The sequence below is a fragment of the Cyrtonyx montezumae genome, unplaced genomic scaffold (genome assembly GCF_038088225.1).
Source record: "Cyrtonyx montezumae isolate F1298 unplaced genomic scaffold, pur_monq_1.0 scaffold_0, whole genome shotgun sequence".
Lineage (NCBI taxonomy): Eukaryota > Metazoa > Chordata > Aves > Galliformes > Odontophoridae > Cyrtonyx > Cyrtonyx montezumae.
The window spans coordinates 19,691,473-19,815,597 of record NW_027071824.1 but is presented as its reverse complement, the minus strand read 5'-3'; the positions used below and the strand labels follow the sequence as shown (position 1 = coordinate 19,815,597).

At 40.4% G+C, this 124,125-nt stretch overlaps 4 protein-coding genes across 5 annotated transcripts; 3 read left to right on the top strand and 1 right to left on the bottom strand.

The window, feature by feature from the left end:
- Window positions 1-4,769: 4,769 nt before the first annotated feature.
- Window positions 4,770-44,873, top strand: PRKD3 (protein kinase D3). Of its 2 annotated transcripts, none has more exons than XM_065729415.1 (18): window positions 4,770-5,564; window positions 15,361-15,499; window positions 17,156-17,287; window positions 18,066-18,127; window positions 19,387-19,576; window positions 22,299-22,376; window positions 23,507-23,690; window positions 25,404-25,527; window positions 28,430-28,507; window positions 30,096-30,372; window positions 34,261-34,313; window positions 34,692-34,764; window positions 38,666-38,772; window positions 39,356-39,517; window positions 39,944-40,042; window positions 40,218-40,485; window positions 41,419-41,504; window positions 41,747-44,873. In XM_065729415.1, the coding sequence occupies exons 1-18, from the start codon at window positions 5,274-5,276 to the stop codon at window positions 41,918-41,920; spliced, it is 2,577 nt and encodes an 858-aa protein (XP_065585487.1). In that variant the 5' UTR covers window positions 4,770-5,273; the 3' UTR covers window positions 41,921-44,873. The 2 variants fall into 2 exon arrangements, with proteins under 2 accessions (XP_065585487.1, XP_065585478.1); XM_065729406.1 differs by having other exon boundaries at window positions 17,970-18,127.
- A 314-nt stretch (window positions 44,874-45,187) lies between these two features.
- NDUFAF7 (NADH:ubiquinone oxidoreductase complex assembly factor 7) lies at window positions 45,188-50,578 on the bottom strand. Its single transcript, XM_065729392.1, has 9 exons — window positions 50,327-50,578; window positions 50,181-50,255; window positions 49,633-49,743; window positions 48,571-48,781; window positions 48,021-48,079; window positions 47,187-47,300; window positions 46,259-46,402; window positions 45,816-45,989; window positions 45,188-45,431 (listed from the first exon to the last, which is right to left on the bottom strand). The coding sequence occupies exons 1-9, from the start codon at window positions 50,576-50,578 to the stop codon at window positions 45,219-45,221; spliced, it is 1,353 nt and encodes a 450-aa protein (XP_065585464.1). The 3' UTR covers window positions 45,188-45,218.
- A 64-nt stretch (window positions 50,579-50,642) lies between these two features.
- CEBPZ (CCAAT enhancer binding protein zeta) lies at window positions 50,643-66,895 on the top strand. The gene is made up of 16 exons (XM_065729441.1): window positions 50,643-50,808; window positions 50,914-52,466; window positions 53,432-53,663; window positions 54,569-54,743; window positions 55,905-55,993; window positions 56,489-56,542; window positions 57,235-57,337; window positions 58,393-58,461; window positions 60,644-60,710; window positions 61,318-61,418; window positions 62,639-62,699; window positions 63,762-63,970; window positions 64,973-65,056; window positions 65,583-65,644; window positions 65,733-65,814; window positions 66,573-66,895. Exons 1-16 carry the CDS (start codon window positions 50,665-50,667, stop codon window positions 66,710-66,712), a joined length of 3,225 nt encoding a protein of 1,074 aa, XP_065585513.1. The 5' UTR covers window positions 50,643-50,664; the 3' UTR covers window positions 66,713-66,895.
- Window positions 66,896-69,191: 2,296 nt separating this feature from the next.
- SULT6B1 (sulfotransferase family 6B member 1) lies at window positions 69,192-74,826 on the top strand. Its single transcript, XM_065729428.1, is given in 6 exon segments — window positions 69,192-69,490; window positions 72,087-72,199; window positions 72,436-72,525; window positions 73,510-73,636; window positions 74,275-74,369; window positions 74,742-74,826. Coding segments are annotated over 6 exon segments (729 nt in total). The 5' UTR covers window positions 69,192-69,264; the 3' UTR covers window positions 74,820-74,826.
- The last annotated feature ends 49,299 nt before the right edge of the window (window positions 74,827-124,125 follow it).

Genomic DNA, 124,125 nt, shown 5'->3' with positions numbered 1-124,125 from the left:
ATTTGCTATGCAAGCTCGGTGTCAAAAGTAGTGAAAAAATAATCATGGCAGTATAGGCTTGTGGAATTTCTCAGACAAATGCACCAGTCAGCTCTCCTAGGACATTGCCTTCTTTGTAACCAAGGTAGATGATGTTCCACGCATCAGATTGGTGCATAGAAATGAATACATTAAGTTTTCATTTGCTGACACAATGCTATAGAAGTAAAAAAAAAAAAAAAAAAAGGATGTGTTTGTAGAGTTAAAAAGCCATTGTTCTGAATGCAGCTTTTCTATGTTACAGTGACCTGTGTAGAATGAGAAAGTGGGGTTTGAAAAAGTAAATAAATACAGCGTTAAGTTGCCCGTATTTCCTGTCATCTTGCAGCTATAGGAGATAGCAATTAGTGAAGTGCAGCTGCGTTCAGTAGGGAAAGCTCTCCGCAGTGAAAACAAGCTCTGAGACTGATGTGGGCTCTGAAAAAGATGAAGGGCTTCAATGAATTGCAAAGGAAATCACTAATTATGAGAGTTGCAAGCATTTCAGAACAGAACAGTTGTGTCAGTTGGCACAGTCGGGGCTGGTGCTGCTGTAATGCTGTGCTACATGAGCACACAGGCTCCGCTGGGCATAGACACAGCTGTATGTGCTTCTCTATATATAGCTGCTGACATGCAAAGCTGCTTTCAGATGTGTTTTGCTCAGAGATCTTTGCAAATAGAGCATTTTTGGATGCTGCAGGAGTGTTTGTTTAGTAGAAAGTACCGTTGTGTGAAAACTTAAAACTGCTTGCTCTGTTTTGATGGATGCTTTCCTGTGTTTTATAATAAATTGATTTTAACTAATCCATCTTCTGTTCTCATTTATGAAAAAGCAGATATTATGGCTTAGAGCAGCAGATTAAATGTCTCCAACTGTGGATGGGGACCATATCATCACTGCGGATGATACAAAGCTGAGCTTCTCTGCAAAGAAGTATAATCGCTGCGCAGTGGCTGTGGTAATTCCCGATGTCCATCTGGTAGTGTCCACAAATGGCTGCTGTGGGGCTGTTACTCAGATTGCGAGAGGCTTTAAATGCTCTGCAGTGTGACTCCTTGCTGTGCTACACATCGGAACTCACGCTGGTGGAGGCGTGTGGGAGTCCCACTTCAGGAGGAAGAGGGAAATGAAGATTGCTCAGTTATCTGGTGCCGAACTTTGGCCAGAACATCCTTTATTCGTGGAATAGCCTCCATTAAAAAGTCCCAGGGTGTTTTTCAGCATTTTAAACCGGTTAAAAGCAGAATCAGCGCTTCGCTGCTCCAGTTCTGATTAAAAGTAGTTCCAGAGATGCAGAAGCACTGCTGCTAACGGGGAGCGGGAGCAGCGGGTGTGTGCGAAGCAGAGGAGGCGGCAGCTCCCCGCCGGGGCACGGAGCGCAGCGCGGGGCCTGAGCCGCGCCGAGCCGTTCGGAGCCGCCAGCTCAGCGCGGCGGCGGCGCGATCCGGTGACACACTAGGTCAAGCATTTCCTGTGCGGAGCCGAAGGGCCGAGGCCGCGGGGCTGAGCCGCGCCAACAGCCGCCCGGAAAGGTGAAGAGAAAGCGGGCGCGGATGGAGGGGCGGGAACGGCGCGGAGCCGTAGTGCGGCACGGCGGGAGCCGAGGGGACCGCGGGCGCCGAGCCGTCCCGTTAGCGGCTCCGGGCTGCCGCCGCCGCCACAGCCGAGGAAAGTAACGGAAACTCTGACGACGGAGCGCGCATGCGCTCCGCTAGCGGGGCGGGGGGGGGGGGGGGAGCGCCGGGGGCTGTAGTTCTCCTCCTCGCGGCGCCCCGGGCTGCGGTGGGCTCGCGGGACTACAGCTCCCGGCAGCCCCCGCGCCGCAGCCCGGCCCGGGCGGCTCCGGTGCGTGCGGGGAGAGCCGCGGGGCTGCGCGGCGGGGGAGATGCGTGCGGGGCGGCTGCGGCCCTCGGGCAGGCGGCGTGCGGCGGCGCGGCAGGTGAGGGCGCGGGGAGCGGCGGGACGGAGCGGCGGGGGTCGGGAGCGGGGCCGCCGTGCCGGGGAAGGGCGGAGGCGGACTCGGAAAGTTCCTGTCGGGAACCGCGCTTGTGGTCAATGCAGTTATAGCGGTCTAGCGAGGAAGGCGTCCCTGTGCTTTCGCTGCGTGTTTGGGCTGCTTTGCGTTTGGTTAATTTTAGCAGAGCACAGCCGTTAGTTGTCTCGCATCTTGCAGCTTTCCCGGGCCGTGTGGTGTCGGTTAGGTGTTGCTCGTTTTCGGCTCGGCCCCTAAGGCTTGGGGGTTTTTTGTCTTTGGTGTCTGTGAGCGCAAAAGTAAGTCATCTTCAAGCAAGACTGAAGGCTCTGTGAAGTTGCTTGGTTGAGGAAAGTACCTCAGCGCTACAGCTGCTGCCCTTATTCTCTTCCTGTTTATGTCCTTTATGGGTACCCCGGTTAACATGCTCTTCAGGGCATAAGTGTCCTTTTCAGGTGTCTTTGCCAGCAGCCCAGCAGCTCCTGGGCGTTTGCAGACGTTGCTTTGTAGATGCCTGTGCAGAAAGTCCAGGTGTCAGTTTGTTCTCTCTTCTGGAGCTTCATTAGGAATTTTGGTCACCATTTCCTTCCAGTGCTGCAGTTCACGTAGCCCAGCTTCTTTATGCACCTTTCTGAAGGCAGTGGCAGTGATTGTTGAGCTGTTACGTTGGTGAATATGTGGAGTGCGTAACCTGTTAAATGGAGTCCCTTACCAGTTATGAGCCATAGCTCTAATGAGAAGAGAGCTATGGAATCAAAGAACAGTTTTGGTTGGAAGGAACCTCAAAGCCCACCCAGCCCCAGCCCCGTGCCATGGGCAGGGCTACCACCACCAGCTCAGGCTGCCCAAGGTCCCATCCAGCCTGGCCTTGAGTGCCTCCAGGGATTGGGCACCCACAGCTTCTCTGAGCAGCTTTGCCATCACCTCTCCACCCTCTGAATAAACAGTTTCCCTTTGACAGATAACCTAAATCTCTCCTCTTCTAGTTTAAAACCATTTCCCCTTGTCCTGTCACTATCACCCTGTATAAAAAGTTGTTTTCCCTCCTGCGATGGACTATATTGCACGTGATAAACCAACACTCCTATTCCAAAATTTCATTTCATTTGATTGTAATAATTATTTATCTTATTTATTTAATTTTGTTAATTTTTTTTTGTATGTCAGGGAATGGAAAATATCCAGGCTTAGTGATTTTGAAGTCCCATATGGTCCCATACTTCTTGAAAAACAGTGTGCTACGCAGTATCTCAGTATGCGGACCATATACAGATAATCTTTTTTTCTGTGTGAAGAAGTTGCATGGGCAATCTGAAACTGTTTAGTTTTGAGCATCTCTGTCACATTTGGCAAGTTAATAAGCATGATTCGCAGTCCTAGTTAATTAACCTGTTTTGACTCAACTAAGCAAAAATAGATGAGTAGTTGGAAACATATGATGTGACCTAGCACTACAGGGTAAATATGACGGGGTTCTTTGGTGCATTTAAACTGCTGATCCCGTAGCTAAAAATCAATGCACTGCCAAATGTATTGAAGTGCAAATGTGACTCACTTCATTCTGTAATGCAGGAGATCTGCTTGGGTCCAGATGCAGTTGACTGCAGATATGTTTGAGCATTTGACTTGCCAGTGCTTGAAGTGCTGGATCAGATGGCACGGCATCTTGTAGCAAGTGGTTGGTGTCTGTGGCCATGAAACGCATGAAGTGTTATTTTCCAAATGAACTGATGTTCTATTGCATGCTATGCGAATTCTCCTGTAGTTAGTGTTTGTGCAGGATGTTTTCAAGTTGTTTTGAATACAAGTTTTAGAGTACGTTCTGCGTACAGGTTTTCTGAGCCTTGGCATTATGGTTTTTGGATGTTTCCGTGCATTTAACAAATTTGGTTCCCTACTAGCAGCTCTGCATATGCCTACAGAGCACAGCTGTGGTTTACCCCACTTTTTTTTTTTATTTTATTCTTTTCTGCTCTGCTAAATTCCAGTACCTGAAGGGGGACTACAGGAAAGCTGGAGAGGGACGTTTTATATGCAGGTAGTGATAAGGTGAGGGGAAATGGTTTCAAACTGTAAGAGGGTAGATTTAGACTAAATACTAGGAAGAAATTCTTTACTAGATGGTGAGACATTGGAACAGAATGCCCAGTGAGACTGGGGATGTCCCCTCCCTGGAAGCATTCAAGGCCAGGCTGGATGGAGCTGTCAGCAACCTGGTCTAGAGGGAGGTGTCCCTGCCTATAGCAGGGGGTTGGAACTAGATGATCTTAAGGGTCCCTTCTAAACCAAACCACATCACTCTATGATTCTAAATTGCTTCTAATTAAAAGATGTGATAATGTATTGGGCAGCATGAAGTCTGGTTTGTTTTGCGTATCGCACAGCGTAAGAAGACCTGATTTCAGATTTTAAGTAGAAAACGTTACACTGACATACCCTGGATTTGAGCAAATGGAGTTGGTGATTCTTCTGCTTCAAAACAGAGCTAATGGCAATGCAACTTCTTGCATCTCATGTGAAATAACTTTATCTTTTTTTCCCTACAGGCAGAGTACAACATTTCAAAATGCTGGAGGTTATTTGGGTGAATTTAGAGATTACATTTAATGCGCTTGTGTCTTCAGAAATTCTTCTGCATTTCATGAGCTAAAATATTTCATGAAGTTGGATACCTTCATTGATCTCCAAGTTAACCATGTTCTATGAGTTCATACATCTTCTGTAGAAGGAGGAGATTTCATCGGACATGTGGACTTCCATTATTGCCTAAGGATACCTTTCTTCTTTTTTTTTTTCATTCTGAAAGACTATCTGCATGAAGATGGATTTGCATTTAGCATGCAGTCTGTGGAGTTAAATGAGAGAGGACGCTGTTAACAAATGACCAACATTTGTTTCCATCTGCATTTCCAGGTGTTTTTTTATTTTTAATTTTTAACACAAAAATGAAGGGCAAGTATAAAACAACAGAGCTGGTGGATTTCTCTGAGGCCTTTATGTAAGTCTCTGTTGTCTGGACCTGGTGCTAAAGGAAAGCAATCTGCTTCTGATCAGCTGATTGTGGCTGTGGAAAGAGAACCTTGAAACTGAAGCAACTTCCATCTTCTGGCTTGTGCATAATGAAAGGGAAATGAACATATTTTATTGGCCAGGGGGATTTTACTGAACTGAAGAAAGGGAAAGTTAGATTATCCTTGTTTTAATTTCAACCCAAGAACCGACCACATTGTTCTTAGAATTTGACTACTAGGGAGATCTCGACAGTCTAAATCAAGTCAGATGTCAGCAAACGACTCTTCTCCCCCATCCTTACAGAAGTTTTCCCCGCCCACGTGTCATGCTGCTGCACCACAAACCCCAAGTTTGTCTTCGAGTCCCCTGTCGGGGCTCTCCAGCCGCCTCTCCAATGGCAGTTTCAGCACACAGAGCCTCACCAACTCCCGAAGCTCTATGCATGGGGTCTCATTCCTTCTGCAGATTGGTCTCACGCGAGAGACTGTCACCATTGAAGCTCAGGACTTGTCCCTCTCTGCTGTTAAAGACCTCGTGTGCTCTATAGTTTACCAGAAGGTATGATATGACGGCACCATGTTCTGCTGATGGCAACGGTTCTTTTGTAGCAAACTGCTAGGAATATCAGTGTGAAATGCAAAGATCCCTGGTAGATGTTTGCGGTTGCACACAAAGAGATTTAGCTAACTCCCAAGATACAAGTTTTTCAATTTAAACAGAGTAAACCTTCCCGTTACATTCCTGCTTCTGAAATCCAATAAAAGAAGCACAGTAGTAAACTCCTTTCAAGGATTAGTTTTCACACTATGGTGAATATGTTTTTTGCTTTCAGTGATTGTCATCAATCTTGGGTTTTTACTTAAATTTGGCTTTCCTCCTGCTGTTATGAGGCATTCTTTGTACAGCATAGCCAGCTGTAATCAAAGGAGCCCTTGTGGCTGCAGAAGTGCACTGTGAGCCTGTAGACTTGCATGATGCTAGCTTTTGTTGTTGTTGTTTATAGTTAATAATTTAAAAAACAAAACAAAGCAACAACAATTAGAAAGGTCACTGAACAGCTAACGCTGGCCTGGCATTGTTCTTCCTTATACCAGATACATGTTCTGCTCTCTTATGAGAAGACTATTAACATAGTCTCTATTAAGAGATGGTTGCCAAAAAACAAACAAACAAGAAATCTTTCCATGCTTTTGAAATGTTGATTGGGCTGTTACAAAATTGTGGCTCTCTGAGAATGAAATAATATTGATCTCATTTTGTGTCCAAGTTTTATGCTTATTTACATTAGGTAGGTTACATACTACTGACCAATCTGAGAAGCTGTTAACGTTGTTTCATGCGATTAATTATGAAGTAATTGCTTTTGTCCCTAAAGGAAGTTGAGAGTAGATTGTTTGGTTGGGAATTGCTTTCTCCATGTCTTTCACTGTAGTGTCTGGCATCTTTTGTTGATTAGTCTTATGAGATGGTTGTTTTTCCATTAATAGTTTGAGAGAAACTAAATGCAAATATTATATGAACTCTTGTTTGCATATACTTGCGTATCTTTTTTCCCATCTCACAACTTACTGCATCTTCCAAATGTTTACAAATTACTTGGCAAGCAGGCTGATTTCATAGTAATTTTATGGCTTACCACAATGTACTTCGGCATGTTAGTGCCTTTCTAATCAGACAAGTTATGTGGGTCAACCTTTTCTTCTTTCCCCCCCCCCCCCCCGTGCTGTGTGCATTAGGTGTTATCTTTGCAGCCATTTTAAGGGCTGCTTTTTCTTTCTGTGTAACTCCTTCTTTTTGTGTGTGCGTATATCCTGTCTTCTGTCTCGAAGAAAGGTGAAAACAAATATATTTGTGCTCACTTTTCCTTTCTGTTCTCTAGCTCAATTTCTTGTAATGGCTTCAGGAGATTATTATACGCTGAGCCTAATCTACTACAAAACTGGTCAAGATTTCAGGATCAGAGTTTGCCTTTTTCCGTCTGGCTCTGTTTCAGTGCATGCTCTGCAGCTGATGCTACCAGTACTCAATGAGTGCATGCTTGCAAGCAGCAAACTCATCAGGAAATGTGTGGTGGATTCATCTTTCATGAGTTCTGCACCCGGTGCTCAAGTGGCAATATCCTCCCTCCACCCTCTATCTGACAGTAACATGTCCTGCTTGGGTTTTATACGTAGATCTGGTGGCTGTCACGAGCATATTGAATGTGTTAGTGCTAATATTATAAGTCTGTGAGTTGTGTAAAAAGTTGTAAACAGTGTTTTTCTGCTGTGCATATGGCTGTCTGTTCTTTCCAGTTGCAGATTTGAAGCTATTGGGCACGCCTTTGAAATTCAGTGGTGTTAAAGCTTCCCTTTGCTCGGGCGTTCTGCAGCTAGCTCAAACTGACTTTTCTTGACTGGTTTGTGGTTATCAGCTTTAGGGTACTGTAGTTAGTTCTTGTGATAGTTCTGCAGTTAGCCTTCTATTTAGTGCTGCACTTCTTTAATGAAAAAGGAGAAATGTCTTTTATATTTGGAACTGTTCATAGCTTGTCTTCTTGTTTGAATGGTATCCTACTCTACTACAATTACATAGAAGTTCCCTCACTTATTTAAATCTTACCTCAGACTTGTGTTTCTCTGCCTGTCTTGAACAAAACTTATTTGAGGGAGCAGTTTTGTTAGGAACTAAGCACTATTTACCTAATGCATTTTCACAGTGATTTCTGTCTTGCCCATCTTTCTGTGTTGGCAATGATCACTTGTGCTTCCTGTTTCAGACGCTGCCATTCTGTGCAGCTTGTTCAGTATTTGCAGAAGGGTGCTTAAAAGTAGCACCAGCAGAACTGAAACTGAAGAAGCAGCGGGCATGTATTTGCAGAAGAGAGAGATGAGCAGTGCAAAGGTTTGATGAGTCTCACAGCTCTGTTAAAAATGTCCTAACCATCAGGAGAGAACCACAACTGCACTTTCAAGTTGAATTCAAGGATTGCTGTGTTAATGGTGTTGCATTTTGGAGTGCTTAAAAGAAGTCCTCAGAAAATCCTGTCTTTAAACATGATAGGGACGCTTCAGGTTTATTGATCCTAGTCTTAATCCATCTTTTCTGTTCATTCCTTATGTAGATTGTTGTATATTGATGTACCAGATGTACAGTTGTCAGGGAGAGTCTGAAGAAGAACCAAAGCAAGAACAGATGGGAATAGAGAATGTGTTTAAAAGCAGACAGACATCCGTAGCATAAGTTTTAAGTGGACAGAATGTGTCCTTGCATCGTGATAAAGTATTACAGATACAAGTTCTTAATCTTGTGTTTAAACACTGTTTGTTCCAGATATGAAGAAGTAGAGCATGCTGCTTGCTAGTCTAAAACTAGAAGCTTGCATGTGGTGATGCACCACTGTCTGCAAACTGAGAATTGTGTAAAACAGCATATGGTGTTGTAAGTGCTTTATTCCAGTTTACTGATTTCTCCTAGTTAAAGTAAAAGCTGTAAATGAAAAAAACATTTTGTTGTTGTTATTACTTGAATAGCACGAGTATTTGGAAGGCAAGTTTTTCTTACACTTGTGTATCTTTACTTTTGTGACTCTGAAACTTCTCTTATCTACCCTTTTCGTTGATTAACCTATACTCGATACTTCTCATTTTCAGTAATGTGCAGTATCCTCCTTTTTTACATCCCTTTCTCCCAATGCCCCTGCTGTATTTTGCCCTGAAGTGGGCCATTTGCTCTTCTGTCTTAGGGTGTTTGAGCAAAAATGACATCGCTCTTTCCTACCGTTGCCTTCTCTTTGACTTGAGTGCTGATATGCTGCCAACCTCTACAATCTGTTTCTAATCTTCCTATCTAGTTTTTCTTTTTTCCACTTCACTGCACCCACTTAGAGTCAAGGGGGGCACTTATTCTGTCCTACTGATTAATAAACCTCCCTCTGTATTTTCATAACATCTTGTGGCTGTGCTTCCTAATTCAAAAGAAAAAAATAAAACCAAAGCCAACCCAAATTTACTTTGTCACTGTTTTCCTTATCTTTCTCTGCCTTTATATTTCTAGTTTTCCATTCATGCTTTCTACCCTTGTTTCTTGTCTTTTATCTTTTCCTACTGAATTTGATCCAGCCTTGTATTTTTTTTTTTCTGTGTTGGATCTTATCTTTCTGAATTCACCTCCGAATGTAATTTTTTCTTCTGTGGCCTCTCTTGTTTCAGATCTGTTCTTAAATCATCTCCACTAACGATGTTTGCAATTCTGCTGTCCCTGAACCAGCTCTCCTCTATGCTCTCTTTTCATTTCTGTGGTCTCAAAATTCTCTCATTTGTTCATGTGTAAGTTTGAAATGTGTATTTAGCACCTGTTGCTTTCATCCCAATTCCTCTTACTCCTGTTTTTCATGTCTTTGAATTTCTGGGAATAACATTTTTACTGTCCTTAATTTTGGTTATCCCAACTTGGTCATTCTTTTGACTACATAAGTAATTGTTTCCTACCGTCGATTTTGTTTGTGCATTCTTATGACTAGATTCCTATCTTTCTTTATGCTTCTTTGTACTTTAATCTTTTTCACTATTCTTTTCATGATTTTTTTTTGTTGTTCATCTTTCTCTCTACATACAGAGTCTTAAGGCGTCATTGTTCACTTCAATTTTTTTCTTATGGACAGTTTCTTACTAATGTTAATTCCCTGATTGTTTTGTGCTAAGTATGTCATTTCCCCTTGCCTTCATTCAGGCTTTGATTTGTTAATAGCTACTTACACAGTGCTTAACGTGTATGCACTCATTTATTTATTCAGTGTTCTGAACTGCATAAGGTGCTGAGAATACTGCCTGACAAGTATAGTTGCATTCAAAAGGAGTTTAATTCTACATGTTACACCAGCTTGTGAATCTTTCTGCTTCTGTTGTTTCATACTTCAGTTGCCCTTGTAAGTGTCTTGGTCCTGGTACATAGTATTCCTCGGTTGAAAATGTAAAATAACAGAATTGCATGTGATCCTGTCAGTGAGGATGTGCTTTCTTGGTTGTTCTGCCTATTGTTTTACTTAGTCTGGCTGAGATTTCATTCTTGATAACACAGATACGACTGAAGTCCTTGGATTATTTGGAAAACTAGCCAGTTCTCTTTGAAGGTGAACTACACTTGGGGGAAGGGGACAAAAGCTGAGGAGATTTGTCCAAACATTTTGCTTTGAAAATAGGAGAAAAAACACCTGACATGTAAAACATATGAATAACGTCTTTTCTAAGTGACAATTACCTGTATGCTTGTTTTATTTGTATACCGAAGAATGAGTCTTAATGGAACTGAACTACAGTGATTTAGACTGATAGTTCTTCTTTAATGGCTGCTGAAGAGGGTAAGAAATGTTGTGAAGAGACCAAAGCATGTGGAATGACTATGAGCTGTCTTCTGAAGGTTTGGACACTGTCGTAATAGCGGGGAACTATCTAAGCTGTCTGTGGCAGAGGTGTTGACTTGAAGCGTAAAATGATTTCTAAACTGTTAACAGATGTTTTACTAATAAAATACTGAGAAGTTAAAGAATCCCATTGCAAGGATTGTATTACAATTGATCTACGTTACTCTGAGAGTTACAGAGATGCATTTTTAGTAATTTGGTGTACTGAAAAGGTAGCGATAGTGTAACCACTTTTCTTTTTCCCCTCCAAATTGATGTTGTAATGGTTCATGGTGCTTATTTTTGAATGGCTCTAAAATTAATCCAAACCATGCTTTGTACTCATCAGCTGTACTTGAATGTTTTTTCCCTGTTGGTCTGCCTTCTTGACTTGCCATCTGCTTTCCTTGTAGGAGCTAAATAAGGCAGCAGAGTAAAGAGAGCTGGAGCACGGGAAGCGAAGAGGCCTCCAATAAAATGGGGGCTAGGGGGCACGGAGATGAAATACATACAGGCAGTAGAGCATCTGCAGCACGTTAATAGGTTCCTGTGCTGGAAAACCTAGCCAAGCAGTAGTCCAAGTATGTCTGTACTGAGGCATCCGGAGAGGGAAGTATCTCATACGCCATGCTTGAAGCCTAGTTCTCTGTGTGATAATGTGATTTGGCACACGATTTTAAAGAGTGGGAGTGGATAGCTGCATAAGCATGCAGGAGAATGGATGGGAGTGATTTCAGTGGACGAAGAGACTTTCCAAGGTAATGGGTGTTTTGCACCATTAGACTTGGGGATTAACTTCCAGTGATTTGAAGCATTTGTTTTGAGTTATGATGGGTCATGAGATATTGGATCTTGAAACAATATCCGCCTACGCTTTTCCCCAGTGTGAATTTTTGGCAACTGGTCCAGAACTTTGTAAAGTAAGTCCTGGAACTTGAACTAGGAGGATTTTTCAGTTACTGCCAAGATAGAAAGAAACCCAGTTGTGTTTTGCTCCAGCAACACTGGCCGTTGTATATTGCATTTGTCTGGGGAAAAAGAACAGTGTAATGCACTATCAATTAAAAGTAGACATGCTGTAATACTTAGTTTAAGCATTCCAGATATGCCAATCGTTTTTCTCAGCGTAACCCTAATAATGCAGTAGTGATAACTGTGCTAGTACCATCCCAGTACAAAGGGCCTCGTATATTCTTTGTGTATGTTAATACTGGTGTACCAGAGATGAACTTGGCACAGTCTGTTGCATACGTAGACTTCCCGAAAGTGATTTCCTGCAGTTAGATGCTCTTTTGGAACTGTTAGCACTGGGAACATTCTCCCTTTTGCTTTTAGGAAACGTAGTGATACTGGGATTAGCAGTTTGTGTTCTGAGTGGCTGTGCAGATGGTTTGGGCTTTTAGGCAGGAAAGTAATAGCTACAAAATCCTGTAAAATAAAACAGGCTTTAAAAAAATTCTGCTTTGAGTTTTGTCTTCAAGTTTACATTATGAGCTCTTAGCACATCAAAGGAGCTCGATCGTGTTCCTCCTTAACAGCTTCATGTAATTGAACATAAGAACAGCTATAAAAGTTGTGCTGCAAGAGAGGGAAATTTGGTAGTGTACAACTTGAGCATAGTTTAAGTTTGTGTAAAAATTCTGTTAAGAGATACTACTTGAGGGGGCGAAAAAAGCACCTCAACAGAAAAAACAACCTTGTGTTAATCGATGAGGTTGTTCTTGGCCAGCAGTCCACGCGCATCCTGGCTGAGGTGCCAGCAGGAATGCTGTATTCCTGATGGCGCTGGGGGGCGGAGGAGCGCAGGGCGCTGCAGGCCCGCCAGGAGCCTCAAAGCCGAGCCAAGCACGTTAGGTGTGGGCTCTGCTGGGCCACCTGTGCTGCTCGGGGCCGGCGGTGTGTAGGGCAGCCAGCCCGGGCCTGTGTGCGGTCTGAGTTCAGGCGAATGGGAAGGAATGCTCAGGGGCTCTGTGCAACGGGGCCTGTTCTTTTCTAACAGGGGAACGCGAGGGCTTGTTTATCAGATGTGAAAGTTGCGGTTAGGGAGGGCTGAATCCTGCAGCCTGGAGACAGCTGCACGCTCAGGCAGCAATGAGGCTGTGTGCTCCTGGTGGGCACAGGCACAGAGGTGCCATACACACAGCTGTGTTCCTGTGCTGAGCACACACTCACATGTGCACCAGCACTACCAGCAGCCTTGTCCTGCTCCCTTTGGTGGTTCAGGGCGGAGCTCTGGTAGCGGCAGCATATACATATATATGATCTAGGCTCAGGTGCGCTGCCCAGCAGTGGCTGCTGGATCCCAGTTTCCCTAGTTGCTGACACCTGAATACACAAGCTACTTGAGGCTGCAGCCCTGCTCCAGTTGCTGGTGCTTGATTTCACTCGCTCTGGTTCTTCTATTTGCTGGCAGCGTGGATGCATAGGTGTTCCAGCAGTTTGGCTGTACGAAATGTATAGAAGTATGTTCTGGATGAACTCTGTCATGTATCTGCAGAGGCTGCATACAGGCTTCTTCCAATACCTGTTAGCGCAGAATGCTGTTAGTCTTGTTAGGCCTGGGGTTGTAATTCTGCTGTTTATCAGGATGATGTTTGTAAATAGAGATAATATCTTTTATGGGATTCGGTATTATGGTTGTGAAAGCAGACAAGTAATTTCATCCACATGTAGCTGTACTTTTTTGAGAGATGAGGGCAGTAAAACGTGTAACTACAGTATCATAAGCACACCCGAAAAACAACTTAAAAGGTCATTTTAATTAATGTAGAGCTGTTTGAGGATGTTGTTGCCAACAGTTCTAGCTGGATGGATGATTTTTATTTTTCTTTTACAATACTTTTGTTCCATAGAAATAAATTGAGTCTCTAAGTGTGCACTTTACATGAAACCCAGATCTTGAGAATGGGTAAATGATGTAATGTGCAGAGTATATATGATTACAGCTCTTACAAGAAATGCTTTTTTTGTATGTGATTGTGATCTCTAGTTACTGGGGTGGGATACCCTACACTCAGCATGTAGCGATATTCTGGCAGCTGCATGATAGATTTATGGACTTGAGGAATGAAAAAAAGAGGTATATCTTTATCAGAAGGAAGGGTCTTAAATCTGTGAAATATCATAGATGGTCCATAAAATCTGTGGTTTGTTAGGTCAGCTTGTGAACTGAGAACAAAGAGGCAATAGTTAAGACCACCTCTGAACCATCAGTTGCTCTTCCTGACAGCTGAAGTTAACTACCAGCATCAATAAGAAGTGTCACGTTTATCTGCAGGCAGGTAGCTTCTGTATGTGCTAACTTTCTCTCCCTTTCATTGTTGTGGTTAGTCAGCAATGTGATGCAGTTGATATGCTATAATTAGAAACTGTCTTGAGGAATAATTGAATGCTGCATGAATGTATAACTTTCTGTTATTGATGCTAACATAAATGTGATATGTGGCTATACAGTACATATGAGATCAAGGAGTAATACTTCATAGCATATATTCAAATCCTGTAAATACAACATACTTTCTTAGTAATTGAAGGCTTTCTAGCCTTACAGGAGGGCCAGATTTACAAATAAGTTTTTCTGTATGTGGGACTGGAGGAAAATCTTGGTATGAGGGGCCATCGGCGTCCGGGCAGTTGTTGGACAGTGACCAACCCCTTTAGCTTCTTGTAAGGAATATAAAATAGCCCCTCAAGGCCTCTGCACCCCACAGAAGCCCACTGTGAAGGTTTGTAAACGTGCAGGACACTCACACCAAAATAGAGAGGGCCACTTTAATATTTTGGATGAAACTGCTGCCGGAAAGAGGAAATTATTTTCTCTCTGAGTGGGAAGGGAGTGTGAAAACAATGGGCAGGACGGATACCTTCATTATGTGTTTGGTCTGGTAGAAACAAGTCTTCGGCTACTTTAGCTAAGGACAAATGATATACCACAGGCTTCATGCAGCTTAGACCCTGTTACTGACTATGCCAGTTCTAAATTACCAAACTGTAGTCTACTTTCTGCCTAATCAATTGCAAGCTTGTCGGATGCTGTTCTGTGCTTTTTCCCATGCTCTTCCTGTCATCTGTTGAGCACTTCTGTGTGTTTATTCACACCTTGTGTTTGATTGAGTTCTGTGTTAAATGAAAAGGCCAAAGAAGCTGATTGATTGATACTCATTGCTTTCCAGGGTCTACTTCTGCCCTTTTCTTGTGTGAACCGTCTGCTAACTTTTAAGCTGTTCGTTTTAATAAATTGATCACATTCACCAGTATTTTAGAGAGCTGAGCAAATACAGAATAAGGAAAGTATTTTCAGTGAAATGTCATGAGAATGTGGCATGCTGTGTACTGTATAGAGCCATAGAGCGATTGGGGTTGGAAGGGACCTTTAAGACCATTTAGTTCCAACCCCTCCTGCTGTAGACAGGGACATCTCCCACTGGACCAGGTTGCTCAAAGCCTCATTCAACGTGGCCTTGAACATCTGCAGGATGGGACAATTTGTACCGTACCTATTTCCTCTATGAATGTAGAGTATTACCCTCTGTCACTGGGATGAATTGAGTTCTTACATCTGCAAATCTAAACCGTTGTGGAACACCAGTATGGAGCCTTTTTTTGCTTGCTTGTCTAAGGAAACGTAGCAGGTGCCCCTGGGGTGTGTGGAGCAGACTGCCCAGCTGTTCAGAATGTCTGCAAAGTGAGGTTTGCAGGTGGTGATAAGCTGAGTTAAAGATCTATGTTGGTTTTCAGGTTGGCCAGACTGCTTACGCATGTCAGAGATTAAAAACCCGAAGAAAAACCCCAAATGCTCCATTTCCTCAAAAAATAAGTCAAGCAGATCAGTTTTTTTTTTTTTTTTTTTTTTTTTCCCTGTAGGAAATTTAAAACACAGAAATTCTGTAGCTATTATCAAAAAGAAAAAAGTTCAGTTTGTGAATAGGATTAGCAAAAACCATGTGTTAATTTAGAGTTTGCTTTCTGTTACAGTTCCCAGAGTGTGGTTTCTTTGGCATGTATGACAAAATTCTCCTCTTCCGGCACGACCTGAACTCAGATAATATTTTGCAACGGATTACATCAGCAGAAGAGATACATGAGGGTGATCTTGTTGAGGTTGTTCTCTCTGGTAGGTATTGTTCTAGAATTACTTAAAAGAAAATGGGCCCTTATGGATTATTAGTATCTTGCTTTCCTTTGAACTCTTTTGATTAAGTAGTCTCACAGGGTCAGTGTTCTGGGGTAGAGATTTCCAAGAAAATATGGGTGTTACTGATGTGTCAGTACTAAGTTTTGTTGTTGTTTTGTTTGTTGTCAGGTTTTAATTTCCTTCGAGTTTATGAATTATTGAAGGTGAAATGCAGGTAGTATTCAGGATTTGCTTTTCCAGCTATGTTGTTGGGTTTTTTTTTGCTTAGATCTGACAGTTTTTTCAGTCTGTAGCTTTTGCATTGATGGTTTATATTACTAAAAGCTTTGTGTAAATGCAGTTGCTGAATCATACCCATAAGAACACAGTTTTAAGAATTAGTGTAGTGTTTGAAAACAGTTTCTTTTAAATAATAAAGTCTGTATTGACATGTAGTGCTCTTCAGTAGCATAATCGAAACATTCTCTTAACAACCTGGATTAATGTGTTTCAGAAATACTCCATTGAAATCAACTAAAAGTCAGCTGTAGAGTACTTGCTACTTAAACTGCAAATAGAAGCTTTGAGGAATGAGTGCCAGACTGAGGCTGCATTTTAGAAAGACAGAAGAGTTGGCTGTTGTGGGATTAGATTTATTACTTGGGTCAATAAAGTATGATTTCCAGAGTCGTAAGGCTGAGTTTCTTGGCTGCAATTCAGGACCCACTGTTCTAGGCAAGTTTAGGATGTTCAGTAATTGATGATCTTCATTTGAGCTTTTCATTGCTTCTGGTTAATGGCACATTGGGGAAACTTTTGTGTGTCTCTTCATGACAATCTCTGACAATGTCCTTGTAAATAGAGACAGACCACGACGAGAAACTGAGGCACTTTGAAGACAAATCAATCTCTTTCAGTAGGATTTTTTAAAACTGAGGCATGGGAATCCAAATATGAAATGTTATATATTTTAATCAAAGAGTAATAGCCATAAGGGAACGTGATGTTGCCACTAATTCAGTTTTTTACATTCCAGAGAAAGGGGACAAAAACTCATTTAAATATATTTGTGCTTGTTTAAAAAACAGAAGAGTAGTAGTGAAGTTTCCAGTGTTCCATAGAAACTCTATCCATAGTTCTGTTTGGACAATTTCAATCTAATAACTTTTTACTGAGAATGTCCTTTAGAAGGCAAAAGTCTAACCTGTCCTTGGTTTGAAAATGTTGTAAATTACTGAACAGCTTGAAAATTAAGTTTTTAACAGTTATTTACCTCTAAGCTGATTTTAATAAAGCTTGTATTTTTTTTTACTCCTTCTTAACTTAATGGGAGAGGTTTCCCTTTCAACATCAAATGGAAAAAAAAAAAAAGAACAGCAAATGCTAAAAATTGTGTATTTTATTCCAACTCAGACTGTTGATTAGTTGTGGCTGTTAGCCTACAAAGTCTGATGGATTTTTTTTCCCTCAATAAACAAGCTTTCTGAAAATTGTGTGGAATAGTCTGTGTGTATTTAAATGTTATACAGCGTAATGCTGATATGTAAACAGCTCATTAGCGTTCTTTGAATCTGCCATTTTATAACAAGGGAATGTGGAAGTAATATATTGTTGATCTTACGACAAGAACCGTAACTTTCTGCAATTTTTTAAAAGCTTTGGCTACAGTTGAAGATTTCCAGATTCGTCCTCATGCACTTTATGTGCATTCCTACAAGGCTCCTACTTTTTGTGACTATTGTGGAGAGATGCTTTGGGGTTTGGTACGACAAGGACTGAAATGTGAAGGTAAGTTTGTAATTGTTGTTGTTGTATTTTTGTTGTGTGTTTGTATCAGATATGGAAAAGGAAAAAGCATCTTGTTCAGTATGGAAACGTGTAGTATTTAGTAGTGCTGGAAGTCATTCTGCATCTGGAAAAGCGAATTCTGATCTTGACTTTGATGCAGATTGTATGTGACCTTGGGCAAACAACGTAAGAATTGTACTTGTTTCTCACTTTGAATAAATATCTAGCTGACAAACTTGTTCCTTGCATGAGGAGCATGTTCTTTGGAGAGACTCCTGAAGGGAAATCCCATTGCTTATGGCCTTCATCCAGCTGGCTGCAGAACATTCTGCAGCCTGCTGACAGGTACCAACCCTGCTGCTTGGCTCCTGTTCTCCAGAGCAAGAGTGATGAAAACCTCCTGGTGGGAGGAGAAGAGAGAAGGGAGATCAGCTGCTTCTGAGTCTTATACCTTGTTTCTAGAGCTGCACTTACTAGAAATTGATAAATAAAGCCAGCAGTGCAAAAAAAGCTGTTTCCGCGAATCACATCAAGAACACTAAAATAAGAGACTTCAACAGAACAGTCTGTTTTCTTTACCATTCTTTTGGATCCCATTTCTCAAACTGCTTTAGCAAAATACAGATACTATTTTCATTACTTTAATTCTATTTTATTTTGTCTGAAAAATCATGTATTTCAGGTTGTGGATTAAACTACCATAAGCGGTGTGCCTTCAAGATTCCAAATAACTGTAGTGGAGTGAGAAAAAGGCGTCTGTCTAATGTGTCTTTACCAGGAGCAGGGCTTTCAGTTCCAAGACCAGCACAAGCTGAATACACATCCTCTGCTTCTGAAGAGGTATGTAATGTGAAAGAAGAAACCATTCCTGGTTTTAAAGTGTTCAATCTTTGGGGAAGAAGCTGGTATTGTATGTGGTTAAAAATGAGTATTAGAGGTATGAACTACTGTGATTGGTTTTAGTTCGTATTTGAATCTCTGTTGAGTCCTAGACTGTGACATTTACAGATTACTGTTATTGTGAGAATTTGAAGGAAATGGTAAGTTACATGTTACTTTGTTTTTATTCTATCACAAGTGGTTATGTGAGCTATGAGAACCTTGAATTTGGGTATGATAAAATACCTTGCTGCCTTCATAATACGCATTTATTCTGTAGTTATTGTATCAGAATAAAATAATAGTTTGGCTAAATCAGAAGAAATTGTAAGCTTTTATCTTGGGAGAGACAGGAACGTTCCTGGTATGCTGGTAAACTTTCTGCAGAGAAAATGTTCTCTATCAAGGAAGCTGCAGGGAGTTAAGAATAAAGCCATCATTCATAACAGTTATATGTTATGATGGGTATTATGATTGCTCAGAGTTCCTTGGTTATACTTGTGAGATAGGACAGATGGTTATTAGATGCACTTGTTTCGTTGCCACTTTCACTGAAGGGTAAAGGGAGTCTTTACTACTTACTTAAACTGAGTCATGGTGATGAGGTGAAGCCCTTGGTGACTGGAGAAAAGGCAGAACAGCATGTGTTTTTGTGCCATTGCGGCCCAGAGACCCAGCCGTATCTGCATCAGAAGCATGGCCAGCAGGTTGAGGGAGGTGGTCCTGCCCCTCTGCTCCAGAAGAGGGGCACAGAAATGATCCAAGGGATGGAATATTTCCCCTACAAGATCAGGCTGAGAGAGCTGGGACAGTTCATCCTGAGGAAGAGGAGGCTCTGGGTGGTCTTAATACTGGCCTTTTATTATCGAAATGGGGTCTGTATATGCTTATATGTATCTGCTATTTGTGAACTTTACCAGGTTACTCTAAAAAACCAAACAAGCCCTGTCATCAGTAAATTTCAACCTTGTTTGGGATTTTAGTTCCTGTGGAAATAAATATTCATACAAACTTTCCTGCGTTTCACGAAGCTTTTCCGTCTTTTATTTTTTCTCTTTTAAATATATTGCCAGAATGTCCTTTTAAGGCCTGTTGGCCAGGTTTCACTTTCTCATCTGGCCACTACTCCACCTTATTTTTTTAATTAATTTTTTTTTTTTTTTTGAACGAGGTGGAATTCTTTTGGTGCAAGTCCTATCTGTATACCTTCTTTATTCTAGCGCTGCTGCCCAGAACCTAGTAAAAGGATTCCCTCCTGGAGTGGCCGTCCCATCTGGATGGAGAAGATGGTGCTTTGCAGAGTGAAGGTTCCACACACCTTTGCTGTTCACTCTTATACTCGTCCCACCATATGTCAGTATTGCAAACGGCTGCTCAAGGGCCTTTTTCGTCAAGGAATGCAATGTAAAGGTATGCATTTAGTTTTCTGCCACAGGTATGAATTTAGAACAGTATAATATTTGAAAAAAAAAGCTTTTTTTTTTGAAAGGATTATGGCACTCCTCCTTTCTTTGTAGTGTACTATGCACTATGTGTTTTTATGAAAACTGAGATCTAATCGCATGTGGAATGGGAACAGCGTAATTCAATGACAGTTCTAAACTATTAATAAAAACAGGAAATCCTTCCCTTTGTTAAATGTCTGTCTTCTACACTCATCACTAAAGACTTCAGAATGTATTACGTTATTTTAATGCAGGATAATGATTATTATCTTCTGGAAAAAAATATAAAGATGAGTCCCTTTCCTGAACTACATTTAGGCTCCATCAGGTCGTTTTTATTGAGCATATGCTCACATGCGTGACTTCAGCTCTTGGACTTTTCCATGCCAATCCCAGGGCATAACTATGGCATTGTGCTTTTCTTCTGGCTCTTCATTACTGGATTGTACAGATTCCTGTTGTTGCAGGAAAACAAACTAGTGGAGAATCTTAAACATTAATATGGTAAGGATTTTTCATTTCTCTCATAGGAGTTTATCAAACGTGAGTACCAAAGATCAACACATTGAAAAAGGTCACTTAGAGCAAAAACTATAAGCTTATCTCTGTGATAACTCTCTGCTGACTAAAACTACTGCTGTTTTGTATTTCATGGGGAGTAGTTTTATTTTACATTTTATTTATTTGCAGTTTTTGCTAGAAGTCAGCATCCCTAACTGCCTTTTCAGTCTGGATAGTTTCAGTAAATAATTAAGCCTGTGGACGATGTTTTACAGTTTTAAATGCTACTGGCCAAACGAATGGGGTTACCACTTTATTCTCAGGAAACTGAATAACTATAGATAGAAAATAGTGTTTAGGTATAGAATGTTTACATACAGAAGAAGAGAAACAGATATATTAATAAATATAAAATAATATATATATTTATAAAGATATATACAATATATTAATAAAATATATTAATATTATTATATTAAGAGGTACTCATTTGAGCAGCATGGTGCTTAAATATATTAAACATCGTTTGACATCAGTTGCTGATATATTAAACATGTCAATACATTTTCATACTCCTTTTTCCTATGGTTTCTTACTGTTTCCCACTGACTTTTTTTTGCTTACATTCCCAAAGCTTGGGGTCTTTCAGCAGTCTCATGTTCCCGAGTATCTCAGAGCCTTGGATTTCTTAATTCATCCAGGCTTGAACTTGAACTCTGAGTTGATCCTTGGGGCTGATGCTATAACCGTGTTAATAAATTAGGTAAGCTAGGACAAAATGGCCTGTACTCAAAAGTTTTCTGAGTGGTTGTATGCAAACAACCTTTTGGGAACAGTGTCTTGGGATGCTCTAATTTACTAACTAGACCTGGAAACTGTTGGAGATTGTGTTTCTAAGGACATTATGAATGAATCTATCCTAATAAGTTCGTCTTTTCAGTAGTTTCCTGGTAGGATCTTGTTTCTTCCAGCCCCCTTCAGGCTAGTGAAATAACCATATTCCACAGTACAGACTGAAAACGCTGCTGTAGGATGGATGGTTAATTGGTTTTCTCGAATGCTTCCTCTTAGGCACTTGGAAACTAAACAGGATTGTAGCTGGCCTCAGGGTTTGGCTTTTCAGCTACTTAAAATGGGAAGACAATGATTTCTTTGTATGTAAAAGGAAAGCACAGTGAACTTCTGATTAGCAAGTCAGATCCAGATTCTGTATTTTGTAATTTGGTTACTGTGATTTATTATAGATGCCACGTCCCTGGGAGTTCTCAAGACCAGGTTGGATGGGACTTTGAGCTAACTGATCTCGTGGGAGATGTCCCTGCTCGTGGCGAGTGGGGGTGGGAGAACTGTATGGCCTTTGAAGTTCCTTCTGACCTAAACTGTCCTATGTTTCTATGTAGCAGAAAAGGACTAAATTGTTGCTTTCAAAGCAGCAGTAGGGACAGTAGAGAGTTTAAAATTTGTGATGCGGATATGTGGTCAAAAATTAGGGTGATGCTACTAATATAGGAAATTCCCGTAATGCCATTAATGTGTGCTGGACTGTTTTATATCAGATACTGCCTACTCAAATGCAGAAATGGCACACATCCAAGTTCATGTTCTATTTCCACATTGGACTTGATGTATCTTACTCTGTCAGCTTGATGTCCAAGGAAATTTGGGCAGGCAGAAATGGAGCTTCATTGTTGCCTGCTTTATCTATGGTCTGAATGATTGGGTAGCTGAACTTTGAGGTTTACTGCAAGGCATTCTCGCTCCATAGTATAGGAGTGTGATCCTAGTGCTATGATGGCTACAAATCTTAGGCAGAGGTGGGAAAAAATGATAGAGATGACACATTTAAAACAAGTAGCAATGGAAAAAAGGGCATGGAGCAGATTAGAGGATGGGAAAAATTACGTCATCGTGGAAAAAAATAGCTAGAGAAAAAGCTAGAGATTAGAAAACTTTTGTACTGGAAGGGAAAGTGCTGACACAGTAAACTGGCTTGGCAAGTCAACATAAGAGACGGGGACAAGATTGTCCATTTCCTTCTGGAGGTGATCTCATCAGTACTGTCTTCTGTTATGTGCAAATGTATGCATCTGGACTGAGGCGTGTGATGGAAGTTGCGATAGAATGTTAGTGTCTACTTGAGTAGGAGTAAAATGTCATATAGTGGGCTTATTTATCTTTTGTTTTAGATTGCAGGTTCAATTGTCACAAACGCTGTGCATCTAAAGTACCTAAAGACTGTCTTGGAGAGGTTGTTTTCAATGGAGGTAAGATGAGAAACATGCTCTCAAATACTTACAGGTCTTTGGAGGCATAAAAAGATTTATTAGCTTTAGATGCTCTCAACTATTTTACATGTTTTTATTTTACCTTTCCAGTTATTTCACTTGAGATTGCTGTGAATTAAAAGATTTCACTGTGAAATTTAGTTTGCTTACTTCAATTCTATTTCTTCAGTGTTGGCAAATGTCATATGGTACAAGAGAGACATGAACATACTGGAGAGAGTCCAGCTAAGGACTGTGAAGTTGATGAGGATATCGGAGAATCTCTATGAGGAAAGGCTGATAGAGCTGGGTTTGCTTGAGTAGGGCTGCCTGGAGCAGGCTGCCTAAGACCATGTCCAGATGGTTTTTGAATATCTCCAGGGTGGAAGACTACACAACCTCTCTGGGCAACCTGTGCCAGTGCTCAGTCACCCTCACAATTAAAAAGTGTTTCCTGATTTTCAGGCAGAGCCTCATGTATTTTGTTTTGTTCCCATTGTTTCTCGTGGTTACCACTGACAAGGGCCTGGCTCTGGCATCTTTGCACCTTCCCTGCATTGATTTCTATACACTGATGAGCTCCCCCTGAGCCTTCTCTTCTCCAGGTTGATCAATCCCAGTTCTTTCAGGTTTTCCTCCAGTCTCTTTGTCATTTCAGTGGAGCTTTGCTGAGGAGGTGATGTTTCCCCTCTGCTCAGCCCTGTTGAGGCCACACCTGAAGTACTGGGCTCCTCAGGGAGATATGGTCATGCTGGAGAGAGTCCAGCAAAACGAAAAATAATTTTTGTTCTTGACACTTATATTTTAATTTATGTTTTAGAAGGAATAATATATTGATTTACTGACCACTTGTGGAGCAGAATCACTTCGTGAGAAGCGTGTTTAGATCTTGAGGTCTTCACTATGATTCTTTCAGTATGAGTGTTTTGGTTGGTTCTCCTTTGGTATTTAGGAAAAACAAATTGATAATGTTGGTTAGCACACTGAATCATTTAGCAAAATCTTGAGGATTTTTTATATTCTGGTTGTGCTATGATGCTCGCATAAATGTGAACCGGAGAACAATTTTTTGCCTTTTTTTTTTTTTTTTTAACTATGCTGTAAAATATCTGCATCTTGTGTTGCTCCAGAACCTGCTAGCCCAGGCCAGGATTTGGACCTGCCAATGGAGGTTGATAGCAGTGAAATGAACAGTGATGGTAGTCGGGTTCTGGATGATACTGAGGAGTCCTCAACTCCAGAGGACAAAATCTTCTTTATGGATCCATCTGACCTTGATACAGACAAAGATGAAGAAGCTGTCAAAACAATTAGGTAAACCATGATGTGATTTTTTTTTTAATGCTCTTGGATGTACCTTCTTGAGTATTCTAAAGGAAAGTTTCAAATAAAGCATTTGTGAGTAGCCCAGCTTTAAGTTGCCTGTGGTGGCTTTTTTTTCTTATTATTTAAAATGCTCTGTAAAATGCTGTAACCTAAAACATAACTAAGTTAAAATGGTGTGTTCTCTTCTTATTGGCCTATGAATGTTATTAAATAAATAAAATGAAATTATCTAACCGTGGTTAGAAGCATTGCTTAAGGCAGAGATATGGGAAAGATCTTTATGACATGAGCCTAATTAAATTACTAGTGTACATGTGTTATCTAAAAATAATTACTCTAGAGACATTTTAATATTTATGTTTTAGTTTATTCTAGGCAGCAGATTGCTTTAACTAGAATGTGAGTCTCTGAAGTCTTTCGTCATATAACTGTTCCACAGAGTCATAGAATGGTTTGAGCTGGAAGGGATGTTTAAACGTCATCTAGTCCCTGCCCATTGCTGTGGGTTGGGACATCTTTCACTTAATCAGATTGCTCAAAGCCCTGTCCAACCTGGCTTTGAACGGTTCCAGTGATAGTTCGTTTAATCAAGTTCAGCCTTTTTAATAGACTCATAGAACAGACCAGGCTGGAACGGACCTCAAAGGATCATAAGATCCAATGTTTTGTGGGAAAAGGGAGCCTAGATGTGATTATCTTCAATCACATCTTGAAAGTCTCTACTGTGTCCCAGGTGGAATTCTTACTCTGAATAGTGTCATCCTGATTTTCTTAGTGTCATTCTTAAAAATAGAAGAGCAATTGTGATAGGTCAGACAAAGGTAATTTTAGCCCAAGGTCTCATAGCAATTATATAAGGAGGAGTATAAGAACAGGAAGAGCATATAGGTCAGGAAGAGCAACTTTCAGTGATTTCTAGCTCACGGACTTACTGAGTTGGAAGTAGCATCTTTTTGTGTTCTACTTCTAGGTATAAGTTTTCCATTTATTTCTAGTTACATCTGAAGCATTAGTTTCTGGCATGTGCAGCATCTTGTGTCAGCCACTTCTACAGTGCTGACTGCACTGTGTTAAAGCATCTTTATGGTTTGATTTGAAATGTGCCTTATGATTTTTTTCTGCTAGGACCACATGTAGGATTTCTGGTACTAAGCAGGTAATGTGGTGCTCACTCTACACTGAACAGGACTAAAACCTGCATGTTTAATTAATGATTGTCAAAATGTTATGTTATCAAGTTTTTGTCTGCAAGAAAATTAATACAAATGACAATTTATATTTTCAGGTATCATTTGAATTAATGTTCTTCTGTTTTCATAAATTGAAAGTGTGCTTTATTAGTGAAATATTAAGAAATAATTAAGTTGACTTAGGCAAGAGAAAATAGTAACAGTGCTGATGATAATTACTTCTATGCTTCATTAAGACTCAAGCAGTACATTGGTTTGAAAGGATGATTTATGTAGATGTCTCATTCTGGAGTGTTTACTCTGCCTTCCTGTAGTATAATACAGGTACTGCAGTACTTGCATTCAGAGAGCCTAGTGGGTGCTCAAATTTCTTACCGTATATCAGTGAAATAAGTTGTATGAGAGGAAAAAGTGCCTGCTCTTGAAAATCCTAGGCTAAATGTATAATGTGTCATTGTCATCATTGTACTTTTAATATTTAAACTAAAAAACAACTGTTTTATCTTTTTAGTCCCTCAACAAGCAATAATATTCCTCTGATGAGGGTTGTACAGTCCATCAAGCATACGAAGAGGAAGAGTAGTACGATGGTGAAGGAAGGATGGATGGTTCACTATACTAGTAGAGACAATCTGGTCAGTGACATTGGTTTCTTCCTACATTAACTTAAATTATTTCTCTCAACTATTGTATTTTATTTCTCTTACCTAGATATTCTGGTTTACAATATCATCTGAAATAACTAACAATAATGTTCATTAAGAAGTAGTATCATGGAGAAATCTTCCATGTAACAGTACTTTTCAATTCAGAAAAAGAAGCATCTCTAATCAGTCTCAAATGAGTAACGTGTTCGAGATCTCAGCTCTCCCAAGATAAACACTGGACTCATCTTCTTTGCATTTGGAGGTTTTATTAAACTATCTGGAAAGATTAATTCTGTTATAAAATGATGAGTACTGAAACAGTTAATGCTATTGTAGTGATGGAAATATTTAGTAAATTTGGTGTGTAGATATGGAAGCCCGTTCTTCCTCTAGCAATTCATTCTATCTCAAAGTAAACATTATTGAACACTGTTCCCTCTTATGCATTTTTGTTTTGTTTTGTTTTTGTCCTGTGAAGATAAGATTAGCCAGATTCCTTAGAGTTATCTACTGTGACAGAGTGAATCCACTTTTCTTGATCTATGAAAATAAAATATGAAGTGGAGAAGATCCCAGAGCTCATGCAGCCCAGTTTGTCGCATAAATATTCGTGCATTCTTTGTTCCTGTGCAGGATCTGTCAGAAGAGGGACTTCAGGAATTTAGTTTGTTACAGTTGTGTTGAAATCACAGTCAGCTCAGGGTGCTTTAGTGTTTTCACTTTCTGCGTTTGTCAGCTAAACAATCACAAGTGGTATGTAAAGTGCAGTTTTATATTAACTAGTTGTATTTATCACAAATCCAAGTAAATATCTAACATATTTAAAATGGGATTTCAGTCTAGGCTCCTTATTAGGCACAGCTATCATCTGGTTGCTCTGAAAAAATTAGGGCCAGATAATAGTTAGAAGGTGAATAGCTCAAAGCAGTGCTTAGGGCAGACCTGGTGTTTGGCTCTGCTTTTGTCAGCACAACCAATACATTTGTCCATTGATTTTTTTATTTTTTTTATTTATTTTTGTCTTCTTGGACAACACCTTTTCTTAAGTAGATTTTTCATCTATCAGTCTAGCTGCTACCTAGATGATAGCTACCAAAAGGGTGGTGTAAATAAAGTTTTCTAAAAAGTTCCAAAGCAAAGATACCATTCTAAAAAGATTCTAAAAAGATTCCAAAGCAAATAAAGTTCCAAAGCAAGATACCTCCAGCCAAGCAAAATATCAGAGGGCTTCCTAGTGGAAGGAAGCTTCTGTCTGAGGCATTTCAGCATCAGCTTATATACCTTGTCCAGTATCTCTCAGCTATGTCAAACCGTTCCTTGTTCCTGCAACAACTTGGGCTTTCCATTAATTCAGAAGAGATTCATTCTAAGAGCAATATCAGCATACTTCCTGTTGAGCCTGGATGATAAGGTATTTCATCCAGGCATTGGTATTTCATCCAATTTCTCCATCACAGGGAGACATTTTTATGTCATCATTTGTATTCTTTTTTTTTTTTTTCACTCTGAGCCCTTTTTTTCTCAGTATTGAATATATGCATATTTTGAGTTCCTGAGCTTACTTACCAACTAGTTCCTTTTACAATCCAAGCAAGCCTTCCTTGATTTATGATTTTCAAAAAAGCATATATGTTAAAAGGATGAGTTCATCTTTATGCCTTCATCCAATCTCCATTCAGTGCTGACTTGAACTTTCATTTAGTTAAATCTATTCCTCTCCTGGCTTTCACCTAACTCCTACAGATGGTCTTAGCTTCCCTGTGACTGAAGAGATTTAAGCTCTGCATTAGATTTAATAAGGGTATTATTTTTCTAAACATTGTCATTCTAGTCCAGAATAGGAGTGTTGGATTTTTCTTGGGGAAAAAAAATGAAGTTTCTGACTACATGAGCATGATGCAAGCGAGTCACTTAGATCAGTGTAGCCATGTGTCTTTCAAGTCCATTTAACTTTCAAACAATTCTCTATTTTGAGGAGTGTTCCTGTGCTTAAGATTATTTCGCAGTTATGAACAAGAACTTATATGCATATTATTCTCGGGTGAAAAACATTTCTCATTGATGACTTCTCAAAAATGGCTACATAGTTTGTCTCGATTTTTGTCTTAAGTTTTCAACTTTTCCTCAAGAAAGATGGTCCACCTGACTGTCATAATCTGCCTATCTTTTTTTTGCTATTGTGCACTTGGTTCACATAGACTCACAGACTTGTAGGGGTTGGAGGGGGTCTCTAGAGATCGAGTCCAACCTTCAAAATTTTCCGTTTACAGAAGAATGAAGGACTTGTTAGACTTGCTCAGTTCTTAAACCCATGGCATGTTGGTGTAAGGGCACAGAAGGAGAAATCATGTCTCTCACAATTATTACGAAGTGAAAATAATTTGGATTTTATGAGCACATGCACCCAGAGTGAAACTTATTTAGCTAGTTGTTTCCTGTGGGAGTTGGAATAGGCTCCCCAGAGAGGCAGTTGGAGTCACCATCCCTGAATATGTTTAAAAAACGTCTGGATGTGATGCTCAGGGACATGATTTAGTGGTGGGTTGTTAGTTAGGGTACTACGGTTAGGTTGAGGTTGGACTTGATGATCTTGAAGTCTTTTCCAACCTGAGCGATTCTGTGCTTCTGATTCTGTTGTCACCACTGTTGCTTTAAGGTGAGTGATATTTTTTCTGGTTTGTGCAAATACTCCTGTGAGCCTATTCTTGAATTAGAAAAAGCAAGCAAATAACTGTATTTCCAAAATGTGCTTTTTGTGTATACAGTGTTAGATGGAACCATAGGTGAACATCATTTTATTATCTTAGTTATTTAAACAATTTCTCATTTAAATAATTGGATAACGTAAGACCTCCTAATAATTTATGTTATTGCACTATGTGTTTTGTAGAGAAAAAGACATTACTGGAGACTGGACAGCAAATGCCTCACACTATTTCAAAACGAATCTGGAACAAAATATTACAAGGTAACGATGAGTAATAATTGTATTGCATTTGGTTTACTTAAGGGGTTTTGTATACTTGAAATAACTGCTTGTGAGTAGGATAATAAACGTTATGCAACTTCCCCATCTTTTTGAGTAAAAACTGACAAGTAAAATTTTGGGCTATGCTTATAAGTGAGAAAGACCTAGCCTACTACTCAGAAGTTGCTTGCAGCTCCCATTTTAATCACTTTGAGTATGTCTTTCCTTCTGCTTTACGTGTACTATTCTCTTGAATTGGCTCATGTATTATGCTTTTTTTAACCTTTACTAGAGAATGTGTTTGGCTACCAGTCTAGATGCAGGCTAGGATTTTTGCTCTCAGTAAGTAGTGATTGAAAGTTGCATGCTTATTTATTTCCTTGCTCCCAACTCTACAACTGAAAGTTGCAAGCAAGATTTACAGGAAAATTTACTGTACAGCTTGGCATTATATGAATGAAGCTTGGCAATAAGTATGTTACATTACTAATATAGTAATGCATTCAATGGTAGAATACTCAGAAAATGTCTTCAAATGTATAAACAAGATTTTTCCCTTTCTTGTCTTTCACCTTTAGGTGGGGGTCCTTCCTTTATAACATCTCTAAGATCAAGCCTTTTCTCTCACCCAGCTAAACTTGCCCAGATCCTTTTCATCCCTGTCTTGACCAATGCAGTTTCTTCTTCTCAGACTTCCCTGATAACTTATATATTGCCCTGTGCATTCAAAACACAGCTGGTAAAATATGTTCCTTGCTTGTTGCTCCATCCTGTCTCTGCTTTTAGTCCTTTATCTTGCCCCTTTGCCCCTCTTTTTTTTTTTACTGCTTAAATCTTGGATTATTTGTCTTTGCTATTAGAAACATTCACAGCTGTTATTTCTATTTTTATTTGCCTCTCATCTTAATGAGCTACAGCCTCTTAACCCCATAATGCCAGCCCAATGTTCACCTGCTTGTTCACTACTCTTGCAAGTGATGTGCACCTGTAAGCCCTTCTATATATGTAGAATGTCCTCTTCCAACAAGCTTGAGCTTACAGCCTTTCCTTTCTTCAGATCTGTTCCCTAATACTGCTTTGTAACATGTTCTTAAACTGACAAGGTAGATAAACTGATAGAAATCGTTTATGAAAAATTATCTTTACCAAAATTTATTCAGAAATGTGAAGTAATGCTTTTTGGGTAGCTTATACAACCACATCCTCTTCCTAATGTGTCATTCTAAAAATCCCTGTCATGTTCTTTTCTAGCTAAGCTGTATAATCTATGGGTGCAGTGGGAAATGGCCACTCAGTAGCTGTGTGTCACATGTGTGCTGGATGATGATGCTGAATATGAATGCAGTTTGTGTATTGAGTAATGGTTGTGTAGTGGGAACTGTGGTGGGGCTCTCCAGGCACATATAGAGGAATTTGGAAGGCTGTGGGTGGGTGACTCTCTACATTTCAACAGTAGTTATGAAGCGTGGTGTTTTGATATTTTTATATATTTGCTTTGATTTCTCTGCAAACACTGTAAGTTCTGAACAATAGTATATTAAAGTATTGTATGTCTTTTCATTTTTTAATCTTTAATATTTTTCTTCAGGAGATTCCGCTTTCAGAAATTCTCCAGGTGACTCAGCCTCGAGATTTTTCAAACATGGTGCAGGGCAGCAATCCATACTGTTTTGAGATCATCACTGACACGATGGTGTACTTTGTTGGCGAAAACAATGGCAGCAGTCACCACAGTCCTGTTCTTGCTGCTTCCGGAGTTGGACTTGACGTAGCTCAGGGCTGGGAGAAAGCCATTCGTCAGGCCTTGATGCCAGTCACTCCTCAGACTAGCGTTTGCACTGCTGCAGGACAAGGAAAAGATCACAGTAAGCAGGCAGACAAGGCACTGTTACTCATATTCTGAAGCTGTAATTGATAGAGATTCCATTTCTGGAACGTTCTTATGAAGTATGTTTGTCTATTCTCTGCTGAATTGGGTCTGTAATCTTCCACAAGTTTCTGGGAAGTGGCACTCAAGTTTGTGGAGGGTGTGTGAGCAAATCTCTTAAATCTGTGGTAGCAGCAAGTAGGAGTAACGAATCAGGTTTCCCACGTTAATTCATACTACAGAACTTCTGTCATGTGAGCGTTAAGAGTTCACACATAGTTGTTGGATGTAAAAGAGGACCATAGTTTAGGTATTTCTAATAAACTTCTATAAACGTCTCTTCTCATCAGATTATTTATATATATATAATGAAAAATTGGATGCTTTTTGAGATTGTCATCCATATTAAAAAAAAAAGATCTGTAGCTAAGGATAAGGAAGTTAGTAATGAAATGTAAATGATGCTAGTGATGGAAAGAACATTTGCTGAGCTCTGGGTACTAATAAAAAAATACATTTTCTTCCTTCTGTGCCCTTTCTACCCTTCTCTCTAGCCTAGGATCATATTCATTATCAAGACTACACTGAGCACATTGTGCTCTTCAGATATCTTTTCAGTCCTTTGCAATAGTGTTCATGCACATTCTGTACTGATGTTTATGCTTTCATTCTTCAGTCTCCTTTCGTCTTTCAGCTACTCTTTAATCTTCTTTTAGTATTTGTTTTTTTTTTCCTCTGTAGAAGATCCTGAGATTAGTTTCTCTGTCTCTGCTATCTCATTATTCTGCATCAGCAGCAGTTAAGAGCATGTAAATGCTAATCTTAGATAAAGACATGTTCTGAAAATGCAACCATGTTCTGAAATGGTGAACTATAAAATGCAAGTCCTCATAATTCTAATTAATTATAGTGAAGAAACATAGCTGTAAGAAGATACCTTGTATCATGCCTTTTAGTTATGTAAAATGCCACTTCTGATATGCAAATATGAGTTCCAAACACCTGTATACCAAAGCACTCTCTGTTCTTTAAAATTGAATGCCTACTTACTGTTCATGAGAGATACGTTAACACAGTTACTTTTTCCAAAACCATTTTTTACCTGATTTTTAATGAAAAATTGATAGTAGTAGAGGATAGAGCTATAGGCTAAATACAGAGAATAAGTATTTTTGCATGTTTAGGATTGTAGGAGTATAAGAAACTACCGTGAATTTTGGAGTGGCATTTCCATATTTTTAGTGCAGACAGTTGTTCTCTTAACAAACATGAGTCCCAAGAACCATTAAGAAAATTGTTCTTACATTAAAAAATAAAAAAAAATACCCATATCCTCAGATATGTTCTCTTTAAATGAGTAGTAGACCAAGCTAATGCTTGAAATACTTACAGCAGCAGGGAATGTATAGTGTCAGAACATCCACAAAGCACCAACTAGTCAGTTTGTGCCATATTTTAGCCAGCAAGTCATTAATGAGGATACCCTTCTCTGACTCACGTGTAAGAATCCTTTTGGACACTTTGCCTAATGTTTGGGATGGGATGTTTCTCTGTAGGATGTTTCTGATGTGAAATGGGAAAGGGGAGATTAAAAGTAAAGTAGAAGTAACCAATTATGTAAGCTATTAGTTGATGTAAATTAGATGTTAAATTCTAACAATACTGCTTTCTTCATAGAGGTCAGCATTTCAGCCGTTGTTCATGCGCATGTCAGAGGCTTCAGAAAACTAACTTGAAGTAACTCAATCCCTACTAAAGTGGGGAAACAGATACTATGTGTTCCATCGCTATCTGTGGCTAAAGAGTTCAGTTTGTTCTCTTAAAACAGTTTCAAAAACTGTATCTTCACTTTTTTTTCTAGTTAAACTGTAGCGAGATTGAAACAAATTGTCCTTATTAACATTTTTGTATACCTTTTTTTTTGGTTTTCCCTTGTGTTCTGTGTTGCTCCAATACAGACTTGACTAACTTCAAGAGGAAGTCAGTAATCAATAATCAGCAGACGTGCATAGCTGTAATTCCAATTAGTATTTCAGATGTAGATTGAGTCCTTTGAGAACTATTATTATTTTCTATTTTCAGTCTATACATTACTTCTTTGAGATAAGGCACAGGTGACAAAAACCAGGTATGTGTTCACAGAATTGCAGGGGTTGGAAGGGACCTCAAGAGATTATGGAGTCCAACTTCACTGCTAAAGCAGGTAATAGGTTGCGCAGGTAGGCATCCAGATGGGTCTTGAACATCTCCATAAAAGGAAACTCCACCTCCTCTCTGAGCAACCTGTTCCAGTGCTGTGTTGCCCTTACCATAAATTTCTTCTGTGCAGAACTTCTGATTACTCCTTGTCCTATCGCTATGCAATGCCAAGAAGAGCCTGGCCTCATCCATTTGCCTTCCACCTCCCTTTAGATATTTATAAACATTTATCAGATCCCCTCTAAGTCTTCTTTTCCCCAGGCTGAGTGGCCCCAGGTTGCTCAGCCTGTCCTCACACGGGAGATGCTCCAGGCCCCTAATCATTTTTGTGGCCCTCTGCTGGTCACCTTTTAGGAGATCCCTGTCTTTTTTGAATTGGGAATCCCAGAACTGGGCACAGTATTCTAAACATGACATCATGAGGGCAGGGTAGGTGGGGAAGATAACCTCCCTCGTCCTGCTGGACACGCTGTTTTTAATGGAGCCCAGGATGCCATTGGCCTTCTTGTCCGCCAGGACGTACTGCTGTCTCATGGCCAGCCTGTTGTCCATCAGGACCCCCAGGTTCTCCTCTGCAGAGCTGTTCTCTAGCAGATCAGCCCCTAACCTGTACTGAAGCACGCGGTTATTCCTCCCCAGGTGCACGAGTCTGCACTTGCTCTTGTTAAACCTCATCAGATTCCTCCCCACCCAACTCTGTAGCCTGTCCAGGTCTTGTTGAATGGCAGCACCGCCTTCTGGTGTGTCAGCTAATTCACCCAGCTTTGTATCATCAGAAAACTTGCTGAAGCATAAAGCTCTTCTAAGGGTGATAAAGGTTCTTTTCAAAATCTATAGTATGTTCTGCATTCACCTTATAAGTGATTTTTTTCTTTTCTTTCTTTTTTTTTTAATTAACATATACATAGATACCTGCTATTTCTTCTGAGGTGTCCAACCTCCATCTTGAAGTCAAAGGAGAAAGATGCTTTCATGTATCTCTTCTTGCCTGCTTATCTTAATGCTATTTCTATAATGAAAACTTCATATCATCATTTGTTGCAGGCTGAAAATAAATTGTGCACCTTTCTCTAGTGCTTTTACTTGAACATGATGCTTCCTAGATGTGCTATTGTTTGATAAAAACTGGTAATATTTCTGTAGTATATCTGTGAAACACTTTGAAAACCTTTGTTTACATTACGGATTTTTTTTTCTAACTATAAAGTCTTGTTACTTTTTTTGCTTGATTAATTTCCTTTTCTTGTACATCAATTCTGTATATCCTGCTACTACACAAAATCTGTAGTCACATATATTTGAGTGTAGGGGGTCCACCTAATCCTTTTACCTGTACATTTCCCTATTGCTACCAGAAATTCTTTGTAGTTCAATGAACTCTGATACAACTGCCACATTACTATTGCTTTTGGTTCTCCAGCTCGATTGTCTACACTTTTATACTGTTCTAGCATTTTTATAATCACTGATATGACAGAGGTGGACAAATAATCCCAGCAAAACTCAGAGATGTTCATCTAATCGGTCTGTGAAACCTGGGTTCCTGGTTATGATGTTTTTGCAAAATATCCATAAGAATCATTGATTTTGTGAAAAGTCAACAGAGGTCTTTTTTTTTTTTTTCCTTTTTGCTACCAAAAGCCTAACTTTTCTTTTTTCTTATTCTGTTCCATCTTCTTTATTGCAGAAGATTTATCTCTAAGCATCTCTGTATCAAACTGCCAAGTCCAGGAGAATGTGGTGAGTCACGTGCATTGTAATAAAAAACTGTACTTATTAATCTGAGTATTTTAATGTAATTGGTACTAACATTGTGTGACAGAGAAAGCAACGCTCCAATATTGTAGCTAGAGAAGACCTTATTATGTACCTAACAGGAGATAATTTGCTTACTTGACACAACTGTTAGTTTGTATTATTGTATCTTTCTGTAAACAGTGTGGTTAAATGGAACCTCTTCAGGAAAAGTTTCTTCTTCCCTTCTCTTGAGGGTAATGATATCACCCTTTACGTATTTTAACATGAAATTTACATACAGCTTAGCTAGTACTAATTAATATGCTCACAAACATTTTGAGTAATGCCTGATGCTTATGATTTTTCCTCTTCATGCATTAGGATATCAGCTCTGTGTATCAAATATTTGCTGATGAAGTTCTGGGTTCCGGTCAGTTTGGTATCGTATATGGAGGTAAATAGATTTCATTATGTTTTTAACTGGAGTTTAACTAAGCTTGTTATAATAGGCATTTTCTTATTTGCTTATCTGTATCAAGAATGTCTCAGTGAAGTTTATCTTATTAAAAGTTTTGTTTACTATGATTTAGCCTCTTGGCATTTTGATTACAATTTTCTTATTATTTTGATTACAAATTTCTTACAATTTGGCCTTTTTTCCCTTTTTGTGTTGCATATGGAGTTTTGCATTGCTTCAGAGTCATTTCAGAATACACGTATTTTGACTACAATTAAACACAGTCACTAGTCCCAATTTGGCCTTGATGATTTTTGTTTATTGCAAATTCTAACACTGCTATCTGTTTTATACAGTGTAAGAAGTTATGTATTTAAAGAGGCTGTGCTGTATACCTGTGATTTCATGGATATCTGAGAGAAGTAGCTGAAAACAATTAGAAGAGTATGTGTTCTAGTTTGGTCTTTAAAAGCACTGTATGCAGATGGTTTCACTACCAATTTCTGTCAACAGGATAAAATAGACAGAGGAATTCTTTAGTGAAGTCTCAGCTTTAGTCTTCAGATGTAATTTTATCACATTTTATTGAAACACTTCCATTGCTACATGTAACTTATTTGTAGTATTTTATCACAAAAAAGAAGAGCTATTAGAAATAAATCATGAACTCCTGCCCTATTATTTTAATTTATTTCTTATAAATCCCATGTAACATACCTCAGATGCTGAGAAAGCCATGGGCTGTAGATCCGGAAAGGAAGAAAAAAGTGGGAATCTTTCTGCTTCTGTCATATTGTCTCTTTAATCTGGAAATACTTGGGCTATCAATCATTCTTCTGACTGCCAATATTGTAGCTAAATACTTTTCTCTATTACTTCATTGCTGAATGGAAATCTGGTTTGAATCAATTACATTTGAGAGGTCCCCTTGTTCCCACCCCTTGATTTCTGAAAGCATATTGCCCATTGAATTATGCTTCCTTTCTTTTGAATAGAATGCACATAAATGCAGGCAGTAGTTATGTTTTGATTTTACTTCTAAGTATACTCCCCTAAACTGCATTTTAGATTAAACCTCAGGTGGGTATTTTTCTTGATTCAGTGGAGTCGCTTACATAAGAAATACTTAGAAATGGTTTGTACTCATATTCACTCTTCTTACTTTATGATCTCCTAAAGCATGTAAAACATGTGTACTCAGTTTGTTAAGATAAAATCACAAGCTTAATGTGCAAAGAAAAAACATGATTTTCTTTTTTTGGCTGTGCATGCTGCCTAACTGTTGCTGGTGTTTGGGGATACAGGATCTGGTGGTTTTGAGTGATCTTCTCCCCACCTTTACAGACTTAATGAAATAATCAAAACAGTTAAACAAATGTGAAGGTATAATTAAGTTACTTCTTCTATTACTGTCTTTTTTTATCCCCCTTCTTCTGGACAAATATTAGATGTTTGCAAATTGTGAGTCAAGAAGTTTATAGGATATTGATACCCAACTGGTGTTTCTTTCTGTGAGAATAGTTTCCCCCTGTGTTTTCTATTCTGCTTCATTTTGAAGGGTCTGAAAAGTGGGGACACACATGGGGAAAAAACAAGTGTTGCCAATTTTTTGCTGGTGTTAAACTTGCCTCAAAACCTGGGGTGGTTTTGCATCAGAGAAGGAATTTCAGGCTGCCTTTCTGTTAATCTTTCTTTGTGTACTTTTATCTTGTGTAGCTAAGTGTATTGATAATTTGGTGTTGTTTTATGTTCTCTTGTGACCTTGTGTTTGTTTCTCATTTTTGTGATGGCATTTCTGCTACGTTTCGATGTAATTAGGTGTTTATTAGGGCTAGAGTTACTTCCCCTAACTATTTTGAGGTTTTATTTAAACCACAGTGAGGAGCTGCAATTCCTAACATCTTGCCTAAAAATTGCTGATTTGCTACAGAAAGAAATGGCAAAACTCCACAGATCTCTTTTGAGACTTGTGGCTTTACGCTTTTGCCTTTGTACAGTTTGTTTTCCTTAGGACTAATGCAATTTACTAAAATATTTGTTTTCCAATTATTACTTCTATTTGGTAACCTTGTTTAACTCTTCTGGACCTTGAGTGATTTCACTGTTTTACTTCCTCCCGTGGACGTAAGCCTGATTTTGAGCCTTTATTCATGAGGATCTTTAAGGCAAGCACATTGGTTGCTCCATGCAGCCTTCGGAAGCAGTTCCTCTGCCTTGCCTAAGCCCTGGCCAGCAGCACTGACTGCAGAGCAGCAGGTGAAGCTGTCGGGGTCAGTAGTGAGCTGTAGCTGGGCTCTCCATAGCCCTGTCTGTAGCTGTGATAGTAGGTAGAATCCTTTGTGTTGCTTTGTGCTGTAGCTGTGTGCGTCATCCCTTCTTCTAAAATAGTTTCCACACCTTACATGGAACAGATAATTACTTTCCTTTTCTTTGGCATGGACTCACTTTATCTGTATTAGTTTCATATTAAATGTTCTAAATTATCCAGGTCTTTCAGTGGGTCCTCCCATTAACCTCTCTGATTTGAATGTGAGAGAAAACAATTTTAGCAGTTACAGGAACCCTGGCCGAGCTATCCACTTAGCCCTTGAAATGTCCTGTGTTTGCAGGATGCTTCTCACCTGACTGGTGCAGGCTGCAGCAAAGGATTAATACTGGCATTATTGCCCTCTTTTTTTTTTCCTAAATTATAAGCTTCCATAGCTTTTGATGATAACCAATTACCTCATGGGTATTAGCCTTTTATGGCACATAGTTCCCCCAGTTCTGTGGACTATTAGATATAACTTTCTGAGCACATGGAGCTCATAAAAGTGTCTGGTAAAACCACTGGAGAAGACTTTGTAGATCTTCCTTTGCCTTTGTCTTGAATATTTTTTGTTTGTTACTTTCTCTCTTGGTACGTTCTTTGTATGTTTTTTATACAAGTGGCAAGGTTCTGAAGTAGGTAACGCTAATGTAGGAATCCTTTGCACAGGGCAAAACTTTACCTAATGCTTCTAACGTAGAATCATAGAATGGGTTGAGTTGGAAGGGACCCTTACAGGTCACCTAGTCCAACTGCTCTGAAATGAACAGGGACATGTACAGCTACATCGGGGTGTCCAGAGCCAGTTTCAGTCTGACCCTGAATATCTCCAAGGATGGGGAATCCACCAGCTCTGGGCAACCCATGCCAGTGCCTCACCACCCTTATCGTAAAAAACTTTTTCTTTACGTCCAGTCTAAATCCCCCCACTTTTAGGCTGAAACCATTTCTCCTTGTTCTGTCGCAGTAGACCCTGATAAAGAGGGTCCCCTTTCTTCTTATAGCCCTCGTTAGATACTGAAAGGACACTGTCTGGTATCCCCAGAGCCTTCTTCAATCTGAAGAGTCCCAGCTCCCTCAGCCTGCCCTTGTAGGGTAGGTGTTCCATCCCTTGGATCATTTCTGTGGCCCTCCTCTGGGTGTGCTCCTACACGTCCACATTTCTCTTGCGCTGAGGACTCCACATCTGGAGCACAGAGTAGAGGGGCAGGATCACCTCCCTTGATCTGGTGGCCATGCCTCTTTTGATGCAGCCCAGGATACGGTTGGCTTTCTGGGCTGTAAGGGTACATTGTTGGCCTGTGTCCAGCTTCCCATCCACCAGGAACCCCGAGTCCTTTTCAGCAGGGCTAACATCAACGTGCATATCTAAAAGCAGTGAAGCAAATGGTTTAAACTATCTATAGGCTTCTTGTTGAGGTTGGTCACTTCTGGTTACTTGTATACCAGCTATAGTTTTTAAATATGAATAGAGTGATATTGTAGGTTTGTATAGAATATATTTTTTTCTCCAAAAAGATTTCTGCTGTAATTTTCTATAGCTATGAATTGCTTGTGCCTCTTGATATTTCATGTTGACTTTCTGTTCAGGGAAACATAGGAAGACTGGAAGAGATGTAGCTATCAAAGTCATTGACAAGATGAGGTTTCCAACTAAGCAGGAAAGCCAGCTTCGTAACGAAGTTGCCATTCTCCAGGTACAAAACAAATTTTGTATCGTGTCTGAGGTTTCGCAAATAAGCTGTTGATAAGATTTTCAAACATCTCTGAGTGCTCTGAATTAATTTCTAAATCTGTGCATGCGATTTTTGAGTCCTTCTTTAAGAAGGAATCTTGTAAGTAGGGGAACTGCTGAGTGTTTGAGGCGTTGATAACTTAAGGGTGGTATCCGCTGCAATAGGAGATGATCTGAGGATGTGTACTTCGGTCCCATGTCTCCCTCAGACATTAGGAAATTGTAGTGTTTTGGTTTATCTTTCATTACTGACTCCTCTATCTGAGTGATGTTTCTGCATGTTCCGTGCTCAGGCTACTCTATGTACCAACCGTAAAATTATTACAGATAATTTGTGCTTTACAAAACTCTTAATAGTAATAGTTGGTGTATTTCCTGGATTATCTTGTGTGTTTCAAACTAATTTCTTGCCTCTGACATTTTTGTTTTTTTATTTCTAACTCTCTGCTTAACTACTCTTTGATTTGTAGCACAATATTTTGGTGTAATTCAGAATATTTCACGCTGTTTTATTTTAGCGTTGTACTTCTACTTCTTTGTTTTAGAATTTGCACCACCCTGGGATTGTGAACCTGGAATGTATGTTTGAAACCCCGGAACGGGTCTTTGTTGTGATGGAAAAGCTGCATGGTGATATGCTAGAGATGATTCTTTCCAGTGAGAAAAGTCGACTTCCAGAACGAATAACTAAGTTCATGGTCACTCAGGTGGGTATTTGGTTCCTCTCCTTGAGAGGAAAGGCTAAAGTTGTCTTTGATGGTTGTGTGAGAAGAGTTTCCTCTGTGTTATTATCAGTGACAGCATAAGGAGTTGTGTATCTAATGGCAGTTGAATAAACATGGAAATAATTTTGAATACTAACTTTTTCTTACTCTTCTTTCACAAGAATTAACATTAAGGACATCCAGAAACTCTGAACGTTCAAAATGGTGGAGTTTAAAAAAAGAAAAAAATACAAGTCCAGGTTTTGGACAAGTTAAACATCAGCAAAAAAACATTGTTTCCAGCCTGTTGACTGGAAAAGTAGTGTTTGCACAGTATCTATGAATTCTTCAAGGCTACGTTGAAACAAATTATTGTACTGCTTACTGTATGGGTTTTTTTAAGCTATGAATTTTTTTTTGTTTTTGTAGATACTTGTCGCTTTGAGGAATTTACACTTCAAGAATATTGTGCACTGTGATTTAAAACCAGAAAACGTACTACTAGCATCAGCAGAGCCATTCCCTCAAGTAAGTGAGGACTAACGAATACTTACTTCCTCACTTCGTGGTTGTTTTCTTTTTCTCTGTTTTGGCGCATAGAATATTTAAATGATGTCAAGAATAGTATGAAGTACCACCCTGGTTTTGCACAGTAGTACACTTTGCAGATCAGCCAGACATGACAGATGCATTTCTTTTTCAGGTGAAGCTGTGTGATTTTGGCTTTGCCCGGATCATTGGTGAAAAGTCTTTCAGGCGCTCTGTGGTGGGGACACCTGCTTATCTTGCTCCTGAAGTGCTCAGGAGTAAAGGTTACAACCGCTCACTGGACATGTGGTCAGTTGGAGTTATAGTCTACGTGAGCCTTAGTGGTACATTCCCATTTAATGAAGATGAGGATATAAATGATCAGATTCAAAATGCGGCATTTATGTACCCACCAAATCCTTGGAAGGAAATCTCCAGTGAAGGTAAAGAAATGAACTTTCTTTATTAGAACAACTTTATGTGTAGGTAGTGCATTCAAATGCTAAAACCACAAGGTTCACCGAGAAAGGAGTGCAAAGATCTTTTAATACTTCTAATTTTGTAGGCTGTGCCAATATGGCTTTACTGAGCTGCCATAGACGTGGAAAGGTGAAATGTTAAATACAGTGTCTTAGATCATTTTCAAAGAAGGACCCAATAGATTTTCTGGGAAAAAACTGATGTAATTATGATCCCTTTCTTAGGGAGTAGGGCTAAATAACCCCAAACTCCTCAAAAATCCCAATGAAAACTTAAATATTGTTCAAGTATTTGCTGAACACTGATGCCATAAAACATACTTTATCATCTAAACTATGATGTAATTACAGAAATGGTTCAAAGTTGAATCTGGAATTCCACTTTGTACATGAATAAGCAAAGCAAAACCTGGATCTGTATGTCAGATCTGAGCAATCTGAAAATGTATGAGGTTGGTCTTCAGAGCTTTCTAATGCCTGCTTTGTTAGTCATATGAACGTGACTATATGGTCATATGAACATGATTATATGATTAGCACAGGTAGTTGTGAAAGGACACATACAAAATTGCATAAATACTGGAAGTACCCATGTCACGCTGGAGCATAGGATTATGCTCAAGCTTTACTTAAATGCTCCTGAAAGCTACAGAAATTGTAACAGGTAATATAATGCAGCTTTTATTGTTTCTGTTAGAGGGAAATACAAACAAAAAACAAAAACAAAACTTCCCCATGCCTTTTGTAGCCTAATTTAGTGTAAGCAAAGCTACATATAAAATTCAGGGCCTTGATTCACTCTAGAAGAGTTCAGTATACGCACAATTCACTTTCACTGCAGCGTGTGAAAGATGTGATTCATATTTAAACAATATATATATATTTTTCTCTTGTTAGCCATTGATTTAATAAACAATTTGCTTCAAGTCAAGATGAGGAAACGTTTCAGTGTTGATAAATCCCTTAGTCACCCATGGTTACAGGTAAGACGATGTGCTTTCATCCCTATGCTTATAACAGACAAATATAATGGAATAATGTTAGAGCCTTGGGAGCCAGCCTACTTCATTTTGAACCCTTCTTTTTTTGTGGTACTCTGTTTTTAAACAGCTCCTCTTGTGTTTTATGTCATTATTTCTATTAAAAGAGACAAACTGTCAGATTTATCTTTAGGAATAAGGGCTGTTCTTTCTTGAACTGCTTCGTTAGCTCTTCTATTCCTTAGGATTATCAGACTTGGCTTGACCTCAGAGAATTCGAAACACGCATTGGAGAGCGTTACATAACTCATGAGAGCGATGATGCACGCTGGAAGGAACATGCATATGAACACAACCTGGAATACCCCCAGCATTTCATTATGGCTCCAAACCCTGACGACATGGAAGAGGACCCTTGATTTATTCATGTTGCTGAACTGCAGCAAAGACTGACACTCCGGACAGAAACTGAAGATAAGTTTTGGAAAAATTGTCGCTCTTTCTGAATGCTTTACACGTAGTTCATGTACAGAGCCTCAGCGGATCCTGCATTGATGCGGGGATTGACTGTCACCTGACAAGCTTTTCTCCATCTCTGACATAAACTATGAATAGGTATTGGACAGTGGGATAAGCCCCATGGGGTAACGCTGCACCAAGTTGTATGGCTACAAAGCCATGACTGAAGTGTAATGTGTACAGATGGAATGCTTTGCGTTTTTCAAGGTTTTCTTTTTTTTCTTTTTTTTGTAGCCTACACAGTAAGAATTTTGTAATTGTTTTCTAATGCCTATTTATCCTTATTTACTAGGCCATAGAGGACTGTTTTTTGTTACTTAGATACATCTCCTGTTTCTTAAAAGACTGTGCATTGTGAAAAGAGATTGTAAAAGGAAATCAGTGCAGAATACCTTGGCTAATAGATAAATGTGGTGGCTTAAGGTTGAATATGGCTTCAGAGGCAAAGGAGTAATTTGCTGCTGTTAAGATGGTTAGGCTTGCCTGTCTTTGCCCTAACTGAACTTTTTCCAGACACCAAAAAAAAGAGAAAACAAGTAACTTCTTACATTCCTCTTGAAATGCTGGCTGACAATCTGAAAAGACGACAATCAGAGCTGTGCTAGTCCTTTATTTTGTCCATTAAAGCAGAGCAATAAGCCACAGTAGTGTGTTGCTATGCAAGGCTGGTGTGTGTCACTGATACACACCAAAGGTGTTTTGCCTTAAAACCACAGCAGTAATGCACACAAGACTTCAATGTAGCTTATCCTTTCACTCTGGAAAATGTTTATAGCAGAAAGATACGGAAAAATAGGGAAAAACATATGCAGCTTTCTTCTGTTGTTTGGAATAACAACGTTTTAAAATTTTCTAGTATTTTTCTAATTTTTTTAAGGTTCCCTCGACTTACATCAGGAATAGTTTGTAGCTTGCTAGCTTGTGTCTTAATTCTGTTCCATACCTGGGTGTGACAAAATCCACCAGGGTAGCTAGATTGAAGGTGAAAGGGCTTTCCTTTCCTTCCAGCCTTAACCTGCAGCCTCTCCCGTCTTTATTGTTGTGCTTAGAACTGTTCTGATCTGAATGGAGAGTCCAAATCCAACTCCTAATTCAGTTTTTTTCTGCAGATGCCTCAGTTGATGGATTCCCAACCATTTACTGGACTTTGGCACAAGACAGAGGAAGCAGAAATATTCTTAGGGAATCATTTCCAAAGTGCGCAGTTAAAATTCACTGTATTTCAAGGAATTTTGAGACCTTGAGTGCTAAAGGCAGATGGATGAGGGTTTTTTCTCCTCACCTATTAAAAAAGTGGGAAGAAAAGATTTCCTTTTGTGGGGAAACAGCTGCTTTGTGCTTCTGAATGGTGCTGGATGGCTCTATGCATCCCTGATATGCCAAGCTACTTCAACGCAATTAGTTTAAAATACTTTCGTACTGATATAGACTTGAATTGCAAAGGTAGGGGGAGGCTTTGGAGTAGCTCCTTTCTCTCCTACAATATTCTTTTGTGTATGTAAAGAGACATTTTTTTTCTCCTAGTGTTGTTCAGGTAAAGAATCAGGTGAGCAGATGTCTCCTAAACTGTTAGATTATCACAGAATTTTACCAAGTTGTTTTGGGGCTGGCAGCTGCTTGCAACGACAGTAAACTAGTAGTGAGGTCAGTGGCAGCTGCAGGAGTACGTACGTGGGCAGGTTTGGGCTCTGAACGTCCCTTTACTTTTCCAGTTGCTCTTAGTGTAACTGCTGTTGCATTACAAGTATCTAAGTAAATTCAGTCTCAAGTCTGGCTTCCCTATTAGAGTACGCTTAACTTTGCAGAAAAATCTTGGTTGAATCTGCACAGCAGTCTGCTACAGCCACCAGCAGGCAGCGTATTTCTGCCCTTCCCACCATGGTGCATCCTCTCTGCTAGCATGTTTTTCTCAGGTTTGTGCAGGGACGTGTCTGATGGCAGCCTGTGCCAGTCCTGCAGCAGGGGAGGTCATTCATTCTCCTTCATGCTGTCAAAGCAGTGTAAAGGAATTTTAAAGGGCAGAATTTGACCCTTAACCTTCCCCCCCTGCATTGGTGAGTTTTTGTGACAGATTCTTCTCTTAAGAGGCACTGTTGGTAGCCTCATAGCAGCCCAGGCTTGACAAGGGAAGTAGTGTATTTTTTTTCCCTCTAACTTCCTCCACCCAACTGACCAAGTTTCAGTGAAGCCATTGCTGTCTTCCATTCCAGCTGTAGTAACAGAGATACATTCTGGTTTTAAGCTTCAGATTTTCAATTTCAGTAGTCACCTTTCTTTTTCTTTTTTTTTAAGGGAGAAAAGAAGCCAGCTCAGTTGCACAACATGAGAGAGGAAAGGGCTACAGTAAGAAATAAGGCCTGGCTGATGTCTCTCCCCATGAAGTCTGCTTTGTGCTGCCAAAAAAAATATTATATTAGCTATTTATTGTTAACTCATATTAAAAAGAATGCTGTTAGCCTTTGGAGTGGACTGCCTGATAATACATGCAGATATGCAGACTTATGGGGCCAGACAATAAAAGCCACAAGCTGGTAGCTGAGGAACCAAATACAAATCAGACATGCATTATAAGTAAACTTTTTTCATTGAATAGCGAAAATAGCTGAATTCCTTTATTCCCTTTTTTCTACCTTTACTGCAAACTTTGACAGCAGTAGGTTATAGCATTTCATATCCTTACCCCTAATTAATTAAGTTACATTCAGTAGTGCTATGATGATGCTAGAAAAAAAGCTCATGTAAAATTTTTATAGCCTCAAATGGACACTGTCAAGTACCTTTTATATTTTTATACATCCAGTTGTTTGTAAATATCCTCTGATAAGCTTGAAAATAAAATTTATTTCCCTATCAGACTTGTTCCTTTTATTTACATGAACTCTGCCTCTTGTAAACGTTTCTAAGAAGTTGATGTTTCTTCATACTTTTCTTGTCTGTGGATTGGTCTGGCGTCAGATATATGCTGCTGTGGGAATTCTGTTAGCAGCTGCTTTGTGACAGGTAACTTCTTTGCATGCTTCCTATTACTGCTTAGTTCTTACCTTCCTGCATACGATTGCAGAATGTTCAGTGCACAAAAAACATAAAATGCACAGGCATTGAATGCTTTATTAAAAATAATTTATTTAATAAGTTGCCACTGAAAGCTGCCAGTGTTATACATTTTGGTATGGTGATTGAAACTATTTGTACCTGAACTTACTTCAGTGAGAGTTCGCCAAATCCAGCAACAGGTGGCAGGGGAGACTTGGATTGTGGATTATCTTTCTTGGTAGGGTGTACAAGTCTGTGATGAGGCAGTAAGGCAAAAAAATGAAAACAGTCTCCCATTTTCTTAGGGTTCATCAGCATATCAAAGCTGTGGAGTAACTGTGCATGAGTCGCTGAATCACGTGAATTCTGCAAGAGCACCTAAAAAGAAAAAGAAGGTAGGCTGTATATTTCCCTCCTTCCCTGTACATTCCCTCATACCTGTAACCTGCCCTTGCATCCTTCCATCTATCCTGTGTAACAATCCCATGAAGTTAGTGGAACGGGTGAGCTCGCTGGTGAACTTGCACATTAAGTACATAACGAAGTTGTGCATTAAATACTCCTAGGAGGAATATGATCAGTTCACTTTGAGGGCTCCAGAGTAACATACATCTAAGGGAAACAACTCTCTGCTACCTCAGACCAACAAGTAATTTTTAACTTCTTTTCATAAAGATCTGATTGTAAAAGCAGCTCTCGTGCTGCTTAAGAGCATTGCCTGTGGAGTAGGAGCACGTTATACACCTGCAAGCACTGCAGTACCTGCAGTCGGAGGTCAATACCCATGTTCTTTAGAAACTCCCGTTGCTTTATGGGGCCCAGTGTTGCTGTTCTTCCCTCTGCCATCTTTCGAAGGTAGCTGAAATCAACATCTGCTGTCAGGTCTGCTGTACCTGGGGCCTTCAGTACATCGTGAAGTTTGTGATTCCGGAAACCCTGAAGAATTAAATTGGAAGATTACACTCTTCTGTACTCCTAGCTAACAAAGATATAAATGTAGCAGAGGCTCAAGTTATGCTTCCTATGAGAAACCCCAAGAGGTACTGATTAAACAAGAACTCAGCTGTACAGTTCTATGGCTGTAGCATCGTACAGTTTTTGCTATTATATCTAACCAATTTTTTTTTTTTTTGCACAGGAACTTAATAATCCAAGGGAGAAAGAAAAGGTAACTGAGCATTTGAGCATAGTACTTGTGGACTTACCCGGAAAGTGTCAGTTTTGGTTCCATCATGACCATAATCAGCAATCAGTGCAGCCCCACCATCCTTTTCTATACGACAGGCAAGCCTCTGGATGAGGACACCAGCCTCAGGACATACTTCCACATGATCTCGTGTTTCTTCAGGCTAGTGCAGAGTTCAAAGACCAAAATACCTGTATTAGCAAAAAAAGTACAGGGCAACAGTATTTCACACGTGACTTTTTGGGGCTTGTCACTGTTTGGGCACAGAGTTACAGGGCCATACTCCAGGCTACCTATAGCTTGAGCTACTTTTTTGCTAATGGTCTCTTCCAAGTTCTCAATTTCTTTCATCTCTTGTACAGCCTAGTCACTGGAATGAGTTGTTATAACAAATGAGAATACCTGCATTGAGTGCAGCTGTGTTACAGCGGTAATAAAAATTAAAAATAACACTTCAGCCACGCAAACACTTCAGAAAAACCTTTCTCTGTAAAATGTGGTTGGTTTTAATCTCAGTTATTTTAAGAATACGGTGAATTTTTGTGAGAGTCTTAGACTCTTGCCATGAAAGGTCAGTATAGCACATGTACCCACCAAGTATGTACACAGGAGGTTCAGAGCCTGGTAGGGCTCAACAATTAGGGTTAGTGTTGAGAAGGGTGATGTGACAAACTCAACACAGAACTGTTTGGTGCCTGCTGCATCCATAAAATGTCTAAGCCCTGATTCTGCTAAATCTGACATACGTGCTTATTGCTGTGCTGTACTTTCAAAGCACACAAGATTTTAGTGCTGGTGAAAGCTCCGTAAACTAAGAGCTGTAAGCTGTGTTTACTCACTGATGGAGGGAGAGGCATCATCTTCCTGTCCAAGTAACTGAGAAGCAGTATGTGACTTTAAAGAGACAGTAATGACCTAATTACAAACTCTGACAGGCGTAACCTTACCTGAATAAAGTTTTCTGTTGCAGGGGTCCTGGATGGTGACAAGACGAAGCGCAGCTGGTCAGGGACTTCTGGATCTATATCAACCAACACTTCACACCAGCCTTTCTCTGTTCTCTGTTTAATTAACCCAGACAATCCCATTTGACAGTCTAATAGGTATGCAGTATCTTGTTTCTTTGACTGAACTGCTTTGCCAAGCATTCTGTCAAAAGTTTTAACTAAGAACATAATGTGTTATTAATAGCTACTTGTTGCTAATTAATTTCAGTAACTGCCTTTCAAAATGTGTGATAGAAACACATAGATTGTCAGTAGATTTAATAAGTAGAGGTTGAATTAAAAGGAATAAATGATGTCATCGGGAACAATTCTTTTGGCAATTCACTGTTTAACTTAATAAAATTATTCTAGCAATAATTTTTCATAAATATTCTAAAATTGAAGCTGAAAGTTTCTTCCAAATCACATCTAGACTCCATGTTGCTATTCCCATTGCTGTTCACGTGAAAGTCATTTGGAGCACCGTCCAGCAGTACACAAAATAATGCTGAAATGGAAACCTTATTCATGTTGTGTAAGAGATGTTGAAAAAAAAATGACCTATGTAAGCAAAAAGAAGTCTTTAGATTTCTAAGGCTTTTCTCTATGCAAGAACAATTACTATTTTTACAGCTGTTGGATGAATTGAAGCCTTATTTGCCCGAGCTTAGTTAGAAACATTTCATCACCATAGTCAATGCACGTGTCTGGTTTGGTACCATCATTCTGTTCTTCTCCAAAGAGAAGAGGTCTTTAGGTCTGTGGTCACATTTACAGTATTCTTCTTAACTATACCTGAAACTTATGTATTGGCAGGGCATCCAGAAACTCATGTGCTAAGTAAAAGCTGTAACCTGAGAGGTTTAAAAAAAAAGAAAAAAGCATAAAATTATATTAAATTATTTTAATATATAACGCTTTCATAGCAGTTTCCAATTAAAAAGCTTATTTTTGTTTCTTAGTTCTAAAGCATTACATCAGTTAATGGCACTGTGAAATAATTATTTTTCCCAGCCTGGACACATTAAAGGCAACATTTCTGCAGCTAGCTATAGATTCCAGTGCACAGTTGGTTTTTTTGTACCTCACGAAAGGACTGTTATAGTTCCTGAGCCATTACTTAGGCAAAAACAGTAAATGCTTTCCCAGGCAAAGAAAAAATCAAAATATGCAAAATTGGGTAGCTATCCCAAACTGAAGTTATGATTCTCATTAGTAAGTTTAAGACCCTGCCTTGGTCTCACGCAAGAATTAGGAGCTAGCACGTATAGCTGCTTTTTGACCCATGAGGAAGGTTAGCAGAGATGTCTTCAGTTTCCCCATAAGGGATGTTTAAGGCCCTTACCTTGTGGTACATCTTGAATGTCCCTGTACCAGTAAATGGGAATTCCAGCCTTGCTAATGCCTTTCATGTAAGCAGCTTTGTTCTCAGGGGTTGACTGCACCTTTCCTTCTGTCAGCATCTGCGCTTGGATCGCACTGAGTTTGGGACTCACTTCTACCAGATGAATAGAAACATCACATTTATTAAGTAAAGCTGCAAGCTGGTTGAAGACCTGCAAAGGCAGATGAGTCCTATTAGGCACAGTCATATTCAGTATACCTATATAATAATGTGATTAAGGGTTAAAGATAAAAGATGTAGGATATAGTTAGATTTCATTCACTAAAACAGTCTGAGTGCATTTTGCTTCCCCAGAAGGAAAATAAGAATTGAATAAAAGCTGATAGGCTTTGACAACAAAGTTGGAGGACTACAAGGTACATGAAATGCTCATTTAGAAGAGTAGGAGCTTTAAGGCGATTAACTCCTCTAAAACCTGTACAGGGCTTAGCATTGAAAGAAAGGCGTTTCAGTTTTCCCAAGCAGCATAAACAAAACATGTTCAGTATTACATATTTCCCTGTGGTGATTTTTTTCATTAATACATCAACTACTTCTGAGGTACAAAATCCCATTATCAGTGTGTTTTTTAATTGCTAGTATGTTAACTACTTGATAGCCATGCTCCATTATGAGAACAGGGAAGGCTAATTTGAGCAATGAACCCAGCAAGCCCTTACTCTTGTCCTCCCTGCTGCTGTGGGCACTAAGGCCTTACAAACCTTAAAATATCTTTTCATAAATAATCTGTGATGTAATGTTCCTGCCCTCCCTGTGAAGCAGTGTTTGTACACTTAGAAGTGTGCCTGCGCTGTGCTGCTGTCAGTACAGAAGCCTGGGCTCTCCTCTAAACAGCACAGACATGCACATGTTTTAGTTATGCTCAGTGCTGCACATCTGTCTGCAGTGATGTGGTTACTATAGAACATTAAACCCAAACAGGAGAACCTTACTTCTTCAGATCATGGTGCAGCCACTGAGTGAGGCCACAAATAAGGAGCATTACAGTTAGCTTTCACCTACCCGCAGTATATCGCCTGTGAGGGTGCCTGTCCCTGGGCCCAGTTCCACCAGCTGGAATGCATTCGGTTTGCCTGTGGCCATCCACTCACTCACGTACCATATTCCTATTAACTGACAGAAACAACACAAAAAGTTAGGCTTCAGAATCTGTGGGAAGCGGCAGCACCTGCTTTCTGTCTGGTGACACGCAAGTGACAGCGTGGTCTCTCTGAACTTACAGTATCCCAAGCTCTAAAACAGGAATGGGTTCCCCAGCCTCCTGCAAGAACGAGCCACTCTCCCAAACCACGTTCTCTTTTATAGGATCATAGGTTTCCAAGGTTGGACAGACCACGGAGGTTATACAGTCCAACCACCAACCCACCCCCACTGTGCCCACAAACCGTGTCCCCCAGTGCCACACACACACAGTTCTTGAACGCCTGCAGGGACGGTGACTGCACCGCCTCCCCTGGCAGCCTGTGCCACTGCCTCACCGCTCCTTTGAATTAGTTTCTCCTAATATCCAATCTGAACATCCTCTGGCACAACTTAATGCCACACATCACCTCTCCAAACATCTGGCTGATCTCCGGCGAGGTGACGAAGTCCTCTCCGACGCCGCCCCTCCGCGTGTAGTAGCCCTGAGGTGGGGAGGAGATGAGCACCGAAGGGCCGCGGCGCTCAGCCCGGCCCCCGCCCGGCCCCGCCGCACCTGCCCGGGGTTGGTGAGCGCTTCCCGCATGTACTCCGCCACCGTCACCGGCCCGGTGGATCGCAGCTTCAGCAGGAGATGCCGCAGCACGCCGCCGGCCTCGCCGCTCCCCGCGGCCGAACGGAGCCGCGCCGCCACCGGAGCGGGGCTCAGGGCGGCCCGGCGCTTACCATGGTGACGGGGGAGCCGACGGCGGGCGGCGAGACCCAGCGCTGCTGCCAGGAGCGGGCGACACGCCGGACACAGCAGCATGACCGGCAGCGTCGGGAACGGCCGCCACTCCGCGCCGGAAGTACACGCCGCGCCTGCGCCGGGAAGCGGAGTTCCGGCGGGCTGCCATGGCGGCGCTCGGAGAATGGGACGTGAGGCGGCGGCCCGAGGAGTCGAGCGGCGACGAGCTGGATGAAGACGACGATGATGGTGGCGGTGGAGATGCCGACGCGTTCACGCTGGACGAGGTGCTCCGCCTCGGCGGCACCAAGGTGAGGGGGCGGCGGGAAGGAGTGGGAGCGCGAGCGCGTGGCGGCCGTCGGGCCGCGTGGGGCCCGCGTGTGACCCGCGTGTAACCGCCTCGATGCCGCCCGCAGCAAGACTTCCTCATGCTGTGCGCCGTGGACGAGGCGGAGGAGATGGTGGACGGCGGCAAGAAAGGCGCCGTCGACGATCTGAAGGAGGGAGAGCTGGAGGCCTTCATCGGCTCCCTGGGACTTGGCAAGCATGCAAAGAACTACCTGGATGAGGAGGAGGAGGAGAACGAGGAGAAGAAGGGCAGCAGAGGGAAAGAGAAGGCCCCAGAGAAGGAGAAAAGCAAGAAGGAGAAAAACAAGAAGGAGATAAGCAAGAAGGAAACGATTTCTCCTTCATCAGAAGGGAAAAAGGAAAAAAAAGCCAAAGAGCAAGTGGGCAGTAGAAAAGACAGCAAGAAGAAGCTAACTGGGGCTGGTCCAGCCCAGCAGTTTGCAGTACAGAAGGAGAGGCTGGAAGAGGTCTTTACGTTTCATGCTAGGGAGATGATCCTGGTCAAACCTGGTGGTAAGTGGTATGACCTTGAGTACACCGGTGAGACTTCTGCTGAGCCGCAGGATCCAGCCCTCCTGTCCCAGTACAAGGCCTTGGCCCAGAAGCTGTACCAGCACGAGACAGAGCTGTACAAGAGCAAGACAGAGTATCAGAAGGGGACCTCATCAGCATGGATGAAAACCGTTGTGTCGTCGGGCACCCTCGCTGACAGGATGGCAGCCATGACCCTCCTCATTCAGGACAGCGCTGTCCACAGTCTTCACTTTGTTGAGAACTTGGTGAACCTCGTAAAGAAGAAGGGCAGCAGGCAACAGAGCCTCATGGCTCTGGATACTTTCAGGGAGCTTCTCCTTTCTGATCTCTTACCAGATACTCGCAAGCTGTGGTCTTTCTCGCAGCGTCCATTTAACAACATAGAGAAAATGTCGAGTGGCAACAGAGATTCAAGGGACAGACGGCTGATACTATGGTACTTTGAGCACAAGCTGAAGCTGCAGGTGGCAGAGTTTGTGCAGACCTTGGAAATACTGAGCCACGATTCCCTGACAGCAACAAAAACCCGAGCACTGGCAGCTGCCCACGAGCTTCTCTGCAACAAGCCTGAGCAGGAGAAGTTTCTACTTGTTCAGCTGGTAAATAAACTGGGAGACCCTCAGAACAAAATAGCCACCAAAGCCTCTTATCTTCTAGAGACTCTCCTTCACAAGCATCCAAATATGAAAGGAGTGGTGTGCAGTGAGGTGGAGAGACTTTTGTACCGCACCAACATCAGTGCAAAAACTCAGTATTACGCCATGTGCTTTTTAAACCAGATAGTCCTCAGTCATGAAGAAACTCCACTGGCCAACAAGCTGATAACTGTGTATTTCTGCTTTTTTCGGAACTGCATTAAGAAAAAAGATGTTGACTCCAAAATGCTCAGCGCCCTTCTTAGTGGGGTAAACAGAGCTTACCCTTATGCTGAGATCGGTGACGAGAAAGTGAAAGAGCAAATGAACACCTTGTTTAAAGTTTTGCACCTTGTGAACTTCAGCACCAGTGTCCAGGCCCTGATGTTACTGTTTCAGGTTATGGACTCCCAGCAGACCGTATCCGATAGGTACTATGCAGCGCTCTATAAGTAAGTGACAGGTTTGGATCTTAGTTAAAAGTCTAATTGCTGTTAAGATTTTGCAAGCTTTGTGTCCCACTGGATCAACATTTCTGATGTTTGCTATGAGCTAGAAAAAAAAACACACAATTTTTTTTGTAACTTGATGTGGGGATAAAGGACAGTGGGAGGTTGTGGGAACGTGACTTTGCACTGTTTTCTGGCAGTGTGTTTTAATTCCAGGCACACTTTTGCACTATTTGATGGTTACTTACTCTGAAATCACTTTTACAGTCAGCGTGTTTTAGTGATGTAATAGCCTAAAATCCTGTCCTCTCTTTTTCATAAGGGAGGAAAACCCTATGTCAACAAGATCCTTGCATAACTGGATTTGTAGAGTTGGGAAGGTTCTAAAAGGATCTCCTTTTTGATCCCAGCTGATTGTTTAGACACTTGGTAGGATCCTTATCATGCTTCTGTTTAGCTGATGCTGATTTTATAAAGGGAACTTGGCTTCCCTCGACCATGAAGTGTATTTAGAGGCCTTCCTGTACCAGATTGGCTCGGAAAAAAAGTGAATAGAAAGTGGACTTGCCAACACAGATATCTGGCCTGATTGTGAAGCTTGACAGTTGCCAATCATTTTCTTTCTATGTTTTTGAGTATCTGAATAGTTCAGATTAGTTTCTCACTTTGCATGTCCTCAATTTATAAACTTCTATGTTGAACTCAGTTTTTAAATAGATATATATATATTTACATTGATTTCATTTACCAATACAGATTTTTTTTTAGTGTTGTTTCTTATTGACTTGCAGATATTACACAGCTTTTGGCATTTTCAGCATTGATCATAATGCTTTGTTCTATTGAAGAACAAGCTGTGACTGTGCTTCTGGATATGTCTGAAAAATATGGATGGGAGTTTTTGATAGCAGTTATTCTCTGATGTATATTATGACAATTAATGTTGTTTTCTCCTTTGTTTTCTACAGGAAGCTCCTAGATCCGGGTTTAGCAACCTGCTCAAAGCCATCCATGTTTCTTAATCTTGTGTATAAATCTCTGAAGGCAGACGTGGTGTTGCGGCGAGTGAAGGCCTTCGTGAAGAGGTTGCTTCAGGTCACTAGTGGACAGACACCACCCTTTGTGTGTGGAACCCTGTACCTCCTGTCTGAGCTTCTGAAAGTAAAACCAGGGCTGAGGGTCCAGTTACAGGATCATGTGGTATGACTTCTTATTCCATAGGGTTTTCTCTAAGGAAGATGTTCACCTTCCCTAACCTATTTCTCTTTTATGAGTAATTCTTCCTACCTGGAAAGGAAGGAAGCCTTGCCTTTTAAACAGAATTCTCAGGAGATTTTGTTATACCTGATTATTCTGTGGCAGAAAGTACTTGAACAACTATAACCGCATTAAAAATGTGCATAGATGTTGTCCACATTCTAGCAGGCCCCGCAGCCTTTGTTCATGGAGAGTTCCTCTGCTAAATGTTGTATAAGTAAGCAGATAAATGCTCCAGTCTGAAAAGCTTTATTAAAACGTGGCCTTCTTCTTATAAAATAGTTTAGATGAGGTGCTAAGGGATTTGATTTAGTAGTTGGGTAGGGATAGTGATAGGAGGATGGTTGGACTAGATGATCTTCTAGGTCCTTTCCAACCTTATGAGCCTATGAACCTATGAAGTATAACCAGGCAGTATTGAAATAGTATATTATTCTCTTTCATCACTTGTGGCATGACTGTATAACTGTATGACTGTAAAGTTCAGTTGTAGTGGGAAGTTTTTCACTCAGAGGGTGGTGACACACTGGAACAGGTTGCCCAGAGAGGTTGTGGATGCGCCATCCCTGGAGGCATTCAAGGCAAGGCTGCATGTGGCTCTGGGCAGCCTGGTCTAGTGGTTGGTGACCCTGCCCATGGCAGGGGGTTGGAAACCAGATGATCTTTGAGGTCCTTTTCAACCCCGGCCATCCTATGATAGTCTTGTATTGTGACCAAAAATCTGTATTGCCTAAACACTGTATTTTCGTGTGCTGATTCTTCAGAAATATGTGGATTTTTCTAACAATTTGCAGTAAAACTGAAAAAGAAAAGCTGTTCACAAACATATATATTTTTTTGTTATTTAGGAGTCTGATGAAGAAGAGTGTTTTAGGGATCAAGAAGAGGCTGAAGAGAATGAGGAAACATTTGTGGATGCAGACAAAGAAGTGGAAAGGGAAGAGAGGACCACAACAGAAAATTCTGCTAAGACAAATAGTCTGAGTTCAGCAGCCTCATGGGTGCATCATGTGAACATGGGAGGTAAATTAGCAAGAAAACATAAAGCATTCAAGTCCTAATATTTAGTAACAGTGACATGTTGATCAAGACTGGTAAAATTAATTAAAACATAATCCTAGTTTTTCAAATTGAAGTTTGATTCAAAGCAATCAGTCATTTCTCTTCCTCTGTCTGTTAGCTTAGCAATAATGAAGAGGCTGTGTTCATCTTCTAGCTGTTTTCTCTAGTAGGTTAGTGCATTTCTGCCTAAGTAATAAACAAATTGGATTTTTTTTCTTCCAACTTGAAAGACATTCCGAGTAATGCAGCTGTTGTCGGGATGTGTGTAGGTGAGTGTTCAGTTGAACCTTGCTAGAGCAACTTGTCTAGCTCTGGGCCTGCTTGTAGCATTGCTCTTTTTTGGTGAGCTTTTCATAGAGTCATAGAATCATCAATCTGGAAAAGGTGTTCAAGGTCATCAAGTTCCAGCCATCCATCTGACCTATCAAGTCCCAGCACTAAGCCATATAATGCAGTGCCACATCCACACATCTCTTAAATACCTCTGGGGATGGGGACTTCAGCACCTCTGGGCAGCCCATTCCAGTGCATGACCACCCTCTCTGAAGATGTTTCTGATGTCCAGCCTAAACCTCTGACACAATGCAAGGCCATTTCCCCACATGCCATCACTTTTCACCTGAGAAAATAAATCAGTGTCCTACCTGCAGACTGCTTTCAGGCAGCAGTGAGGTCTCCCTTCAGCCTCTTCTTCTTCAGACTCAACAGCCACAGTTCCCTCAGCTACTCCTTGTAACACTTATTTTCTTAGTCCCTTCACTATCCTTGTTGCTCTTCTCTGCAAACTCTTGTACAGCTCAGTATCTTACTAGTGAGAATCCCAAAACTGATCACAGTATTCAAGGTGTAGTCTCACCAGTGCTGTGTGTAAGTGGCTGTACTTCTCTTCTGGAACAGAGCGAGGCTTTTCAAGGGCTTCTCTGGAAGCAAGTAGGAACTCATCTGTACCACCTGATCATGTTGTGGGCTCCTGGATGTAATCTTTGTCTGCTGCCTTATGAATCTGTGGCCTGTCTAGCAAAGAATGATGGACTGCATTGCTGTCGTGGTGAAATGAAAATAATGCTCTCCTGAATTTGCCTGAGGAGATGTAGAAGTGTTTTTCTCTCTTCTGTCCCCCAGGGAGAAAGAATGGGGTTTCCTATGATCCTTTGCACCGAAGTCCTTTATACTGTGGTGCTGAAAGTACAAGCCTTTGGGAACTGAAGAAGGTAAAGCATTCTTGTATTACTGCATACTGTGTTTCTAAGTGTGGTCCTTGTATCAGGAAAAGAAAATTAACTTGCTTATTTCTAGAGTAGCTACCTCATGGTGTGACAGAAAGGTTAAAGGACGTGTTGTTCTGCTCTAGGCCTGTGTGTGCTGCATTCAGTGCTATTATTCCGGAGTAGGAGTAGCAATTTTTAAGTGGAGAGTTGATCTATGATTTCTTTTAGACTTTTGAATCTTTACTTTTTAAAATAAAGCCTTTTAATGTTTAAATAAATGAGATTATAGTTGAGGATACATTTGGTTAATGCTAACATTAGATAAGAACTTGACATTCCTTACTTGTTCAAGAGCAGAGCTCTAGTACATGCTTGTGTGTTATTTGGTGTGTTACAGAGTGGTGTTAAAATATAGTGTTGTCAGAAGTCTGTAACAACATGAGAAATGATGGCATCTATTTTTGAAGTAGGAATAAACAAATGATTTATGTTTTTCAGCTTTCTGAACATTTTCATCCATCTGTGGCTCTCTTTGCAAAAACAATTCTAGAAGTAAGTGCTTTCACTTTGTTTGTAGCTTTGGTCTGGGATTTTTATGTTAGCTGTCTTTTGCCATTAAAAAGACATAAATGGTAAAACTTCATTGCACTGTCCAGTTTGCCAGAAGTTCTGCAACGCTGTGAGTAACACAGACTCAAATATAAAGCTTTCCATTGAGTTAGTGTTTTATATCCACGAGACCGAACACAGGAGTAAATAACTTGGTTGGAAAGTGCATATTAGATAATCCTTAGAGTTATCTTAGAGTCCTTCTCTGTCTGCTTAGAGCATTTTATTTTTTTATGTGAGAGGCTCTGTTTTTGAAGCAGAACTTTTTAGTTTTATCACGCACAAGAGCCTACTTACAATTTTTATTTTCTTTTAAATATATGGTATTCAAGTTGCACTGACTGTTAACTTGCAAACTATGAATCTCTGTCAATAAAAGTGTTTATCTTTTAGCACAGTGCGCTGCAAGGCAGTTCACCACTGAAACGAAGTGAGGGAGCTGCTTTTTGAAGGAAATACTGCAATTCCAAGAATAAAAGTGTGTGAAGGAGCGTGTTAACTTGTCAGGTTTAAATGATGAGATGTCCCCAAGCCTTTCAGATTGTGGTTTAATGTTGTTCTCAGACCGTTTGCCCTCTAACTATATGTTGCTGTCTTCTGAAGATGAAGAACACAAAGACATTTTCTTCTTTCAGGGAAATCACATTCAGTACTCCGGTGACCCTTTGCAAGATTTCACATTAATGAGATTCTTGGATCGTTTTGTGTACAGAAATCCCAAACTCCGCAAAGGAAAAGGTGTGAACTTCTTTTTGTTTAGTCTTCATTGTTTATAGTGAAACTCTAGCAGATGGTGAACCATTTATGCTTGTCGAATGTTTGGAGTGCATGTGGTGCACTAGAGTGCTATCAGCCTGCAGGGCTGTGTGAGAGTCTCTAACTTAGAACCAGCTGCTAGCCACATAGTGCTGCCTCATAATCAGTTTTGGTAACTGCCAAACTAGCAGGAATAAGTGTAGAAGAGTGTAAAGACTGGGCATGGAGTAACTGAGGTTGGAAATCATCTGTGGAGATGATTTGGTCCAGCTCCCCTGCTCAAGCAGGCTGTCCAGGGCCACATCCAGCTGCCTGACCTCTGTGATGGGAGACTGCACACAGCCTCTATGGGCAGCTTGTGCCAGTGCTCAGTCAATCTCACAATGAAAAGTGCTTCCCAATGTCCAGATGGACACAAACCCCATTTCTTCACCTTATCCTTTGACCTTTCTGAAAATAGCCTGACTTCACCTTCTTCACGCCTTCCCTCCAGATGTTTGTGCACATTGATGAAATTCTCCCTTAAGTCTGTTCTAGGTTGCATAGTCCCATCTCTTGCAGCCTTTCTTCACAGGAGAGGTGCTCTCATTGCTTCATCTTTGTGGCCCTGTGCTGGGCTCCCTGCAGTATGTGCACATCTCTTGTACCGGGCTCCCACGGCTGGGCACTCCGGTCTTGACTTCACCAGGAGTGAACAGAGGGAAAGGATCCCTTGCCTTGGCATGCTGATAACACTCCTTGTAATACAGTCCGGGTTTACGTTGATCATCTTTGTGGCAATGACACACCAATGGTTCCTGGTCAGCGTGTGTCTCCCAATGCCTTTTCTGCCAAGTTGCTTTCCAGCTGGGTGACCCTCTGCATATTTATTAGTTCCTGGGGTTTTTCCTCCCCAGTTGCAGGACTCTCTCCAGTGCTCTTTGTTGAGCTGCATGTTTTTACAACCTGTCAGGGTCCCTCTGGTATGTCAGCTGTTCCTCCCAGTTTTGCATCAATTCTGATGAAGTAATGGGTTTCTGATTTATGTTCTGCTACAGAGAACACCAGCAGTGTGGTAATGCAGCGGAAGAAGAAGCAGTTCATGATGGATACACGAAAGCTGGCAGGTAGGCTGGCCACTTTTCTTTTAAGATTATGATTAAGAAACTAACTACAATGTTAAAAAAAAAATCTTGGCTGATTGTTGTGAACATCCATACTCTGCTGTTTCTGTTGTCTCAGTCACTGTCCATTTGAGAAGAAAAACAATTTCTTCTGCTATACTTCTGCTTAGCTTTGCACATCAAATCATTTTTAAAACCTGTTTTCTCTATATTTTCTCTCTAGTTGTCAATTATTTTCTGATAGTAATTCCCTTTTCTTAGGCAGTGTGTCATCAACCTCATACCTTCTCCTTAGCCATTAGGAAACATATAACAGCAAAGGACAAGGTACCTAAAAGCAGCACGCCTTTTTGTCTAAGTGCTATTTTTGCTGTCACCTGCATGTATTTTCTATATTTTTTCCTGCTGAATTACCATTTTATTTCGTGCATCTCATGCAAGGTGATACACTCACTGGGTAGAGTTAAATTTGCAGTCGTGTGTAAAAAGTTTAGAGCATTGTTACAAATTGGCTTGTAGCTGGCAGCGTGACACCTTGGGGGGATGGGAAATGCTGCTAAAAACATAAACAGCCTTAGAGTTTATGTTAGAATGTTAGATTGCTCTTCTAACTAGAACTGTTAGGGCAGTAACTTCAGAGGTACATATGTTTACAAAATGCTCACATGAGATGCCATTTTTATCTGGTATCCTAGGTTGATTTTTTTTTTTTTTTTTTTGCATTATGAAGTGCCTAGAAATATACCTAAAATTATATAAAAATATTTAAAATGTAAGCTGGTCTGGTACTAGCTAATGCAGCAGTAGTATGCAGTTAATGTTTTGGTTTTGAAATTGTCATATAACTACATTCATTCTGCTTAAGATAATTGAAAAGTGATTTATAATCTCAGAAAATGGATTTATATAACAGTGTAAATCGTACTAAGCTCTTTCCTTAGATTATGTGGATTACTTCGAACAAATTCAACAACAAGCTGTGGCTTTTAGGATTTGTGTACAGCATCTCTTGTAGTTTTACTAGGGTAGGAGACTACCTGCCTACAGAAGGAAGCTGGGTTTTATCCTCTCCCACTCTTTACAGTGATTAAGGGCAAGGTTTGGTGGTAAGAAACAGTAGTTAAAATTAGGGTAAAACTTCAGGCTCATTCCTTGAGGACAGAAGTACCATAATCTGTGCTGGAGCCTCTAATGTTCCCACGGATGCACTTCCTGTAACTTTAGATCTGTTGGGTTAAGCAGGAGCTTTGCTAATACAGATGATGTGCCCTTAATGATGCGTGCTTTTTCTGGCTATGAAAGCTTCAAGAATTCTTACCTATAATGCATTTTTATTATTGCATTCTTTAGTTTATTCTTACTTGAAGAAGCAAGCTGAACACTTACCACAGGTTGAGGAAGTTTTTTAGCAGTAAAATGTCCAATGCAGTATTTATATATTGTAGTCAGGCTTTGCTGAGGAATAAAGAACTGAGATTGCAAATCCTCTAGTACCTTCTACTGTTCATTGGAACAGTCCTTTTGTATGTTGATCTCTTTTTGGAAACTTGAACCCTTATAGTTTAGGAAATATTACCTTGTATGTGCACTGAGATAAGCAGTAGCACTTTCTTCTGAGGTGGGGAGGGAAGTGGAAGACACGAGAGGGAAAGCTTCCTCACAGGGACAGTTGTTGATACTCTAGTTGATCTGTTGCAGCAGATGTCATATTTTGCCTCATTTTCTCAGAAATGGAAGTAGAGTGGGGCTGGATCCATTCTTCAGCATGCTCAGCTGGCTTCTGATACACAGCTCTCCTTTCAGCTTCATTGCTCCTTACTGCCAGGGGTGCTGGACAGAAGCAGTTCTACTGTTTTAGTGGATGAGAGCTAGCTCATATTATTTCCTACCTTTCTTTTTAAATTATTATTTTAAAAATACGTATCCCTGGGGTAGGTGACTGCAAAACTTCTCGTGTTGATGTGTACATTAGAACCTGGATGAGTTTTTGCAAGGGGCCTGCTCCCATCTAGGGATCAGCATACATAAAGAACTGTTGGTTTGAAGAGGTTTTGTGATGAACTCACTTTATATAACAGATGGCACTGAGTATTGGTGTAGTTCTGTCTGTAATGCTGCTTAACCTTTCAGAAGAATAGTAGTAATTTCAACTTGAAGTAAAATCAGTTCTTTTTGACTCTTGCAGTGAACAGTAAGGAGTTCCTTGCCAGAGATGAAAGCAAAATCCCAGTGGATGAACTGTTTTTTCACAGGTAATGAAATATTTCTGAACATTCATTTTAAGAGTGTTTTTAATGTCATGTTTTTTGAGGGTGTTGCGTTTAATAGGTACTTGCTAGTGTTTCAAGTGCTTGCAAATAATGATTAATTTGAGTGACTTGTGATGGCAGTTTCCTTAGAACATAATTTCAGAATTTATCAAAAGGAAAGAACAGCGTGAATGAAAGCAATCGGTGTAATTCTTAAGTATCAGAAGTAGATTTAATATAACTTAATTGGTAGATTGCTTTGTGTTTTTAATCAAGTTGAACTTGTCGCTTTCTTCCTTATCTGCATACAGCAGAGCTGCACATCTTTCTTTTGGCCTTTTATAAATTCACTGTGTTTCAAAATGATTTATAGCAAATCTGACTGAGAAATGTTATTGTTTTAAATCTTACAGTAGTGACTTACACTTTGAAAAAGGAAGAAAATACAAATCTGTGTTCTGGGATATGTTTGAAACAGTTGGCTTACTCTTTCCAACTGGAGAAGTACACAATTGAATCAATGTGCTGAGTTGTTTTTTAGTCTTTTTTTTTTTTTTGTTAACCTTATAAAGAATCACCTGTAGTGTCTGAGAGTAATTTGCTATTTCAGATTTTATACCAAGTTTGATAAAACAAGAGAGAAACAGAAACGCCAGGAGGATGAAGAAAGCGTGCAAGATGTGGATGATGATGAGTTTGAAAGAGCATTGGGTAAAGTTGCATTTTTCCTTGCTGTAACTATCCTGGTATTTCCCGCTTTTACCAATTATTAATTTATCCATTTTATATAAAATAATGTGGTATACAAATGTGGAAGTGGAAGAATACTGATTTTTCAATTCCCATTCTGTGCTACTGTAGTTAACAATACAGCTTGTTTAGCACAGGTTGGAAATTTTGGGTGTTTGAGTATAAACTGGTACATATTGAATAATGCCTCCAGATGTAGCCTGAGAATCACAGAATCACAGAACTGTAGGGGTTGGAAGGGACCTCCAGAGATCACTGAGCCCGACCCCCTGCCCGAGCAGAGGACTCCACCACCTCTCTGTGCAGCTGTGCCAGTGCTCCGTCACTGCACTGTGAAGAAGTTCCCACACACATTTGTGAAGAACTTCCTATGCTTCAGTTTGTGGCCATTTTCCCTCATCCTATCTCCACACACTGCTGAGAAGAGTCCGGCCTCATCCCTTTGCCTCCTGCTCCTTAGGTATTTATAGATGTGGATCAGAACCCCTCTGAGACTTCTTTTTTCAAGGCTGAACAGACCCAGATCTCTCAGCCTTTCCTCATAAGGGAAGTGTTTCATGCCCTTTATCATCTTTGTAGCCATCAGCTAGACTGTTTCCAGGAGATCCCTGTCTTTTATGTTAATTAAATAACTTTTTCTTGTAGCCTGTTCTTTTTTTACTGCCTGGTCTTTTTAAACCTTTCTTAGAGATTCTATCATAATTCCTGACACCTTTCATGAGACAAGTTGTTCGTTAGGACCTTGGCAGACTTCTAACCTGAAAATTAGCCAACAGATTAGCTATCTGGACACTTGTTTGAAGTATCCTAATGGAATTTTTATCTGATTTGGAACAAGGGTTTAAGAACAAAGGTGTCTGCTTTGGTTATCATCTGGCCCTGGTCAGAAATCGCATTCAGGGCAAAGAAAACTGTCATTATTATTTAAAGAGAAATCTATCATTTATCTGTTTGTTTTCATTTTGTTTTATTTATTTATTTTTCTTCAGAAAAAATCCAGTTATTTTGAAGTGACTGTTTAGTGGAATATTTTTCCGTGGGAGTATGAATTCTTTCATAGCAGCTCCCTTTGCCATTGATGAAGGTCATAGAAGTTGTTTGTGAAAACAGTACTTATTCTTGTGCAATAACTTCATGATTTTTGTTTGACGCTTTGTAGTAAAAAGCATTTTTTTCCCCAGATGAATTTGAAGCTGATTATAGTGCTGCTGGTGCTGGCCAGGATGACCTTGATTTTGCTGGGTAAGACTTTAAATCTGTTCTTTAATCATTCAGCTTATCACTTTTGCAGAAGGAAAGAAAAGAAGAAAGGCAGTAACAGTTGAGTGCTGGGTAGTGCTGCTTTTTTGCATCCCTCAGAATGGAGCATCATGATTCAGTGGTGCTTACAGTACCTTGGCTTGAAGCATGAAACCTCTAGTATTTTATCTGTACAATGCAATAATGTAGGAAAACAAAGTGTAATCTTACTTGTTTTTCATTGTCTTCTGGTTTCCGTTTGAGAATTACCATGTACATAAGGAAACAGAATGAGGCTGAGAGTGGTGCTGCTGCTGCCAGGATTGGTTGTAACTGGACCGAACTCAGGGAATGAACTTTGTGGAGTCCAGCATCACGCAGCTCAGTTTTCAGGAATTCAGCAGTTCCATGAGTGATTAAGTAACCTCTTTTTTAGTTAAAAGTATCTTCAATATACCTTTAAAATTGGCACAGAAACTTCTTTTTAAGAGTTGAAAGGAGAATTAAACTACTGAAACATTTCTGTGATCCAGATTGGCAGGAGTAAAAAAATAAGAGGAGACATATGACAACAACAAAGCATCTGGTATCTAAAGAACACATTTACTTTCTGGGGAAAAAAAGAAGTTTCTTTCTCATTTGGGGGTCCAACATATGTCTTTTTTTTTTTTTTTTTTACAGAAAAGACATTAAAAGGAGTAAAGGCACATGGGAATTTATTTCAGAATAGGATTATCTGTGAAACTTCTTAAAATGGCTTAATTTTTAACAGAGTTCTGTATGTTGATGTTGAGAACATACCTGCATGCATAGCACATTTATGGATGGGGCTGTGACCAGCCTGGTCTAGAGAGAGCTATCTCTGCCTGTAGCAGGGGGTTGGAACTAGATGACCTTAAAGGTCCCTTCCAACCCAGATTATTGTATGATTCTATTAAGTCTCACCCTGTATTTACAATATTTTGCAGTGATGTTTTACTTTTCTGCCATAGTATTTGCAGGTAGATGGATGTTGTTACAGTATTCTGCCAGATGATGTGCTAAACCTGTTATGTGTTTTTTTAGTAACATAAAAAAGAAAAGCAGTAGCAATAAGAAAAGCAAAAGAAGTGAGGAATCCGGTGCTGACTGGGAGGATTCTGATGATGAAGATGAATTTAGTGACCTGGATGATGAGGAAGTCTCCTTAGGAAGCATGGAAGAAGATGACTTTGAAGAGGATGTGGGTGAGGAAGGAGGTGTATTTATGGATGTGTCTGATGATAACAGCACAGGTAAAGTAACATTTAATGTAAAAAAAAAATTACAACTAGAAAAATCTTTTAAAAATAGATTATTTAATTTGTAATTACATATTTAAATTATATTTGGTTATCTAGATGAAGGGTTTGAATTTTAAGAGAAGGAATAGCTGGTCTTTCTCTTGACAGTTCAGGTTTTCAGAAGAACCAAATTTCCTGCACAGTCTCCTAAGTGACAGTGGGAATTATGCATCAGGGTTTAAGAATTTGCATACATGGCATGTTTTCTTGATTCTGAAAGCACTGGCAGGACAAAAGTAGCTTTATAAATAAATAAATGGCTACAGTACACAAACGTATTAAAAAATTTCAAAGAGGAATAAAAAAAAAATCTGTCACTTCTTAACTTTTTTATATCTTTAATGAGGTAACTTTCTGCATTGCTGGCTTATAAGTAACAGCTTACTCTTCTAAGGCAGCTATGCAGCCCTGTTTTTGTTGCTGCTGTAACCGTAACTGTTTGCTGTTTGCTTTTATGGGTATATTGCCTTTTCAACTGAAAAGCACTGGTAACTCAGAATACGCTTTCTGTAGCTGGCAAAGCACAGATTACTGGATCTCAGTTGATAATGGGTTTCAACTGAGGGCTTAAGGTCACGGGAATATAGTGCAAGTAAATTATTTGTGCAGCTGTTAACATCTGAATCTTTCATAAGATTGTTATTTCACCATACTTAAGCAGACATTCAAAGTTGACTCAGTGTCCTAGCCTTCATGTTATATATCTTAGTATCATACTTCATTAATGTTTGGTGCTTTGGGAAAAAGGCATAAAGACACATCGCTGAACCATTTCTAATGTTATGCCTTTAAGAAATCAAGATTGTGTCCGCTGTGTTTTAAACTTATTTTTGAAGTAGACACAGGTTACTGAGATATCTATTTAGACATAAATATATTTTACTGGCTAGTGTGCTTTAAAGACCTGCATAAAGTGTGAGAACAAGAAACTGATAATTGTTTTTTTCCTGACAGACCTTAACGATGACAATCAATTGAAGTCTGTCAGTAAAAAGACCAAGAGAAAGAAAGATATGAATTTTATGGGATCACGTGACGGTAAGGAAGTATTATTTTCATTTGAGAAGGCCCCATACAAAAAAAGAATCCCAGAATAATAAGGGTTGGAAAGGACCTCCAGAGATCATCTAGTTCCCCCTGCCAGAGCAGCTCCTTAGCCCAGGTTGCACAGGTAGGCATCCAGGTGGGTCTTCAGCCTCTCCAGAGGAGACTCCACCACCTCAGAGTGCAGCCTGTGCCAGTGCTCCGTCACCTGCAGTGCTCTTGAAGGGCTGGGAATCAAAGGAGGTGTATTTGAAGGATAGGGTTGTATTGGCAGAGTAACTTTTGGGCTTTCATCTGCTCCTAGTATACATTACATAGATTTATACTATTTAGTTCCTGTTGGAAAACTTCTTTTCTCCCTCTCATTTTAGGGGAGGTGGTGAATACAGTTTTCTAATACAGTTATTTTAGATGGTCTTATTACATTAAAACACAAACAAAACCTATTTAAACACTTCTGTTTTAGTGTCATTGTGAATTTGCATTTCTGTCTCATAAGAATTGTACTTTTTGTTTGTAGGATCCAACCAAGGAAAGAAGAGAAAACTTGGAGATGCAAAAATACTGGCAGCTGCTGAAGAGGTGAGTTTTCAGTGCTTAGGAAAATAAATAAGTTCAAGCATTTTACATGCTTCTTTGTAGTAAAATAATAAAATTTCTCTTTTTAAAGATTGGCTATCTGCTGGATGAAAATGCTGGGTCCAAGTTTGACAATATTGGAATGAATGCCATGGCTAACAGAGATAATGCAAGTAAGTACATGTTATCAAGAGCAAGGAGTTGCAGTGTTCTTCTTTATGTACAGATTCTGTACCTAAAAGTGCTATACTTTACCTGTGGCACATAAGGTTAGAATGCAGGAGGGATGGTAGCTCAATGGAATTAAGAGATGACTTGGTTTCTTTCAATTAAAAGAAGTGCAGTGCTTTTTTTAACTGTGCCAACTGCACTTCATAAGGCTACAGAAGAAAGAAGGAGGCTATCATGTTCTCCTTTTACGCTGTAAATAAAAACTGGCAACGTGCTATTTGTCAAGCTTTTATGTGAATTTTGCTCTGATCCTGGATCTTTGTGAAGGGAAGATAGCATGGCTAGCTTCATGTACCTACTGGAAAGATTTCCTCGTGGTACTGATGAAGCAAAATTTCTCAGAAATAACACTGATGAATTAAATGTATATTTCATTGAATTGTCAGTTCTTTGTGGATCCTTTGCAAGTCTTTGTGGTGCCACCTGAAAAAAATAGCACTATGTAGCATACTTGTACAGGCGAGCATTTAGCATTAAAAAAATGAAAATCAATGGCAAGAGCAGTCTTAAAACACCAAGATTTTGAGATGGTGGAGTATGTATTGTGGAGAAAAAAATTATCTGATGTAAAAAAAAATCAGCAGTTTGTGCTTTATTAATATTTATAAATACAGTTTTAAATTATGTATCTGTATTCCACATGATGTTCAGAAGTATCCATCAGCTCCTTACTTCTTATCTTCTGTTTTTCCTCTTCTAGATATCAAGCAGATCAGGTGGGAAGTAGAGCGTGACAGGTGGCTTCACAACAGGGATGTGAAAAGCATCATCAAAAGGAAAAAACAGTTCAGGCACACTGGGCTGAAAAAGAAGTACAGAGGCAAGAAGTCAAAAAGATGAGCTGGGCATCATAATGCAGACATTTTTACACTAACTACTGCAAAATAATTATTTTCTTTATCAGCCTATCTTACTTCAGTTCTTGCTGCTTAACCATGCCATTTGGTCATTCTCCCTTATGCCGTGAATTCCAGACCACTCATTGGATTTGTAATAAACTGAAAAACAGAAAAACCTGTTAGCTGTAACAGTGATTTTGTAGCTCTCCAGCTACAGAGCCCTCCAGTTCTGAGGTCTCCATCCAACACTCCAGCCACACGTACACATAACAACAAACACTTCTGCAATCTCTCCTGCTGTAGTTTTTAGCAATAATACAGTCTGTTTTATATGTAAGAAGCAAGAGAAGCTTCCGCAGTCTTTCCAAAGCCAGCAATCACAAACCTACCTTCCAGAATTGATGGAAACCTCTTCTGCATTGTGTATCTGAAGTCTGACAAGAAAGATAAATCATAGTTTAAGAGAAATAATTAAATACACTATTTTTCTAACTACTTTTACCTAAGTTTGTCCTAGCTATTTGTTACAGGTGTTGCTCAGTACTGTGATCCACAATTTTTTTTCCAATCGTATCAAAAACATATTGAGGCTCCTCCTCTGTGCAACTGAGCTGAGTGTTCTCTGAGCTTCATCTCACTACTGATAACTGCATAAGAGCTGTGTGCTCAAACAGATGAATGAAACACAGCAGAATGAAAATATCTGACATGGCCTTGGGTGTTCACAGAATCCCTCTTTAGGCAGCTTGATGAGGCCAGCAGAAGATCATGAAATGACAGCTTTATGCCACTGTAATGAACTGCAGCAGTTTATAGAACTTCTACGTGCTAGTGTAAGTGCAAAGTGATGAAAGCCCTATTCTGAGCACAGGGAGCTGCTGCGTGAGGTCACCACACCGTGCAGAACTGCAGCTGAAGAACTTCTGCAGGCATGCAAGGATGTCGTACTGAAAAGGGTACGTGACGATCTGTAGGAACTCGGTATAAAATCACAGTCCTGCTGGAAGGGGGTGCTGGTACCCCGCAGCTCTGCCAGAGCATGCTGTCCCACCACTGCTGAGCCCCGCAGGGTCCTGAGTGCAAAACAAGGCGGCTGCAGCACAGATGGAGCCTCCTTGTATAAATAAGCTGATGCCTGACTTAACTTGTGCATTCCCTAAGCAGTGAATCAGAAGCACGAGTGGCTTCAGGGACTGACGCTACACCCTTGGAAGCTGACCCTGGCTGCCCCCTGCACTTGCCAGCTGGGTCTGCTCTCATCTGTTAAACGTCAAATCACAGCGCCTGCGAGACTGAGGCGAACCCGAGGATCCCTCCAGGGGCTGCAGAGCGGATGCTTGAAACAGGATCACATCGTATCCCGCTTCCTCTTAGCTACGAAAAGGCACAAGAGCCCGTTCCTGCGCTGTTCCCCCCCCCACAAAACCCAACCGCGTGTAGAATAAGCGCGGTTCGGGTGCAGCGCAACCCGGGGTACCCCGACCGGCCGCACCTCGGCTGCGGTCCATGGCGCGGTAGAGCAGGAGCGCGCCGCACAGCCCCGCCGCCTCCAGCGCGACCACCCCCGCCACCAACCGCCGCCTCATGACCGCCGCGCTTCCGGTAGCGCACGCACCGGCCGCGCACGCGCAGTGAGCCCGCCCCCTCCTCGTTGGGGCTTCCCGCCCTGTGGTGCAGCGCTGTCCCTAGCCCACAGCTGCCCCTCCCCTTACACAGCTCTATGCCGTTCCCTCGGGCCCTGTCGCTGTTACGCGGAGCAGAGCTCAGCGCTGCGCAGCTGTCTGGTGGAGGAGCTGCTCTGCCCCTCCTGAACGAGGCCTGGCCCCCTCTGATGCCCACCAGGGGAAAGCACAGCTTGATACATAAGGCTGCCAGCCCTTAAGGAGGGATCCGTGTCTAATCTTGAGTACACTGGAAAAGCGTGTGCTGTGCCATCACTCAGTGTTTGATTGTCCTTTTGAACATAAATAAGGTTATTAAAGGCAGTGAGTAGCTCCTGCGATGGTATTGAAGCCAAAATGGTCACTTCCCTCTCAGTGTTGCTCTTTCTGTTCTATGGTTTTGATTTCACTGTTTTTTCTTACTCTTATCTGTTTCTTTAACTCGTGGTATGAGGTTGAGTTATCTCAAATATCAAATAAATAAAATATCTTTTTTTTTTTTAGGGGCTTTTTTCCTGAGGTGCTTTTTTCCTACTAATGTTATGTAGGATTGGTTTTAATATCTTGTCGTTTTTTCTTACAGAGCAATTCTTTTCCAAGTCAGTATTCTTTGGTGGCTGAGCTCGCTAGTATTACTTGCTCTCACTGCAATTTGTTCCTAAAGTAGTTTCTTCTCTGCAGATTATAAATAGGCAAGATCAACCCAGTTTTCATTTCCAGAAAGGTGGGAAGGGAGGAGATGAAGAAATGTATCAAATTCTTAGGTGGTTTTTTTTCTTTTTTTTTTTGAGGTTGGGGGTGGGAGAGAGGCGGAAATAATACCAACAATTTCTAATCCGCCCCTTAAAAATGTGTACTTAAAGGCACTTAATGGCATTAGATCAGCAGTTTCATGTCCCAGCAAAATTTGTTGAGCATGGCTGAGGAAAATAAAGCCGTTGTAGATGAAATAAATAAAGCATTGGCAAAGTCAGAAGGGATTACCCTGAAGGAACTGCTGTTCTCTTACCGTGGGACTCCTTATCCACTCACAGTGTGCAGTGCAGAGACGTTCCAAGCCCTGGAGAACCTGGAAGCCAGAAGAGATGATATGGTGCTGGTGTCTTACCCCAAATGCGGTGAATACATTATAAATTACTTGCTGTTGTCTGTGGTACTGTAACTAATTAGCTGACACAATAAGGAGGAAAATAACAAATGGATTATGGTTTTATGTTGTGTGAGGATAATGGGCATTTCTGTTACAAGCAGAGGCAGCAGGTTTTTTTCCTGCTTTATCTTAGCTGTGCAATCTGTTCCACTGGTTTTTAGCATGATTTATCCTTCTGAAGGGATAAAATGTTTTAGCATTCAAAACTATTTTTGGCCGAAGAAGTGAGAGCAGAGACTATAGTTTATCAGTGGAGCAAGATACCTCTGTCAGTGTGATAAACTGCATTCTGAGAAGGATATTAGTAATATAATGTAGTGTAATGTGCAGAAGCAATAAAGTTACGCATTAGACTCTAAGGAGTAGAATGTGGCAGTGTGCAGCATCTTTACTTGCAAGATGGTAAGCATTTTCTTGTCACTGTTATATTTAGTATCACTATTATTTTTTTGTTTCATAATTGCAACATGATAGATTGTAACATACTGGAATTAAAAATCTTGTAGTCAGAGGTCAGCAGGAGGGGGGAAAGGTGAAACAGGAGCAATGATGGTAAAAAAAACACACTCTACAACTAACCAACCCACCAGCTAGCTGACTTTGATCAGTGCTGTATCTTGTGTGACATGTTCGCTCCAAGGAAGGGCCAGCTCTGATCTGAAAATAAACTGTAGTGCATTTAGGCACTGAAGAAGTAAGCCTGTGGTGTTTAGAGTAAATATATGCTATCTGTGAGACAGAGCATCGAGCCAAGAGTTGAAGAAGACACACAAAAGAAGGGAGGTGACACAAGTAAAATATGCATCTTTGTTTTAAGGAGACTTTGATTTTGTTGGTTTTGTGTCCAGGGTTTTGCTGGACCTTATAAAGACAGAGTATGAACAGAGCTTGGCACTGGCTTTGATTTCTCATAGAGTTTGGCAGATGTGGAGTCATAATACTGTATCTGAGGTCTGATGGCTGGCTTCCTGTGCCAGCTTCACAGGTGTTCTCCATGCCAGCCTCAAACTCTTTGGTCATATGGAATTTTTAGATTATAACGAATATGTTTGACGGCCCCTTCAAAGCTTTAATATTGTCCTTATTTCTTAAGTTATAATGAGGTCTTGCTGTATGTAATGTTTCCCCCAACTCTCTTGTGTGTAGTGGGGAGGAAAACTCTGAGGCAGAGACACATTTGTGAGGGTGGGGCTGAGGAATGCTCCTGACTGCCATACTTCTCAAGGACAAGTAGCATGGTTCAGAAGCCAAGGGGGGATTTAGAGACCAGGCATTTTAGGTTTATCAGTTGTAGATTTTTATTAAAATAAAATAAGCATTTGTGCACGTGCAGCTAATACTGGGCAGCTGAAGGCATGGATTTAGCAACTTTTAATCATTTCAGCTCTATTTTTTTGTGTAAACAGGAGATGGGTATAAATCATGTGCATCATTAAATGTATTTATATACCACCAAATACTTTTAAGATTTCTGTGTATGTAGATGTATTACAAAGCACTGTATGATGTGTACACATTGCATACAAATTATTGCGTAAGTATGGCACTGTCAAGAGCCACTTTATATAACAGAGAGTGGAAGACCTGCTTTCTGGGAATTACTTTGTGCTGCAAGCATGAGGTTAAAGCTGTTTGCATCCTGTATTCCGTGCTAGTGCCTCTCTCAGTTTCATTCACAGGGGACTGGCAGCATCCAGGAGGCTCAGGGAGCTCCACAGCTACATCCCCATGGCCTCAGTGGGAAGCCTCCCACGTACCTCCCCACAAGGTCCCAGGAGGATGCTGTGGACCACAGTTAACACACCGTTTGTTCCCTCAGTCTGTCCCACCAGCTGTCATTGGGGCACCCATAGAATTCTGGGAAACCTGAGGGAAATGGGCAACACAAAGCAGCTGCAGGAGGGCATGAAGCATGGAGCAAAGGTGTGCTGTTCCAGCAGGCCTGGCATCCAACCTGTCTTGCATGGCAGGGCTTCACTGCAAGGTCTTTTCCAATGGGAAAAAATGCAGGTGTCTGGTGGGTCACAGCTCCTCTAGCCCTTCTTCTGGCAGTCACTTGGTGGAGAAAGCAACAGGCACAGGCTGGGATAAACACGCTGGTAATGCTGAGTAGATGGCTCTGTTTCATCCTTGAGCCAGTGCAGGGAGAAGGGCAGAAAATTCTCTGAAGGTTGAATGAAACTCCTTGCTCATTGCTTCCTTCTCTTACCCAGACACTTCCCAAGTGTTTCTCGGTACATGACAGGAAAGCTGCCTTTATTGTCTGTCACTGATTGTTGTTTTATGGCCATACTGAAAATATACTAAACATGTTGAGTCAATTCTACTCCCAGTGCTTTTGTAAGTGAGCCAAGAAGGTCACAGTTAGAAGCTGCTGAGGATCTTGTTAACGGAAAACATTATTTTGTGTATAGTCATTTCAGAGCTTTAATTTGATTTTAATCTGTAATTTGATGACTATTATTGTCTATTATACTGAATTAAGCCACATAATGAGAAAGGCTCTGAGGTCTTATATAAACCTCTGATATGTTTTGGTTTGTTCTCTGGGTTTCTTTGTCCAGGTGTTAACTGGCTTATCCAGACTTTAAATGGTTTGATATTCACAACAATTCAGAGTAAACCTGTAAGCACAGAGCTACCATGTATTGAATGTGGAGATCCAGATAAATATCAGGTTAGTAAAAAGAACCTACTTCAAGTCTGTAGTTTTCTCTCCTGCACCCCTGCTTGCAAATTATTAAAATGAAGTCATGTAGCAAGATATTTCTCCTGAGAGGGTAAAAAAGGATAATCTTAGATGAGTAATGCCTTTTGATTAGAAGCTGCTTCACGCAGGCGGCTCATGTTCACATTGTTGCTGCACCCATGTAATAAACCTGTTCTCACTTACTGTTCTGTTTATTTCTAAAGAGGATGAAGCAGATTCCGTCTCCAAGGATTTTGGCAACACATCTGAATTATGATTTCCTTCCCAAGTCCATTTTCAAGAACAAAGCCAAAGTGGGCTTTTTTTTTGTTTCTTTGTTTTTTTAAACCCTTCCCCTTCCTAAGAACAAGCCTAATTTCACTGACAGAACCAACATGCATGAATAACTTTTGGGGTCACATTCTTTTCTTGCACTCTAGCAAATGTCATTGAGGGAAAGGAACTTGGAGGCAACAGGAATCTCATGTCTCCTAGACTAGCTTAGCACCCACTATAACTTGCAAACGTACTAGTGGTAGATAAAAAACAGATCTAGAGGCTGCAACAGTGCTCAAAAAGTGTTTGAGGTGTCACGCTTTTTGCTTTTAAGCTACTCTTGTCTATGTACAACCATGGTGGGAATGAATGTGACAGCAGTACCTCTTGAGACATTGGCTGTCTCCATGCAGTCACATTTTTAAAACTCCTATATTTCTGGTTCCAAGTCACTGAACAATAAAAGGTACGTTGCAGTTAGGAAATATACTGCAGATGAAGGGAGGGACTGGTTAAGGAATGGGAGTTTTAGTCATCTTCCACTATTATTTCTTCCTGTTTTATGTATAGCTTGTTTACAGAAGTGTTTTCACTCCTCCAAGGAGTCTCTTAGGATTTCAAATACATTGTTGCTGTGCTTTGAAAAATGAGAGATGATTGTAGCAGCTGTGGTTTCCTGAAGGAGGATCAAACAGAGCTTTTCCTACCAGTGGGCTGGGGAATGATTCTTAAACATTTTCTAGGTCTTAGGTAGTTATGAGATAGTTTTCCATGACAGTATTACAGTTTTTCCAATTACTCTTTTCTACAATTGCTTCAGGACCATAGGCAACTCCTAGGAGTGGTAACAAGGTCTTTATTATGGCCATGTTACAAATTTATTCTCTATGCCTTACCTAATAATGAAAATATTCTGTAGTCCCTGCTAAGTTATTGATTGCAGAATGTTTGGTTTCACTGTCAGTTTGGTTGCCAGGGGAAATAAGTGATCTAAAGTTGTTGATCTCTTTCTCCCACTCCAGATACTAGTGTTGTTTTGAAACCCCAAAGATACAGCTGTTTCATTTTTCCATTTCCACAACAATGTGCCAAGTATCCCCAGTTACAGCTCCTGGGATGAGTTCTTCTCAGAGTTCATGAATGGGAAAGGTATGGTTATAGTTGCCGAATGTAGCTGAAGAAACAACAGAAGAAAATATTTGAAAACAACTAAATGGGACTAGTGGGAAAACAGCTGTGTCATAATTAGTTTACTGGCGGCCATACTTCATGATAAAGGAGGCAATTGAATGCGAAAATGGGGAGAAAACCCAAAAGATTCTTTGCTTCTGGATATTCTGCTCTTCCAAGCAAGGGGAATTGCCTGGCAGCTTGATAATGGCACTGGGACGAAATGCTGACAGTAAGTGATGGAGGCAATGCTACAAATCTGAAATGGAATGACTGTTGTCTTTCCCACACATGAGGCCAAAAACCTTGTAAGGAACTTAGATTTTAGATTTAAACCGATGTCTAGCTTTGGCTTTTAAGAGATCTCTTTAATAACAATACAGAAATGGAAAGGAAGCACATAGGAAGTACATGCTTCTGTGGAAGCCACATTCCCACAGGAGTGCAGTGGAAGTCTCTATTGTTCTGATATACAGTATGGTACCACTTAAAGGACAGACCGTTCTGTTTTTCTTCATGAATGTAACTGGTGGGTTACAGAAAGCAATCCTGCAGTCAGAGAGGATTAAGCACACAATAATAAAAAGGGATCACTGATGCTTTTTCTCTCTTCACAGTTGGCTGGGGATCTTATTTTGACCACACAGTCACCTGGAACAAACACACTGAGGATGAGAACACTATGATCGTAATGTATGAAGATCTGAAAGAGGTAAAACAGCTGCTGTGTACTGACAGTCAAGACACATCTGAGCCTGATTTCCTGAAAACTGCTGTAATTAGAAGCTTTTCATAACTGCTGATCATCTTTTATAGTCTTCTGCAGCTGTATAAGGCACAAGGTGGACCAGTAGCTTCCTATGTCCCACTTCTGTTCACATTCTGTTAAGAGCACTGAAAGTGAAGCAGCAGAGTATATTCTTTGGTCAGAAATTCTTATTTTGTTAAAAAGAAAAAAAAAGAAAAAAAAAAAAAAGAAAGTGGATTATCCTGAAATATGATGAGATGTGATTTTATTTGTTTCAAATTGTACTCCTTTGTCCTTACAGGCAACGGTATTATTTTACTTTTCTTTCTATTCCAGGTATTGCTGGAGACTGGAAAAATCTTTTCACTGAAGCTCAGAATCGGGAAATGGATGCCAAATTCAAAGCACACTTAGAAGGAACCAAGCTAGGAGCAAAGCTAAAACATGATGTGTACTGCAAGATCTGAGGTTCCGTTATGGAGAAATCTAACATCTAGGCTGCTTTTCTTTCACTTTCATGTAGTCAAAGAGAAATTAGAACAATACCTGATCTGATTTATTTATTTATTTATTTCTGTGTAATTTGCAAGCATGTTTATACTGTCTTAACTTGCAAAAGCAATCTTCACTTGTACAGCTATAGAGTCACTGACTTGACTTTTATCTTTGTTTTTAAAACTGATTTTTAGCTATGATTCTGTGTGAAATTTTTATGCAGTAGTTGGACCTGCTGAAATCACTGGAAATGCGTTCAGTAGGTTGGAAGTGATCTTTCAAGAGATTTTATTAAAACAATCATGAGCTGTCTTCTTGATTTTTCCAATTTGTAAATGTGTAGTATTTCAGTTTAAAATGAAATTCCAAAAGGTTTTTGTTGTTGTTACCACTTTCTCTGTGTAGATAAATGTGAGAAAAGTAAAGAAAGCCAGGTAGAAATTTTCTACCCCTTTTGACATGAATATTTTTCATCCTTCTGGTAGTAGAAGTTTCTAATCCTGAGAAACTGAAGGAATTGCTTGGGGCAGAATTTGCTCATGGAGGCTGAAACAATGATTGAAGAGCAAAGTAGAACATACAAAACCAAACCACATCAGGTTGAATTGTCTTAATACCAAACAAGTGAAGTTGATGCAGCTTTTCAAACTAGGATCGTTATAATTGGAAAATACAGCTGTGTTCTGTATGTATTTGCCTCAGCTGTAATAGACCCTTCTGGAACAGTAGGTTAGTGTATGGAAACTGCTGAGTCACGGCCTGAACCACTGATTGAGCACCTGGAGAAAAGACCGCCATCAGCCCTGGGTGCACAGGTGAAGGCAATTCAGCTGTGCAATCAGAAGTGGTAAAGCCAGGCTCCACTGCTCTTAGACCTCATTTAAGGGCTGACTGTCACAGAGGAAAGATCTTTTGTTGGAGATCCTTCCTTTGTGGAGATCATCATTTGAGCCTAGATCCTTGGAGTCAGGTGAGCGTTGTGTTTTCTTCTTTCTTGTAGCACTTTTATCAAGATGTTAAATAGATTATTCATGTTTTTACACCTTTAGACCAGCGAGGTCACTTAAGCTAAGGCTGCTTGGACATGTGCAGTAATATTTCGTAGATTACATTCTTACATTCTTAGTCTGCAGATGCTTCTCAGTACATATGCACGTACTCGGTGATTGCCAGCTAAAAACGAGCTTTAAGGAATCTTGAATATAAAGACTGCTGAGTGTGAAGGGCAGCTCATTTGTTTGCAGCTTTCTGTGTGTTTTAGGTTCCATTTTGTTAGAAATGAAAAGTGCAGGTGAAAGCTAAATATAATGTCACTGGAGAAAGGGAGAGTTTTTACCTACCTCGAGTACATTTAGAATAGAAAAGCCTTGTGAAGTGCTTTCAGATGGTGGTATTGAAGGTCAAACCCAGTAGCCTATGGTGTTTATGGCTTTTGACAATAACTAAACAACAACAACAACAAAAAATCAAACCCAACTGAAAAATTAAACTCGCTGTTGTGGAAAATATTCTTTCAGCCATACACATTGACAACAGTTTTGGTTTTACTTTTTCTACTAAAAATTTGTATTTTATTTATGTGCTCCCTTTTATACTTATTATGGAATGTAGGAGTTAAACTTTAAATGGTATTTTTGACACATTAAAGATTATGTTGAATCATTTGCCTTTTAAAGAGGAGATTTTTCACTTCCTGACTACAGGCTTTGTTGTCTTTTTTTTTATTGGTGACTTGTTTCGCACTTAAATTTTCTAGCAGTTGTAAATATATATATAAATATCTATATGATGTTAACTGGTAAATGCTGATCTATTGGTACTTTTGTCACCTCAATTTCCCTTATGAGCTGCTCAATCGTAAAGTAGGAAAGTATATTAAAATGATCTTGAGAAAGAGAAATTGGAGGTTTTCTTGGAAAAGAGAAACATAAATGTATCTTTCTAATGCGAGAGAGAGCTCTCTTGTGTGTGTTCGGGGTGTCAATAAACCCAATGGAAAAGGAAAAGAACTCTGGTACTGAATTGTAATAAAGGTACAATGAGATCAAAGCAGACAGAACTGAGCTCAATTTTCTCATTTACAAAATGCACACATTTTATATTGCAGGATTATGGACTACATTAATTGGAAAGATAATTAATGTTGAATTACAATAGAAGTGCTCTAAAAGTACAAGGCACATATGACATCCACAGAAACATCAAAAAATTCTTTTCTGAGGATATGCTGGTTATTAGAATGGATGCCAAATGGATTTATAATGAAGGGGGATGTAAAACACAGTCATACCAATCTCATTTTAATAGCAAATACTTAGGCTTGTATTCTAATGTTGCTTCTTCAGGAAAAGCCCTAACACCTATTTTTATTTTGACTGAAAAATCACCTTTGGTGGGGAATAACACCTTCTGTTCTACTCAACATTTTGTGGAGCTTGGCAATGAATACAGAAGGTGCTGAAATGAGTCTGGTCAGTGGTTGTTCTGAATGTTAATATTGTCAGGATTGATGCAAAGGAGAGAAATAGAAAACAACATAATGAATGATAGCATACTTTAGCATGACACTCAGACACAGCATTGATAAAGTGCTCTGGTAAAATGTTGTTTACACTCAGTTGCTTATGGAAGTGGATACAATTATGATGAGTTGCAGTCATACTTTCTAGATTGGATAAGATGAAGCAATTGACAACATAATAGTGTATAAATGGTTAGTATTGACACAGTCCAGGTTGCAGCTAATTACTACAGTTAGCCAAATCCAGCTAGAATTGAGGTTCTTGATGTGGTACTGGGACTGGAGACCATCTGGTGAGAGATCGGTACTGGGTGTGGGAGTTCTGGGTAAGAATGATGGCAGAACTGCTGACAGCATCACATCAGGGGAAGGTGCTGTGGCACAGATGTCTATGAAAGCATCAAGGTGTGCTCCTGGCACTCTTCCCTCTTTCATGTGGCTCTTCTACTCCTTGCCACAAATGGCGAAAACCAGATCTTCTTTGTCCAAATTAAAAGGCAGAGCAAGCAATGGACTTGCTTGCTGGACTTTCTGCCCTCCCTCCTTTCCTTGCAAAGCTGTGAAGATGCTAGAAGAAAAATATAGTATGGAGATCAGGGTGTGGGCCTACCAAGGTGTGTGTTTGATCTTCTCGTGACAAGTGCTTGGCACTGTCTGGCTCTTTAGCCAAATTAGGTTCTGCTGATGCTGGGAATGGGCACCAACTTGTCACTTCTCCCAGCTGCATGAAAATGTAGCTAGTAGAAATGTGTAGCTATTGTGCTCAGTCTTACAAATATTCAGTTTACATCTGAATAGAAAATTTCTGTAAGATCATTTGGCTTCTGCAAAACCTTTAGAAGCTTGAGGAAGATAGAAAATTCTTTGACTTGGCTCAAAATGCAAAGCAGGCAGGAAATGAAAGAAGGCTCTGAAACTAGTGTCTTGGGAGGTTTGTGTACTTGTGAATAATGTAAGCTTATTGGCATATGCATGTTGGGTCTCCAGTGAATTCCCTGCTGTTTTGCATTTACAAGCCAATGAAGCTGTTTTTGTTACTACAACACTCATTAGCATTCCCCCAGCAGGTAAATAAGTCATAGATTCATTATTGTTTATTTCTGCTGTATCTGTGGGCAAAATGTATATTCAGAGGAAAAAACAAGATAATCCACATTAACCATGTGCCCCCCAAAAAGTAAAAACAACAACAAAAACCTACTGAAAACACCCAGCCCCCCAAAAGGAGTACTTATGAAGAAAAAGGATATATCTTTTCTCAGCACGGAGAGTTACTGGAATAGTTTCTGAAGATTTCCAGGCTACTCTTTTCTTTTGTTCTTTGTGCAAGTGCTTATGCTGTATACACTTGTTTTCAACACAATCCGCTATCTTTTTCCTGTTGGCATGGGGTTATTTTTGTTTTCTGACGGTTAGTTGTTTAGAGATGTTTCCTTTTCTAATTTTTGTTTTGTTTTTATTTTATTCTGGTGAGCTACAGGCTTTGTCTTCACTTGCAACTTGCAGGCTTCTGAGCACCTGTCTTTCTTGAGGCTTTAGCATCAGACGTGGGGTTGGCCCGTTGTGTGTCACTGTGGAACATTTACTTCAGTGCTGCCGAGCTGGGGTGTTGCTTGGTGGAGTCTGCCTCTGCCAAGGTTGCATTTAACAGCCATCCAGACCTCTGCATGAAACAGGTTCAGGAGGATGGGTAACTATCTGGAGTAGGGAAAAGGGCAGTGATGGAGATGAGGTTTCCCTGTGCTTAACTGCCCTGAGGTGGAGTGGAGGCCTAGGTGCCCAGCAGTACCACCTCAGACATGGGCCCTGAGGCCCTCACTGCCCTCAAGGGAAGGCTGTGGGAGGAAGAAAAGTTCACTTTTCCTTAGGAAAAGAGGAAAATTGGGATGAAGGGGCAGAGGACAGCTACTACAGCCCAGGTGTGTGTGAGGGGCGGCTGGAGCCTTGGGCTGATGGCCTGCACCTGCTGCCTGGGGAGGGATCGTGCTCTCCTTGGCTATCTGGTGGATGCTGCAAGGTCTGCTCTTGAAGGTAAGATAGACTGTTTGACTATTTGAAAAATATTGTTCAGCTCTCAGACCCTAATGGGGCAAATATGTAGGGCAATCTGTTGTGACTTAACCCTGTCATCCAGGCTCTGGTGTCTGTGGTCACAGTGTGGTGGTGAAACTCCAACCTGCTGTGCATGTGTGATTGGTGTATGCCTGCACAGCTGGAGGTGCCCATACAGAACAAAAGCATTTTGAATGCCACCTTTAACGTGTGTGTTGTAGAACCTCTGCAGAGGAACAAAAGTGTTTAAGTGCTTTGGCTTGTTCAGTCTTCCATACAGCAGAGAATAAAGCTTAGGGTGGAGTAAACAAGGCAATAAACAGTCTTTTGCAGTTATGTGCTACAGAGAAATTCATATTTGATAATTGTTTTGCGAATATTTTATACTTCTCTGGCCCCTCTGCCCTGTCTATTGTCATTTTAAACAAGCAATCTGAAGCACAGGAGACAGAGCGCGTATTTTGTTCCTGAATGATTTGAGTTTCAGTGCAATGCAGGATGGGCCCTCTAGGGCTCTCTCTTGTTGCATTTTTTACTGACAGTGCTTTGAATAGTTTACAGAATAGGGCCATACAAGTGCTTTGTCCATAAATGAATTGTGTGCTGAAAGCCCAAGGACACAGAAAGAGAAGAAAAAATGCATTAATACAAAAAGACAACTATGTAATGCAATGGAATAGGTATCATTATTAACTGCTGTAAACACACAGCTATTTGCCAGCATGACACACTCTTCATAATAGCAATAATGGATGCAGCTCAAGTTTGTTTCAGAAGGGGACCTGTTCAAATTTCAGAATTAAGTCAAAGCTATTGAGAGGGAAAGTAAGAAAAGAGGCAGTGTTAACTAGGGTACAGTGATGCGGTTGCTGCTGTTTTGTAGTACAAAAGTGAAGATGAATGCTGATGTACCAAAGAAGAACGTATATGAAAAGGATCAATATGGCAAATAGCATTCATTGAGTAGGAAACAGCTCAGCTTGAATAAAAAAGAGAAATCAAACCAAGTGTGGCATCTGATTACAAAAGAATGAACATAAATACGGAATGAATTGAAACAAAAAAAACAAAACCCAAAGTTAGGCTATGATCCCTTTGGGCCAATTGAGCTTTTCTTGCCTACCTGCCCACGGATTATATTTGCATTACATTTGCATTCATTTACATAAATGCACATGAAGTTCCGTTTTATGATACAGAGGCTTCCAGGACGTCTGCTTCAGTGTTGAGGGGGACAAGGACACAAGCAGTAATGAATTCTGCCTTCAATACGTGGTTGTACTCTGCTCTTTGCCTCTGTAACCCACATGTGACAGCACAGTTCTTTGCTGCTGTGTCCTCTGCACGTTGTATGGCCGCCCCACAGTCTCCTGGGCCAGTAATGGGGATTGTTTCCTGGTCATAGAAACTACTGAAACACTACAGCAGTTATGAGATGAGCCTAAAGAGAGGAAAGTAACTTGAAAATAAACATATCCATTTTCCCCCCTCTTTGAATAACCTTTTACACCTGGTGGTTACAACCCTGTAGAAGTCATGCTTTCTTCTTTTGCATCTCTGGAGCCTTAAGGGAAAGGTGGATGTCAAAGCTTAGGACATGCTTTGAGGCTGTATGTTCCAGCTTCCCATTTACACCTGCCTCTGGGAAGGTGGTTTTGCAGATATGCTGTATTTTGCAGACTTTTCCATCATCTGTAATGATGTCTGCTCTGCCTCTCCCATGCAGCGTGCTGGATAATGTGAGCCTTTTTTCTTGGGTGTTTACTTTACATTTTCTGTACGTGGAGTGGAGATCCAGTTTTCTGTGTTGGGCTGTTTGGCTTGTTGGCTGGTTGCTCTGAACTTCAGTTGCTCACCTTGAGAAGTCTATCAGAACACGTGCGTGTGTTGTGTAGACCTTTGGTTTGGGTAAATAGTTCTCTACAATCTTGCAAAGGAAAACAGCTCTCATGCATTTACTCTGAGGTGTTGTAGTTATGGCCCTTTGCAAAGGAGCTGTCCTGACTTGTTCTGTGGCATGGAAAGGCTGGCACTGAAAAGCCAGTGCCTTATATCCTGTGAGCTTGTGGAGGAGTGCACCAGCTGTACCATCTCATTGTCACTTTTCCATGTTGTCACAGGCTTTCCACACTGTGTTCATCTCTTGCTGGTGATGAGTGTTGTCCCCTAGGGGTCCATCTTGGTTTAGGTTTTCTTTAACATCTACATCAGCGACTGAGTGGGATTGAGTGTACCCTCAGTAAAAGTAAAGCAGCAAATGTGTCTGATTTTGAGTGAGTCTGGAGGGTGGTGACTGTTATTTGTGTATTTCAATATTGATACATGCAGTCACTAATCTTTTTAATGGGAAATCTAGTCTAATTTGATTGCATTCTGTGGTGATTATATGTAAATCGCTTCCTTTTAGAAATGGTTGTTTAGAATCAAATGGAATATTACACTGCTGAGTTTTGCAGACTTCTGCTAACTTATAAGAACATAATGGTTAGTTGGCATTTAATTATGCATGTAACTAATCCAAAATGATACTGGGTTTTATAAAGCTAATTGGTAAGCTGTCATGTAGGTGGTTTCTCTAAATGGCTTCATAGCATTTAGAGGACAAAAGAGACTGCACATAAATAATAGGTTATTAGAAATAAATTGGTACACGTTTATTCATAGCATCAGAAATGGCCAATTCAGCTCACAATGGAAATCTTCGGAAAACTGCAGCCACTTTATTTGCATAAAATAACATCTGAAATTTACAAGTGGCTTTGTTTCCCATCTGTAATGTCTTACGTAATTACTGCAGCAGCCCACTTTTGAAGAAATCCATTATAATGTGAGTTGTGTTCATTCTGATGCTGTGAATAAATTGGCCATGTATTCAGTAAAATGAATTTGTTATTTTGACCCCTTAAATCTGAGTGAGCCATCCTAAGGGGATAGGCTCTTGACATCTTTGTAGCCATCCTCTTCCTATAAAACTTTCATCCTATAAAACCATTTGCAGGACGACAGCATATAATTTATCCTCTAATTAGGAGCTATTTGGGAATAGGGAGAGATTTTAGACCTGTGTTTTCCTGTAGAGAGTATAGCTGAACAGCGTGGGTTGTTACAACAGCAACAAGAACAAACCTGACTTTTTTTTTTTCCCCCTCCATTGTCTGTAAATGTTAACTGAAATTAAATACAGTAGGAGAGCTGTGCCATATTCTGCTGTCAGGTATATGCTCTCTTTAGAAACAGCATCGGTCTTCTGAGATGAATTTGGCCTCTGTGTGCTCTCCTGGGTTGAAACATGCTCCCAGCCCTTGTATATCAAAGGGAGCAGACAGGAATTCATGTTGGACTCTATTTTTTGTCATGGGACAGTCAGGTTGTTGAGGGGCCAGCACTGCTTTAGTCATCAGGTATTTCACTCTATCTGATTACAAAGTTCAGTCCAAATTAATATCTGAGAAGGTCTATTAGACCTATGGGTGACAGAGCACTGGATCTGGCTGCCCAGAGAGGCTGTGGAGTCTCCTTTTCTGTAGGTACTCAGTACCCACTTGGATGCCTTCCTGTGTGACCTGTTGTAAGGAACTGCTTTGGGTTGGTCTCTATGATCTCCAGCAGTCCTTTCCAACTCCTACGATTCTGTGAAAATGTCCTTGAGCAAAATATGACAGGATCATGCCCTGTAAGCATCAAGGCATGTGTGACAGTACAGAGTGAGAAGAAGCCCAATATATTTTAACACTATTACAGTATCGAGTTGCTGAATTAAAGGAGAAATCCTGAGGAACAACAAATTGTATTTAGGATGTATTTAGGATGAAACCTTTCAGCATTTAGGTATTACTAATGGTTACAAAGTACAAGGGATGTACTGCACTTCTCATTTGTTCTTTACGCTGTTTTCCCTGAAATGTGGATGAAGATTCCCAGGGATTTAGGTGTTGTGCTGAAGCCAGGCATTTTTTCATTCCCACCTCTGCTGCCCAACCCACAAACTAAAAATGAAACAGAGTCTTTATCTTTCTGCTTTCTAACCTGTAATGATGATATCAGTTTCCCCCTCTTCTCTTTTTGGGACGCTCCACAGGAGATAATATCCTAAATTTTAATTCCTTAATTGGGGTTTGAGCCTGTATCTCTCAGGAGAAAGTGAAAGTGTCAGGTTGTAGACGCCTGTGATATAAGGGAACTTAGCGACTCACCAATTGAAGCTCTTGTACTTAGCTAAAACAATTAAAATTAATTGGGTAAGACAGTGGGAACATGACATTGTCTGTGCTAATTTACATGCTTTGGGGAGATGTGAGGTGAGGGGCTGAAACATTAGGAAAGGAGAGGAAAATTACTGTGTCTGTTGTATTCTGCATAGTACATTAATCACTGATTTCTACATTGTGCTGCATCTGGTGTGCAGAGCAGTCTGATGGGTGCAGGCAGCCTAGTGTGTGCCTATCAGGCAGGCATGTGAGCTCAGAGGTCCTCAGGGAGGCTGAGGAATGTCCTCATGCTAATCGTTGCAGATTTAGACATGGGAGAATGAAAATACATGGGCATGCGGGCATAAAAACCATACGAATCTTCAGTTAAATGGAAATTTATACTCTCAGTGTAAAGCTTATCTGGACAAGCTCATCTGCCTCTCCCTCCTAAGCTAGCTGGATGTGACAGCAGTACCCTGTCTCTGTCACCTTGATGTCCCTCAGGACCAGCAACAGGGCTGCTGGGAAATACATGGCAAAGAGGAGTGGCTGGATCAGCTTGAGGAAACAAAAATTCTGACAGAGGAGTGGTAGGAAAATGTAGCTGAGGGTTGCTAACAAAAATTCTGTACAACCCACTGTTCTGCTTGCACCTTTATGTCCATCTGTTATGTATCTTTCAGCCTCCAGTGTGACTTGCCTGTACTATATCCCACTTCCTCTGAAGAATCCCATTCTCTCATGCGTGAGACAGCACAGCATAGCATTACTGCTGCGTTTCCCCCTGGCTCTGTGTCAGCTTCAGTACACATAAAGCAGCATGGAAAATAGAAGAAAATAGGTGGTTTGTTTGCCTAGAAGGAGAATGTGTGAGTGATTTCTAGTTCACGGTGCAACTTCCAGCTTGTGCTGTCCTGGATGGAAGAGCTCCAGGATGTGCCAGCCCCTCTCCTGGAATCCTTGGCTACACTGATATTCCAATTCCTAGTTTCTAAACCGTCTTGTTCTTCCTGTTATTTACCCATAAGTACATTCAGAAACAATTTGTGTGGAATTATTACTCATGTAAACTTCTAATCAGTCCTACAGATCCCCAGATAAAAGCTGGAACTGCTTATTGACCAGCTAAATAACAATCTATCTCCAGCATTGAGTTCACTGAGTTTTGGGCTTTACCACTAATGAAGTTTGACAACATTTTAGTTGTAGGGGGATTTTAGGATTTATACTGGTGTTGTGAGATTAGTGCTAAGAACTAGCTAATTATATTACACAGCTTTCTGTTACAAATTAGTTTGAAATTTGCTCTGAACTTAGTTTGTCCCCAGTGTTCACTTGGAATCAAAGGTAACTGATTTTAACTTTCTTCCTGATAAAACGCTTCCATTGATTTCTCCAGTACCTAAAGCCCTGCTTTAAGAAAAAGCACTTAAATGCTTGTTTGAATCAATCCCTGTTCAGAAAAACATGTGAGAACGGGCTTAGTTTAAGGTCCCCTGTAGGCCACATGGATTTCTTACTGCATTATAAAGCGTTTAAATCCATTAGTCATGGTCTCTATTATCCTTCATCCACCGCTGTCCTTGGTCTCTGATTATGATAAAAATGCTCTCTTCAGGTGAGTTGGTGTTTCACAGGTGGGCTAACCCCCAAGTCCTTCAGTAGATTGACTAGACTGCTCTCCTTGAAGATAAGTGTGCTTCCTCTTCTTCTCGCCTTCTTTGCTTTTGGATCCCTTGACTCAAGGGCTGCAGGAGTTCTGGTGGGTCCTGGATGGAAATAGTCACAGCTGCTTGTTATCTGGTGATACCTTCCAAAGCAGTATGATGGCCAAAGGTTTACTGCCAAAGACTGTCTCATTTCTCACAGTACCCTGTAAAAATACTGTAGGTTCTGTACACCAGGCATTGTTGAACTGGAGTCACACTGTTAGTTTTTGAAAACATATTCTGTCTATGATGTAATTGTGATGACTGAATTGTGATGTACCAAATCCCTATTTAGGAAAGAATTCCAATAGCTGAATTCCCTAAGATGTGGGCATATTTATATCTGGGAATTGCTCTGTCCTGTTCTAGAGAATACGACCTGCTGAAGAAGTGTGGATCAGGAATTATAACCATGCTCACTAACGAAGAATATTTGTAATTAGGTTCAGGTTTGGGCACCAGTTTCTCAAGGGCCACTTTGCCAGGTCATGCATGATCACTTCTCTCATCTGATAAACAAGGAGACATCTAGTAAAATGTCAATAAATACATTTTTCACGTTGAACATCACAGAACATTAAGGGGAGTAAATGGAGAGTGGTGGAAAAGAAGGTTTTACAGGCTGAGGTGCTTCCACCACAACAGAGTGCTTGGTACAATAGGTATTGGCTTTCTTCTTTAGATAAAACTACAGTTTAACTGTAATGGAGCAAAGATGAATTCTTTCCTCCTCCTTTTACTTGATTATTATAACAGATTACCTTCCACCCTGCTGTACAAAATGCCAACGTCCACCTTCTGCAAGGTTTTCCATATTTAACGTATGTGCCACAATGGGAAGTGATGACTTCTGCCCTGTGTTCTCTCATCTCTACATCAGCTACATGTAGAATGTTTAACCTGTACTAATTTATTATTATTATTACTGTTTTCACTGGACATTCTTCATAGTGTATTTCAGGCTGACATTTAGGACCAAATTCTCATTTCATTGCAGATCTAATTAAAGCCTTTCCCATCCCTTGACCTCTAACAAAGTATGAGACTTACTGTTCATGGAGATCCAAACTTCTGTTGTCTATCTTTGGAAGATATTTCTTTCACTATTTCAGAAATATAAGAACTGCCCCTTCAGGATTACTCCTGGGATCAGGGTGCTTTAGGGTTTGGGGAGTTGATGAAGACTGTAGGAGACAGTTCTATTAAAAGTTTCAGTGCAACACCTAATAGTGTATTGAGCTAAAGATTGGCTTTGAAGCAATGGAACAGTTTAGATATTGTTACATTTGTTTATATCAGTTAATACAGTTTGAATCATCCTTAGGACATTATTAGGACAAGTAGAAATGGGTTTCATTCCAGGCTGCTTATCTAAGTGCTTTGTAACTTGGTAAGAGTGTGAGCTGTGCCTGTCACAGGGTATCAATGGTCACCCAGAGCTCAAATGTAGCTTTGGTACAGCTATTGTGTGTGCTGCCAAAGGTCAGGGACTACAAAATATATACAGAATATTTTGTTTTTTTTTAAACAAGATAAAGATCTCAAGAATGGTTCATTTACTGGTGTATCAAAGGTATCAAAGCCTTGGTGAGCTTTGGAAACTGAGTGCAATTGAACTTCAGTATTCACTGAAACTTCTAAATACCTCGGTGTTTTGGGAAGTACTCTGATCCTCTGGCATTATGTGGTATATTAAGCAATAGCAAGCATTTTTGTGACGGATTTTAAAATATCCATGACAGAATGTGGAATATATATTCACACATTCCTCTGGATTTTTGTGGGATACTATGGACACTCTGAGAGTGGTTCTGCCAGTCTGCAAGCTTCCTTCTGATTGCAGGTTTCCTCTCCTCTGTGTCCTTGATCCAAGTAGCTTGTAGTGCTTCTTATGTTCAAGAAAATATATGTATCTTGAGGATCTGTTTACTGTCTGCCCATGTTCTGTGGAAATACTACTGCATGACATGCTGCCCAGGATCTTGAAATCAGTGACTGCCCCTCTTATTCATACTACTGGCTTTTGGATGATCCTTACAGCTCTGCCATGTTTCTTAGTTTCAACTGCGTTGGAATTATTTCCTTCAGAGTTTCTGGTATTGGTCTGTGTTTTGGTTCCAGGACAAAAACAATGTTGATAACAAACATTTACTTTAATATTTGTTTAAATTAGTAGCAAAATATGCAGTAGATTCTGAAAGCTATCTTTTAATAGTTTTTTTTATGTATATCAAAATCTAAAATACTAGGGTCTGAGCCTTATTTAACTCAAGCCTTTGTTTCTTTGGTTAATATAAGTCATGTGCTTTGTTCTTAGCTGCCATGTGATTGAGTCGCCTTTCTTTGCTATTTCTTTGCTTTCATGTTTTGGGATGCCTGAAAGCTTTCATTCTCCTTTGCCCATAGAGAAGGTTTATGAAGAAACTGAATAGAGACAGGTAGTAAGGAAAGTTATTTACTAACTGCTAATATACGGAACCAGCATTAGAAAGTTATTTTCCTTTTGGAGATATATACTGTAATTGTTTTCCATGTATAACTTTTATTAGATCTCAAAGAAGGCAGAGGCATTGCATCCCTTTTAAACCTTTTTGAACAGTAACCTTAATATGGGCCATTACTCTTCTGAATTCCCTGGCAGATGTTTAGACTGACGAATGTCTCAAAAGGCATTTTTTTTAATTACTGATGTGCTGGCATTTGTTCCATGATTAAGTAAATCAGTGGATGCTTAACGGACCAGTGTGAGCAGACTTCATCCTCACCAATTAGCATGGGTAACCACAATTGCCATTTGCTCAGTTTTTGTGGGTGCATTTTTCCTTAGACTGAGTAATAGCACAGGATAGCCCTTAGGATACAAGTGGCCTTTTGTCTGCTCAGGAGAGCTGTCAAGATCACCATTTATTCCTCGTAAAGTGTGAGTTTAGCATCTAGCTCAGGAAGATCTGCTTTTTCTTGCACTGGTGTTGGCTGGAGCTGCTGGGTGAAACGCAAAAAGCTCCAATGCAAGAGGCAGATGGTCTGGGTTAGGACATGAACCATGAGAAGGGGATTTATACAGTGTATATAGTAATCCTGATTTTGTTACATGCCTCAAGCAAATTGTTTCTTCTTTTGTACTTCAATTTTCTTGGAGCTGCAAGCGGTCTGTTTACTGTTCAGAGGCACAACAGGTCCAGCTTTATTCAAGCTCTCATCCTCTGGGCAAAGCCTCTATATGGGCTTCTGGAAGCTCATCTAACTCACTAGGTAAGCTAATCTGTGGCTCCTGAGCTACTTCTGTCAAGCTAGGGCAGCTCTGTCTTGTCAAACACTGTATGCCTGCAGGGTTTCAGGTTTGATCCAAAACCCTACGGGTCTCTTTTCACTAATTCCACTGAGCTTTGGATCAGGAATTTAATGCTTTGTGGGATGTTTCAGTGTTGCATTCATTCCTGGTGTTTCAGTGCACTTTTAAGCTTCTGACGGATTCCTGTTTACAGGTTTTGCATTCTAATGATTTATACATTTGTGAAATGGAAGCAGAGTTGTTCAGGTTTCCTGGGGAATGCAGCCCTAAACACACCTGGTCTAATTAGAGGTTTAATTTGTCTCCCAAGTTAAAAGATAAAATCCTTTTAACTCTCTGGGGAGATAGAACAACAGTGGTTGTAAAGTATTGAGCAGAGCCAATTACAGAAGGAAGAGAGTATCATAGGATGTCTGTAAAGTCTGCAGAGCACTGCTGCAGATACGGAATAAGATGGTTTACAGGTTCTGTATTAATCTATCTCCATAGCAGGCTTGTTAGAGAAGCAATTTTGAGGCATGCAGTTTTACAGTCTTAGCTGTAGATTAATAACTTCTGCATGTGAATTGTTTTGTTTTCCTCTTTGCTGCAGGGTTGCTCCAATCTCTAAGTGATCCTACTACAACACTAGACAATGGTTACTGTGTTAGCAGCCCCATGGGTTTGGGGACCTCCCTTACAGCTCAAGGCTTTTTATATGGAAAGGTAGTAGAGATGAGGCCAGGTGCAAGTCAGAATTGGTGTTTGATGTTGGGCTTCTAGGATTCAAGGAGCTGAATTTACCCAATTATTCAGCACAAAATCCAAAATATGGGCTTTATTTGTCTGAAAAGTCAGCTAGCAGAACTGAAGAGGAAGTCGGTCTTGAGTACAGTTGAAAACAAATTTTACTCTGTATTTTCACAAACAGTAAGCCATAAGAAACAATTTAGTTAATCTTTGTTGTGTAGTTTGGATTAGGCCCTGAGCCAATAGCACTTATTATTTTTTCTGAATCTTTCTCTCACAGTCCCAAAATGCATCAGGAAGTTGAACTCAAAATGGCAACAATAAAATGGTATTCAGAGAAGCAGAAAAACAAAGCGAAGTTCAATTAGTTCTAAATTAATTTATTTTTCTAGATCAACGAAATACTTCTGCTGTCTTATAGTCTTTGGTTAAAATTATTCTTAAGTTTAATATCTGTGATGTGGGGAGGGAGTAACCTAAGTATCTGCTGCTGTTGGCTTTGTGGGCACTGAGTTTTCTCAGGGAGTAATTATAGATCTTTTCAGTACTTCTTTGTTGAAAAGGCAGATAGGTGATCATTTTCTTTCTTTTGATGTGTTTATTTATATCTGAAGAATACTTGTTCTCCTACTGAAGTGCCCAAATTATGGGAAGCAAGGACAGCAAACTAGAAGCCTGAGTGGAGTGAGTTGTATGTGCACATAACTGACCCTATAAGCCATTTTGTGCCTACAAAAAGCTCATTAGTTATTCTTGACATTTTGGTGTGATGAGCTTCCTCAAACAAATTTAAAGTTAGACCTCACTGCCTGGGAGACGTGGGAGATTGCTAAATGTTGACAGTAATTGCCTTGTCAAATAGTCAAGAATAACAAGACATCAGGTAAACAAATTTTCATTGTTGCATCTGTGTTATTGTATTACTGTACTCACTGCCTTTCATTTTGAGCCATTTCATTGTGCTGACTTAAACTCAACTCTACTTCTGATCATTTGCCCTAATTCTGATGTCCTATATATTTTAAACCATATCTGATGTTCAGAAGTAAAAAACCTTACTGCCTAACTTTCCCTCATCTGATTTTTTGAATGATATTATAGCTTCAGCAGTAGACTGTAGTGGCTTCCACTCAGTCTGGTCATCCCTGAGTTCTGTTCAACAGGTAAGTTTAAATAATAATTCCTAGCCAGTGTGTGTCCCTGAAATAGAATTTTGTTTTTGAGAATAAATTCCTTTTGAGAAAAATGCTACGTTTTCCTTTTTTCCCCTAATTCTTCTTTAACAAAACTACTGTGTGTCTGCAGCTTAGGGTTTGGCCAAGAGGCAGTATATAGGTCAGCAATTCCTTTTATTGTCTCCCTGTGGGTCTCGTCATGCTTGCTGTCTTCTCATGCACTGCAGTTTCAGATTAGCAGTACGTTTTTGGAGAGGCCTATGTGGAGTCTCCCAAACTCCCACCATCTGAGACAAACACAGGCACACTGCGGGGTAAATATTGCCATTCTATGCCTCTCAAGGTATCCTGTGATTCAGATACACTGCATAAATGCAGCCACTCATACTTCCCAATGCTGACACTGCTGGATGATTCAAAATTCTCTGCACTGAGTGGATTCTGGTGTGCTTTAAACTTAGTCTTTTTCTTTTTTGCTGGTTCTTTTTTTTTTCTCCTCTTGATGAAAACGTGTTTCTACAACAGTCTGTTACAAATTGGTTTGACTTCATCCACCCAGGATGGACTACAGGCGTGAGGTTTGCTGAATCAGAATGGGGCCGGGAGATGTAAAAGGGACCACGTGTGCCTTCGTGCGTTATATCTACAGATGATCACTAGGTGGCAACGTTACACAGCTGAAAGGGCCTGTGCGGTCTCACTCCAAATGCAGCGCTTGTTATCAGCTGCGGGTGAAATGATTCCTTTCGCTCAGGTTGTTCAGCCCGGGTGTAAGATTTCCATGAGCCTGCTGTAGCTTACGCAGCCTATCTCAGGAATTAGGTGACTGTGTCGAGACACCCTGTTAATCATTCTCAGGTGGCTTAAGGACAGGCCGTTTTGCGCCTGTATAATCCAGTGACAAGCTCAGCTCTACTTAGTGTTCCTTGGGTAATGGCTTGTGTTTTGGATAAAGATCCTTTCAGGATGCTATTTAAAAAAAGAAGCCGTTCATGCTTTGTTTCCTAATTACAATGTGCTTCTAAAGTTGTAATGATATCTGACAACTCTAAGCATAGTTTTAGATAAAGGACTTATGCACTGATGCTGTTTTGCCCACTCTGACTATAAAACAGTATGTTTTCTCATGTAACCCTTTTGCAGGATTACACGAGCAAAGTGCTTTCAAGGTTCTACAAGTAAAATGATTGAAGATGAATAGCATTCAAGTCTGATTCTTAATCTCTGATGTGGTAATGCAACAAATTGTATGTGCCAGAAAGAGTGAGCCTTATCTTCCAGCTGAAGCCTTGTGCTGAAAGCAGTGCAATGTGAATTTCTTGGGAAGTGTGTTTTGGAGGGCTTAAGGCCAACAATGCTCCAAGATCTTTGTTATGGATTTCTGGGAGCTTCTGGTCAGAGGTTCTGGTAATCATCACAAGTTGTACCAAGCAGAAACTTACTAGGGCCAGAAGTCTCCCTGAGGCTTCTTGGTGTACTGGGTATCTTCAGCTCCCACATTGGTGCTTTCCTGAAATGAGAACACAAACTCTTTGAAATGTTTAAGTACAGTATTGGAGAAGTAGATTACAGACATGACTAGTGAAGTCAGGGAAAATTACTACTTAATCATAAGAGATCAAAAGGACATCATTTGTAGGTTAAATACAGTATGGAGATTATTGAAGGCTCTTCAGTAAAAATAAAATTGTAAAATAGTGATTTTTGGTAAATTTCAGGAGGCCAGTGACCCAAAAGCTCTTTGTTCCGGATTTGCCATATTACACTGACATTTCTTCTGCATATTGGAAATTAGACTGGTAGAAGACCATGTATATGTGTTAGATTGTATATAGCCATGGGATCCTGGTCTCAAAGGTATGGGTAGGGTGTTTCTGGTAAGCTATTCCAGCTGTAGGCAGAAAAAGTTAGTACTCTGTAGATGTTCATCTCTGATACTTGTTTACAGTTCTGATCATCCCATCTTCAAGGAAGATAAGCTCAGATTATTAGGACAGGTTGGTGCAGTTCCAGAAGGTTTGAGAAGAGACTAAGACAATTTTTGTTGTTTCAGCCTTCTTTTTTCTGGTTAAACAACAGAGTGTTTAGAGGAAACAGTGTTGGAGGGGTAGAAGGGGAGAGAGAAGCTGAAGGATCACAGTAATAAAAGAACAACATGTGGATGTAAGCTAAGCATACATTCTGGCTGCAAAGTGTTTTTTGCTGTTGGGGCAGAAAGGTCTGAATTAACTTCTGATTGGCACACTGCTGGGTACAGAAATCTGGCTGATGTTTTTCTTGAGTGGATTATGGGGCATGTTTGTATGAGAAAACTGATCTTGTCAGCTCATTTTTAGTTGCTTGTGTTTGAGGAATGAATATTTGATGCTCTGGTGAATAGTCATGCAATAGCAGATTATACTCTGGCTCTGTATGAGTCTGTTTTGGAAAGGGTTGTGTGCTAGATAGTTCAAAGCAGTATTGTGCTAGAGACACCTGTTGCTTGCAGGACTGCTGGGGGAATATTTATTAATAGCAGTATTGTCTAAGTCTCAATATGGGGATTTCAGAAGCTGAACTCCACCTACCTCCTGATGGTCAGACTGGGGTGGACTTAGTTTTTTCTCTTATCTCTGCAATGCTGAAGAGCTCCTGTCAGCAATGGAAGCTGCCTGTTTTAGAAACAAAGATTTAAAAGGCAAGATTTAAATCTCCATTCATGTTCACACTGCTCCAGTGATCTGGGGCAGATAGAAACTGGCCTGAGACTTGCCAGGTGAAAAGGAGAGTGCTAAGGCTTCTGCGTCACCTACCCAGATCATAAGGTCTGCGTGGCAGCTCTCTGTGTAGTCTACTTGTGTGCTAAAAAAGGCAAGGTTTGATGTCCACATCACAGCCTAACACAAGATGATAACATCAGCTGCTGCTGTGTTACGTTTCTAGTGCTCTGATCCTGAGCTCTGCAGTAAGGAAGAACTCCTCGCCTGGTGTGAGGAGGGAGATGGGAAAGGAGGGGAGGCATTTTACGTTCCCGTATTTTTGGTGTAGCTTATCTAGGTAGTGGAAATTCTGAGCACGAAGACAAGCTTCTGTCTGTTCACGGGAATCCATGCGGTTTTGCGCAGATGCCCGCCGGGAGGAGCCCCGCGCCCGCAGAAGGCGCAGCCCTGCCGCGCTGTCACTGCCGCACCGCTCAGGGCCGAGGCTTCGGCTTGAAGCATAATTAGTTCTGAGGAAGAGTTTTATCAGCGTAGTCTTTGGGGAATGGTAGCATGTAAACAGTTATTAAAATATGATTTTGGGGTCATAATTCTGTCACGAGTCAAACTTGACAGATGCAGATAGAAGAAGGGGTTATCTCTCTGTGGGGACTGTGTTTCCTTCTGAAGATATTCATCAAATGATGCATTTTCCTTTAGTCTGTGAGATCGTGGGGGGATAGAGGACGCTTTCATATATTAAGGAAGTGCATTGCCTTTTACACTGGATAGAAGATAGGCAGCACAGATTCTTATAATCAAGATTTTCCTTTTGATAGCTTCAGAAAGAGAAGTAATAGGCATTAACTGACACAGGCATCGGATCTTTTTTCTTTTCCTTCTGCTCTCTTTGAAAACTGCTGCTCAGCTGCTGTTAAGTTAATGTATCAGAAAGGATGAAGGAAATGTGTTTTCAGCTCTGTGATCTTCCAAAGTTTTGCTGTGAAACTGGATGGATTGCTTCATGCCTGCCCCTCTGTTTCCTTTCTGTAGGGAAAGGGCCACAACTGTCCTTGCTTTCTGTTCCAAAGCTGGGCTCTTCCCGTGGAAAGATCTCCCATGTGCTGGTTCACGCAAGAGGGCTGTGGCTACCTATGTGTTAGGAGAATATCCTGGGATGTGTTAGGCATCTTTGAGTTTTGCAATTGGGGAATGACTCCACTTGCACTGCTGACACAAGTTTACCAGGGTGAAGACAGATTGGTGATTGCTTTGGGGCATCTGACACTGACTGGTGGATGCAGCCTGGCAGAGGGGATTCTGCGTGATGCTGTTCTGCTGGGTTTTGCAGAGCAATGTGCTTCCTTGGACAGAGTGGCTTGGAAACATGGCAGGGTCATGGTTATGTAACTTCTTGCCTTCCCCTCTCCTATTTAATCTGTTCTGGCATATTAGGCAAAATTCCCCCAGATATCAACAGGTGACGGAGTGGGATCAACATCTTTGGGCCTTTTAATTTTTCGTTTTCTAATTGAATCACATTTAGAATGTGAGTGGGATTTGAAGTGAAACCTTCTAAAATCACCTACCGCTCCTCTTGTCTGCTGAATGCACAAATATACTTCAGAAGAAGGGAACCAACATGTTCTTAAAGCCTTGCTTTTATCTTTCTGTTGCACATTGCAGAATCAAATGTCCTGAGGTAGTTGACTTCACTTAGAAGCCTAATTCTCATTTCACTGAACTTTTATTCTGGGGCGGCCCTAGTAGCTGCTATTTGATCTAGCTCATGTAAGTTTTACAGCAACGTGTCTGCACTGGCAACAGCAATGCTTCTGCTGATTTGGAGGAATGTCTGAGCTGGCTCCAGGAGATCCTAATGTTCACAGGACCTGGTGATATCAGTGTTGCCGTCCCTGGACACAGGTGCCTCTGGGGAAAGGATATACAGCTGTTCATCACTGCTAAGTGAACACACACAGAGTACAGTGTTTTCATTTATACCTACTTAAGACTGTGCTCTCATTAGCAGTGATAACATCATCTGATTGTCCCAGCATGATCTGGTCTTCTGTGATTGATTAAAGGCAGAGGTAAATTTGAGCCATTAAATTAGTTGGAGTAGTTTCTTACAAGTGGACCATGGAAAGTAGAAATAATTATTTTGCAGAACGCCACAGGGTTCTTTGCCCTTTGCTTCTGTTGAGGCTTAAGTGTGTTGTGGCATTTTGTTTTCTCTGTGGCTCTGTAATGAAGAAGGATTCATTTGTGGTTATGGAAAGAAGCAGCGTGTGGGTAGGTGTCAAGAGATTTGCCTTGTGCCTTGGCTGCTTCTATCAGACTCCCTGCTTGTGTTGAGGTAAGCATCTTTGCCTCTGCTCTCCATCTGTAAAATGAAGCTAATGTGACTTCGCGGTTGCTTGGGGACACAGAGAGGTTCAGTACAATGTTAAAAGCCGATAATGACCACCAGCAAGGAGCCTCTGGAGAGGGATTATACCAAACAGTTAGTTTGGCTCAGTAGGGGGAAAAAAACCCTTAGTCCCTCTGTAGTCTTAAAAATGACTAAGAGCTTGTGCTGAGGGAATCGTGGAGAGTTTTGAGTACTGAAGAAGTGCAGGGCCTGATTTGGAGGCTCTTCTACTTCGCACATCCAGTAATGGAGAGTTTTTGGCTGCCTAGGGGCTAGATATAGAGGACAGGCACTTCTGTAGGGCATTGACTCAAAAATCAGTCTGTGATTCCTCTCAAGAGTTTATGGAGATGTCTGGCTTGAGATTTTCTTGAGAGAGCCAGCCTACTGTGTGTTCCTATTGAATTTAGGAGAAGGACTCTACCTTCCTGTTTCTTCTTAGTGTAGTCTTGCTCATTTGCAAACTTAGTTCTCTTTGAATTCCTCTGCCCTGCTGGAACAAGTCTCCAAGCCCTGCCTACTTAAAATCTTTCCAGCTCCAATGTAAGCATTCTCATACTGATATAAAAAGACCCTCACTGTGCAGAGGCTGATGGACTGGCTCACATCTGTAATTGGTTCATTTTAAACTAGCCACTAAGATTAAATGTTGTATGAGCAATTCAAGGATGCCTGCTTGTAACTAATGGAATGGAAAAAGAATAACTTGGAGTCTACGTGAAAGCTCTTTTAATGGATAAAGAACTTCAATTGTCCTTGTATTAATGTGGTTTATTTTTATTTATTTTATTTATTTATTTATTGAGATTTGTGGTGAGCTGTCAGTTTGTGGTGGAAATAAGGTTAGCTTCCCTCTTCCCCCTCACTAGTGTCTTGCTTCAGTAATATTGGTATTTCCTTCAAACCTGATTCTGCTTTTCATAGACATCTGAAATACCTGTTCACTGAGCTTTGCAAAGAACACAGGTCTGGGTTCTCTGATTCTGAAGCTTATTCCAAATTGAAGTGCTTGTGTTCTTTGCTAGCCCAATTCATTTCAGTTTCTTCTGAAAATCTCAGTGGGATAAGGCAGCATCATACAATGTTCAGTCAGATTTCCTTAGTGATGTCTCTTTCATCTTGTCTGAATGAATAACAAAACCAGGTTTGTGGTTTTGTCTTGAAAGGCAATAAAAACAAACTTAAGCCATCTCAGTTCTGCTGTGTAAGTTGCTAGCCTTCCTGTTTATTCCAGAATCAGATTTTTTTCTCTTTTCTGGCTATGGGTGGTGCTGAAATGCAATAATTTGCATTTTGTTAGTGAAGTTGATAGTGTGGAGCAGTGACTAAAACAAAGATGGCTATTCACGTCTATAATAAATTATCACATCCATGTCAGTGCTGCCTAAGGTACAAACAGGCAACATGGATTGTGCTTACTAGAGCAGTTTCTTCAGAAGTGTAATCAAGTACCTGATTCTCATGCTGGATCACTCTTTCCCTCCCTCCTGTGTACTTCTGTCTTCTCTCCAACTGAATTTTTTGTATGCTTCTTTCTGCACCAGCAGCCCTGAGTTCTGAAGACCCCTCTTTTGGGGAGAGGCCATCATTTCTTAAAAAAAAAAAAACAAAAACAAAAAAAGAGGACTCTGTAAACGGGGCTCAAGTTATTGTTTTTCTGAACATGGAGCCAAAGGAGCCATTCTAACATGCTGAGGGCGTGCCATTGAAAGTGTCATCACAAGTTTTTGAGTTCACCTGAGCTACCTCTGCAGACACTTCTCTCTCAGAAGGTGCTGACATGAAGCATGCTACTGGAGCAGGAGACTGTGGACACTGAAGTACACTTAGAAGAGGTTTATTTGAAACCTGTGATTGTTTTGAAGATGCATTTGAAGCAAATGCTTCTTTTCAGCTTGGGCAGAGAGATGGAGTGCAGGGGTGTTAGGCTCATGGTTACCTTCAGCTGCCCCCCCCCCCACCCCCCCACTGGCAGCTGCCATGTGCTCAGGATGGAGCAAGGGCATAAAATGCTTCTTACTTCTGGGTAGGGCTGGATGGGGAAAGCTCCACACATCTTCATATGCTTCTTGAGCCTTCATGAGCTTCTTATGCTTCCTAGCTATCCCTGTACAGCACAACTGAGAATATAATGCCAGATTTGTGAGGAATTTGCTATAACCCTTGAGGCTGTGAGGAAGAAGGAGGCGTGACTTCTGTCTCATTTCAGGTTTCTGGGTTTATAAGACTCCTACCATTTATTGCTTGGTGTGAATGTTAGGGTTGTAGTACAGTGGAGAGAGATCACCCGTCTGTGACTACAGCTTTGCTGCCTAATTGGGACGCTCCCCCCTCATCCTCTGTTTGCTTTATAAATAAAAAAGGAAAGGTTATAGTTTGGAGCCCCTAAGGAAACACCTGGAAAATTAACAGTTTCTGGTGTGCCAAATTAGTTCCTTTGAAACAGCAAGGTGAGGAAGGTTGTTAAGTCAAAGACTCAAAGAGGATTTCTTCAGCTGAGTGAAATACCTGCATGGCTAGCAGCAACCCCCTCCCCTTCCAGGTAGGTCTGAGGGCAGGATCAGCATTTTGCTTTTTATCTATCACTTCTCCCCTCTCACCAGATTTATTCTGGACTGATTTACAATCCTAAATGCCAGCAGTAAGATGAAACCTAGAAAGGTTTGCATGAAATAGTAGTAAAAGAAAAGTTCAACACCATGTGTGGAGCCCGGGCCAAATGTAGCTTTGGTGTTACTGCTCTGAAATTTTACACCCAAATACAGAGAGCGATCTAATGTGAATCTCTGCATATCTGTGCATTGGTTTGAACATGATCTTTTCTAAATAAGAGATCTGTCTACTAGATGTGTTTACACCAGCTCAGGTGTCAATTCCTAGGGAAGGTTTGGGACTGGGAAATGATTTAGACCCTGGATCTTGTGATGCTGAGCTCCTGGATAGATCTTACCACATCTGTTTGGTATTCATGGCTCTTACACAGGAAGCACAAGCAGGAGATTAATAAGAAGACAACAACTTTTCCAGTTATGTTATGTCAACCTCCCAGCACATTGTCTTGAATAATTACAGCTGATATTTTAATAGAACACAAACAGCTTTCATGAGGTTTTTGTACTGGGAGATGAGGTAGAGCCTGAACAGGAGACCAGAACATTATTTACAGAGCTACTAACACTTCATTCACTTTTTGTCTGATTTAAGATTTATACAAATAAGCAAAATAGAACCTTCTAGACAAGAAATATGATTTGCATTAAACAGGTCATTAAGCAAAGCAGCTGCCTAGTGCTGAAGTCCGATTAATGATTTTGAATAAGGATTTTGTATGCTCTGCTCTTCCAATGCTATTATAATTTTGCATATTTTAAAAGGCAAGATGCTGTGCTGATTATGTCTGTTCTGCTTCATCTTATACCCATTAAGTATAACCTAGCGTACTGAGTACTAAAATGCATTGTTCAGTAAGAATGCCATCTTCTGGTGCCCTTTTAATATTGTAGAAGGAATTAAGAGATGTTAAATGCTTGACTTTGATAAACCTACACTGCTCCATAGCAGGAGGTTTACATTCAGTCATTTGGTGAAACTTTGTTATCTTGAATCCCCAGCCATCAGTTTTCCATCTGGTATTCACCTGTGATGCAGGGCAGCTTGTGGGGTTAGACTGCAAAACAACATGCTTAGCTCAAGCACCATCGTTTTCGTTGAGGGCAATTTACTAATCTGAAACTGCCAGGTTGGAGAAAAATTCTATCTTCGTTTTATAACATTTCTTATTATTTCTTATTGTTATTGTTGGAGGAATGGAAAGTCCTGTAGTGATTGAGATGTGACATAAATGTCAGCTTTCTTCTAATGAAGAGCCCTATGGAATGATTGCTTTCTGCTTTCAAACCTATGGCAGAGATATTCCTAAGGAAAAAGAATAGTGCATTTTGTAACTATCCTGTAGTGTCTTACAGCTACCTACGGAGAAACTAGTAGGCACTGTCTCTTGATTGTGGAAGATGGATGGGCCCATGACAAGACTTATTAGTTACCAGATTTCAAGTTCAGTATCAGGTTTTTTACCTCTGGGTTTGAGTTATTTACAGTGGGTTTAACTTGAAGTACCAAATGATGGTTGTAGGGAAACATGACACTTTGCTGTTGAAAGAAGTATATAAGGAAATCTTATGAAATATGTGCTCTCCTTACCACCTGAGCAGGTGATGAAACAATCCTGTTGTTGTATATTCAAACGCTGCCACTTGACAGTGGTAAATGTTGTGTGCTAAATGTCCAGAGGAGACTGGGAGACTGTGTTCTGTGGCTCTTCTTTAATGAAAGAGATGAGCTCCGAGTCTTAATACCCTGAATATATTTCTTCAAATTCAAGAAATTTCATCTCTCTACCTTCATTTTAGCCTTATTAGTTCAAGAAGATGGTACGTGTCCTGAGAAGGTGAGGAAATATATTTGGTAGGAGGAAATTTGTTTTGCATTTCCAGATGTTTTTTCTTTTTGATGGTCATTGGATCACTTTCTGTTTATCCTGATTTGTTGCATTAGAAAGCAATGATAGCATCTGAAAATGCTCTAGTATATCTCCTAAAAGTTTTCATTTCTAAGGCTGAATCCCTCTGATTCCTGAGGGATTACAATTACTGCAGGAACGGTAAAGCTGCCAGAAATATATTTTTTTGTTCTTATAAAGTGAAGTTGCACAACAAGAAGGCACAGCGTAAGTAGATCAGCTCTGGAACTTGACAAGAAGCTGCTACTCTGTTCAGGATGAAAATGAGATAGGGATAAAATCTGGTCTCTCGATTCTACTTGTGTAATGTTTCACATACATCTACAAAGAGTGAAGATATCCTCCTCAAGACAGATATAAATGTCCATCCAACAAAATGCTGTTTCTGATGGTGCCTGGTACTTTGTGATCCAGGAGAAGATTTAAGCAGCTTCTAATGTGATGAGATGGGAAGGACAGTGGTTTCCAATTCCTCTGTGTTCAGTGGCTGTGCTCTGGTTTGTGACAGACTTTGTGTCAGATCAGGCTTCAATATGCAACATGTCTAAATAGCAATGTTGGTATTTCAAATCCTATGAGTACTTTGGTAATACAACATTTCTGGAAAGGAGTAATCTACAGGAACAAGGAGATAACAGGAAAGTAATGGTCTGTGTAAAGGAGGGTTCGGCTCAGAAACCTGCAGCAACTGAGAAGATGAAAGTTACAGGAAGAAACAAAGTCAGCTACTTTGTAATGTCCTCTCTTCCTTGCATTTACTGTCTCCCACTTCTAAAGCACACAGCTTTGCTGTTAATTCTTGCAATAAGCACTAGGTTAGTTTGTTGGAGTACCCAAGTCTTGTGTGAATGACCAAGCAGTACATTCTGTCTCCGCAGGGCATATTTTTAGTGCAGTGTTTTGGGGAAAGAAGGTGCAATTAGCACTAACCCATTAACTATAATGGCTCTTGATATATCATGCTGACTGCAGACCCCTGTGGGGGTCAGGGCATTGCCAATTAGCCTACATCTGTCCAGCAACGAGGTTCTCTTTGATCTCTTAAGTCTAATCTAATTTTATTTGTAAGTAAAGCTGGTAAGTGTGGTCTGAAAGAGATAAACGAAAATGTTACAAAATAGCCTTGATGTGGCCCTGAATTTGGTATTGTAATTGCTGGAGGATGTGTTTCTGTTTATGCTGTATTTTCTGCAATAAAATGACTTAAAACTTGCCAGCAAAGGTGGCATAACTCGAGCTGTTGGGTGCTAACGATTCTCTCAAGTAATAAAAGAGATGTCTTCTGAAAGAGAGCATGTGCTATGACTTGGAGACAGGCATTTTATATGGTAATATCACAGTATTTTATTCATGGCTGAGCTAGTAAGGATGTTGATGGAATAAAACAAAAGGTAGGTTCTTTGCATTGAGCTGCAAGAAATGCTGTGGAGTCTGATGGAGGCAGCAGGCAAACTCAGCATGCCTTAGTTTTGGCCACTTGGCAGTCAAGGTGTTTTTGACTGCATGTTAACTCCTTTTTTAGAGGGAGTTTTACACTACTGAAATCATAGAGTACCTAAATAGTATTATTTAAAGATTTTCTCACAGAGAGTGTTTTTCTTCAGTTTTTTTTTCCCTGAGCAGAAGGCAATCTGAAGTTAATGCAGCTTGTCTTGTAGGGAAGCTACCTTTTGTAGATACATGGAGGGTGAACTGTTCGGCTGGGATCCAGAAGCAGCAAAAGGAAGCAAATGCTCCAGAACTTGTCATCACTGGGGGCTTTCAGAAAAGTAAAATCACTTTCCCTGTAGTTCTTGTGCAGAGGACTGATAAGGAAGAACTATTGCTTACTAAACACAACACCAACAAGTGGGTTGAAAAGATGATTATTATTTTTCTTGCAGTTATTTATTGTATTTACAAAATAAGGGAATGGCTGCATGGTTGCATCCTGTTATATTATTGAATTGCTGTTTCTGTTGATGAAAACTGTACCTCTCTGATAAAACAGAGCTATGCAGCATGCAAAAAAACCTAAATGGTTGATATAACTGTCTTGTAAGAGATAAGAAGCATAAAGTGTTCATTACACTGTGTTTCCTTATTGCAAGGCTTTTTAAAATCATTTTTCCCTTCTGTATGTGGATTCCTGGCTTTTTCTGATGAATGTTATTATTGTCCTTTAAGGGCTGGAGCTGTGATCGCAGTGAGGCTATAAGAAGTCCTAGAACAAAAGGATGAATATAGTCCTGGATTAGTTTTGCTTATATTCTTCTTTTTTCCCGTCCTTGCTTATTGTATGCACTCTGGCTGGTATTATGGTTATGTCTTCTACTCCAAAGCCTTCACTTCTGCTGACAGTCTCTCCGCTGTTACCACAGATTTGTACCTTTTATTCTATTTATGGTGTGAATAAAAGTTCATCATTACATTGTTGATCATGACATGCATCAATAACATGATAAATTGTCTGGGGAACTAGTCAGCTTCTGAGAAGAAATGTGCTATGGCTTCTAATGGCTCCAAGTAAAAGGAATTTCCTGAGGAGTGAAAACAGAGTGAAGGATGCAGCAACCAGCACAATACATTTGGAAAAGAGAAAACCTGGAGGAGACAAGAACAACAGCAATTACTTCTAGTTCCTTCTTTTTGACTGGATGAAGGTAATGAGTTGTAGAAATCATGTGCTGAGGTGCTAATTGACAGCTGATTTCGGAGCAGTTGATTAGAAACTGGCTAAGTTCAGAAAAGAGAAAATTGGTTTGGGGGTTTACTGACAATGCAGAAACCAACAGCACCTCAGGAGGTCGTAAACTAAAACAGTTGGATGCTAGGAGAACTTTGGGGATCCCATGCTTGTTTGGTACTTGATCTTCTCTAATTGAGAGTTTATAGCTTCTGCTGAAGGTAGGTTATAGCATGGGGATCAGGAACCCTAGTCCCATCTTGTGCAGCCCCTCTTCTGTGACAGAGCCTTTTGATGGCTCCTATACAAAGAGCAGGAGAACAACGGGTCCTGCAATGCTCAGCAGTGATGCTGGCCTTGTGCCCCAGCATGGGATGGGTACAGCTGCAGTTAGATTTCCTATGCTTTACATGTGTTTCTGATGAACATTGGGCACTATGCATAGTATAACTACAGGAAAAACAGCTTATCTGGCTTGGCTGTGGCTCTGTGATCCTGCTGCTGTATGCTGAATATATTGTGGCTTGGGGGATTCCACTCCATGTGCTCCCCAGCACCCATGTATCAGAATGATATTCAGTTTGCTGCATAGTACCTTCATGAGGTTTCTTTTAGTGTTACTGAACCTAGATTCTTTTTTCCTTTGCTGTTTATTTTTATACACACCTTCCACAGCCTCATCCAATCTTCCCGTGGTCAGGGAGACTCTCCTGTGACCCTCCCCCAGCATGGGAGCTAGGTGCAGTGCTCTGCTCTGCTTTCTGTCACAGCAGGAGGCAGTGCTGGGGAGCCCATTTACCACAGCACGACCTGAACATTTTGGTAGCTGAATGTGACAGATGCAGGAAGCTGCACAGAGGGGAAATTGTGGCTTTATATATACCTTTTTTTCTATAAACCATTGGATGTGGTGTATATTTCCATTTGTGATTTCTGGGCACTGATCCCAGAAAAGAACGGAGTGAGGTGTACGTTCATCTAATTTTTTCTCTCACAAATGAAAACAAGTACAGAGCTTGTACCTATTAGAAGTGAAGTAGTAGTATGTACTTTTAAACCACTTTCTATGAGTGAACTGCAATGGGGAATGTACAGGATGTTCAGCCCAGAGCTGGATCTGCAGTGAGTGCTGCAGACTGGGGTCATCAAGCAGCTGAGTGGGGATGCTGCTGTGCCACAGCACCTGCCAGTGGCTGAGCTGGGAACCTGGCAGGGCTTGATGTACTCATTCACCAGCAGTAGGATGAAGTAAATTTCCCATTCTTTCTGATAGCGACAGAGCTAAATTTTTGTCTAATTTCTAAAATCTTGGGCAAAATGGCATCCTGAAAGAGAGGATTATCAAGTCAGTATCACAGTATCCTGCACTGTAGCATCACTGACCATCCCAGGTAACTCCTGGTAACTACATTTTACAACTTGTTGACATCAGGTTGCTGCTGCCTCCATGTGAACTACTTGCTTTAATGTAGCTTAAGTCTGCGGCCAAACCTGTCTTACTGTGTTTATTTCTTGCCTGCCTGCTCTTTTCCAGCAGCAGTGGGGCTGCTCAGATGCCCAGCAGTGGTGCTGGCTGCCTGTGCTTTGTGCAAAGTGTGGCTATGCCCCCCCTGTGACTTTCCCATGGATGTACTCCAAGCCTAGGAGGCTCAGTTAGGTCCGCAGTGCATGTGATATGCAGTGATTTTTCTGAGTTGTCTGCTTTCAGGAAAACACTGAGTTTTTTTAAACTGGATTTTTTTTTAATATCATTGTCTGATATTCTGTCACTGTCCCTTGAATACTGGTACTCTGACACACAGACAAATTTCTATTTGTTTGACCGTGGCTGCCCTCTATACTTTATATTAGAGGTCTCTGAAGGCTGCTGATGTGAGTGTCCTCTGAGCCACGTTTATTCCTGTATCTTTTGTTGTTGGTCTGATTCTTGTTTCCTCATCCTGGAAAGCTACAACTGAGTCTGAAAAATGCAGTCACTAAGGGCTTGCTCGTGCATCATTCATCCAGAAGTGGATGCTGCCATCCCTTGGTAACAAATCCACATCTGCATTCCTGCTCTCAAGCAGAGCAGAGCCATGGTGTGACTGACTGCAGAGAAACTGAGAGGAAGCTACCTAATAACTTGCTAATGAAAACTAGAAAAATTAGGAAAGCACTCTATGTCACCAGCACAGAGTTAGAGGGCACAAATTAGGTGACTCCGAAAATGGGCAAAGTGGCAAATATAACAGTAATGGCAGGGAGAAGAAAAGCAATTCATTTGGTCTGGAAAATCGTGTGTGTCAATTTAGCTGCTGTAAGATGGATTTTAAAGGCTAGGAGCAGGCATGCATTTTTTTTGCAAGTCCTTTCTTTGGACTCCATCTCTTTTTCAAACTTCTCTTGTGGAGGTATGTTTTCCATGGTTCTTGCTGGAGGATGGATTTTTTTGATCTGCTGGTTCATGTGCTTTCCTGTCAGGAATCAGCAACTTTCCTGCTCTCATGGAAGGATCTGGCTAATGAGGGGTCTGCATGCAACTCTGTTTGTTCTCCCAGGGCAGACTGAAATGTTAAATAGTCAGCACTGTGCAACAGAAAACAAATAAAATGTCTGCCTTAAGCCCTTGATGTTGTCTAGCTTGCCTTTTACTGGTGTGTTCTGCTGCTAAAGATGGACCTGACTGGTGCTTTGGCAGCTTTTGTCCTTATGAGCAAATTCTACTTTTGTATACTGATCTTTCCTGTTCAGTAGAAGCTCTAAGCTCAGTGGCTGTTCCTATGCTGTATTTTCAGGTGTCCTCTGGGGGGTCATGAGGCCAGGCTCAGCAACTGACTAGACTGCTGGCCTTTTGGGGCATGTGCAGGCAGATTTTACGGCAATTCAGGTGTTGTTTTACAGATGGAAAGCCGATGTCTGTCTGAGTGCACTGGAAGGCCCTCAGGTACATGCTGGCTCCTCCCATCAATGCTCTATTTCTCTACCTAGTTCCCAAATTACGGCAAGAGTAGGGAGAGCATCTCACAACTAATACTGACCCATCACTCCACTGTGTTGTTGAGTCTGTACGCTGGGAGGAGATGGGACTTCTAGGCAGCTTTTGTGCCTGGCTTCAGTGCAGACACTGCCTGTGTCTGACTGGTTAAAGCCCCAGGTATTCTGCAGGAGTTGGGCATGAAGGAAGGCTGCGTGCCAAGTCAGGAGATGGCAGGTACACCTGTCCTTTCTGTGCCATTCCAGGTCACAAGAGAAGCAAAACCAGCATGTCGGATAATTCTTTATATTTTCTGCCACTATATGAGCCAGCACAATTGGCGCTTACTGGACTTGAACTTCAGGAACTAGGAATTATATATTGTAGCTTTGGTCAGCTTTTCAGTGGCTTTATGCAGTAAATGGGAATGTGTGTGTGCTATACAGGTGCCTGTGGGGTCAAATAGAGGAAGGTTTTAAAAAAAAATCCAGACTGATAAAAGCTCAGGAACAATACCAACTGATAACAAAATTAAATATTTCTGAAGTGAAATAGCTTTGGAAATATATCTGAGAAATATTTTGGAAAGTGCTTTCAAGTATTCATTATGTTTCCTGAGACAGACTGAGAAGAAATAGAATTATTTTTGATGAAACAAATTGATCTCTCATCGCTAGACGTTTTCTTCCTCCAGAAACTGATGAATTTAACATTGCGTTAGCTTTTGCAAATGTCTCATGAAATAAATGAGGAGAACAACTTGGGAGAAAAGCTGTAATCAATCACAGGGTACTGCAGTTCTCTCTTCTCTGTTGCTCATCTTCCCAGAAAGCAATTTGAGGAGTGGAAGATTGTAAGTATAGAGAAAATAAAAACAGATGCCCTTCACCTTTGAGAAGGTCTGTTAAGTTGGTCAACACTGGTGTTCTTCCTGCAAAAGACAATTCAGAGGCTGCAGAGTGGTTTCAAATTTTCCTAGAAACATATTCCAACTTACTTGAAGAAGCAGGAATAGGAGTGGTGTTAAAATGGCCCGTTCTGTGAGCTGTTAAAGTTAACTTCTAAAGCAGAAGTGAAGTATTTGGGAAAGGAGCAAAATGGGAGCATGCTATGAAAAGAAGCCAACATTTAAGATGACAACTTGAGGTCAGACTAGATAATCAAAATAACCTTTAAACCAACAGAAATCTTTTATACTTCCAAATTGTGCTCTCTCTTCTTCCAGGAATGGTTCCATTGACTCTCAGGATTTGTAACTTAGTTCTGTAACTCTTCAGTTTGCTATCCTCCTAACATTTCTATTAAACTGTTAATGCCTTTTTGTATCATTCCTGTAGGTAGTCCCTTTCTCTCCCTATTTCACATCTCCATACCGAAGGCAAGAGTTTGCAGGGCTCTGCAGCAAACACTGTCAGCACAGATGTGCTAGCTAGAGGCCCTTCTTGCAGGCTGTGTGGTCTGTGCCCTGTTCTAAAGGGACACTGGAGGAGAAAGAATGCTGCTGCAGTGCAGATGATAACCTTATTTTAGACATAGCCTGTGGTGTGTTTTTCAGCTTGACATTTCAAGAAGAAAGCAAAAAACTTCTGCTTAAACGTTTGTAAAATATGATAAGTGGACTTGTGCTCTGTAGTGGCTGATGCAACTTGAGCAGTTTGTTTCACTTGCCTGAGTGTGGAGTGCACCAGTACCTAAAGGAGTGTAGGTGCTGATGAATGCCAGGCAGCTCCTCTGCTAGTTGGAATTCCAAGTTACTGACATCCCATGAGGAAGTTCACCTTCTCCCACAAGAAGTTTTATGGAGAGGCCCTGAAAATCTCCTGTTTAACATGGAAACTTCAGTGACATAGATTCTGCAGTCAGAAGTCATGTGTCAAATGCCATGAAAATGAAGGAAATATCTTTAAGTTCTTGCCCTTAAGAAAAAAAGAAGAAAGATTTCTTTTATCCTTTTGGTGACTAAGATTTTAAACTTTTATGTCAGAAGTTTCAGAGACTCTTTCAAGAAAAAGACAATGTTCATGTGCAAGTCTGCATAGATCAGAATAGGGGGGAGGAGAAAGAAAGAAGCAGTGTGAGTCTCCTTGCACTTGCTGCTCTGTGTACTTTAGAGAGGCAGCCTTCTGCTGCAGCTAACCTGTGGATCAGACCAGCAGTATGCCTGTAGAAGTGCTGCACCAGACTGCCCATTTTCTTCTTTCCAATGTGGCATGGCTGTGGTGCAAAGAGCTCTCTGGTCATTGTGGCAGAGCCTTGAGCTTTGATAGCTCCATGGGAGGGCTGCAGTGTGTGCTTCTTTCCATTGCCCAATTTAGAATCACTAAGGTTGGAAAACACCTCCAAGATCATCCAGTCCAAACATTTACCCACCACCAATATTTCCCTACTAAATCATGTCCTTTATTACAACATCTATACATTTCTTGAACATCTCCAGGGACAGGGACTCAACCACCTCCCTGGGAAGGTCCAGCACCTGACCACTGCTTTGGACAAGAAATTTTTCCTAATATTTGACCTGAACCTCCCATGGTGCAACCTGGGGCCATTGCATGTATTTCTATCACCATTTACATGGGAAAAGAGGCCAACCTCTAACTTGCCAAAACCTCCCTTCACGTAGTCGCAGAGAGTGATAAGGTCTCCCCTGGGCCTCCTCTTCAGCCTAAACAATCTGAGTTTCCCACAGCTGCTCCTCATATGGCTTGTGCTTTAGGTCCCTCACCAGCTTTGTTGCCATTCTCTGGGCATGCTCCAGGGTCTTGATGTATTTCTGGGGGGGTGAGGGCGCAAAACTCATCACAGTAGTTGAGGTGTGGTGTCACCAGAATGGAATACATGTGGATTATCACTTCCTTGCTCCTGCTGGCAACACTATTTCTGATACAAGCTGGGATGCCATTGGCCTTCTTGGCTACCTGGGTGCACTGCTGGCTCGTGTTTAGTCAAATGTTGATCAACACCTCCCGGTCCATTTCTTCCACGCAGGACTTCCAGCCACTCTGCCCCAAGACATTTGGTCTTGTTGAGCTTCATCCCATTGGCCTTAGTCCAGTGATTCAGCCTGTCCACATCCCTCTATAGAGCCTTCCTATCTGCAGGCAGATCAGTACTTCTTCCCATCTTGGTGTTATCTGCAAACTTACTGAGTGTGTCCTAAGTACCTTCATCCAGATCATCATATGAAACAGGTCAGGCTCCAGTACTGACCCCTGGGGTACACCACTTGTGAGAAGTCACCAGCTGGATTTCACTCCATTCACTCACCGCTCTCATTTTTTTTTTTTTACCTAGCGAACAGTGTAGGTGAACGATGGAGATTCTTACTATATTTGCAAATTTTTTTTTTGTTGTTGTTCTCTTTTACAGTAATGGTCAAATTGAGTTCAAGGTGGGCTTCTGCTTTTCTAATTTTCTTTCTGCATGTGTTAGCAACTTCTTAGGATTTTCCCAAGTTGTTCATCCACAGGAGGTAGAATCTCTTTTTCTCCTTTTTTTCTTCTCTTTTTTTTTCCATTGTCTTTCCCTCAACTGCAGTCTCCTGAGTTTACAGAAGTCTGCACTTTGATGGAGAGATGGGAATGGTGCTGCCGTTAGGATAGCTGCCATCCATTCTGACTGCGTTGCTGACTTGACCATCAGTGTGGTTCATTAGATGACCTTTTCCTCATGTTTCTTCTTCAAGCAGGGCTGCTGTAATACGTCTTTGACTGCTTTAAACATACCAGAGTACTGGGTCAGTAAAGAAGTCAGAAAACATCTGTAAGCAAGGAAAATTCCAGTGAATATTATTTTCTTAGCTCCGGCTGCTGACAGTGTTGTCGGGTAGTTGCTCTGTGTTCTGCTGTCACTTGCAATATGCTCAGATATGTAAGGATCTTCATGTTCTGTAATGATCCAAGACCTTCTGTATCACTCTCCACTGATCTGAAAAATAAGCAATTTCAGAGGAGTTGTCATCAAAGCTAGGAAAAGCTTCTGAACAGTGGAGTTTCTTTAAAAAAGAAAAAAAAAATTCCTGCATAACCCCTCTGTCTGAAGCACTGGGAGAGCTCAGTGAGTTCAGTAGGCAGCTTCAAACGATATCACACCACAATGCCGAGTTCTTCTGCTGTGACCTTTCTTTTTCAGAAAGTTTTTCTTTTATTTTCTGGTTCAGATCACAACGTGGGCATATGAGAGTGCCAAGAGTAATGGCCGGCAAGGCTTCTAAATTTTAGATTCATAGAAAGAGCACAGGACTTTTGCTGAAACTGTCAGACGAGATGAAATGGAGGAGTGGATAAATCCTTTACACTAGAAGCTATGAAACAATCTTTGTACGACAGATCTACAGCTCCCCGACTGAGTTTGGTGACAAAGATGACCAGAGATTACATACTGAAGATTATGCATCTTAATGTTTCTCCACATGTGTTCTACTTTAAAACTTTTTATGTGCTTGATGTCAATATATCATTTTGTCTATAGGTTTTATGTCAGCGCTGATCTGGGAAATTGTCCTGGGTCAGCGTGGCCCAAGAAACCAGGTATTTCCTGCAAGACATATCTATAAGGTATGAAGGCAGATAAGCTCTGATTGCAAATTAAAAACGTGAAGGGCATTCTGCAGGCATAAGGATACATGGCTTCTGTTCACGTGCAGACGTGCTTGAGTGTGCTTGGATTTGGGTTGGAAGCACTAAATACATTTTAAAACACAAAGGAGTGGACTGATAGAGCAGATGCTAAGAAAAAATTATCTGGGGATAAGTCAGTCATAGAGACTACTAATAAGCTGTATTGTAAACTGTTTTTTGACCTTATATGAGAGTTGGCATAGCTTCCTCCTAGCTTGTTTTAGTTTTTTGTTTATAGTGACATGTGTTACTCCAGCTGAGATTTTCTTTTAACACTTTAGAAAGTTTGTATTCTTGTACAGAGCAATCTGTATAAACTTGTCTATATACATATTCTGTATATTCTTCCTGACTGATGTTATGTGAAATTCATGTGCTTCCTTCTTCTTCCTTGTCATCTGATTATCATCTCTGTGTGTTTCAGTATTCATCTACTTTTTCAAGGAATCCGTCATGAAGAGTACTTTCTCTTAGGGTACTTATTTCCATGATTACTTTTATTCATATCTCTGCTTCTTTTGACAAAGTTCTATGATATCCAAATGTCTCTGTATCTCCAAATCTGTTGTCCTAATTCCCCTCTACGCTTATTGCTCCAAACCTGCTGTCATCCTACTCTGATTTCTTTCTCTACAGACTTTTTTTTTCCCACCTGAAAAGCATTGCTCTCTTGTTCTCAGTGTCATTGTGATCTGCTTACCTGATGCTCATCTTCTTATCTCCTGCTGTTCCATTCAGCTTCTAGAGATTTTATCTTTCCAATTCCTACCTAATGCTGTACATATTGTTTCTTTTATCGGTAATACTCTCTTCGTGTAGTCAAGGTTTTACCTGCAAAGACTCTGATGGCTGTATTTGCCTTCTTTTCTTTTTTATGCATTTATTGTCAACAGAATTACTCAATCTCTCTGATCTTTAACACACTGACTGTTTTTATCGAGTAACCTCAGCAGTGCAGCAACAAGAACCATCTCTTATTTGGTGCTTTGGTAACTGGGAATTGCCTTTCTATAGTTTTGGGTCATTTGTTTATGCCTCATCTCTATCATCTTTTCCTTTTTGCATCTTTTCTTTCTCTCTTAGCCTGTGATCTTCTCTCTCTAACCAGTTTTTAATCTTGGAAATCCATTTGAGATTAAAGCTGTTAGGTTGTACTTATATTGTTATACATATTTGAAGTGAGAGATAAAATCTTTATCCCTGAAATACTGCAAAGTACCACATCTACACATGCACACTTTCCAACCACTCGATATGTGCAGTCACATCCAGAGGAAAATACTATGACTATCAGACAGGCCACAACTGCCCTGCACAAAATAACAGTATACATGAACATAATGCTGAACATGTGAGATAGAATTCTAGTGGAAAGTATGTACCTACAGAGAGTGGAGCTGCTAAATTCCTCAGAAGAGCTGAGATACATGATAGTGACACAGTCTGCCTATTAATTGCTTTGTGGAGATAGTATTTCCTGTTATGAGTACTTCTGGATAAAACCTTTGAACTCTTCAGATGAGAAAAATGGATCTGATGAAAAGTTAAACATAGGTATATAAGATACTTCTTGAGTTAAATTAGATGCAGAACTTAAAGCTATGCTTTAATGGTGCTTCTTCATGTGCTAATCAGTCCAACATTGGTTGCTTGATGATGCTGATGAAAGCTGAAAAAAGAGAGGAATTAGAGTTATTTAGACGAACATAAGCATTAAAGGAAGAAACTGTATTACCAGAATTTTAGACCCTCTTCCTTTGAAGTGCTACTTATTAATATAGCTACATGGTGTGTGAGCTGCTTCAGTCACACTGAAGTTACTTGCACAGCTAAAAATTAAGCATGTATGAAAACCTTTGCATATCCAGGGCTGACTGAAATATGGTGCGAGGATCTAATTTTGGGGCAGAACACAGAATGAGCAAAGGGAAGCTGGGCATCCTAAAATCCAACGTATATGTAAATTCTACATTTCTGTCCTTGTTATGACGCTTACGGATTAGGGTCCAGTTAAACAATGTTGAAAGTCTTTCTACAAACACAGTCCTGCCCTGATGAGTTGTACACTAATGATAAAAAAAAATATATAGGACTTCAGAGCAAACTTCTTCCCTCTGGGATGATGTTCTTCCGTTTTGTTCCGGGCATTTCTGTTTTGCAGAAGGAATGACTTCTTGTTCAGAAAGGTCTAGTGTATGCTTTTCAGCTGTTTAAAACAGTTGCTAGCGTACTCTCGCTCATTTAAAAGCGAAGTGAACATTTCTTCTTAAAAACAAGCTATTGACAGTTCAGGGAAGTGTTGTACCATTTAAATTCATGTATTTGGAAAACAAGATTCTTGAAAATCTGTGCAAGCGTAGAGAACAGCTGAGATAAACAGCAGCACAGGGTTGCAAAAAATTCATCCAAAGGGATCTAAACTGTAAGCATTTGATAAACAACAAATGAGGTGAGACACAGTAAATAGAAACAGCACCTGGAGGACTGCATACCTAAGGAATCACGAAAAAAGAAACAACAAAATGAAACAGGCTTGATGATGAATTTTAACAGCAATGTCAGATCAGTGGATTTTTTGCCCGAGTATTTGATTCTGGTGTTTTCATATTGCAAAGTGTATCCGAGCTTACAGTGCTCAGATTTTGTAGGATTATACTTCTCCAGGTGTGCATTTAGAATACTGCTGATGGGGATCTTATTTAAAGCCATAATGATCTGAAATCCTTAGCTGTTGAATAGCTCATTTCTTATTGAAGCAAATAGAAATTTAAAGTTTTCAGCACTTGTTTATGCATAAATCCTAAGATTTGTGTTTCGTTTTTTTTGGTCTTAATGTAGAAATTTCCTCCAAGAAATTGAGTGTCTGAGAATGAGTGGCTGGGGCAGGCTGTTCAGAAAGGGAAGCATAAAGCAAAACACAAAACTGGTGTGTGAAAGTGCTTGGATGCAAAGGAGATATGAGAAGTGGTGGAAAATAAATTATTCCAAATATGATAAAAGCAGGAATCTAAAAAGTGGGAAAGTTGAGGGAATGGTCAGACCAGAGGTTTGGGAAGAGTTTAAGAAGCAAACAGGTTATGGAAACAGAAAAGCATATAGAAACAAAGGGCATAACTCAGCTCAGATACCTGTCCTCAGGACTTACTGAGTCAGAAAAGCAACTAATCTGTGCTATACAAGAATAGAGGAAGAAAAAGAATTTCAGTGCTAAATAATCTATTTTGTTTAAATCAGCAGAGCGTGTTGAATGTTGAAGCAACATAATTGGCTTTATCATATACAGGAATAACCTAAGTGGAACTTCTTGAAAGGTTTTGTGTGCTTGCCACTGCCTTGAGTTGCTTCAGGACTGACTTCTGAATTTGAGACATCACAGTTCAAGATCACGATCACTTCTCAGTGCACTTTTTTTTTAATTTTTATTTTCTCTCTTTCTCTTTGTGGGCTGTATCTACTATCTGCTTCTTACAGGACAGTTAATTTCTTCTCAAGGCACATCTTCACCCAGTTAGCTGTCTGCATGCTTTCTCTCTCCAGTGCTCTTCTGTCCTGATGGCTCAGGAGTCACAATTTGACTCATGCTTTAGGTATGTCTTAGGAATCTAGATGTTTACGAATGTTTTATGAATGGCTAGAGAAAAAGTCACCAAGAATCAGCGAAGTCTCAAGTAGAATATAATGAACTGCTGTTCCAGAAAGGCTTTCTCTACAGTGTTGATTTTTGTACTTCAGGCAAGGGGACAAACAGTCTTTTTCATTTGCAGGCTTGGATTTACAAGCCCTGAAATTGCTGAAAGTGAAGGAAGTCTGCAGAAATCTGTGGCAGATAGGCTTATACTTCTTCCCTGGATAAACAGCCTAATGGAGATGTTTTCATGCTGTGTTTTCATCTAAAGGCTGCTTTAATATTAGCAAGGCAGGAACTAATCTTCTTGTCCATGTTATGACACTTGCATCTGATGCAGTGCAGGCTTTGTCTGATGTAAAAACAAAATACCTTCTTTGAAAGAAAGATTGGGCTTAGAGCTAATTATTTTATTTGCATTTTAAAAAATAGTTCTGGCTGAAATGTTTTCCATTTCTCCTCAGAAAAACAAAACAAATGAAAAAAAACCCAGAACTAAAATACTTTTGATTCTGAAATTGATTTTTCCTTCACTTTCTCTGATGGCCTGAAGCAACACGTTCAGACTTTGGGCTGCTGGAAATAAAAGCAACTTTGTTTTTTGATAATAACTTGAACTTCTGCATGGATTAATTTGATGGAAGTATTGTTTCTACCCTCATTATTGTGGAAGTGTCAGTGCTGAAAACCGCCCAAGCATTTTCTGGCCAACTCTGATCTAAATGACTGTCAGCAGAATTGGAGCATGTAGTATCTTGTTCTGGACACTTCTTGTAGGAGGGACAAAAACAGATAACGATGGTATTTTGCTGCTTTCATGGGGTACTAAAAGTCTTTAGCTAAGCTCTCATCAGGTCTAAACTTCAGTTGGTTGTGTCTAATCAGAAGAAACATATCGGCAGAAAATCATGCATTGCTGCATTCTTCAATAAAAATGGCACACAATTGAATCAGAAACAGCATTTTGCCAATTGCTAACTTTTTTGGGTCTCCTTTTTAACACAATTTCCTTTTTTTTTCACATCTAAACATTTCCCACAGTCCTCCCTATGTTTGCTTGTGTTGGAGCCTAACTTGTTCACTTGTTCTGTTTCATTCCTGTTGCAGAATTATAGAAAACACACGCTTTCTGGCTAGAAAACAGTGTCTTGTGTATTTAATTAAACTGGAACGTGTTGAGACAGTAGTAGCTTGCCACCTATGCTATTCTGTTAACAACTGAGGATTTTTCCATTTTGTGAAGGTGCAGTTGTCCTCATAGCTGACTGATGGTGGTATAACCACATGATGCAGATGTGTAGTCATGCAAAGTAGATTGTCTTTATGTTGGAACAAAATGGCAAATTATGTCTGCTAGTAGGGTAAAGATTTACTCATTTAGAATCTCCAGGGTGACAGTTAGCAAGCTGCCTTCTCCATACACCCCAGAATAGCTTTGCTTAGAACTGACTTTTTTTCTCTTGAGTTTTCAGGCTGCCATCACTTTATTAAGACGACTCATTTACAAGAGTGTACTCCCTCAAATTTTTGCAAATAGTTTTGGGAGCTGAAAATTGTGAGCCCTTCTCAACGTTTTACTGAATTAGATACTGGATGCATAAAATAGACACTGGGCACCTGCGATCCCCTTTGAGAATGCTGTATTTCAGGATTTTGGGAGACTTATATTCAGCAAATTAAGTCCATTATCAAGAGTAGCATATGAAAATGTTGTCTTTCATTAAAAGCAGACACAAAAAAATCGCAAAATTATTTACATGCTTAACAGCTAAGCCTTGTAATTGCTGCAAATTTATTCATCAGACCTACCCTTGACATACATGAAAGTGTCAGTGGTTAAATTAGTTGGAGAACACAGGGAAAACATCTGGGAAAGAACTGCTAGATTCAGATCCGTTTGTGATGCCATGGGATTACAAGAGTGTTAAGGGAATACTTACTGAGTCTTTCACGATTAGCTGGGGAGACCCACTCCCCTGTGTGCCATTAAGTGTTCAGTGCTGTCATACTCTGTATCAGAAATATAAAAGCTGTGAGGAAAATACTTAGTGGGATCACTTCTCATAGTAGTTTTCCTAGCTTTTCTACTTACTGGAATAATTATGCCACACATCTGGTAGTGTTTCCACAGGCTCTTCTGGAAAAAAAAAAAACCAAAAAAACTCTTATGTTTGAGTGATACATTTCCTACAGACACCTGGGTAAGGTAGAGATTCAGTAAAGAACAAAGAAAGAAAGGGAGAAGCGACCAAATGTGGAACTCAGTGGGCCCCTCTTGATTAACTGCTTTACAAACATTCAGGGCAAGTCTGCTCCTGTTTGCTGCTTGACCATAAAAAAATTTGGCAACAGAAATGCAAGTGTCAATGCAAAGATCTTGAATTGATTGACGGGAAAGCCGTTGCTTACCTAGGAAGTTCAGCCTGGTCAATGCAGTGAAAACAGTGGAAGTGAACTCTGTGGGCAGTAGTCTTTGTACTTGAATTCTTGAGCTACTTTTATCTGAAAATGTCATTTTTGATAAATAGTGCCCATTGTATGTTGGGAACAATCATGATAGTTGGGGAAATTGAAGACAGTGAGCACTGGAGAAGGAAAAAATAATGAAAAGAAACTTTAATTATGTTGGATTCAGTTTTAGGGATGGAAAATAGTGCCATTATCCATCAGGTAGTCGACCATCCATCATTCCTTTTCATCCATCTTCACCACTAGAACATTTGAAATGCACGGTCCAAGTTCCAAAGACGCAGCCACAAATATCCCTTGGAACATTTAGGAAATGAAAAGAGTAGGTTATATATCTTCAGCTAGCTTCAAAGCTCCACTGGAACAAATGGTTTCTTACTAAATCCAGTTAGTGTTGCCCTGTTACTTCATGTCTCCAAGTACAACTAGTACAACTTCCACTTCAGGTAGACAGATGCTGTGTAAGAAATGATTTAGGTTTTAGATGTTATTAATCATACCTGGATATGGAAACTTGCCCAACGCTTCTTGGTTGATTTAGTGTTAATAATGAATTCTTAAATAGCTGTGCTGTAGCTTTAGATTGGTGGTTGTTAAGGCAGTTTCCAACTTGAAAATACATTCCTAATCTTTTGCATTTAATTTCTTTTGTCCAAATCCACGTGCACATCCTGCCTGGCCAATCTAGTGGCCTTCTGTGATGACATAACTGCATCAATGGACAGGGGAAGAGCCACTGAGGGAAGAGTTGGGCTTCAGTAAGGCCTTCGGCGCTATCCCCCATAATATCCTTCTCTCCAAATTGGAAAGATATGGATTTGATGGGTGGACCCATCATTGGATGAGGAACTGGTTGTAAAATCATATCCAGAGAATAGTGGTCAATGTTGGAACCCAGCTTTCCTCACTTTTCATAAACTTTATGATGTATTTCATGCACTGATAAACACAAAAATCACTTGTAGACATTGCTGAGTATTATAAACAGAGAATACTGTTTATCCTAAGAATATTCAGATTTGAATCATTAATCGAGCTGTAGAAGACATGGGAAGAAGAAACACCTTCTCTTAGAAAATGCAGAATAATCTGAATCTGTGTCTAAAATGTTTTATCAAAGCATTGGAAAAGAGAAGTTTGGTTAAAAATTACTGAGCAGTCAGCCCAGCTTAAATGTGGCTCTGGTGAATTTTTAAAAACATTGCTCTAAGCTATAACATTTTTAATAGCCACAATGTTGCTACTATGGATATGCTGATAATTGCTGTTCTGTAAAACTGTCAGACAGGAACAGAAAGGAAAAACAAGAGAGAGATATTGAGTGGCACAAACAACCCACTTAGATCTCACCTGGTTAATAACCTTGAAAAAGTTGTCTGAAACAAAATTGAGATTCAATTATATTTAATGAATAAGAAATGATTGCAGACATTCATGGTTCTTTTGGTCTAGAGAGTGAAGTGATTTGTGAACTGTGAAAACAAAAAACTCTGTGATTAGCATGGATGCTATCCACAATAAAATCTGAGCAGTGCAAATCTATTAACGCTTCTTTTCTTTGTCACTTGAGTGTTGTGTGCAGTACCCTGATGTACAGTTGTCAGTCCTTGGACTGTGACAAAGCATTGGTATTTTTAGCTTCGAGGAAATCTTTCTGTAAAAGTTCCTGCTTCTGTGAGTGATGAAAAAGAATTTGTATTTGTTTTAATTTTGTTATCATTTGTAAACATACCGTTTGGTGCTCAGAAATCCTTGGAGGTCACTTAAAAGCAAGGTCAGATGCAAGTGTGCAGCTTTGTTTGATTTTATTAAATAATGAATTTTTTTGATCATTCTTGAACTGGAAGCTACTGTGAGCATGTAGCATCAGGCATCAGTCTGATAGTCTCCGTGGCCTTAGCTGTGCTGATTTCGCATTTGTTTGCAATAATCTTATGTGAACTTCTTGATCTTTGATTCAGTTATGCTACTGCAGTACGGTTCATAAATCTGAGGAACTGTTGGACTTGAAGCAAATACACTGGTCATTATTTCATTATGAACACCTTACATATAAAATACAAGTTCTGAAGTCCACAGTTGCATTAACTTCTGGTAAACGTACTGGCAAATAAAGAACTATGGAGATTTATTCTAGGAAGACTGCATTTAATGTTCCAAAATGTGCATATTCCAACTAGTGTACATGAAGTCTTTTTCTTTAATATCTGATATTTAGTTTGAACATTTAGCAGAGCAGTCTTAGTGCTGCTTGTTAACACCTTTAAGACCCTCATTTTGTAAAATAAAACAGAGAGAGATGAAACAACCTGTTTAGATCCCATGAAGTCTGGGCATGGAAATGGGATTTGAACTCAGGTCTTTACAGGTCAGATTTTGATCTGTCCTGCTTTGTCAGTCTCAGATAAACATAGTTATATCGACATTACAGTAAATTTTTACTACCGTCTGCTCTTTCCAAGCTACAGTATCATAGAATATCCTGAGTTGGAAGGGAACCCACTATGATCATTGAGTCCAACCCTGTGTTGCACACTCCAAAATTCAAATGCTATTTCTGAGAGTATTGTCGAAATGCTTCTTGAACTCCAGCAGGACTGGAGATGTGACCGGAGCCCTTGGGAGACTGGGAACCATGCCTGCTGCCCTGTGGTGCAGCACTGTCCCTAACCTCAGCCTCCCCTCCCCTGACACAGCTCCATGCCGCTCCCTCGGGCACTGTCGCTGTCACACAGAGCAGAGCTCAGCGCTGCCCCTCCGCTCCCTGGGAGAGCTGCAGCCGCTATGAGGCCTCCCTTCAGCTCTGCGCTGAGCAAACCCAAGGAGCTCTGCTGCTCCTCACACACCTTGCCCTAGAGACCTTTCACTATCTTTGTAGCCCTCCTTCGGATGCTCTCTGATAGGTTTATGTCTTTCCTATGGTGCGGCATCCAACCTGCACCCAGTGCTGGAGGCGAGGCTGCACAGTACAGGAGCAGGGCAGGACAATCCCTCCCCTCACCCAGTGACAGTGATGTGCTGGTGCACCCCAGGGTACAGTTGGCTCTTTGGATTGCCAGGGCACACTGCTGATGCAGATCCAACTTGCCAGCATTTCAGAACCCCCACATCCCTTTCTGTGGGTCTGCTCTCTGGCCTCTTCTTCTCCCCTCCCACCCCCCCTCCCCCCCATCTGTCCCTATATCCAGGATTGCCCCATCTCAGGTGCATGCTCTTGGTAAACTCATGTTATTGGTGGTTGCCTAGTCTGTTATGATCTCTCTGCTAGGCTTCTCTACCCTCGAGAGTCAACATCTCCTCCTTATTTATTGTTAACTGCAAACTTATTTTAATATGGATTCATGTCCTGGGTCTAGATCATCTGTAAAAACATTGAAGAAAACTTGCCCTAAAATTGAGCTCTGCAGAATCCCAATAGAGAATGTCTACCAGCCTGGTGCAACTCCATTTACTGTAGCCCTTTAAGCCTGACCTGTCAGCTCGTTGTTTACCTATTGTATTTTGTATTGTCTAGCTATATGCTGGAAGTTCCCCTTGGAAATGTCACAGGGTACTTTAGAATAAGCTTATTCACAAAGTCATAATTAAAGCATTGACAGAAGAAGGAGACTGCTTTCTTTTACGTTGTCATTTTCTTATAAGTAACTTGCTACTTTGTTTCCTTACCAGAGTCAATGCATATTTACAGCTTTTTATGCTGGTGTTTCAGTTAATGACCTCTACACTTCTCCACTGTATTTTTTCAAAGTGGTCATGAACGAAGACTAGGTATTTGTTCTCTAAGTGTTTTGTAGAAGAAGTAGAAGGGCAAGAAAACAAATGGGTTCACTGACAGCATTAGTGCCTCTGCTTCAAGTACAAATTACTTATAATCCATCTAGGCCTCTTGTGCCTAGGAATTATTTGTTCCAGAATTTGTAGTTTAAGGACCTGGTGCTGGAAGATATGTGAATGAAAAGATTGAAGATGAAATTTTATTGACAATGGAGACACGACTGAAGTCTTGGTGAATCTTCATTCTTCACATTTTCTCCTAGTGTACTGGAGGAGTGGAATAGCTTGATTTTATGATAGTGTTTTTTTTTTTTTCCTGAAATCTAGAAGATATTTTTTTTCTACTTATTAAGGAATAAAACTGTATCATTGAGTACAGGGCCTCAGTTGTGCTCTGTTGCCACAGTGTAAATATGGAGAAAGAACTCTCCTGAGCTATCTGAATCCCAATGTATTCTGTCAGAATCAGTTTTTGTGGAGACCCACCTAAGTAACTGCAATAGCACTGGACTAGACATTCACACTGGTACAGTCTTGACATTTACATTTTCTTATTGACAGTGGTGTATTGGTTGTATTTAGCCTGGCACAGACTGCCCAGAGAGGTGGTGGAGTCTCCTTCTCTGGAGATGTTCAAGACCCACCAGGACGCCTACCTGTGCAACCTGAGCTAGGGAGCTGCTTTGGCAGGGTGGTTGGATTCAATGATCTCTAGAGGTCCCTTCCAACCCCTACAACTCTATGATTCTATATAGGAGAATGTTTGAATTAATGTCTGTAAAAGCCGCTTAGAAAATCTTCAGATAGCTTACAAGGATTATGTGGGAGTTTCTAATAACAACAGCTTTGATGAAGTCAAGATGAAAAACATGTTAACCAGTGTTCAATCTCCTCTTGTCCATCGAGCCAGTCATTTAATTATAGAAGATAATCGGGTGGGTGAAAGTCCATGCTGGGCTTTATCTCAGTCATCTTTTTGTTTCTATGCTCAGCAATATCTTTCACAGGGACTTGTTCCATTCTTTTCTTAGGGACAAAGGTAAGGCTGATCATCCTATGGTTCCTCAGATTGTTCTTGCTCTTTCATAGTTGAAAATTTCTCTTTATTTTTATTTGTCTTTTATATATTAGGTGTGGCCGTACAAGATCTCCTTGGAAATAGTAGTTATCAACTGATATAAAAATATCCTGTTGTGTTTTGTATGGCAATGTAATTTACAGGACTGAGATGTGTTTTTTTGATCTTATCTTGGAATAATTCTTATTTTGAACTTAATTTGAATCCTTATTTGAATAATGTACTGGGCAAGATCCAGAAAACATCTTCTTATAATTAGTCCAAAGAAGGGAAATCCACAGAGAGATGGAGAATACTTGAGAACTGTGGAAATGTTACTTTTTTCATTTTTTCATTCCTTGTGTAAAATGCAGTTATTCTTTGATTTAGTTTGCATTCAATTTTATTCTCAGCCGAAGTGTTGATATCCTCATTTTAATTACTTTTATTTCTGTCTGTGTGCCTTACTGTTTATGATTTTTTCCGGTATGTAGTTCTCTTGTCTTCTCTGAACCATTGACTTTCATGGTGATACCTGCTATCATTACATGGGAGATTTAAACCAATAATGATAAAATACTAGCCCTACAGGGCCTGCCATAGGCAAGTCTAATTACATCATTAAAATTGCTGCTGACTGTTGCTAGCTACTTATAGACAAACATTTTCCAATATAGCACTTAAAAGGCTTGTCTTTAAGTAAGTCTTCCCATTTTATAGCTTACAGTGGTACAGTTCCTTGTGATTTCTATGCACTCTTTAGAAATATAATAAAAAAAGTATAAGAAGCAAAATTAAAAACAAAACAAAACAAAGCCTTCTAATCCCTTTCTGTTTAAGCAGCAAATCTTCCCTGAGAACCTGCAAGACTTCCTTTTTAGGAGCAGACTCCTGATAATTTCCAGTCATGTTAATGGAAATTTGGCTCAGTTATAGTTTTAGCACATATCAGATTTCTCATGTATCATTCACATCTAAAATGTTTCTGTTGGATCAGGTTAGACTCATTAGAAGGTAATCAGTTTTGTTGCTCTGCTCTTTAAATACTGGCACAATATTTTTTCTCCTTTCTTCATGCTCCTGCCTTCTTCAGTTCCATGTGAATTTCATCGTGTTCTAATTTTTGATGCCTCGTCACAGACTATCCCTGAGGCAAACATCAGGTACTATTGATGTAGGTACTATGTAGGTACTATTGATAATTTAATGAACCTGAACCTGACAGTTAAAAACCTCACGATTTCTTAGGTGAAGTGGTAGAGAAGGACTTTCAAAGCAATTTCAGAAAGTTAGTATTCCTGGATTACTTGAGAACAGAGAAAAGAAGTGATCAAAGGGAGGGTTTGGGAGCCTGTGAGGGTTTTGGCAGTGGTCTGAGAAAAGGCTAAAGGTGAGAGAAAACTTAAACAGAAAGTAACTCAGAGTTAGGTTGAGTAGGATAGATAAAAAGTCATAAGATGAAAAGAGAGAAGGCAGTATCCTAAAATTGCCAGTGACAATGAGTTTGGAACCAGCCTACCACTGTGTCCATTCCCTGTTTGGCTGAGGGAACCAAGAGTTGCAGTGCAGATTTTTCTGTTGTAACCTCAAAAACTCCTGGTCACAATTACTTCTTCCTTCCAGCTCTAAGAAAAGCTTCATCCTCTCTAGACATATGTGGTTATTGACTGAGCCTGCTGGTTGGAAGGCGTACATTTCTTCTCATTGATATCATGATGCAAAGAGCAATAAGATGCTAGAAAAAGTTTTTCATTATTAAATCTTTCTTTTTCTGGAGTCATTGAGCAAAAACGATCTTAAACTGAGATGATAAGCATAATGTACTGTTCTGTGAGGACAGGACTTTTCTAGCTTGTTTCTCACAGTGAGCTGAGGTAGCCCATCAAAATATGGTACTAGCAGGAAAGTCAGCTAAGCAAATTGGAGCCCAGCAAACTTGGCAGGGTGAAAGTGTTGTAGATTGCCAGGCTGTGGGAATAGGAAAACGAAAAAATTGCATGCTGACTCTCAGGCTCCTTGCCTTGCATGTTTGAGAACATTATCAGCTACATTAATATGTTCTTGAGGAGCTTTTTGGCTCTGTAAAATGATGTTTCCTAGAGGCAAAACATTGTCAGAAAGATTTCTGCCAGTTCTACACCTTCCAAAGGATAGACCTGGCATAGAGAAATCACATAGCTATTTTTTTTTCCTATGGACTCTGGTGCTTGTTTTGCTACTGAGATATAGGATGGTGTATCATGTTGCAGTTAGCAGTTAAATCTGGCTAGCGTGGCTGTTAGCTTTAATCAACTTTTCAATTGATTCAGTCAGAAGTATACAAAATATGATCAGCTTCTTGTTCCAAACATCAATTTGTATTTGCTCAAGGAAAGAGACCAACTATGAAAAATGCTTACTAATCATAAAGAATTGCAAACGCATCCAGAAAGATCCTAAATAAGCAAACGTTTAGCATCAACAGTTTAGCACCAACAAATCAGAAATTGGCAATGCTTTTTGAGCAGACAAGTCACCAAAGAGATACTCAGCCCAATAACTAGGAGAGATAAGATAAAATAAAATGAAATTAAAAAAAAAAAAAAAAATAGGGACTCCACAACATTGCCCTCGTATCTGGGACCATCCCTCCAAAATCTGGTAAACTCAGGGTGCTATAAAGAACCCATGAGAAGCCGTGAGCTTGCCCTGCTCATCACAGCTGGATCTATTAATTGTAATGTTCTTCACTTTTTTTTTCTGGACCACATCACTTTTCCTGCTGAAAAAGGAATCACTTTTCCTT

What these genes read in the sequence shown, in the direction of transcription:
- PRKD3 (XM_065729406.1), top strand. Translation starts at nt 5,274, where the DNA reads ATGTCAGCAAACGACTCTTCTCCCCCATCCTTACAGAAGTTTTCCCCG. An exon ending in TGTTGAGGTTGTTCTCTCTG is followed by an intron (nt 15,500 to 17,155) that starts GTAGGTATTGTT and finishes ATTTTTTAAAAG; the next exon opens with CTTTGGCTACAGTTGAAGAT. An exon ending in AGAGGTTGTTTTCAATGGAG is followed by an intron (nt 22,377 to 23,506) that starts GTAAGATGAGAA and finishes GTGTTGCTCCAG; the next exon opens with AACCTGCTAGCCCAGGCCAG.
- NDUFAF7 (XM_065729392.1), bottom strand. Translation starts at nt 50,578, where the DNA reads ATGCTGCTGTGTCCGGCGTGTCGCCCGCTCCTGGCAGCAGCGCTGGGT. An exon ending in TCACAGGCGATATACTGCGG is followed by an intron (nt 48,782 to 49,632) that starts GTAGGTGAAAGC and finishes CTGCCTTTGCAG; the next exon opens with GTCTTCAACCAGCTTGCAGC. An exon ending in TGCCAATACATAAGTTTCAG is followed by an intron (nt 47,301 to 48,020) that starts GTATAGTTAAGA and finishes TTAATTAAACAG; the next exon opens with AGAACAGAGAAAGGCTGGTG.
- CEBPZ (XM_065729441.1), top strand. Translation starts at nt 50,665, where the DNA reads ATGGCGGCGCTCGGAGAATGGGACGTGAGGCGGCGGCCCGAGGAGTCG. An exon ending in GTCTGATGATAACAGCACAG is followed by an intron (nt 63,971 to 64,972) that starts GTAAAGTAACAT and finishes TTTTCCTGACAG; the next exon opens with ACCTTAACGATGACAATCAA. An exon ending in TACTGGCAGCTGCTGAAGAG is followed by an intron (nt 65,645 to 65,732) that starts GTGAGTTTTCAG and finishes CTCTTTTTAAAG; the next exon opens with ATTGGCTATCTGCTGGATGA.